This window comes from Somniosus microcephalus, chromosome 7 (genome assembly GCF_052327205.1).
Source record: "Somniosus microcephalus isolate GS21.2 chromosome 7, FLI_Smic_1.0, whole genome shotgun sequence".
Classification (NCBI taxonomy): domain Eukaryota; kingdom Metazoa; phylum Chordata; class Chondrichthyes; order Squaliformes; family Somniosidae; genus Somniosus; species Somniosus microcephalus.
Window position 1 is genome coordinate 78,371,366 of NC_140993.1, and position 144,179 is coordinate 78,515,544.

General features: G+C 45.8%; 2 protein-coding genes and 1 pseudogene across 2 annotated transcripts in view; 2 read left to right on the forward strand and 1 right to left on the reverse strand.

Annotated features, from left to right (window-relative positions):
* The first annotated feature begins 18,787 nt into the window (after positions 1-18,787).
* rad54b (RAD54 homolog B) lies at positions 18,788-117,766 on the forward strand. Its single transcript, XM_085992652.1, has 12 exons — positions 18,788-19,064; positions 56,343-56,636; positions 62,503-62,665; positions 63,782-64,007; positions 82,969-83,176; positions 84,221-84,360; positions 92,230-92,520; positions 101,980-102,164; positions 105,354-105,615; positions 106,739-106,805; positions 111,807-112,007; positions 114,184-117,766. The coding sequence occupies exons 2-12, from the start codon at positions 56,396-56,398 to the stop codon at positions 114,450-114,452; spliced, it is 2,253 nt and encodes a 750-aa protein (XP_085848778.1). The 5' UTR covers positions 18,788-19,064; positions 56,343-56,395; the 3' UTR covers positions 114,453-117,766.
* On the reverse strand, positions 28,009-33,796 carry LOC147114754 (endogenous retrovirus group PABLB member 1 Env polyprotein-like; annotated as a pseudogene).
* Positions 117,767-138,202: 20,436 nt separating the features above from the next.
* Positions 138,203-144,179, forward strand: part of gem (GTP binding protein overexpressed in skeletal muscle) — a 40,406-nt gene continuing 34,429 nt past the window's right edge. Inside the window, exons 1-2 of the mRNA XM_085992655.1 lie at positions 138,203-138,435; positions 139,158-139,499. Coding sequence (XP_085848781.1) covers positions 139,178-139,499 — 322 coding nt within the window. The 5' untranslated portion in view covers positions 138,203-138,435; positions 139,158-139,177. The remainder of the gene's footprint in view (positions 138,436-139,157; positions 139,500-144,179) is intronic.

Genomic DNA, 144,179 nt, shown 5'->3' on the forward strand with positions numbered 1-144,179 from the left:
AGAGGTTGTAGATTCCTCTGAGGAGTCCAGCTGCTCAGGCTCTTCCTCCTGCAGAGTGGGGACGGGGGCTCTCGATGGTCCTGTGGGGGAGTCAAGGAAAAAGTTAGAGATGTGATGCCAAGGTTACATGCACATTGCATTCTGCAGATGATCATAAGTCCATATGATGTAGCTTCAGAATCATTATCAGCGACTCATGCAATGCCAATGAGAGAGATGGAAAACTATTCTGTCACCAGCTTGCGGGGATGCTTCTGCCTGTCCTTCCCCAACGTCCACATCTTGGTCAGCCCCGGCAATCTCCAGGACGCCTTCCTCCCAGGGGGTGAGCTGGGCTAATGAGGGCGGCCCTCCTCCTGTCCTGGCTCGCTCTCTCCTGTTGTGAGCTCTCTCTTCCTGCAATGAGGGAGACAAGTGGAGGTTGAGTGAGATTGAAGGAGTGAGTGCAGAGATTGCATAGCATAGATACTTAGAAGGAGACAAAGATGGAGTGAGGTTGCAAGGCCAAGGGCCCTCCCTGTGTGTTGTCAGTTGTGTTTAAAGCATCAGAGTGAGAGGGAGTGTGAGGGCTGCATGGTGGCATAGTTCTGTGAATGTGAGCATAGAGAGAGAGGGAATGGGTAAGGGTGCATGGATGTGAGTGTCTAGTGGGATGTGCAGGAAGAGATTGCTAAAGCTGAGTGCTGGTGAGGAAAGGCAATGGGGATCAGATTGAGGGTGATGGAAACATCATACAGTACTTACTTTTCCAGTGCGAAGAAGGTCATGGAATCTTTTCCTGCACTGCAACCACGTTCTTCGTGTGAGCCCCAAGCATTTGACTTGACCTGCCACCTCTTGCCACACAGCCTTGGTCTGGCTGGGAGGCCACTTCCTCCCTGAAGAAGGGAAGAGGACCTCCCTGTGGGCCCTAGCACCATCCAATAATGCCTGTAGTGAAGCCTCATCAAATTTGGACGCAGACCTGGCCCTCCCGCTGGCCGTTCCTCCTGCAGGCTCCTGTGCCATCTTAATGTGGAAGGCTGGAAGCCTGCAGAGGAAGCAAGGCTTGCTTTGGACCTTAAAAGCAGCAGCAATGATGACGTCATATTCTGCGACTTTCTGACTGGAAATACTCAATTGCCAAGGCTTCCCACACGCTGGAAATCAATTGGCCAATTGTGTTAAATTTGCATCAATCTCACAGACCCATTTACAATCGTGTCGGAATCACTAAATTCGAGGAAACCGCCAATTCCCCGCACCTGAACTAAAATCGACCCCAATTAGTTCCCTGTTTTCTCTCTCCCTCCTTTATTGAACAGCGGGGTTACATTTGCTACCTTCCAATCCATTGGGATTGTTCCAGAATCTAGGGAATTTTGGAAGATCACAACCAGTGCATCCACTATCTCTGCAACCACCTCTTTTAGAACCTTAGGATGTAGGCCATCAGGTCCAGGGGATTTGTTGGCTTTTAACCCCATTAGTTTCTGAAGTACTTTTCTCTACTGATACTAATTACTTTCCCTCACTCTCATTAGCCCCTTGGTTCCCCACTATTTTTGGTAAGCTATTTGTGTCTTCTTCTGTGAAGACAGATACAAAATATTTGTTTAAAGTCTCTGTCATTTCCTTATTCACCATTATAATTTCTCCTGTCTCAGCCTCTAAGGGACCAATGCTTACCTTTGCTACTCTCTTCCTTTTTACATGTAGTAGCTCTTCCAATTTTTTTTTAAGTTGAGAGTGGTCTTAAATGGAGTGCTTCTAAACAGACTGATAAAAGTGGGAATTTGGAGAGAGAGAGGAAGTCTCTGGTGCTAATTACTGTGAGCAGGGAGCTGAGACTGCACATGTAACTTGGGTGTGGCTCCAAGTGTATAAAAGTAAACACTATCTGCTGACACACAGAGTGGTCATAAACGGAATGCTTCTAAACAGAGTGATAAAGTTGAGAATTTGGAGAGTGTGGGAATTTGGAGCGGGGGGGAAGGAGGTGCGGCTTTTTGCCTCCACTACTTGTAGTGCTTTATGTTACAGGTAAATATTATGGGGGGGAAATTCGGTTGATTAGCGCCCTCTTAGGGCGCTGTAAGGGGTTTTTGCTAGGTCTCTCTCTCTGGTGAGATCTCTCTTTTGCACAGTAATTTACCGAGTGGTTCGACCCACTCACCCCTTCGGTTCTGTACACTGGACTTTGAGGCAGGAACTACAATGCAGAGAATACTCTGTAGACCAAGTTTAATGAAACGAAGTGAAATTTTATTGCATAAAGGAAAAATTGAATGTAAGCCAATAAGGTACATGGGAGGGAAAAACAAATCATAATACAGTACTAACCAATATATCCACAGGCATATTATACTTTACAAGGTTCACCATGAAATAGGGAAACACACGGAACATCGAGGGACAACAATTCATTGTTAATTATCCCCTAAAATGCCCACCCCCTAAACCTAGCTAGTTTAGATTATGAGGGGCCAGAAACATGCTCACCAGTCCCAGATAGAAAACAGAGGTTTTGAAGTCTGCGTTTTGGTCCTCTCGGGCGTCCTGTCTCCACGTGGTCAGTGGTACGCAGCGGGCTGCGACACACTCTTTCCTCCCTCGAGGTAATGGACTCAGACAGGCTGGATGTTAGCAGGCCTGGACGTCGGCGTGGAGAGAGACCAACTGTTTGACCATTTTCATATAGGTTTCTTCTTGGAGGGTCGCCGTCTTTTCATCTCGTCAAATGGCCCGGGGTTTGTCGATGATCTCCCGATAGCTACCCCGGGTCTGGGTGCTGACTCGATCTTCCCTCTCGAACCTCTCTCTCCGAACTCGAACTCGATCATCCAACTCGATCATCTGAACCCGCTCCTCCCGATAGCTACCCCGGGTCTCCAATTATACTTCTCATCGAGGCCCTTATCTCCCGCCATATCAAGGTTAGTCTTTGTTTAACTTTTGGCGGGCTTGTAGCACAGAGGGGTAGTCATTATGTTTAAAGTACTTTCGGGATGGCCAGTAACTGCCATCTCTGGTCTGGAATGACCTTCTTTTGTCTTTAATGGGTCTTGATGTCCCCCTTTGAACTTGAGGCTGTTTCCCTTTTGTCTGGGTAAACATTTTGATGGCCTTTATCTACAGGCCGATCTGATTGGATCTGCATCCAATCCACATGTATGGGGTTCTGTCTGGTTTCGCATTCTCCGAAATTGCATTCCAGTACTTACTGTGGGCTGAATCCACAAAAGCTGTCTGTGGACTGCAGGAACCATTTTAAAATGTCCCAAAAAGCTGGTCACGGGGTCTGGCGGCCATTTTGTGTGCCCCTTTTTCTGGGCTTCTTTTAAAACAGTCTTTAAAATTAAGGACTTTTCTGCCAATAGACCCTTATAGGACAATGTTCAATTTTGCGAATCCTACAGCGCTAACGGGGCGCAAAACAACTAGTGCCCGAGCACGGCGATGTTTGCGCCGCTCGCGAAATTAACCAGACATTTTGCGGCGGCGTTAAACACTACCACCACGATCTCCTGCGACCGCAAATCGTGACGTCAGTTGGGCATGCAACTGATAAAAGGAGGAGCGAGGCGAGGCCCGACCAGATCGGACCAGGAGAGCACTGAGGCCGGGTATAAAAGGAGGAGCGAGGCGAGGCCCGACCAGATCGGACCAGGAGAGCACCGGGGCCGAGGATAAAAGAAGGAGCGAGGCGAGGCCCGACCAGATCGGACCAGGAGAGCACCGGGGCTGAGGATAAAAGGAGAAACGAGGCGAGGCTTACCAACTCGGCAGCGGGGAGAGAGGTAAAAAGTAATCAGAGTGTGATGTCACCAGGGAGCAGGTAAGTGATTGGTTGGTGAGTATTTCTCTTTTTTAAACTTTAACTCTGTGGTTTATGGTTGCTAAGGTCTTTTCTGGTGTAGCGGGGACTGTTGGTAAACCATACAAGCACCTTAGAGTTTATCTTTAATTGGTGATAGTGAATTAATTTAAATTAATTAAAGGGTAAGTCATGCCAGGAGAGCCCAGCCCCGTGTTATGCTCCTCTTGCTCTATGTGGGAATTCAGGGACACTGCCGGTGTCCCTGATGACCACGTGTGCCAGAAATGCATCCAGCTGCGGCTACTAGTAGACCGCATTGCGGCGCTGGAGCTGCGGATGGATGGGCTTTGGAGCATTCACGATGCTGAGAGGGTCGTGGATAACACGTTTGATGAGGTGGTCACACCGCAGGTAAGGGCTGCACAGGCAGAAGGGAAATGGGTGACCATCAGGCAGAGCAGTAGAGGCAGGCAGGTAGTGCAGGGGACCCCTGTGGCCATCCCCCTCTCAAACAGGTATACCGATTTGGATACTGTTGAGGGGGATGACTTACCAGAAGAAGGCAGCAGCAGCCAACTTCCCAGCACCAGGGGTGCTTCTGCTGCTCAGGAAGGGAGGAAAAAGAGTGGGAGAACAATAGTGGTAGGGGATTCTATCGTAAGGGGAACAGATAGGTGTTTCTGTGGCCGTAGACCTGACTCCAGGATGGTTTGTTGCCTCCCTGGTGCCAGGGTCAAGGATGTCACTGAACGGCTGCAGGGCATTCTGAAGGGGGACGGTGAACACTCGGAGGTCGTGGTTCACATTGGGACCAATGACATGGGTAGGAAGCGGGATGAGGTCCTGCAGCAAGAATTTAGGGAGCTAGGTAGCAGATTAAAGAGCAGGACCTCAAAGGTTGTAATCTCTGGATTACTCCCGGTGCCACGTGCTAGTGAGTATAGGATTAGGAGGATAGAGCAGATGAATGCGTGGCTAATGAGTTGGTGCAGGAGGGAGGGCTTTAGTTTCCTGGATTACTGGGCCTGCTTCTGGGGAAGGTGGGACTTGTACAAGTCGGACGGGTTGCACCTGAACCAGAGCGGGACAAATATCCTTGTGGGAAGGTTTGCTAGCACTGTTCGGGGGGGTTTAAACTAAAATGGCAGGGGGTTGGGAACCTGAGCAGGGAGACAGAGGAAAGGGAAACAGGGATAAAAGCAAAAGATAGGAAGGAGAAAAACAAAAGTGGCAGTCAGAGAAATCAACGGTTTAAATCAAACGTGGCCACAGTAAATAATAATTCTAATAGGTCTAAGAGCATTAAAAAAAACAAGCCTGAAGGCTTTGTGTCTTAATGCGAGGAGCATTTGCAATAAGGCGGACGAATTGGCTGCGCAAATAGAGGTAAACGAATATGATTTGGTTGGGATTACGGAAACGTGGCTCAAGGATGGCCAAGACTGGGAACTCAACATCCAGGGGTATTCGATATTCAGGAAAGATAGGCAAAAAGGAAAGGCAGGTGGGGTAGCATTACTGGTTAAAGAAGGGATTAATACAATTGTAATGAAGGATATTAGCTCTGATGATGTGGAATCTGTATGGGTAGAATTGAGAAATACTAAGGGGCAGAAAACATTAGTGGGAGTGGTATATAGACCTCCCAACAGTAAGGCGGAGGTTGCGGATGGCATGAAAAGGGAAATTAAAGAAGCGTGCAATAAGGGCACAGCAGTCATCAAGGGTGACTTTAATCTACATATTGATTGGGCCAATCAAATTAGTAACAATACTGTGGAGGAGGAATTCCTGGAGTGTTTACGGGATGGTTTCCTGGACCAATATGTCGAGGAACCAACCAGAGATCAGGCCATCTTAGACTGGGTATTATGTAACGAGAAAGGATTAATTAGCAATCTTGTTGTACGAGGCCCCTTTGGTCTGAGCGATCATAATATGATCGAATTCTTCATTAAGATGGAGAATGAAGTAGTTGACTCAGAGACTAGGGTCCTCAATTTAAATAAAGGAAACTACGATGGTCTGAGGCGCGAGTTGGGTAGGATTGATTGGGGAATGGCACTCAAAGGGTTGACGGTGGATAGGCAATGGCAAACATTCAAAGACTGAATGGATGAGCTACAGAATTTGTTCATCCCAGTTTGGCATAAAAATAAAACAAAAAAGGTGACTCAACCGTGGCTAACGAGGGAAATTAGGGATAGCATAAGATCCAAGGAGACGACATATAAATTGGCCAGAAAAAGCAATAATCCTGAGGATTGGGAGCAGTTTAGGATTCAACAAAGGAGGACAAAGGGATTAATTAAGAAAGGGAAAATAGAATATGAGAGTAAGCTATCAGGGAACATAAAAACGGACTGTAAAAGCTTTTATAGATATGTGAAGAGAAAAAGATTGGTGAAGTCAAGCGTAGGTCCCTTGCAGTCAGAATCAGGGGAATTTATAATGGGAAACAAAGAAATGGCAGACCAATTAAATTCATACTTTGGTTCTGTCTTCACAAAGGAGGACACAAATAACCTTCCAGAGATGCCGGGGAACATAGGGCCTGATGAAAGGGTGGAACTGAAAGAAATCAGTATTTGTAGGGAAATGGTGTTAGGAAAATTGATGGGACTGAAGGCCGATAAATCCCCAGGGCCTGATAATCTACATCCCAGGGTACTTAAGGAAGTGGCCCTAGAAATAGTAGATGCATTGCTGGTCATCTTCCAGAACTCGATAGACTCTGGAACAGTACCCATGGATTGGAGGGTAGCTAATGTTACCCCACTATTCAAAAAAGGTGGTAGAGAAAAAGCGGGGAATTATAGACCGGAAAGCCTGACATCGGTAGTGGGGAAAATGCTAGAATCTATTATAAAAGATGTAATAGCAGAGCACTTGGTAAGCAGTGACAGGATCGGACAAAGTCAACATGGATTTACAAAAGGTAAATCATGCTTGACTAATCTACTGGAATTTTTTGAGGATGTAACTGGTAAAATAGATAAGGGAGAACCAGTGGCTGTGGTGTATTTGGACTTTCAGAAGGCTTTCGATAAGGTCCCACATAAGAGATTAGCGTGGAAAATTAAGGCACATGGGATTGGGGGCAAGGAATTGACTTGGATAGAGAACTGGTTGGCGGACAGAAGGCAGAGAGTTAGAATAAACGGGTCGTTTTCCGAGTGGCAGGCAGTGACTAGTGGGGTACCGCAAGGATCGGTCCTAGGACCCCAGCTGTTCACAATATATATTAATGATCTGGACGAGGGAATTGGATGTAATATCTCCAAATTTGCAGATGACACAAAGCTGGGTGGGAGGGTAAGCTGTGAGGAGGATGTTGAGAAATTCCAGCACGATTTGGACAGATTGGGTGATTGGGCAGAAACATGGCAAATGCACTATAATGTGGATAAATGTGAGGTTATCCACTTTGGTGGCAAAAACAGGAAGGCAGATTATTATTTGAATGGCAATAGATTGGGAGAAGGGGAAGTGCAAAGAGACCTGGGTGTTCTTGTGCACCAGTCGCTGAAGGTAAGCATGCAGGTGCAGCAGGCGGTTAAGAAGGCAAATGGTATGTTGGCCTTCGTAGCAAGAGGGTTCGAGTACAGGAACAAGGATGTCTTGCTACAGCTGTACAGGGCCTTGGTGAGACCGCACCTTGAGTATTGTGTGCAGTTTTGGTCGCCTTACCTGAGGAAGGACGTTCTTGCCATGGAAGGAGTACAGCGAAGATTCACCAGGCTGATACCTGGGATGGCAGGAATGACGTATGAGGAGAGATTGTGTTGATTGGGCTTATACTCACTGGAGTTTAGAAGATTGAGAGGGGATCTCATCGAAACCTATAAAATTCTGTCAGGCCTGGACAGACTAGATGCAAGAAGGATGTTTATGATGGCCGGGGAGTCCAGAACCAGGGGTCATAGTCTAAGGATAAGGGGTAAGCCATTTAGGACTGAAATGAGGAGGAATTTCTTCACCCAGAGAGTGGTAAACCTGTGGAATTCTCTGCCACAGAAGGCAGTTGAGGCCAATTCATTAAATATATTCAAGAAGGAGTTAGATATATTTCTTAAGGCTAAAGGGATCAAGGGATATGGGGAGAAGGCAGGGACAGGGTACTGAATTTGGATGATCAGCCATGATCTCATTGAATGGCGGAGCAGGCTCGAAGGGCCGAATGGCCTACTCCTGCTCCAATCTTCTATGTTTCTATGCAACGCTCCGGTAGCACCCTAGCCTGGATATTGAGTCGCGTCCCGGCCCGGATATTGAGTCAGGCACCCTGCCTTTCCGCCTGCCGCTAGCAACGACAGGTAGAGGGGAATGTTTTGCAGTCGGGAAGGGGCTGGGGGAGCGCTATTTAAAGGCGGCCGTTCCCTGCCTTTTCTTGTCGGTAAAATTTTTGGTACACGCAGGTTGAGAGGGAGAGATGTGCCTGGAAAGATTTAACACTGTCCTGAGGAATTTTGGCCATCAGCACCACTATTGAGGTTCCTAAGCGCCGAGCTCTTTCCCTCAGCCCATCCATGAGTGCATCCAACACAATTGCTTTAGAGGTCTCTCCAGGCCGAGATTCAAGGCTGCAATAAGCAGGATGTGGCTGGCCAGAAATATTGCCCCTCCCCTTTAAGAACTGGCTGGCGCCAGTGTGTCTGTGTCCCACTGACATCACCTGAGCTTCGCCAGCGCTCTGAGGTAGTGCCTCGCTCCTCGACGTTAGTGCTTTAAGACAGGTGTGTAGCGCCTGATTTAGCGCTCAAATCACCTCCAGGGGCGATAGAGGCCAAGTTTGCAGTCAGAGGCGATAATTAGCGCCGGGCACTAAACTTTGCACCTGGCCGATAATAGCGCCCCAAATGGGGCGATACCGAATTTCTCCCCCTTAATAATTTCACCTACCTAGAACTTAAACTAGATCTAGTAATTAGTTTAAAAAAAACGAAACTATTTATTAACTTAGTAACTTAAATACATAAATTAAATTAATTAAATAAAACAAGGTTATACAGGGATAGCAGTGCAGGTGGTGTGCCGAAACTTCACTATGTGGGAGTTTGTGGAGAGCATCGCGATCCCAGACAACCACATCTGCAGTAAGTGTCTGCATCTCGAGGAACTTCAGCTTAGAGTTGTTGAGCTGGAGTCCGAGGCGCAGACATTGCGGGGAATCAGGGAGGGGGAGAGTTACCTGAACACTTTGATCCAGGAGGCAGTCACGCCCCTTAGATTAGGTAATGGTACAGGACTGGTTAGTGGTCAGGGACAGGAGGGTGTGACTGCAACTGAGGCAGGTAAGGGGACCCCAGATGCAGTGCTGGAGGAGCCTCGGCTTTTGCCCTTGTCAAACAGGTATGAGGTTCTTGCTGCCTGTGTGGCTGAGGGTCAAGTCTGCAGGGTGAATGAGCAAACTGACCACGGCACCGTGATACAGGAGGCTATTCAAGTGGGGGGAGTGAAAAGGAATGTTGTAGTGGTAGAGGACAGTCGTCTTCTCTTCTTAGGCAGTCCCTCGGAACCGAGGATGACTCACTTCCACACTAAAAATTAGTTCTCAGGTGACTGATGAGTCCAATGCGGGACCTACAGTCTCTGTCACAGGTGGGGCAGACGGTGGTTGAAGGGGCGGGTGGGCGGGGTGCTTGGGTTGACGTGCGCTCCTTCCGCTGTTTGCGCTTGGCTTCTGCTTGCTTCCGGCAAAGAGACTCGAGGTGTTCGGCGCCTTCCCGGATGCTTCTCCTCCACTTTGTGCGGTCTTGGGCCAGGGATTCCCAGGTGTCAGTGGGGATGTTGCACTTTTTCAAGGAGGTTTTGAGGGTGTCCTTGAAGCGTTTCCTCTGCCCACCTGGGGCTGTCTTGCCGTGTCGGAGCTCCGAGTAGAGCGCTTGTTTTCGGAGTCGCGTATTGGGCATGTGGACAATGTGACCCGTCCATCGGAGCTGATTGAGCGTGGTCAGAGCTTCGATGCTGGGGATGTTGGCCTGAGCGAGAACACTGACGTTGGTGCGCCTATCCGGCCAATGGATTTGCAGGATCTTGCGGAGGCAGCGTTGGTGGTACCTCTCCAATGCTTTGAGGTGCCTGCTGTACATGGTCCATGTCTCTGAAGCAAAACAGGAGGGCGGGTATCACTACTGCTCTGTGGACCATGAGCTTGGTGCTGGATTTGAGGTCCTGGTCTTCAAACACTCTCTTCCTCAGATGACCGAAGGCTGCACTGGCACACTGAAGCGGTGTTGGACTTCGTCATCGACGTCTGCCCTTGTTGACAGTAGGCTCCCGAGGTATGGAAAGTGGTCTACGTTGCCCAAGGCCTCGTCATGGATTTTGATAATCGGGGGGCAGTACTGTGTGGCGGGGGCAGGTTGGTAGGGGACCTTTGTCTTACGGATGTTTAGTGTAAGGCCCATACACTCGTACGCTTCGGTGAAGGTGTTGACGATGATTTGGAGTTCGGCCTCAGAGTGTGCGCAGACGCACGCGTCGTCTGCATACTGTAATTCGATGACAGAGAATGGGATGACCTTGGATCTGGACTGGAGGCGACGGAAGTTGAACAGTTTCCCGTTTGTCCTGTAGATTAGCTCCACTTCAGCCTGCGCCTCAAACTAACCTGACGACTCCCAGTGATTCAGAGACCCAGAGTGTCCACAGCGCCTGGTCTGCACTCAAGGCCACCTTAATCAGCACCTGTGAAGAGATGCTCAGTCACCCGACCAGGAAACACCAAGACTGGTTCGACGAGAATGACCAGGAGACCCAGGAGCTAATAAGCCGCAAGCGCAAGGCGTTCCTGATCTGGAAACAGCAACAGAACTCGAGAGCAAGAAAGCAGCTCTACAGACGCCTGAAGGCCGAGGTCCAACAAAAAACTCGCAACCTAAAGAACAGATGGTGGATGGAGAACATGCAGGAGATCCAGCAGCTAACTGACAACCATGACGTGCGTTGATTCTTTAGCACAGTCAAGACCACCTACGGCCCAAGCACCCAAGGTCCTACCCCACTGCGGGCCAAGAACGGAGAGGTACTCATCAAGGACAGAGAGGCAGTCAGTGCCCGCTGGAAGGAGCACTTCGAAGAGCTCCTTAACCGAGACTCTGTCTTCGACGCGAATGTCCTCAACTCCATTCCGCAGCATGCTACCTGCCATCGCCTCAGCACAACCCCAGCCCGGCATGAGGTTGAAAAGGCCATCCGACAACTGAAGAACAACAAGGCCTCAGCAGCAGATGGAATCCCCGCCGAGACGCTAAAGCATGGCGGAGAAGCACTATTGGCGCGAATACATTAACTAATTTTTCTTATTTGGAAGGAGGAGAGCATGCCAGGGGGTCTCAGAGATGCCGTAATTGTGACCATCTTCAAGACAGGTGACAAATCCGATTGCGGTAATTACAGAGGAGTCTCCCTGCTGTCTGCCACAGGGAAAGTCATCGCAAGAATCCTCCTCAATCGCCTTCTCCCAGTGGCTGAAGAGCTCCTCCCAGAGTCGCAATGCAGATTCCACCCACTAAGGGGCACAATGGACATGAGCTTCATCGCGCGTCAACTAGAGGACAGTATAGTCAGGGGGATAGATACTGTTCTCTACAGCCGCGACTGGGAGTTCCAAAGACTGTGTTGCCCGCCAGGGCTAATGATATCTCCTCACAGCTGGAGAAGAATTTGGGGTGGGAGGGGGAGGATCCAGTTGTTGTGGTCCACATAGGAACCAACGACATAGGTAGAACTAGGAATGAGGTTTTTCTGAGAGAGTTTGAGGAGCTAGGAACCAAATTAAAATGCAGAACCTCAAAGGTAACAATATCTGGATTGTTACCTGAGCCACGTGCAAATTGGCATAGGGACAAACAGATTAGAGGTTTAAATGCGTGGCTTCAAGAGTGGTTTGGGAGGAAGGGGTTTCAATTCATGGGGCTCTAGCACCAGTACTGGGGAAAGAGGGAGCTGTTCCATTGGGATTGGCTCCACTTAAACCAGGCTGGAACCAGTGTCCTGGCAAATCGAATAACTAGGGCAGTAGACAGGGCTTTAAACTAAAAAGGGAGGTGGGTGGGGTAGGGGACAGGTTAGGGGAAATTTAGAAATCCAAAGAGAAAAGTCAAGGCAATGGAGCAGTGTAGCAATTTGGGTGAAGGCAAGCAGACTAAGGTGAAAGCAGGGAATAATGGTAAAAAATTAAAATTAAAGGCTCTTTATCTGAATGCACGAAGCGTTCGTAACAAGATAGACGAATTAGTGGGACAGATGGAGATAAATGGCTTTGATCCAATAGCCATTATAGAGACACGGGGCTGGATTTTGCCAGCCCTGGGGAGGCAGGTTTAGAGGCGGGACTGCCAGGAAAATGGCAGAATTTGGGGGCGGGTGCCCAACCCGCCTCCATGCCACCTTGCCAGGAGGCGGGTAGCCGCCCTGCGCCGGGTCCCGTCTCCTTGGAGGCAGGAAGAGATTACAGCCATTTAACTGCCTGTTAACAGGCAGAAAATAGGATTATCCCCATTTTTCCCACACAAGTGCGGGCTTCCCGAAGGCTCCGAAACCCGCCAGGGTCACTGAGACGAGTAGTGTGCCTGCGGGGGTCGGAGGGGTCCAAAAGTGTGCTGTGGAGGTGAGTGATGGGTGCAAGTGTGGAGAGGTGAGTATCTGAGGTAAGTGCAAAGTGTTAGAAAAAGTGTACTTACCTTTGTTTCTTCCTGCAGGCTTCAATCGGTGGGTATGCGGAGAGTCTCGCACCTCCACGGTAGCAATGACAGATGGCCGTTGCATTCTCCAATGCAGCAACCATCTAATTTCTACAAAAGAAAGAGGTTTGATGAGGTCTTGAATTCAAGAACTCAACAAACTACCGAGAATGTCAGTGTTTGACAGCTTCACAGAGCTGTCAAACGATGACGATTCACCTGTCAAAAATATTTGACAGATGAAACGTCCTACATTGACGTTCTCTGTAACCAGCTTTCCCTTAATTGGCCTGCTAAGCCCGCTAGGCGGGCTTAACAAAGTCAATGAAGAGAAAATAGCGTGGGTTGACCAGAAGTTGATAGAGGCGGGACTGAAACCTGACAAGTGGGAGTCCTGCCTCCAAAACTCCTCATTGGCAAAATCCAACCCCTGGTTGCAAGATGATCTGTGGTGGGAATTACATATTCCAGGGAACTTGACATTTCGAAAAGACAGGCAGAATGGAAAAGGAGGGGGTTGGTGCGGTAGCCCTGATAATAAAGGATGACATAAGGACAGTAATGAGAAAGGATCTCGGCTCGGAAGATCAGGAAGTAGAATCAGTATGGGTGGAGGTAAGGAATAACAAGGGGAGTAGTTCATAGGCCCCCAAACAGTAGCTGTACCATTGGAAAGAATATTAATCAACAAATAATAGGAGCTTGTAACAAAGGTAATACAATAATTATTGGGGACTTTAATCTCATATAGACTAGACAAATCAAATTGGCAAAGGTAGTCTGGAAGATGAGTTCATGGAATACATTTGAGACAGTTTCCTAGAACAATACGTCATGTAATGAGACAGAGTTAATTAGTAATCTCATAGTAAAGGATCGTCTGGGGAAGAGTGATCATAATATGATAGCATTTCACATTGGGTTTGAGAGTGAAATACTTAATTCCGAAACTAGTGTCTTAAACTTAAATAAAAGCAATTACATAAGTATGAGGGTTGAGTTGGCTGCGGTAGATTGGAAAATTAGGTTAAAAGGTATGACGGTAGATAAGCAGTGGCAAACATTTAAAGAAATATTCCAAAATTCTCAACGAATATACATTCCATTGAGAAATAAAAAATCCACGGGAAAAGTAACCCATCCATGGCAAACTAAAGAAGTTAAGGATAGTATTAGATTAAAAGAAGAGGCTTATAATGTTGCGAAGAATAGTAGCAAGCCTAAAGATTAGGAGAGCTTTAGAAACCAGCAAAGGATGACCAAAAAATTGATAAAAAGTGAGAAAATAGAATATGAAAGTAAACTAGCAAGAACATAACATAAGAATTAGGAGCAGGAGTAGGCCATACGGCCCCTCGAGCCTGCTCCGCCATTCAATAAGATCATGGCTGATCTTCGACCTCAACTCCACTTTCCTGCCCTATCCCCATATCCCTTGATTCCCCATGAGGATCCTTTACTATGAGATTACAAATTAACCCTGTCTCAGTACACAATACAAGCTCTAAAAAAGCCTGATCCCTGTTTTTTCCAGGAAACTGTTAGAGATAATTTCCCTAATTAACACATGGGATTTCCCCCCTCTTTTTTTTTACCTCTCCAGGAGATAGCATGGTCACAATGGTTGCAACATTGCTTGGATTGGGTAGGCTTGATGTGTCTGATATTTTCTTGCCCTGTTTGTATATTCATAGGTATTATTCGCACCTTGTGGAAAATGTGTTAATCTTGGGATATGAATGTCTTCCTGCAAATATCTCCCTTTAATGGTTCAGCCATTGAAGTAGTTGAATTTGACTACTCCCCGCTATGTTAACCTGCTTAAATTAACATTTCAAAACAGCCTGTCCTATCCACCTTTTCCACTCCTTTCATATACTTTTTCTACCCCTGCACAATCTTCCTTTCTCTTTCTCTCCCCTTCCCCCACCCCTCCCACCACCACCACCCACCAGCAATTCCATCCTCCCATACATATACTCTTCTCGCTGTCTCTCTCTCTTGCTCCCTGCCATGCATTTCTTGCTCTATCCTCCTTACGTACTGGGGAACACAGTTTAACACCTTACTACAAAACCTTAGTCAGGCAGCACTTAGAATACTGTGTCCAGTTTTGGTCTTCTCACATGGTGGGTGATATTGAGGCTTTGGGGAGGGTACAGAGGAGGGCCACTAGACTTAATTCCCAGTCTAAAGCATCTTAGTTATCAAGATAGGCTAAAAGAGTTGGGACTCTACACTTTAGAGCAGCGTAGACTTAGAGGTGATCTGATTGAGGTTTATATGATAATAAAGGGAACAGATTGAGTTCCAGTTGGCAGTTTGTTTCAGTTCAATAGGTTAGGGAGGACCAGGGGTCACAAATTTGATTTGTATAATACTAGATCTAGGTTAGATGTCAGGAGGTGGTCCTTTCCCAGAGAACAGTGGACCTCTGAACAGGCTGCCGTCTCGTGCGGTGGATGCTGATTTGCTAAATTCCTTCAAGCGAGAGCCGGACCTGTTTCTGGCTGGGGCGGAGATCACCTTACAGAAGGTAGGGAATTCAGGGCCAGAGTGATTTCCTGGATTAGTTTCGATTGGCTAGATGGGTTGTAGAGGAATTTCCCAGATTTTTTCCCCCCAAATTGGCCTGAGTTTTTAAATCTTTTTTTTGCCTTTCCCAGGAGATCACATGGTTTCAGGTGGGGTGGAGTCACAGAGTCATAACGGCTCAGAAGGAGGCCATTCAAGTCCACGGCGGCTCACTGCAGAGCAATCCAGTCAGTCCCACTCCCCCATTCTATCCCCGTAGCCCTGCAAGTTTATATATTGTGATACACAAAGATACAGGGGGGAATGTGAGGAAAAACTTTTTTACGCAGCGAGTGGTGATGACCTGGAATTTGCTGCTGACGGAAGTGGTGGAAGCGAACACACTCAATGTTTTCAAGGGAAGACTGGATAGGCACTTGAGGGAAATAAACTTGCAGGGCTACGGGGATAGAGCGGGGGAATGGGACTGACTGGATTGTTCTACAGAGAGCCGGCACGTACTCGATGGGCTGAATGGCCTCCTTCTGTGCTGTTATGACTCTATAACAAGGTATCGTAATTGTGTGGGACAGGCTCGATGGACCAGAGGGTCTTTACCTGTCCGCCGGTGTTCGTATGTACCTTTTCCAAAATTTGGGATTGAGACACTTGCCAGATTCTGTGTTGTGCTCTGTGCTAATGAGTGAGTCAACAAGCTAACTGGGCCCCTGGGTAAGAGTGCTGGTGTGCCACTATACTCTAAGTTAAATGCAGATTGCCTTCAGCAGTAGACAGAGAGAGTGACACAAAGTTGGACGTACAATGGTAATGACAAGAGAAAGTGTGAGAGGCACACAGAAAAAGGGAAAGCAGAAAGTGTGCAAGACAAATAGAAAAAAGCGCAAGAGATTTAGCGAGTGGGAGACCAGCAGCAAAGTAAAAGACTTTTTTTCATCTGTGAACAACACTGCAGAACAAATAGTTTGCACGAAAGACTGCTGCCATTCAGTAATACGAAGACCTATTTGCTTCTGACCCCATCCCCGAATCAGGTGCATGAGCAATTTGAGGACATCAAATTCTCCTGCCCAGCAAGAATGCTGGCTCAATTAAACGTGGGATTTTAGTATGCTATTTCCATTGATTCCTATTGTACAAAGGACTCAATCCATGAGATATTTCATACCTCACTAATTCTATACTTAGGAGGATTATGCTATATAAAATGCACATGTATAGATCTTCAGTATAATGTATAGTGAAAAGTTGATGGTGCAGCTTTCAGTGTATTTCAACAACAACAACTTGTATTTATATAGCACTTTTAACGTTGTAAAACGTCCCAAGGCGCTGCACAGGAGTATTTTAAGACAAAAAACATGACACCGAGCCACGTAAGGATAAATTACGGCAGGTGACCAAAGCTTGGTCAAAGAGGTAGGTTTTAAGGAGCGCCTTAATGGAGGAGAGGTTTAGGCAGGGAATTCCAGAGCTTAGGGCCTAGGCAACAGAAGGCACGGCCACCAAAGGTTGAGCGATTATAATCAATGATGCTCAAGAGGGCAGAATTAGAGGAGTGCAGATATCCCGGGGAGAGGGGGGAGCAGGGGTGGGGGCTGAAGGAGATTAAAGAGATAGGGAGGGGTGAGGCCATGAAGGGATTTTAAAACAAGGATGAGAATTTTGAAATCCAGGCGTTGCTTAACTGGGAGCCAATGTAGGTCAGCAAGCACGGGTGATGGGTGAACGAGACTTGGTGCGAGTTAGGACACGGGCAGCCGAGTTTTGGATGACCTCAAGCTTACATAGGGTGGAATGTGGAAGGCCAGCCAGGAGTGCGTTGGAATAGTCACGTCTAGAGGTAACGAAGTCTTGGATGAGGGTTTCAGCAGCAGATGAGGTGAGGCAAGGGCGGAGACGAGCGATGTTACGGAGATGGAAGTAGGCGGTCTTTGTTATGCTGCGGATATGTGGTCGGAAGCTCATTTCAGGGTCAGATATGACACCAAGGTTGCGAACAGTGTGGTTCAGCCTCAGACAGATGTTAGGGAGAGGAATGAAGTCAGTGGCTAGGGAACGGAGTTTGTGGCAGGGACCGAAAACAATGGCTTCGGTCTTCCCAATATTTAATTGGAGAAAGTTTTTGCTCATCCAGAACTATATGTCGGACAAGCAGTCTGACAATTTAGACACCGTGGAGGGGCCGAGAGAAGAGGTAGTGAGGTACAGCTGGGTGTCGTCAGCGTACATGTGGAAACTGACGCTGTGTTTTTGGATGATGTCTCCAAGGGGCAACATGTAGATGAGAAATAGAAGGAGCCCCAGGATAGACCCTTGGGGGACACCAGAGGTAATGATGTGGGAGCGGGAAGAGAAGCTGTTGCAGGTGATTCTCTGGTTGCGATTAGATAGATTAGAATGGAACCAGGCGAGTGCAGTCCCACCCAGCTGGACGACAATGGAGAGGCGTTGGAGAAGGATGGCGTGGTCAACCGTGCCAAAGTCTGCAGACAAATCAAGAAGGACGAGGAGGGATAGTTTACCTTTGTCACAGTCACAAAGGATGTCATTTGTAACTTTGATGAGAGCCGTTTCAGTACCATGGCAAGGGCAGAAACCTGATTGAAGGGATTCAAACATGGAATTGCGGGAAAGATGGGCACGGATTTGGAAGGCGACAACACGTTGAAGGACTTTGGAGAGGGAAGGGAGGTTGGAGATGGGGCAGTAGTTTGCAAGGACGGAGGGATGTGGGAGGTGGGAGAATGCAGACCTATGGTAAGTGCACAATTAGAATTTGCACAGAACATTTGGTTGGATTTTTGTTCATGACAAATATGTAAGAGTATTTCTAGACTGGGGTTTCATCAGGGGATGAGTTATTTTGAAGTTTTTCTTTTTACTCTTTCAAACCCCTTCTTTCATATTTTCTTCCCTCTACTGAAAGCACCGATTCCTCCATGGAGTAAAGTTTCTCTGGTGTCAGCAGCCCTCCATTACCGTACCTAAATAACCTCTCCTCATGTGTGAGCTATTCGACAGGGATCAATGATCAAGAGTAGGAAAACTACTTTTTGGTAGTTTGGATTTTTCCCATCCCTGGTCACAGGATTGCATTCCTTCTGCTGCCCTGGTCAGCCAATTCAGAACAGAAGGGATTTAATGAGAACTTTTTGCACAGTATGGCTCAGTATCACCCCATATATTTGCCCACTGAATCACTGGGGAAGCGCACTCTCCACTTTCTTTAAAATGTACTTTCATGCCCTCTTTTTAGAACCCCTGACAGCATGCATAATTCCCTGGATGATAGGCCAGGAAGGCAAGGTGTTCCCTTGTGACATTTGCAATTCGAGGTATGCAGTAGTGACCCAAGATGATTCACCAGTTTTCCCTTCCTTTCATAATCTGGGCAAGTGTTTTCCCTACACACTGCATGGCAGGATTCAAACCAAGATGAACCAGGATTCATACTACTGTTATCTGCACTGTGATTGGTTGTACAGGGGATGCAGGACTCCAGTTGTTATGACTGGTCTGCCTGGATGGTGGCCTCAATTTTCCTCTGCATAGCAGCATTGAAACTTTCATTATTAATGGTCTTGGGGCGGACTTGCATTCGATGTGTGTATGTGCATGTTGTTTCATGAAAGGATAAAAAAACTATGCAGGGTTTCTTTGCAAAGTCAATGGTCATTATGTGCTCTAGAGCCTGAGGTTGCATTTCTGATATGAATGTATTTTCTCATCTCAAATACAGTCTGTAATCTAAATATATTTATGCTTTTATGCAGGTGCCTTTCCTCAGCAACAGCTGAAGCCATCTCATCCATTTGTAGTACCAAAACAAATTCATGCACCCCTGCCACTGGTATCACGACAGCAGACAAGTCCAGCAAACCACAAAGAACAAAATGCACACGACTCCCTCGCTACGTACTACAGTGTCTTGTGGTGTAAAGCATCAAAGAAGAAACACAAGAAGTGGGAGGGGGATGCAGTTTTGATTGTTAGAAAGACGTCTGTGGTTCTCAAGGACATAGAGGGCAAAGACATTGGAAAAGGTTAGCACTGTTAAATTATTGTTAGAAGTTTTTTTTACTTATTTCGTACAGTGTACATTAGGATGTCATAATTACAAAGACCTCCAAAATCGTCACTTTGCACCAAATTTTAAAATTGGAAAAATCCAACCAAATAACAGCACAATAAAGAATATTGCAAATAATAAAATGTCCAGGGTTGACCTGTGCATGAATCAGTGAGTAATAATATATATTTTTTAATTGACAGTTAGGTCAAGGCCCCTATGGCAAGAGAGGCCTGGTATAATAAAGAATTGGTGATTAGGTGACAGGAATCTTGGATTTGAAAAGCCTGTAGATGGTAGGAGGAAGAAAAGACAGAGGTAAGAATCGCCATAGTTTTGGGAAAGAATGTGAGAGTAGGAGACAGTCTGATGAGTTTCACTTTTAATAGAGTAAGCATACAGGGAGGAGGAAGAGTACGTAGGATGGATTGTTTGGAGTGTAGAAAGAACAAGAAAGGAAAGTTCAGACGAGCAGTCACTATTTCAATATCAATAAATATTACAAACAATATCACTGTCTCTAAATTGTCAGACTGCTTGTCCGACATAACAAATTTATTAGTTTTTTGAGGATGTAACTAGCAGGGTAGATAAAGGGGAACCAGTGGATGTAGTATATTTAGATTTCCAAAAGGCATTCGATAAGGTTACATTACATAGAATTATATAGGATATACAGCACAGAAACAGGCCATTTGACCCAACCAGTCCATGCTGGTGTTTATGCTCCACTCAAGCCACCTGCCGTCTTTCCTCATCTATCTCTATCAGCATAACCCTCTATTCCCTTCTCCCCCATATGCTTATCTAACCGCCCCTTAAATGCATCTGTACTATTCACTTCAACCACTCCCTGTGGTAGCGAGTTCCACATTCTCACCACTCTCTGGGTAAAGAAGTTTCTTCTGAATTTCCTATTTGATTTCTTGGTGACTGTCTTATATTGATGGCCTCTAGTTTTGCTCTTCCCCACAAGTGGAAACACTCTCTCTGTATCTACTCTATGAAAACCTTTCATGATTTTAAAGACCTTTATTAGGTCACCCCTCAGCCTTCTCTTTTCAAGAGAAAAGAGACCCAGCCTATTTATCCTTTCCAGATAGGTATACCCTTGCATTTCTGTATCATCCTTGTAAATCTTTTTGCACCCTCTCCAGTGCCTCTGTATCCTTTTTATAATATGGCGACCAGAATTGTACGCAGTACAGGTAGACTACCCTTTATCCGAACTTCCGAAAACCGAAACCCTCTAAAAACCAAAGGTTTTTTCGTTCAGCGTAAGTCGTGCGCACGACCCCGACCCCCGCCGACCCCCCCACCCTTTCGGATAAGGGATAGTGTATCCTTTATCCGCACTTCCGAAAACCAAAATCCTCTGAAAACCGAAAGGTTTCGTTCAGCGTAAGTCGTGCCCCCGACCCCCCCCCCCCCGCCGACCCCCGCCCCCGACAAATTTCCCAGTCTTATAAAATACCTTCTGAAATCCGAAATTTTCCGAAAACCGAAACACGGCTGGTCCCGAGGTTTTCAGATAAAGGATAGTCTACCTGTACTCTAAGCGTGGTCTAACCAAGGTTCAATACAAGTTTAGCATAACTTCTCTACTTTTCAATTCAATCCTTCTAGAAATAAAACCCTAGTGCTTGGTTTGCTTTTCTTATGGCCTTGTTAACCTGTGTTGCTACTTTCAGTGATTTGTGCATTTGTACTCCGAGATCCCTTTGCTCTTTTACCCCACTTAGATTCATAATTTCCAAGTAATATGTGACCTCTCTATTTTTCTTACCAAAATGTAATACCTCTCATTCATCTGTGTTGAATTTCATTTGCCAGTTATATGCCCATTCTGCAAGTTTATTAATGTCTTCTTGTAACTTTTTGTAGTCCTTCTCATTATTGACTATCCCCCCCCCAATTTGGTGTTGTCCGCACATTTAGAAATTGTGTTTTTGATTCCAAAGTCTAAATCGTTAATATAAATTGTGAACAACAGTGGTCATAGCACTAATCCTTGTCGAACACCACTTCCCACCTTCTGCCACTCTGAATAGCTATCCTTTACCCCTACTCTCTGCTTTCTGTCTTGAAGCCAGCCAGCTATTCATTCTGCTACTTGTCTCCTGACTCCGCATTCCCTGACCTTATTCATTAGTCTATTATGTGGTACCTTATCGAAGGCCTTTTGAAAATCTAGATAAATTACATCTACTGCATTACCCTTGTCTACTCTCTCTGTTACCTCTTCAAAAAATTCAATTAGTTTGGTTAAGCAAGACTTTCCCTTTTGAAATCCATGCTGACTATTATATTTTTGGTTTCTAGATGTTCTTCCATTTTCTCCTTTAGTAGGGATTCCATTATTTTTTCTACCACCGATGTTAAGCTGACTGGTCTATAGTTCCCTGGACATGTTCAATCTCCCTTCTTAAATATAGGTATTACATTAGCTATCTGCCAGTCCTCTGGCACTACACCTTTTTCTAATGAATTACTAAATATGTGCAGTAATGCCTCTGCTATCTCTTCCCTAGATTCATTTAAAATGCATGGATGTAATCTGTCTGGACCAGTGGTTTTATCCTCTGAGTTTCATTAGATTAGTAAATATATCTCCTTGTTTTATTTTAAATGCAGTTATCTCATTGTTAATCTCATCATCCAATGCCATCTCCACCTGTTCTAACTCCCTGGTAAATACTGAAGCAAAGTAATTATTTAATATCTCTGCTATCTCTCTATCATTGCCTGTGGTATCCTGTCCATCCCTTAGTGGCCCTATTCCCATCCCGACCTTCCTTTTTTTATTTACGTACTTGGAAAATATTTTACTATTTTGTTTTATGTTCCTTGATAATTTAATTTCATAGTTCCTCTTTGCTTTCCTAATTTTTTTTTACTTCTCTCCTAATCTCTTCGTATTCTCTCTTGCCATGCTCTCCCTTGCTGCCCATGTACTTAACGTATGCCTCTTTCCTTATCCTCAATTTTTCCCTTATGACTTTATGAATCCACGGTGTCTCATTAGTGTTTAGCTTGTTTTTGTTTTTTAGCGGAATATATTTTTCCTGGACTCTGTTGAACACCTTTTTAAATGTTCCCATTGCTGTTCTGTATCATTGTTTGCCAATATTGTTGCCCATTTTGTTTTCCCAAGTTCTATTCTCAGCCCCTCAAAATCAGCTTTTCTCCAATCTATTATCCTGGTCTTTGTCATACTTATGTCTTTCTCAATTATATTATCTTAAAGCATATTATATTGTCACTATTGTCTAGATGTTCCTCTAATTTTACTTCTCTTATCTGCTCTGGTTCATTCCCCATTACTAGATCTAATAGTGAATCCTCCCTTGTTGGGCTTTTTACATATTGGGTTAGAAAGGAGTCCTGTACACATTGTTGGAACTCCATTCCCTTATCCCCTTTACCTACCTCTTCTGTCCGATTAATATCGGGGTAGTTGAAATCCCCCATGATTGTTATTCTATAGTTTTTACTCATTTCCCTAATTTGTTTGCATATTTCTTCCTCCACCTCCCTTCCACTATTAGGTGGTCTGTAGACTACCCCTATTAGTGTGACTGATCCTTTATTATCTTTTATCTCTATCCACATGGATTCTATTTCTGTTTTGCTGATAGCTGCGTCACTTTTTTCTACTGCCATTATGTTATCCCTAATAAGTACAGCTACTCCACCTCCCCTTTTTCCCTTTCTATCTTTTCTAAATACTTTATACCCTGCAATGTTTAATTCCCAGTCCTGATTTTTCTGTAGCCATGTCTCAGTAATCCCTACTATGTCTGGTTCCTCGCAACGCATGATTGCCTCCAGCTCCCCCATTTTATTATGGACACCGTGTGCATTGCTGTACAGACAGTTGAACTCATTTTTAATAGCAGTTCCTTTCACTTTATTTTTAACCATATTTTTACAGTCCTGTTCTATAACTCTATTTATTCCCTGGCCATCAATGTCATCCTTACTTTACTTGTTCCTATGCTCTCCTTTCCTGTTTGTCTATATTTAGGCAGGTTTCTTTTCTTGCCGATCCTTCCCCCCCCCATCTTACTAGTTTAAAGTCTTTGCTACCTCCCTATTTATCCTTTCCCCTAGGACACGGGTCCCATCCCAGTTCAGGTGGAGCCCATCCCATCGGTACAGCTCCTTCCTGTCCCAGTACTGGTGCCAGTGTCCCATGAAAAGGAACCCCTCTTTCCCACACCTGCCTTTTAGCCACATGTTAATTCTCCTGACCTGTCTGCTTCTATGCCAATTTGCATGTGGCTCGGGCAATAACCCAGAGATTATTACCTTCGAGGTCCTGCTTTTAAATTTAGATCCTAACTCCTGATACTCCTTCAGCAGGACCTCCTCCCTGTTCCTACCTATGTCGTTTGTTCCAACATGGACCACAACAACTGGATTTACCCCCTCGCTTTCCAAGTTCCTCTCCAGCTGCTTCACGATATCCCTTACCCTGGCACCGGGTAGGCAACACACCCTTTGGAATTCTTGCTCTTGGCTGCAGAGGACGCTATCTATCCCCCTAATTTTAGAATCTCCTATCACTACCACATTTCTATTCTGCTCTTCCCCCACTTGGACAGCCTTCTGAGCCATGGTGCCTTGGTCTGAATTGTGGCTGTCCTCCCTGCAGTCTTTCTCCTTGTCCTCACAGGTAGCGAGTACATCGTACCTGTTGGACAGGACCAGTGGGACCTCCTTCTCAACCTCTTGTAAATCCCTGCTACTCGTCTCCCTAGCAGTCACTCCCCCTCCTTCCTGAAGCTGTGCTTTCCTCTGGGATGTGACTGTATTCTGGATAAAACGGTCCAGAAATTCCTCCCCCTCCCTTATGTTTCGGAGAGTCTCTAACTCGCACTCCAGTTCAATGACTCTGAGCCAGAATGACTGAAGGCAGACATATTTCCCGCAGATTTGGGAATCTGGGACAGTCTCGCTGCCCATAAACTCCCACATACTACAGTCCCAACACACAGCCTGCCCTGCCATCTCTCGACTTTTTTTATTTGCTTATTTAATTAGTTAAAGTTTTAATCAAATGATTATTGATAGTTATATTAATTAATTAGTTTATCTAGTTAATATTTAATAACATAATAGTTATAGTTCCCCAGCTCTTAGTTTAAAGAAAAAAAACCTGTAATACTCACCAACCAATCACCTACCTGCTGTCCTGTGACGTCACTCCTTGGTTTTTTTCCTAAATCACAGCTCAGGTCCGCTGTGTCCTGGGCCTTCTCCTCTCCCGCTCAGGTCCGCTGTGTCCTGGGCCTTCTCCTCTCCTGCTCAGGTCCGCTGTGTCCTAGGCCTTCTCCTCTCCTGCTCAGGTCCGCTGTGTCCTAGGCCTTCTCCTCTCCTGCTCTTTATGTTATTGCCGCCACTCATGCTCAGGTGCCACATAAAAGGTTGCTATACAAGATAACGGCTCATGGGGTTGGGGGTAATATATTAGCATGGATAGAGGATTGGTTAACGGACAGAAAACAGAGAGTAGGAATAAACGGGTCATTTTTTGGTTGGCAGCCTAGAACTAGTGGGGTGCCGCAAGGATCAGTGCTTGGGCCTCAGCTATTTACAATCTATATGAATGGTTTAGATGAAGGGACCGAGTGCAATGTATCCAAGTTTGCTGACGATACAAAGCTAGGTGGGAAAATAAACCGAAGAGGACATAAAGAGCCCCCAAAGGTATATAGACAGGTTAAGTGAGTGGGCAATAAGGTGGCAGATGGAGCAAGTTACTAGACTCTAGCATTGATATTTGCCCTAGCTTCAACAACTCACTGTTACTGCCTGCCTCTGTAAATGGCACTAAATCTGTGAATAAACCTGCAGTTTAGTGTGTTACAGTGTGTCTGGCTTGACTGATTTTTTATTGTCTACGGAAGTGACATGGGCACACAATAGAAATCCTTTGTGCAATCAAGAGACAATAAAGAAGTCTATTGTTCACCCTGGGCATGCTATCTCAGATTCCTTTGCTCACAAGGGCTCGCTTCAGTTTATAGGAAGCATGGGTTTGCCTAGGAGAGTTGACTTTTGCTTAGGCATGAGAAAATGTATCTGGAGAAGCACTAATCATAGATAGTGAGGTAACATCAAAAATAAATTAGAACTGCAACCTTTGTGTTAAGTTCCATGGAACTTATTCATCTATAAGAAATGTGCATGTGGCTAAATAATTTTCAGTGATTACTATGCTATGAGAAAATTGACTGTAATTAAAGAAAAGTTAAGGTTCAGGTGAGCCGTGCATTTGATGTACCAACACACCACTCTGCAAAGCATTAGCAAGTGGATTTAGCTCCAGTTCCTCGTGTGATTCTGGGCTTTTGGGAGAAACTTGGCAGGTGAAATGGCGTCACCTCTCACAGGAAAGGAGTAGAAATCCGAGTAAGAATCCTGCTGCATTTACTGTTGGTCATCAGCAGCAGCATTATAAGGCAATGAGGCTCTGAATGTGCCAGGACCATTGCAAAGGGGTGTTTATTTTCCAGCACCTTTGGAGACCATGCTGCCCCAGGTGAACATGCCTCAGAGGACACAAAGCTGGGCGGGAGGGTAAGCTGCGAGGAGGATGTCGGGAAACTCCAGTACGATTTGGACAGGTTGGGTGATTGGGCAGAAACATGGCAAATGCACTATAATGTGGATAAATGTGAGGTTATCCACTTTGGTGGCAAAAACAGGAAGGCAGATTATTATTTGAATGGCAATAGATTGGGAGAAGGGGAAGTGCAAAGAGACCTGGGTGTCCTTGTGCACCAGTCGCTGAAGGTAAGCATGCAGGTGCAGCAGGCAGTTAAGAAGGCAAATGGTATGTTGGCCTTCGTAGCAAGAGGGTTCGAGTACAGGAACAAGGATGTCTTGCTACAGTTGTACAGGGCCTTGGTGAGACCGCACCTTGAGTATTGTGTGCAGTTTTGGTCACCTTACCTGAGGAAGGACGTTCTTGCCATGGAGGGAGTGCAGCGAAGATTCACCAGGCTGATACCTGGGATGGCAGGAATGACGTATGAGGAGAGATTGTGTCAATTGGGCTTATACTCACTGGAGTTTAGAAGATTGAGAGGGGATCTCATCGAAACCTATAAAATTCTGTCAGGTCTGGACAGACTAGATGCAGGAAGGATGTTTCTGATGGCCGAGGAGTCCAGAACCAGGGGTCATAGTCTAAGGATAAGGGGTAAGCCATTTAGGACTGAAATTAGGAGGAATTTCTTCACCCAGAGAGTGGTGAACCTGTGGAATTCTCTGCCACAGAGGGCGGTGGAGGCCAGTTCATTAAATATATTCAAGAAAGAGTTGGATATATTTCTTGAGGCTAAAGGGATCAAGGGATATGGGGAAAAGGCAGGGATAGGGTACTGAATTTGGATGATCAGCCATGATCACATTGAATGGCGGAGCAGGCTCGAAGGGTCGAATGGCCCACTCCTGCTCCTATCTTCTGTGTTTCTATGATGCCACTTTATTTTCCAGTTTCCCGAGTCTGCCCATATGTGCCAGCAATGTGGAGGTTTCCTTCAATGGCCCATACAGGCCTCCCTAGATAATAAAAGATGCAGTGGCCAGAAAAGAAAACAATAAAGTATGGCTTTAAAGCAACTTGTGTGTATAGTGGAGCAGTTTCCACAGTGCCAGCAGCAGTAGATTATATCACTGAGCTGCTTTTCTAACAGTTTTTTGAACCACAACTTTTCTCTGCCACGTTTCTCCCCTCAAATCGTCTCCTGAATCAATTAACTGATGCTGGGATACTATTCCACAGCGACTGGTCACTTCCAGTATCTCACCCAAATGGCCCAAACGGTGTGAGCCTTGATGGTGAGTGCTGAAACGCAATTGGAGCAGGGGGGCGGGGGGGCAGCTAGGTTGGTGAGAGGGGTCATCACAGCCAAACCGCATGTCTAGATTTACTGATTTCCAGCAGTGTTTGCTGGATAGTAACCATGAGTGGAAATCCTGGTTGATTTTTGTACCCTCTCTAATCCAGGAACACTGAGACCAGTTGTAGCATCCCCACCGAGCTCAGTTAACTCAGCACAGACCAGGGATTGAAAATGGGACCTCCCTGGTCAGTATGGCTTAGTTACTTCCTGGATAAACTTGCAGACCCATTGGGGAACTAGCATTTTAAAAAATATAAGCACAGCATCAATCTGTGGTATTATCATTCACCACCAAGCAGCCAGCTGCAGCATGGTATTGCCAAATGTATGCCATCATCTTGCTCAGGGAATGGAATGTGATGGGCAGAGAAAGAGGGGAAAACACTGCAAATGGGAAGAATCTGAGAAGGGGAATGCTGTTAATTTGTGTGGCTATTTGTGGCAATTATTTTACTATCTGAATTTCTGATCATTTCTATTAAAGGAATCACAAAAGACACATTCCTTGATTGCTTCAACAGGACTGAATATGCTCTTCATAAAAAGTTCTACTGGTATTCTAATCTAGTGTCAGAAAATAAAATTGTGTTTATCTTGATACAATAAATACGCAAACTGCTGCATTATTGAAAAGCTGTGGTGAAACATTCAAATGTTCTTGTATGGTCAGATACCTCATTTATATTTTGAGCCCTGTGGAGATTACATTCCATTCAGGTCAAAATGACCCAGACTGAACACGATTCTCCCAGGGTTTGTACTGAGAGCTGCCCTAAGTTAGTTCATTCATCTAGTGGGATTAATGGAGATGCCCCTGACTCATGTGCTGAGTTTCGATTTTCAGCTGAAATGAACAGATTTCTGTCAGGCGCCTGACTTGGCTGCTTTTCTCCAGCATTGCAGCTCCAGACAAATCAGAGGTCAAGTAGTGGCATGTCCAGTGGAGCAGAGAGGAGACAGCTACCTTTCCGGACAAAGAAACAACTCTAGCTGTATTTCAATTTATTCCCCCACCCCTGACAAATCAGAAACTGGACTAACGTAATTTCTTTCCATCTGTAGCCATGTGTCGAAATCTTGACTCCGAGTAAGACTCTATAACACAAGCAGTACCGTCAGATTGTTAGTTTATTTTACTTGCACAAGGAGAGCGTCCCACTAAGTCAAAGGCTAGCAGAGACTCTGCAGAATTACAGATTAACAACATATTTATACAGTAAAGTAAACAGGTTATGGTTTCATCATGTGTTTTTCAAGTCAGACAAAGGGACAAAGGCCTAGAAATTCAGTTGCGTTCGCCAGCCGTTAGCGCCATAAGAGGAGTAGATTTCGAGCGCTAGGCACTTTGCGCCCGGGCGCAGAACGATCTGCGCCTACGCCCAACTTCAGTTGACATTTTGCGCCGGCGCAAAGTGTTTGCGCGCGCTCAGCTGCGTGCGCGCACCTTATGACGTCATTTCGTCGTGCAACGCCGTTTGTGCGCCCCAAACCGGAACTTCGGTGGCGCCCGCCCAATGTGGGCGTGGCGCTGTTAAGAACTGTGAAGTGGAACGCAGCAGAGGCCCTGCGGGCCTCGGGGAGCGCTAATTAAAGGGCACTTAGACTGAGGTATAAAGGCCAGCCATTTTGCTGCAATGACTTTAGTGCTTTGGATTTCTGGACAGAGACCAAGGAACAGACCTTACTGATTTGGGACAACATAGGAGAGGTATTTTTGGCTTCTGGCCAGAGCTTGGAAATTTGACTCATTGTGATTTGACTGTTTGCAAGTGTATTATGGGGGCTGCATGGGGTTCCAACCCTCAGCTCCAGCATTATGTGCGAAGGGCTCGCAGACGCTGTGTGAGAGGGGCAGCCATGCCTAGACGCAGAGGGGCCATCAGGCGTCGGCAACGTAGGCCTTACCCACTCAGGGAATACCGGCAGCAGGTGTCCTATTTCACCATGACTGCCGCGCATTGTGTTAAGAGGCTGCGCTTCAGAAGGGAGGTGGTTGCAGAGATCTGCCAGCTGCTTCACAGAGATCTGCGTCCACAGCTGATGTGCAGGACGTCTCTGTCGGTGGAAGTGAAGGTCACGGTGGCTCTGAACTTTTATGCAAGCGGCTCCTTCCAAGCCGCTGCTGGGGACATAGCGAACATCTCCCAGTTCGCCGTGCATCGCTGCATCCGGCAGGTCACCGATGCCCTTTTCGCAAGGAGACACCAATTCATCTCCTTCCCCATGACCCTAGAGAGGCAGGAGCAGCGTGCAGTCGGATTTGCCAGGATCGCCGACTTCCCCATGGTGCAGGGCGCCATTGACTGCACGCATGTGGCTATGCGGGCACCTATCGACAATGCCGAGGATTACCGCAACCGGAAGGGCTACCATTCCCTCAATGTACAGCTGGTGTGTGACCACAGGCAGCGCATCCTAGCTGTCAATGCCCGCTTTCCAGGAAGCAGCCACGATGCATTTATCCTGCGCCAGACGACTGTGGCTGACATGTTCCAGGCACAGCCTCCCCCAAGGGGATGGCTTATCGGGGACAAGGGCTACCCTTTGTGTACATGGCTCATGACCCCGCTCCGAGCGCCCAGGACCCCTGCTGAGGAGGCATACAACGAAAGCCATCAAGCCACAAGGAACATCATAGAGCAAACGATTGGCGTCCTCAAGCAACGGTTCCGCTGCCTGGATCGTTCCGGCGGATCTCTACAGTATTCGTCAGATAGAGTCTCCCAGTTCGTCGTCGTTTGCTGCATGCTGCACAACCTGGCTATCCGCAGGACTCGGGCACTGCCACCTCACGTTGGACCACCACCTCAGGAGGAGGAGCATGAGGAGGAGGAGGAGGAGGAGGAGTACCAGCCCAGGAGGGAGCCACAAGGTCCAAGGGCCGTCCGCCGGCGGCTTATTGAACGACACTTCTAGGCCCCCTGTCAGGGAATGGCTTGTGGCAATGAACGCACCTGAATGCAGCCGCTCCGCAAGCCCTCAGCCGCTTAACGCAACAACCACTTGAAACATGACACCTGGACAAGCTGAATAAATAAAAAGCTTTATTTAACAAACTCAGGGCCCTTCCCACATGAAACACAAAAACAGACAAGACCCCCAAAAAACAGTCAAAAACATATCTCATTCCCACAACCTGGGGAGGAATAACAAAACTTGTCCATCCAATTGGCCTTCATCCTCGGCCTTACCAAGACAAACCCCCCCATACAGAACACAAACACCCCCATCTAAAAAAACATTTGCCATCGTCTTCGGCCTTACCAAAATAAACCCCCCCCATACAGAACACAAACACCCCCATATAAAAAAACATTTGGCAACACACTCTACTTGGTGTGCCGAGAGGGCGAGTCCTTGTGCAGGCTTCTCCGGCCCCTGCCCGACCTGCTGCTCCGCCTCAACCTGGGCCCTGTGGGTGTTGCAAGGCTGGGGGAAGGCTCCTGAGGGGCACAAAGCGTGACGGCAGATGCCCTTGGGGGTCGGCCTAGACGAGGTCCGGCCCTGGAGGGGCCGGCTGCTGACTGCTGCAGCTGTGGCTGGGCAGCATCAGTCTCTCCAGCAGCTCGTCGCAGCTTTGCTGGGGGAGTGGCAGTGGCGGCTGCAGCAATGGGGGCAAGCTGGCTGATGCCAGGCGCTCGCTGGTCGCCAGAGACACTGGCACTCGGCCAGGCTGGCACTGCAGCAAGCGCAGCAATCTGGTGAAGGCCAGACCGCTGTGCTGCAGCAGCGTGGCGGGTGCCCTGGCGATGCGTCCGTGACACAGCGAGTGTGGCAGAAGTGAGTGCCCGTACTGCCCTGGTCTGTGCCCGCATCAGACCAGCCAGTGTCTGCACGGCACCACTCATGAACTCTCGACTCGCGTCCTGTGCTGCCGCGAGTTGTTCGACACCCCTGGCCTGTGAGTCCCCGAAATCGGCCACACTATGAGCCAGGGACTCAATGGCCTGAGGCAACTGTCCCACAACCCCCATGAACTCGGTGTGGCGCCGCTCCGAATCCGTGGACATTTGATCAAGGAGGCGCACCTCCTGGGCGAGGACCGTCTCCGGACTGGAGGCCGGACTCTCCCTCTGGGGAGAAGGCCGCCGAGCTGCCCGACCCTTCCCGCGTGGCTGGACGCCACTGGGCCCAGCAACTGCCCTCCCCTGCAACACTTCCCCCCTCTGGGGAGAAGGCAGCCGTGCTGCCCGACCCTTCCCGCGTGGCTGGACGCCACTGGGCACAGGAGCTACACCCCCCCCGCAACACTTCCCCCTGGCTCTTCTCCAGGCAAGACGTGTCCCCTCCATTGCCATCCCCTGGCGCGGATGAGGGTTCCCCCGATGTGCCGCCTTCCTCTTGGTCCTCGTCGTCCTCCTCTTCCGAGGGACTGACACTCGCAGCTTCAGGGACCTCCTCCTCACCAGCTGAAAGCAGGAAGGCGCAAGAGTAGCTTTAGAGTGAGGACAGGGCGTCAGCGAGGGAGGCATGAGTGGTGGCATTATGCGCATTGGTGGGACAGTGGCAAAGGATGTAGATCTGAAGCACAAGGGGAACGAGAGAGGTCCAAACGGTCATGTCCTTACCATTGGGGCCCAGCACAGGGTCGGCATCTCCAATAGCAACGGGGCCAATCACCCGGGCACGCATGAGTCGAGCCACGCGCTCCTCCAGGTCACTGAGCTCCTGGAACTGGACACGGCCTCCCCCGGTGACAGTCCGGCTCTTCAGATTCTGCGCCAGCTTGGCCTGCAAGAGAAAGGACGGCCTCTAAGTACAGTGTGGTGCCCTGTTGTTGTGTGCACTGCCTCCCATGGTCGAATAGCTTGGCCAGTGTGGTGCCCTGTTGTTGTGTGCACTGCCTCCCATGGTCGAATAGCTTGGCCAGTGTGTCAAGTGCAGAAAGTGCTACTGATAATCATGCCAGTGCCATAGCTGCTGGAGGAGGGCTGGCCATTAGGCCTTTGAGGTCCCTTTGCCCATAATGTGAGGTGCACATGCAAGGATGAGGAGGACACTGGAAAGGGTACTCACCCTGACCAACTGAGTGAGGTCGTTGAACTTCTTGCGGCATTGGTCACCAGTCCTGGGGACATCGCTGTTGGCTGTGACCCTCTGGGCGATTTCCCTCCAGGCTCTCCTGTACAGCCTCTTGGGAGCCTTCTTGCCACTGTCCGGGCACAAGATATCTCTTTTCTTCTCCAAACCCCTAAGCAGCACCCTCAAAGCATGCTCTGAGAAGCGCTGCGCTCGTTCACGGGCCTTCTGCATGGCTTCAGGCGCTATTTGGGTCCAGCAGCAGTGTTCAGGCCTAGCTGGAGGGCTCCACTATCCAGGGCGTGGCAGCAGACCAAGTCGACCCTTCCCCCTTTAAGAGCTGGCCGGCGTCAGGGTGTCTGCTGTCAATCAAAACATGAGCGCACCTGCGCTGCGCCCGGCCTCGGCGTTATCACTCTGCACCGCCGGCTTAGCGCCTAAAGATAGGGGTGCAACGCCAGTTTCAGCGCTCGCCCAAACTCCTTGGCCAAAGCTACTGAATATCGGCGAAGTGGCCTCCACTTTCCGGCGGACGCTAACTTTAGCACCCGCCCGACTTTACCGCCCCAAAAGTGGCTATACTGAATTTCTAGGCCAAAGAGTTCTTCAATCCTTAACTGAGTTTCTACATATTTCTAAAGTCTGGCGTAGAGAAAGACTATTGATAATACAATGGGTAGTTATTTATTCCAGACTATTTAATTAAGACCATCAGTATTGTTTGGAATGTAGTTACTTCATACAATATGTTTCCTCTGTTATCTGGTGGCCAAGCCTCTGGCCAGGTGGCCTGCTTAAGGTTCCCTTTACTCATGTAAATGGTCTTTGTTTACACCGCAGATAAGCAACGGTTTACAGTGTTTAGTCAAGGTTAACAAGTTTAAGGAAGGAAATGAGGACATTTCTGCAGAGGCTTCTGGGAGGACCGGGACTCCATTTTGTTTGTCAAAAAGGGGCACATGTAACATATTCAGTTTTAAAAGGTACATTTCCACATTCCCCCCTTTTGTCCTTCACAAGGTCCATTCCAATCCTGCTTAGTCTTTCTATTTCCATTTCCGCACAGAATTCTTCAGTAGTTGTTGCTACCATAACCTTAGTAGTGGTTGCTGTTGGTAACACTGTTTTTCCCACTCTGACACAGCAGCACTTGATTGATACAAACAGAAGGTATAGGGAAAAGATTTTCAGCAAAAATATTTTCCCAGTGATCCTAGCCATCCGGATGCCCAACTCCACAAAGTGGTACCGCCTAGACCAGTACTTTGTTTGTACTCTATTACCTTCTCTCTAATAAGTTCTGCCAGACTGCTGATCTTTTCTGAGTGATCCGGGATGTACGTGCAGCATTCCTCACCAATCAAAGCGCATGTCCCTCCTTCCTTGGCTAGGAGATAATCTAGGGCCATACGATTTTGGAGAGCCACTGTCCGACTGGCTACCATTTCGTCATTTACCCTTTCGAAGGTTTGTGAGGTTGCGTGGCTACTGATTCTACTAATTTAGCCAGTTTCCGTACTTCCCACTCGTTTGACATTGTCCCATAGGGTGGTATCATTACCTTGAACATTCTATTCAACCATGTCAAATCCCGCTTAGGTCGATGGCTTTCATAGGCATCCCTCAGGGTCTTTGTTTTTCTAATAAAGGGTGTCACATATCTTAAGTAACAGGATCCCGTCCATGATTGTGGTAACCAGGGGTAGGCCTTATCACCACAGATAAAATAGGTTCCATTATAAGAAGTGAATTGCAACTTCTTCTTTGTCATCATAGGGTTGGAACCTGTCCAGGTACCCCCACTCGTCTTATTACGGACATTTGCCATGTCAAACTGACCCACATCGCGCCAGTTGTGGGGTCGAGTTATGGTAAAATTCTGGGCGCATTTGCTTTTACCCACGTTCTCGCCCCCTGCTATGTTCCTTACTAAACATATTTTACCCATTGGGGCCCCTATACCTGAGGTATTAGTAAGAACTAGGAATGGGGGCTGCCGAGTCCGAATATATTTGGGTTGGTACCACCCCTGGAAGGCAGTGAGATTATAGCCTGCTGATTCCCATTCCGGCCTCCAATCCTCTGTACTAGTAGTGCCCCTTTAGGATGTGTGCCTTTTCTGGGAAGTATTACCGCGCGTATCGTTCTGACTGATTATCCACTCAGCAGCACGGTGGCATCGTGGTTAGCACTGTTGCCTCACAGCGCCAGAGACCCGGGTTCGAATCCGGCCTCGGGCGACTGTCTGTGTGGAGTTTGCACATTCTCCCCGTGTTTGCGTGGGTTTTCTCCGGGTGCTCCGGTTTCCTCCCACAGTCCAAAGATGTGCGGGTTAGGTTGATTGGCTATGATAAATTGACCCTTAGTGTTAGGGGGATTAAATACGTGGGGTTACGGGGATCGGGTGGGATATGTGTCGGTGCAGGCTCGATGGGCCGAAATGGCGTCTATCTGCACTGTGGGGTTTCTGTGATTCAGCCATGTCTGATTCGTTAAAGGGAATGGGTCTTAGAGAGATGCCTCCTTTTGAGTGAATGGGCACATGTGCACATACCCAACAGTTGGATAAATCTCTTTCTTGTGCATACTCATGACTCAGTGCCATGAATACATTTATATGTAGTTCCCTTTGTTCACGTGCCTGTACCTCTGGTGCTATCAGTAACACAAAGCATAATCCTGTTAAGCACAGTACTGTCAGTCCCCATAGTCTGTGTAAATCTTTTTCTCTCCCTCTGGTTCCTTCTCCTTTTCCTCCGGATCGGGTGCTTTTTTTTTGCAATGGGACGCGTGGATCCATGTTGGTCTTTCTGGTCTTTCACTACTCAAAGAAAACCAAGGAAATCATTGTGGACTTCAGGAAGTCCAAAGGCGGAAGTCACACCCCCATCCACATCAATGGGGCTGTGGTGGAAAGGGTGGACAGCTTTAAGTTCCTCGGAGTCCACATCACGGAAGACCTCTCCTGGTCCCTCAACACCTCCTCTCTGGTGAAGAAGGCCCAGCAGCGCCTATATTTCCTAAGGAGGCTGAAGGGATGTAACCTGTCACCCCTGGTCCTCTCTAACTTTTACCGCTGCACTATAGAGAGCATCCTGACAAACTGTATCACAGTATGGTATGGCAGCTGTAGCTACTATGACCGGAAAGCCCTGCAGCGGGTAGTCAAAACTGCCCAACGCATTACCGGCACCCGGCTACCGACCATAGAGCACATATACCAGAAACGCTGTCTACGGAGGTCACGGTCCATCATCAAAGACCCTACCCACCCCAGCCACAGCCTGTTCGCCCTCCTGCCATCTGGGAGACGCTACAGATGCATTCGCACCCGTACGACCAGATTTAGGAACAGCTTCTTTCCCAGGGCTGTCATCCTACTGAACTCCACAAATAAACTCTAAAGCCTGCACATCTGCCAATGCACTTTATTATGGTTATATTTATGTTAATATACTACAAGCCAAATGTATGTTGAATGTTTAAATGTCTTAATCCAAATGTACACTCTCGGGAGCCGCAAGCCTACATTTTGTTGTACTGCACTTGTGCACTAACAATGACAAAAGTTGATTTGATTTTGATTTGATTTTTATCTTGATTGCAGTATTAATTGTCAGCAAAACCTGGTATGGTCCTTCAAATCTGGGTTGTAGACCGCTTTTTCGTTTAAAAATCTTGATGTAAACGAATTCTCCGGGCTCCAGGTTATGGTACTTCCCTTCTGCTGGTTCGACTTGAGCTTCTTTTACCTGTGAATGAAAGCTGGAAATACATTTGGTTAGTGCAATACAATAATTCAACATATTTTCTTCCATTTTATGGATGTCCATTAGTTTTGCAGTAAACAGTGCTGTAAAAGGTAGCCGTTGGGGACGTCCCATAACTATCTCATGCGGTGACAGGCCTGTTGTTCTGTTAGTTGCAGATCGCATTACCATCAAGGCTAAAGCAGCAGTTCTACCCATTTTAGTCCAGTGTCATTGCATAGTTTTGCCAGTTTGTTTTTAAGCATTCCATTATATCTCTCAACAAGTCCAGCTGATTGTGGATGATAACTGCAATGGAAATGTTGGTTAATCTGTAAGGCTTTACACATTTCTTTTATAACAGTTCCAGTAAAATGAGACCCATTATCACTTGAAAGTTTAACAGGAATTCCGAAGCGCGGCACGATTTCTTTCAACAAATATTTAGCAACAGCAGTGGCATCGGCCTTTTTAAAAGGAAAAGCTTCAATCCATCTAGAAAACACATCTACAATAACTAATACATACTTAAATCCCATACACATAGGTAATTCAATAAAATCCATTTGTAAATGTACAAAAGGTCCCGTTGGGTTTGGGTGGGAGGCAGGTTTTACCTTTTCCGTCTTACCCGGATTCATTGTCTGACAGGTAACACAATTTCTGCAAATTTGTTTTGCAATTGCCGAAATACCTGGTGCATACCAAGTTTTAACAATTGAATCCTTGGCCGAATTGATTTGAATTTTGATTTTGTGGTCCAAATGGATTTTGAACAGAAAATGTAGTTTGAGGTCTAGCATGTACCTGGGCTCGGGTCACATACGGATTGGGTTCTGGAGGTGGAGGAGGTGGCCCGTTACCAGCCTGTTGAGTCCAGTTATAATTTGGTTGCTGCTGTTTTGATGGGCAATTTTTAGCCCAGTGCTCAGTCTGGCCACAATTGTAACAGGCACCGGATTGTCCTCGTCCTACACCTCCACCGCCTCTACCCCTAAAATTTCCTCTTCCCCCACTCCGTCCTCTTCCCCTACCACGTTGTGGGTAATAGGTGGGTGTTGTTGGGGCTGGTGCCGTTGGAGCTGCTCGCTCCATGAACATGGTAACCTTGCTTTTAGTTTCTCTATTTCGATCTTGTATGTCTTTTAACATAGAAACAACCTTGGATAGCGTTTCCTGTCGCCATCCGAAACAAACTAATTTAAAGGGATCCCTGAGTTCAGGTCGTAGTCCGTTTACAACAGCGCTGAGCATGGGAGAATCTAATTCCTCTGTTTTCATGCCTGAACATTGGCTCATAATTTCTCGCACCCTCTCAACGTAATCCTCAACATCCTCATCCTTTCTTTGTGTGGTTTCCATAATTTTAGACCAATTTGTTTTCTTTGGGAACACCTTGCGTAAGGCTTCACAGCACCTTCCCCAGAATTCGTCATTGGGCGGTCTGGTGCCGGGAGCGGCACCAACAGTTTCGCAATGTGTTTTAAAATCTTGGAATTTCGTCTCGAATTCGACAAATTTGGTGTCTTTTAACCATGCTTTTAGCAGAATTTGGCCATCTAATATGCTGGGCTCATGGCACATGACGATTACTTTTAATTGGTCTATGGCTTTTTCAAGACTGGTTTTGGGGTCTGCCGTAGGGAGTCCAATTCTCATCCCAATCCTCATCCTCATCTTTTTCCCGATCCTTAGGGGCATTTGGCGGGTGTCCTTTTGTTCCTTTAGCAATCATCATAAATGGGTTTTTACCATGTCTAGGACAATTTACCTGCTCTGTTTGTTTATTTGCTTGCTTTTTCCCTTTAGTACACTGCTTGCTGACCTGTAGGCTTTTCTCGTGTCGTTTTTCAGCTTCCCTTTTCCAATCCCCAAATGCCGACCAATTTACTTTCTTTTTACCTCTTCTGCCTGGGTCTCTGCCTATAAGACACTCCTCTAGACATGTTATTCTTTCTAAATTAAAGGAACCATCAGGTGGAAATGGCCTGTTTCCATCCTTAGTCCATTTTGTAAGTGGTCAATTGAAGACTGACCACAATTCTGGAGCATAAAATAGGCTGGCGTGCCCTTTGGTGGTGTTTTACTTGCTCCGGCACCCATTCTGATTGATTGAGAGTTTTTACAGTTTCTGATCTCACAATCCTTTTCGGTTAACTGAGTTCTCTACGCCCACTTCTACTGGCCGTCACGTGGCCTAAAAAGGCTCTTAATTCGGGCTCAGTCTGGGTGTGTGAGATATATTGCTGAAAACGGATTGACGATCCCCCGATCACTTTTTACTCTCTACCAATTTAAGTGTTCCTAAGACACAACCTCCCCTGTTATGTCTTTCCAAGAGCTCACAGACAATAGTAGCACAATAATACAAAGCTTAATAAAAAATTACAGAGATGACAAAAATTGCAAAAACCCAGAGGGGTATACAGATCATAATTCTTATACTCTAACTAAACAAATAGTCAATTATCAGTCTGTGTTGTGCAGACTGAGTCCTTAACAGTAAAACTTATTACTTTAAAATCCTGTCTTTCAAGGATAAGTCCTATCTTTCAAGGACGAGCATCCCTTTTTACTTTTCCTCTATTTCAAGGATATCTCTCCCTTTCTTTAAAGGGTAATCGTTTCTTTCCTTCAAGAAACAGGGACCTCTACAGACGTCTCTTCTTACCTTCCTTTCAATAATCTGCCCGGCCTGTTTTCAGGGTTCAGGTTTTCGAAATCTGTCTCCTTTTACTGTCAAGCTGAAAGAGGAAGTGATAACAAAAATTTCAACTCAACCCTGAAATGAGTCTTAACAGATCGCAGTACTCCCGCCGAGACAAACGGACTACACTACTGTACTGTCCAAGGAGGAACCCCTTTGGTGACTAAGCGCCACTGATAACTGGCCAGTTAGGGTCCGTTCTTAGAGAGTCATCGTGTTCTTGTCTGTTTACTCACCGATAGGTAGTAAGCGATCTCGGTGGAACCGCCAAGTTTTACTGTCGAAATCTCGACTCCGAGTAAGACTCTAAAACACAAGCAGTACCGTCAGGTTGTTAGTTTATTTTACTTGCACAAGGAGAGCGTCCCGCTAAGTCAAAGGCTAGCAGAGACTCTCTGCAGAATTACAGATTAACAACATATTTATACAGTAAAGTAAACAGGTTATGGTTTCATCATGTGTTTTTCAAGTCAGACAAAGGGACAAAGAGTTCTTCAATCCTTAACTAAGTTTCTACATATTTCTAAAGTCTGGCGTAGAGAAAGACTATTGATAATACAATGGGTAGTTATTTATTCCAGACTATTTAATTAAGACCATCAGTATTGTTTGGAATGCAGTTACTTCATACAATATGTTTCTTCTGTTATCTGGTGGCCAAGCCTCTGGCCAGGTGGCCTGCTTAAGGTTCCCTTTACTCATGTAAATGGTCTTTGTTTACAACACAGATAAGCAACGGTTTACAGTGTTTAGTCAAGGTTAACAAGTTTAAGGAAGGAAACGAGGACATTTCTGCAGAGGCTTCTGGGAGGACCGGGACTCCATTTTGTTTGTCAAAAAGGGGCACATGTAACTATATTCAGTTTTAAAAGGTACATTTCCACACATGCCAGCAAAGCAGTCAAGAAACCAGCTCACTCGTCATAATTTCCAGTTATCTGGAATGTTTTGGTGTAGTTATGATTTTACTTCTTTGTCCCAGATAGCCAGCCAAACTTCTTGTTTAGACTTTCAATCTCTTCATTCTTTGTGGTCAGAGTTTAAAAAAAAATGATGTTCAAAAGCACATCATAGGTATCGCCACCTTCAAGAAAAAACTGTCCAAATATTCAGGTGTTAAAGGTTGCTAATATATATTTTCATTGTCCCTCTCAGCATTCCCAAGTTCCCTGCAGATTGCATATCTGATCCACAGGACTCCCATTTTGAACCCCTGCCATGCACATGCACTAGTGAATGGTTAGTACTGAAAATAGATTACATTGACAGAAATATTTTTTCCCACATTAAAAAATCTATAATTTAAAAGTATTCTAAAATAAATTTAAATACACTGGCCCAAAATTTCCATGGCAAGTCTCCCAATCTCCTGCTGTAACTTAGTTTTAGGTTCCTTTGTACCACTGGTATTTTATCCAATTCCTCTAGTGTGAAAACGGATACAAAGTATTCATTTAACAAATCGCCATTTCATTTTTATCCATTATAGTATCACCTGCATCTCTCTTTAATGAGCCCACATTCCCCTTACCACTCTCAATACATTTATAAAAACTTTCACTGTTAGCTTTGATATCCCTTTTTGTATCTCATTACTTTCTTTATATTCCTTTGTTGCTTTATATAGCTCTCCCAGTCTGCTGGATTTTCCTTGGAGTTGTGTAAGCCTTTTCTTTTAGATTAATACCGTCTCTTACCTTGTTTGTTGACTATGATTACTTAAGTGCACAAATGGAGCTCTTGCCTTTTTAGTACGTACTGGTTTCGTATTATCAAATACTTCTTTGAATACTTCCCATTGTTTGTCTGTTGGTTTACCCATTAACAGCTCAGCCCATTTTACTCTGGTCAATTTATTTCTCAACCCTTCAAAGTTTGCCTTATTTAAATAGAAAACCTTGTTTTGTGACTCGCTTCTCCCTCTCAAACCTAATACCAAATTATTATGTTTACCATTCACAAGATGTTCCTTACAGTCAGATTGTTGACTATGATTTGTTTGTTACTTATCACTAAATCTAGTATTCTAAAAAGCTGCCCCAAATACATTCTAGAAATTCATTACCTTTACTACTTGAGCTAGTTTGCTTCTCCCAGTCTGTGAAAATTATAACCACATTATTTCTACTACATGCTTCCCTGATCTCTGTATTTATACAACCCCCACTTCATCACTACTGTCAAGAGGTCTGTAGGTAACTTCCACCAGGGTCTTGTATTATTTACTGTTCCTTAGTTTGATTCATACAGTTTCATCTTAAGCCTTATTGAAGACCTTTCTTTCTAGTTCTGCAATTGTTTCTTTTATTAATATTGCTACTCCTCCTCCTTTGCCAATTTCCCTGTCCTTTCTAAAGATCCTATAGCCTGGAATATAGCTTGTAGCCAAATCTCTGCAATAGCTAATAGATCATACTCTTTAATTTGAATTTGTGCCTAACTCATTGTCTTATACACAAATGCACATAGCATAAGAAATATAACTCTTATTTGGGTAACCGTCCCCACCCTGCCCATATGTCCTGATTGTGTATTTCTCACAAATTTTGAATATTACACTTTTGGTTGCTGATGCTCTATACATCGCTATGCGGGCAATTTAATATATTTTTATCACATCTGCTTTATTTTTTAACAGGTATTTTGTGATTACGTCCTATAACCTTTCCTGTTCCCTGAGTATTTATATTATCTCTATCTCTTTTTGTACGCTGACCTTTTCTCTTATCCCGTCTTTTTCTTATCTTTCGGTTGTTATTATTTCCACCCAAACCCTCTGTGCCCCTGGGCCAGGAAGGGGAAAAATCTGCCAGTTTCCTGCTCCTGATTGCTAACCAGTAGTCAATTGTAGTGCTCTGGATGATTGGATAACACAGCATAAACTGTGTGTCAAACTTGGAGTCTTTAATAGTGCTTTATCACATCTCACGGAAGTGTCTCAATGTGTTTTAAATAGAATTATTTTGAAGTCCATTGACTTTTGTAATATGGGCAAAAGAAGCAGCTATTTTGTATGCAGCAAAGTCACACAAGCAGCATGAAATGAATAACCAAGTAATTTATTTTGGCGATGTTGATTCAGGAAAGAATATTGGTAAGGACACCCTACTCTTCTTCAAATAGTGCCATGGGATCTTCAGGTGGCAGGTGGGGTCTCAGTTTAATGTCTCCTCTGAAGGATGGTACCTCCAGCAATACCTCCACAGTACTGCATTGAAGTGTCAGCTGTCTGTGTGGAGTTTGCACATTCTCCCCGTGTTTGCGTGGGTTTCCTCCGGGTGCTCCGGTTTCCTCCCACAGTCCAAAGATGTGCGGGTTAGGTTGATTGGCCATGATAAAAAAAAATTTTTTTTTTAATTGGCCCTTAGTGTTAGGGGGGATTAAATACATGGGGTTACGGGGATAGGGCTTGGGTGGGATGGCTGTCGGTGTAGGGACAGGGTGCTAGGGTTTGGATGATCAGCCATGATCTCGTTGAATGGCGGAGCAGGCTCGAAGGGCCGAATGGCCTACTCCTGCTCCTATCTTCTATGTTTCTATGTAAAGTGTGCTCACGTGGGACTTGGAAGTGAGAGTGCTACCAACTAAGCCAAATTGACACAAGAGTGGTCCGTATGGCTCAGTTCCACGTGAACTAGTCCAATTACCACAGCGAAGCATCCTTTTTGTACTAGACCAGCCAATATCGAGTTAACAATTCCAAATACAGGAAACTTTGTGCTATCCGGCACCGACCGGACCGAGCTGTTGCCGTTCCCTCAAAACTGCCAGACACACCAGCGTTAATGTTGAAGCATACGGAGCTTTTCATCTCCGTATCTGACAACAAACACTGTTGCTTAGCAACAGCTTCTAAACAGTCGGCCCGTACCGTGGAAGCGTCTCTCTGAAGCTGTTGCTAAGCTACAGAGACTTTGCAGAGCCTGACTGTTGAAAAAAAAGCCACAAGAAGAAAAAATACCTAACAAAACGGCACCTGATTTTTGCCGGTGGCTCGAGCTTGCCGGACATTTAGCCTCCGGATAACACAAAGTTTCCTGTATGAGGAAAGCAGCGTGTCTTTTTTTTTATTGTTGGTAACGGCTTGTAAAGATGCATGATATTGGGAGAAGAGCCTCAGACATTTCTCATTAACAATACCAACCTAAGTAGGTGGCACACGTGAATGTAGGGATGTTTGCTGATGATTGCACAGTGTTCAATTCCATTCACAACTCCTCAGACAATGAAGCAGTCCGTGTCCGCATGCAACAAGACCTGGACGACATTCAGGCTTGGGCTGATAAGTGGCAAATAACATTCGCGGCACACAAGAGCCAGGCAATGACTATCTCCAACAAGCGAGAGTCTAACCACCACCCCTTGACATTCAATGGCATTACCATCGCGGAATCCCCCACCATCAACATCCTGGGGGTGACCATTGACCAGAAACTTAACTGGACCAGCCTCATAAATACAGTGGCTACAAGAGCATGTCAGAGGCTGGGTATTCTGCGACGAGTGTCTCACCTCCTGACTCCCATCTACAAGGCAAAAGTCAGGAGTGTGATGGAATACTCTCCACTTGCTTGGATGAGTTCTTGGGCAGTCCCTCGGAACCGAGGATGACTTGTTTCCACACTAAAAATGAGTTCTAAGGTGACTGATGAGACCAATGCGGGACCTACAGTCTCTGTCACAAGTGGGGCAGACGGTGGTTGAAGGGGCGGGTGGGTGGGGTGCTTGGGTTGATGTGCGCTCCTTCCGCTGTTTGTGCTTGGCTTCCGCTTGCTCCCGGCAAAGAGACTCGAGGTGTGCGGCGCCTTCCCGGCTTTTTCTCCTCCACTTTGTGCGATCTTGGGCCAGGGATTCCCAGGTGTCGGTGGGGATGTTGCACTTTTTCAAGGAGGCTTTGAGGATGTCCTTGAAGTGTTTCCTCTGCCCACCGGGGCTCTCTTGCCGTGTCGGAGCTCTGAGTAGAGCGCTTGTTTTGGGAGTCTCGTATTGGGCATGCGGACGTTGTGGCCCGTCCATCGGAGCTGATTGAGCATGGTCAAAGCTTCGATGCTGGGGATGTTGGCCTGAGCGAGAACACCGACGTTGGTGCGCCTATCCTGCCAATGGATTTGCAGTTTCTTGCGGCGGCAGCGTTGGTGGTACCTCTCCAGTGCTTTGAGGTGCCTGCTGTACGTAGTCCATGTCTTTGAAGCATACAGGAGGGCGGGTGTCACTACTGCTCTGTAGACCATGAGCTTGGTGCTGGGTTTGAGGTCCTGGTCTTCAAACACTCTCTTCCTCAGGCGACCGAAGGCTGCACTAAGCACACTGAAGACGGAGTTGGACTTCGTCATCGACGTCTGCCCTTGTTGACAGTAGGCACCCGAGGTATGGAAAGTGGTCCACATTGTCCAAGGCCTCGTCGTGGATTTTGATAATCGGGGGGCAGTACTGTGTGGTGGGGGCAGGTTGGTAGAGGACCTTTGTCTTATGGATGTTTAGTGTAAGGCCTATGCTCTCGTACGCTTCGGTGAAGGTGTTGACGATAGTTTGGCGTTCGGCCTCAGAGTGTGCGCAGACGCAAGCGTCGTCTGCATACTGTAATTCGATGGCAGAGGATGGGACGACCTCAGTCGCCTTCTCCCAGTGGCTGAAGAGCTCTTCCCAGAATCTCAAAGCGGATTCCGCCCACTAAGGGGCACAATGGACAATGATCTTCACCGCGCGTCAACTACAAGAGAAATGCAGGGAACAGTACCAACCGCTGTACATGGCCTTCTTTGACCTCACAAAGGCCTTCGACACCATCAACTGTGAGGGAGTATGGAATGTCCTCCTCAAATTCGGCTGCCCTCAAAAGTTTGTCACCATCCTCTGCCTGCTTCACGACAACATGCAAACAGTGATCCTGACCAACGGATCCACCACAGACCCAATTCACGTACGGACCGGGGTCAAGCAAGACTGTGTCATCGCACCAATGCTCTTCTCGATCTTCCTGGCTGCCATGCTCCATCTCGCCCTCAGTAAGCTCCCCGCTGGAGTGGAGCTAATCTACAGAACAAACGGGAAACTGTTCAACCTCCGTCGCCTCCAGTCCAGATCCAAGGTCGTCCCATCCTCTGTCATCGAATTGGATGAGTGCAGCTCCAACAGCACTCAAGATGCTCAACACCATCCAGGACAAAACAGCCCGCTTGATTGGCACCCCATCCGCCACCTTAATCATTCACTCCCTCCACCACCGGCGCACCGTGGCTGCAGTATGTACCATCTACAAGATGCACTGCAGCAATTCGCCAAGGCTTCTTCGGCAGCACCTCTCAAACCCGCGACCTCTACCACCTAGAATGACATGGGCAGCAGGTGCATGGGAACATTATCACCGCCAAGTTCCCCACCATCCTGACTTGGAAATATATCGCCATTCCTTCATCGTCACTGGGTCAAAATCCTGGAACTCCCTACCTAACAGCACTCTGGGAGTACCTTCAGCACGCGGACTGCAGCGGTTCAAGAAGGTGGCTCACCACCACCTTCTCAAGGGCAATTAGGGATGGGCAATAAAGGCTAGCCTTGCCAGTGACACCCACATCCAGGAACGAATAAAAAAAACACAGAATAGCATTTTTGGTCTTGTCTTTATGTAACTGTAGCATTGTGCTTTGCACCACTGCAAAATGAGAGCATAGAATTCTGTAGTTTCGCAGTAATAAAGCACAAATCTGCAAGTTACACTTGCTTACAGTCTTGGGGTGTTGCTGCTGATGCAAGTGCAGCAACACTCAAAACTATTTTGCCATTCCATGACCTGGAGGAAGAGGACCAATTTCTGAGGGACTACTATTTTCAGGTAGAAAGATACCTCGGGCTATATTTGCTCTCGCCGGTACCCCAAGAATGGAGTGTGTAGTCCCTGGCAGTCATTCCTGGCAATGATTGAGGAGATTTGCATTTGTCACTTCTGCTTCATCAGGGAGACAGGGACAGTGCAATGCCACCTACTGTAGGATGACCTAAAGACAACATCTGGACCATGGATGGCTCATCTCGTAGTAGTCAAGGTAATATACCATACCATGGGGGAAAAATTCAGTTTCACCCTGTTTGGGGGCGTCATTATTGGCCGTGCGAAAAGTTGAGCGCCTGTTGCTAATTATCGCCTCCGACAGCAAACTTGGCTTTTATCGCCCCTGGAGGTGATTGGAGCGCTAAATCAGGCGCTTCACACCTGTCTTAAGATGCAAAGGCCGAGGAGCGAGGCGCTACCTCAGAGCGCTGGCGAAGCAAGGACGGGCAAATCAAAATAAACCTGTAAAGTGCTGCTCAGTACTCAAAACTCCTTCACACAGCGTTGAATCTCTCCAGAAGTCTCTCTCTCTCTCTCTCTCAGAATGCGTGGTGCAAAGATGTCACCGACAAAAAAAGGCAGGAAGTGGTTGCCTTTAAATTGCGATCCCCTAGTCCCTTTCTGACAGCATAACTCTCCCCTCAACCTGTCGTTGCTAGCGGTAAGGGTCCAGTCCGGGGCGCTAACTGGGCGTTGCGCACTCGACTGACGTTACAATCTGCCGGTGCAGGAGATCGTGGCGGTAGTGTTTAGCGCTGCCGCAAAATGTCTAGTTAATTTCGTGAGCGGCGCAAACATCGCCGCGCCCGGGCACTAGTAGCTTTGCGCCTCATTAGCGCCCTCTTAAGGCGCTAACGGGAGGCGCAAACAACGGAATTTTTCCCCCATGAATCTTTCATGGTGCCAGATCCTCTCAAGCCACCCATGGGATGTGTGTAACGTTAGGCAGTTTGTGGTACCAGTTTAATGGCGCATGCTATGTTTACAAGTGCCAACGCCTTCATTATCCCTGGAAAAGGAGGCATTAGTTGGACAGAGCTTGCACCAGATGGCAGGCTTCTCGTGTGGGCATCAGAGTTGGTTGTGTCTTTTTGCAACATTGAATTTCCAATTGGTACCCTTGGAGGACAAGACCAGATTTCTGATTGGTCCCCTTGAAGGACAGTTTATTTGGAATGTGTAATTTTATCCTGCCTGCTGGAGTAATCAAGATCTTTGCAATGTGTAATTTGATCCATTCATTGTGACAGCCAGGCCCCAGAGCTCACAGTGCTAACACTACTGCGTTCAGAAAACAGACAGGGCTCACCTTCTCTGGTTAGGAGCACTCCCCGCGCTCACACTGTCGAGTTCAGATAGGAAGGGGTGAGGCCATGGAGGGATTTTAACATGAGGATGAGAATTTTAAAATCAAGGTGTTGGTGGACAATGTTTCTCCTAATTTTTTTTGGGTGCACAGTCCCTTTAATGGGCTGTGCGGCCCATTCAATGTTTTGCTCTAAAATCTCCCAGTCAAAAACCGGTAAGCGGCCTGCAAGGGACCTCCAGACGGCTGCACGGCTTAGTGGGAAGGTTGTTGGTGGACCATGAGCCAATGTACGTCAACGAGCACAGGAGCGATGATGGGTGAATGGGACTTGCTGCGTTAGAATATGTGCAGCAGAGTTTTGGATGAGCTCAAGTTCATTGAGGGTAGAAGATGGGAGACTGGCCATTACTTGAATATACGGCTCAGAAACAGGCTATTCGGCCCAACCAGTTTATGCTCCACTCGAGATTCCTCCCATCTTTCCTCATCTAACTCTATCAGCATAACCCTCTAGTCCCTTCTCCCTCATAGGCTTATCTAGCCTTCTCTTAAATGCATCTATACTATTCGCTTCAACCACTCCCTGTGGTAGCCAGTTGCACATTCTCACATAACAACAGAAAATGCTGGAAATACTCAGCAGGCCAGGCAGCATCCGTGGAGAGAGAAACAGAGTTAACGTTTCAGGTCTGGGACCCTTCATCAGAACTAGAAAAAGCTGGAGATGTAACCGATATTAAGCAGGTGCAGAGACAGCAGGGGGTGGGGGGGGGATTTAGGAGGGGAGGAAGGAATTGAAAGAACATCCTGTAATTTTGTAAGAGGCAGGAAAGATAAAATGTTGCAAATGGGAGTGGCAAAATCATACAGCATGAAAAATGGGAGCAGGGATAATTACCTGAAATTGTTGAACTCTATGTTGAGTCCGGTAGGCTGTAAAGTGCCTAATCGAAAGATGAGGTGCTGTTCCTCGAGCTTAAGTTGAGCTTCACTGGAACAATGTAATAGGCCGAGGACAGAGAGATCCGAGCGGGAGTGAAGCGGTGAATTAAAGTGACAGGCGACCAGAAGCTCAGGGTCACCCTTACGGACTGAACGGAGGTGTTCCGCAAAGCGGTCGCCCAATCTGCATTTGGTCTCCCCAATGTAGAGGAGACTGCATCGTGAGCAGCGGAGACAGTATATTAAATTGCAAGAAGTACAAGTAAATCGCTGTTTCACCTGGAAGGGGTGTTTGGGGCCCTGGACAGAGGGAAGGGAGGAGGTAAAAGGGCATGTGTTGCCTCTCCTGCGCTTGCACGGGAAGGTGCCAGGCGAAGGAGAACGGCTGTTGGGGTTGATTGAGGAGTGGACCAGGGTGTCGCGGAGGGAGCAGTCCCTTCGGAATGCTGAAAGGGGAGGTGAGGGGAAGATGTGTTTGGTGGTGGGATTACGTTGGAGGTGGCAGAAATGGCGGAGGATGATACGTTGAATGTGGAGGCTGGTGGGGTGAAAAGTGAGGACAAGGGGAACCCTATCGTGGTTCTGGGAGGGAGGGGAAGGGGTAAGAGCAGAAGTGCGGGAAATGGATCGGACATGGTCAAGGGCCGTGTCAACCACAGTAGAGGGGAATTCTCACCATTCTCTGGGTAAAGAAGTTCCTCTGAATTCCCTATTTGATTTCTTGGTGACTATCTTATATTGATGGCCTTCCCCACAAGTGGAAACTCTCTCTCTCTATCTACTCTATCAAAACCTTTCATAATTTTAAAGACCTCTATAAGGTCACCCCTCAGCTGCCTTTTTTCAAGAGAAAAGAGACCCAGCCTGTTTATCCTTTCCTGATAGGTATACCCTCGCATTTCTGGTATCATCCTTGTAAATCTTTTTGTACTCTCTCCAGTGCTTCTATATCCTTTTTATAATATGGCAACCAGAATTGTACGCAGTACTCCAAGTGTGGTCTAACCAAGGTTCGATACAAGTTTAGCATAACGTCTCTACTTTTCAATTCAATCCCACTAGAAATAAAACCCTAGTGCTTGGTTTGCTTTTCTTATGGCCTTGTTAACCTGTGTCGCTACTTTCAGTGATTTGTGTATTTGTACTCCGAGACCCCTTTGCTCTTTTACCCCACTTAGATTCGTATTTTCCAAGTAATATGTGACCTCCCTATTTTTCGTACCAAAATATAATACCTCGCATTTATCTGTGTTGAATTTCATTTGCCAATTATATGCCCATTTTTCAAGTTTATTAACGTCATCTTGTAATTTTTTGCAGTCCTCCTCAGTATTGACTTCCCCCCCATATTTGGTGTCCTCTACAAATTTAGAAATTGTGTTTTTGTTTCCAAAGTGTAAATCGTTAATATAAATTGTGAACAACAGTGGTCCCAGCACTAAACCTTGTGGAACACCACTTTCCCACCTTCTGGCTCTCCGAATAGCTACCCTTTACCGCTGCTCTCTGCTTTTTGTCTTGAAGCCAGCTCGTTATCCATTCTGCTACTTGTCCCCTGACTTCGCATGCTCTGACCTTTATTCAATAGCCTATTATGTGGACCAGGAGAACATTGGATTGGTTGAGTCCAGCAAATAACACATAAATGTAATGTTATGCATGTTGTAGGACCAACACAGAACACACTCTCGTTTATTAAAATTTATTTATTTATTGCCCATCACTAGTTACCACTGAGAGGGTGGTAGTGAGCTGCCTTCTTGAACCGCTGCAGTCTGGGGGCAGAGGGTAGGAGAGGTAGAACGTGGTGCAGGTGTAAAGGAGGTGGGGATTGAAGAACATGATCCAGGCTCAATAGAGAGCGGGTGAACGTAATCTATCTTCCCATCTGGATCACGTTCTTGCTCTCATTCCACTCTTCTCACCGTGCTCGCCTCCCAAAAATTTCCTGACCACCTCTCCCCGAGCTCCTGACCTTCTCCCCCACCCCTTGAATTCCTGAACTTCTCTCCCTCCCCCCACTGCACTCCTGATATTCTCTCTCACCCGCCCCCACCACCCCGAGCTCCTGACCTTCTCACCACTCCCCCGAGCTCCTGACCTTCTTGCCCCCCAAGTTCCTGACCTTCTCCCCCCGAGTTCCTGACCTTCTCCCCCCCCCCGAGTTCCTGACCTTCTCCCCCCCCCCGAGTTCCTGACCTTCTCCGCCCCCCCCCCGAGTTCCTGACCATCTCTCCACCGTGTTCCTGACCTTCTCTCTCCCCCCCCCCACCGAGCTCCCAGCTCCGAAGACCCTCTCCGAGCTCCCAGCTCCCCCTTGCCACTCATCCCTCTCCTCTCTCCACTCTTCGATCCCTCTCCTCTCTCCCCCCTTCGATCTCTGTCCCCTCGCCCACCTGATCCACTTTCCTCTCTCCCCCCGGTCCCCTCTCCTCTCTTCCCTCCCCTTGATCCCTCTCCTCTCTCCCCCTTCGATCCCTCTCTCCTCTCCCCCCTTCAATCCCTCTCCTTTGTCCCCTCGCCCCCCTGATCCCCTCTCCTCTCTCCCCCCTTCGATTCCCCCTTCCTCTCTCCCCCCGATTCCCTCTCCTCTCTCCCCCTTCGATTCCTCTCCTCTCTTTCCCCCCCCCCCCACCCGTTGATCCCCTCTCGTCTCCCCCCACCCCCCCACCCTTCCAATCCCCGACCTTCTCCACACTAAGCCGAGGAAATCGTGGCGGTGCAGGCCGCAGCCGCCGCACTGTTTGGTACTGTGCATGGCATGCCAGTGCAGAGAAGGTTGAAAACACCATGGAACTAATCACTCCGATCAATGTTCCACACAGCATTTCAAGGTTTTACATATAAGAAAGTGTTTTCACTCAATTAATCTTCAAGTAGTATCTGACCACATCATTATGCACATCAATGGCTGTTATTCAGGAAGCAGCTAATTTGCTGTCAGTAAGTGGCAATCCAACGTGACTGCATAGAGGTAGAAGCCTAGGTTTTTTTGTCCCACATCCACCACTTCCACCTGCAAGAGAAGTATGCCAGGCAGCTTTGGCACAATGAAATCGTGCAAAAGGGCAGTGGCTATGTATAATGAGAAATTCTACCTCCTAGAAGATATAGGAGTTTCTATCTTGGGTTCATGCTATTCTTATTGGACCCAAGCAATGTGTGCAAAAGTGAGGAGTGCACATGCTATCACCTCGCTCCTGAGACCAGCAAACTTAGTCTTTATTTTCATCCAGGTGCAGAGGACCTAAATGACTGTGTGGTCTCGGCTGATGATCTCCTTCAATGCAGCTTGCACCTGTGCTTTTACTGGAGGATGGTCTTCGGCCTCAAATGGGACCACCTTATTTTGGTACATCTCCTGCAACAGAACCCCCCAACCCCTCAGCAGGAAAGGGAGGGGTGTTTTCCCATGTCCCCCCATTTAAAATTGGACAGGCCCTGATATACCTATCAATTCATTCCATGAAAAGCGACGAGTTAAGATAGTAACTATAGGTTTTTATTGGCTAAATAACAGAGCCCACCCTCGTGGGTGATCGGTTCCAACAAGGAAGAATACTAGCCAAGCGGTCACCTTTATACCTGGGCAAGCAGGCGGAGCCATGGGCGGAGTCAGCTGAGGTATGCCTAGGTATAACAGCGTGCGTGGCAAGAGGTAACCTTGTGTAGTGATAACAACAGTGTAAACAGTGATAACAACAGTGTAACAATAGTGAACGGTTGTGAACGGTAACAGTGGTTTACCACAGGCCCATCCTATGTCCTTCCTATGCAGGTCAGCCTGCAGATTGAGCCAGCACAGCTCCTTTTTACCCAGAACCAGAAAATTAGGCCTTGTGTACATATATAAGCAGTTTCTGATGTGTCTACTATTTTACGTGAGAGGCTAAACCCCCACTAAACTGAACAGAAAACTGTAACAATGAAACATCTACATTGTGGTAATCTATTGGCAAAATACTATATTTGTTTCTCCACTCTTGTTTCAAGTGGTACATCACTAAAATTACTGTTGCCAATTGTAGCAGATGAATACTTAACACAGTAATATGATATATCTTTATGCAATTTTGACCCATTCATTTTAAACTGATTGCAAATTCCATTAAAATAGCAGACAAAGAAATGCCATAAGCATTCATCTGCTGTTACCACCAACACAAATTTCTAGTTACACCAAAATTAATCACGAATACACTAGTATATATTTATAAAAATAGTTGTATATAGTATAAAAATAGCTCCTCATTACAGTATTTGCTGTTTCTTGCTTTTGGAGACAGGATCTGATGTACTACTTTGGATCCCAAAAAGGAAGAAGTGATCCGTGCAGGTTCACAACTTCCCATGTTTGAGACCAAGAGTGCCGTTCTTCGCCATTTCTCTTTTACCTTGATTAATGCTAGCTGATCTTCCATGGCGTTGCACAGGGGAATTCAAGACCAAATGTAGTCTTCAGGTGAACAACACTAACAACAACTTGCGCCTTTAATGTAGTAAAATGTTCCAAGACGCTTCACCAGCGCGTTACCAAACATAATTTGACACCGAGCCACATAAGGAGATATTCGGGCAGACTTGGTCAAAGACGTAGGTTTTAAGGAGCGTCTTAAAAGAGGAAAGAGAGGTAGAGAGGCACAGGTTTAGGGAGGGAATTCCAGAGCTTGGCAGCTGAAGGCACAACTGTCAATGAAGCGATTAAAATCGGGGATGCCAGAATTGGAGGAGTGAAGATATCTCGGACGATTGTGGGGCCGAAGGAGATTACAGAGATAGGGAAAGGCGAGGCCATGGAGGGATTTGAAAACAAGGATGAGCATTTTAAAATTGAGGCATTGCTTAACCAGGAGCCAAAGTAGGTCAGCGAGCACAGGGGAGATGGGTGAACGGGACTTGGTGGGAGTTAGGACACGGGCAGCAGAGTTTTGGGTGAGCTTAAGTTTATGGCGGGTGGAAGATACGAGGCCGGCCAGGAGTGCGTTGGAATAGTCAAGTCTAGAAGTAACAAAGGCATGGATGAGGGTTTCAGCAGCAGATGAGCTGAGGCAGGGGCGGAGTCGGGTGATGTTCCGGAGGTGGAAATAGGTGGTCTTAGTGATGGCGAGGATGCGTGGTCGGAAGCTCATCTCAGGGTCAGATATGGCACCAAGATTGCGAACAGTCTGGTTCAGCCTCAGACAGTTGCCTGGGAGAGGGATGGGGTCAGTGGCTAGGGAATGGAGTTTGTGACTGGGACTGGCTTTGGTTTTCCAAATATTTAGTTGGAGGAAATTTCTGCTCATCCTGTATGTGCAGCTAGAGTCTGGGATTATTCCCACGAACTGGAGGGTTCCCAAGTTAGAACTGGGAAATTACAAGCCCATAGCAAAAGGAAATAGTGTATTAGGGTGGAATGCCAGGACAATCTAATCTAAAACAAAAAAAAAACACTAAATTGACCTTGTTAAAAGCCTTGGTTAGACCTTATATAGAATACTGTATCCAATTTTGGCCAATTCACATGTTGGCTGATATAGAGACCCTGGAAAAAGTTCTGAGCAGAGCCACTAGACTAATACCTAGTTTAAAGACCCTTAGTTACCACAATAGGCTTAGAAAGCTGCTTCCTTTTACTCTAGAAAAGCGTAGACTTTGAGGAGATTTGGTTGAGCTATTTAAAAGAATGAAGGGGTTAGATTTGGCCCATGTAGATAGGTTATTTGAGTTAGATAGGTTAAGGAGGACCAGGAGACATGCACATAAATTACGTAAACAGATAACTAGGTTAGATGTCAGGAGGGTTTTCTTTTCACAGGATTGCTGACCTTTGGAACAAGTAGCTAGCTCCTGCACTGAATGCAGATTTGCTGCAAGCATTCAAAGGGGAGCTGGATGCGATCCTAACTGGCTGACATTACAGCATAAAAATGGTAGGCGAGTTGTTAGGCGATTTGTCTCCCAGTCACTGTGATCTCCTGGAACTTGTGTGATCACCTCTGTGGGCCGGAGAAGAATTTCCAAAATGTTCTCCCCTCTGAATTGGCCTTGGGTTTTTGCTTCTCTCTGGAGATTATGTGGCTGTTGGTGGATAGGGGAAGGCGATAAAGTCTTGGGGGGAATTTTCCGGGAAGTCAGTGGGCGTGATCGGTGGTGGGTCAGGTGGGAAAGTGTTTTTTTTTGACAGCGGGTCTGGACCTTGCTGTCAACCCACCGCCACGTGCCTTTACCAAATGTCGGGTCTGTCAATGCTGAGCAGACCTGACATGCAGCAGCGGGGGAGGCAATTCAGGTCGTTATGACCTTGTTAACAGAGGATTAACAACAATTTTGAGCTCACCTTTAGAATTTACCAGCTCACCAACGGGGTCCATGCTGCTCGGAGGTCATGTCTGTTAAGCTGGGTGGGAGTTGAATGGCCATGGAATCATCTCATTACTTGATAGCTTGAAATGTGCTATAAAAGCTCCCATCTCACAGCTGTTTACTTTCCAAGCTCAGAAGCTGTTGCTTACTGCATTTAGAAGACAGATTGAGCTTTATGCAGATTGCAAGTGTTTGGAGAAAACTCTCTGTCCAGTGTCACTTCATTGGAACAACCTCTCTCACCATTGACAGATCGCTTCTGTCATCTCAAGTTCACCTGTCACCTATTCCATCAGCATGGGTACAGTTTATACTCTCTCACCTTGGTCCTAAAAATCTGACCACGATCAGCCGCAACACCAGCATCACCAGGCACACCAGCAGCACCAACAACCACACCAACCTTCTCCGCAATCACCTGATGCTGCACAGGACAGAGGGCATCAGCACCCGACCACATTGCTGCCAGGGATGGCTTCATCATGGCCACATTTACTTCACTTGACGCTGCACACCTGGCTGCCACATAATGCACCAGGTTGGCACCACCGCACACCAACAATATAAAGCATCCCTACAATGCACAAGCCATTCCTTTCACACTCGTCAACATTGCAGAGGGTGCCGTTATGTCTCACCATTCACTGGAACTCACTAAGCCACTTCCAAAGGTGCACGCAAATCTGTCCAAGAACGCAGAGTGTTGAAAATAAAGATTTCAATGTTTGACAGTACATTAACAGAAACTTCATATGAACATTGGCTAAAACACACAAGTGCCTACCCTTGTGTGTTGTTAGTTGGTATGATAAGACTTGGATGAGGGGTGAGTGTGAGGGGTGGCTAGTGAGATGGGGAAGTGATAATGTAGATAGAGAGGGATGGGTGGAGGTGCAAGGTAAGTTGGTGTGAGTAAGGATGTGCAAGAGTAGGTTAGGGAAGGCAGAGTGATGGGAATGTGATGAGTGGCACAGAAGGATGAGGTTGAGTGTGGCTTTGCAGTAACATTTCATGATCTATTGAGATCATTGAAAGGTTTGCACCACTGCAGCCTGGTCGTCCTGACAACATCCTTGCTTGTGTCCACCTGTACAATGTGCAACTAGGCTGCGTTGGTGTCCTGGGGAGGTTTCTTCCGCCCATGGGAAGGGAAGAGAACCTCCCTTCGTGCTGTAACTCCCTCCACGCGAGACCCTGGGTGCAGCCGTGCACCTCTGTGCAGTGACTGTCAGTGTTTGCAACACCTCAATGCTGTAGAACACTGACAGCACAACTGTCAAAGTAAATTTGCGCATTGTCCTTTTTAAGGAAACCGGCTGATGACGCGTCATCAAACCCGCTTCCATCAATTGGACCGGGAAACGCGCTGGGCGGGCTTAACAAGCCCAATCAGGGGAAAGTCATGTCTGAGGCCGGAATGGAGCCAGCAGCGAGGCTGTGACCCGCCACTGACCTCGCCCGCCATGGACCCGCCGAGGTAGGGAAAATCGCGGCCATAGTGTTAAATTGGACCATGATGGTATGGGACAGGCTCGATGGACCAGCTGATCGTTTCCTGTCCATCATTTTTGTATGTTCGTAGAGGCCGGGGGATTATTGGACACAAATGTAAATCAGACCCATTTTAACATTCTACGTTATAATAGAATAGTTAATTTCTATTATAAGTATGGATATAGGAATTTATTTTCCATCATAAATTCCTATATCCATACTTCTAATAGTACAGTTTACAAAGGTAACTTCTATCACCACTGGTGAAAGGTTATAATTGCAACATGACTAATTTACGTAGCCCGCTTCCATTGTAAATGTGGATACAGTAACTTATAATGGAAAAAGTTAATAGGAAGTGTTCACAGACATAAGATTTTTAATATTTAACCAGTCGGTGTTAAATGAGAGCCCAACCTTCTAATGAGGGCTGATAAGATAAGGGTGAGATGTACCTAAATCATGAATCAGATGCCACATTTGAACTTTAGGTGGGGATAGATCAATTTATGAGCCAGAAACCATTCTTAATTATCCATTTAATAGTGGGTTTGGGATTTCTTATCTCTTTCCCCCCCCCCCCCCCCCCCATTTATATAATACACCATTCAATATGATTATACATGATTGTATCAATTTGTATTACACAGGGTATATATCATGATAACAAAGATTAGGTACAAATATGGATTAATCATAGCATGCATATGTATATATTATATTGATGAGGACTAAGCATTACATACTACACATAATCAAAATTCATACCTTAGCTTCCAAAAATTAAAAATGTGTACACTCAACATATCCTCGATTACATATTGCCAAAAAAATAGGAATACTCTTCCCTCTAAAAGTAAAAAGTAGATATACAATAGCACTTCCAAAAGAATGAAAATGTGCTGTAGTTTTGCTTATTTTTTATAAAATTATTTCTTTTAGGAACAGGATACAAATCAAAAGAACTTGAAACTCTTTCTGAAGGCCAGACCTTAATGATTGGTGGGAAGGAGATTGAGATTATGGGACCGATCTCTGCAAAGGACTTTATGAGTGGCCGCTGTTTCCACTCCACTGTTACTGCTTCATCACACCTGTCACTGCCAACTCCATCACAGCAGCCTTTGCTAAAACCATTTACTAGCCCGTTGAGGAACAGTACTGGACCCAGTCAAACAGAACGTGTTGAAAAAACCACTGTGGATTGTAAGCCTAGGCATGATCCAAATGCGTCAAGTAAGCAGTTTAATTGATGTTTGTAATTTTGTGGTTGCTTGTTCAGCCATTACAATGTTAGATTACAGTGGGAACCATACCAATACTGTGATTAACTGTCACACCTGTCAACTTCTCCGATGGACTAGTGGGTAAAGGCATTGTCGATTATAGTCCTAAGCCATACAGGCTGCTTCCAAATTGATCATTGGAGTTTACTGAGTTAGTTTATCTTAACTGGGCAGTATTTCAGGCAGTGGGATGGTTAGTGTAATGATATCAGCTAATAGTGATGGTATTTGCCTGTTTGATTATCACGCCTTACCAGCATATTTGCCTGTTTGATTATTTATGCCTGACCAGCAGAGGGCATGTGAGAGAGGCAGTTGAGTTTAGTTTTGGTTTGGTTTTCGATGGATCTCTAAGATGGTGTCTCCTGTAATGCTGTTAACTTAGTTGAACAAACTTTAGATTAAAAGACATTCTCTTTCATAAATGTGTCGTCATTGAACCCACAAAAAAAAATCAATACATGGTGTCAGAAGTGATTGAAAGAGATGAAGAGGAAAAATCTGAAGTTAAATCAGCTCTCCACATATTAGCAAGCCAAAAGAGAACATCGTTACTTACCTTTGGAGAATAGCTAACGAAGTGAAAAAATGGAAGGTTTACACCCACCGGCAAAGCTTCAGTTGACAGGTAATGTGGCTGAAAGTTGGAAAAGGTTCAAACAACGTTTGGAGTTGTATTTAGCGGCAATCGGAACTGACGAGAAAAGTGATAAAATGAAAGCGCCAGTGTTCTTACATGTCGTGGGTGATGAAGCGCTGGAGGTGTATAATAACTTCACATTCACTGCTGATGGAGACAAAATGAAGCTGGATTAAAATAATGGAACAGTTTGAGGCCTACTGTGTACCTTAACGTGACGTTTGAGAGGCACAGATTTTTCACGTGTACAGAAAACGGGAGAGAATATTGATCAGTATGTGACTGAACAGAGAAACAGAAGCAAAATGTGTGAATTTGGGGGACTGACCGACTCGCTGATAAAAGACAGACTGGTGTGTGGTATTCCAGATAATGGTCTAAGGGAAAGACTGCTAAGAGAGCAAAATCTAGACCTGGGAAAAGCCATAGCACTGTGTAGGGCTACAGAGACTGTGAAGTCGCAGGCAAAGGAGCTGTTCAGTGACAGTAGCTGCAACGTGGATGCAGTGAGAAAGAACGGACACAAACCGTTTAACAAAAAGAGCGCCAATGTGAAAAAAGAGGCGTGGCCAGCGAACAAAAATGAAAGGGGCAATCGAAAGCCATGTAGTCGATGCGGTACACAGCATCCACCAAAAAAGTGTCCAGCATATGGTAAAACATGCAATAGTTGCAACAAAAACAACCATTATGCCCGTTGCTGTAAGAACCAAGCGCAACAAAGCAAGGTCCATGCAGTAGATGAAAGCGAGATAGAGGAGTTCTATGTGGATGTTGTGTCTGAAAACAAAGAAGAAAAAAGAGACTGGATGTTGACACTAAAAGTGAATGACATACACATTCCATTTAAATTGGATACTGGAGCACAAGTTAATGTGATATCAGAGACTGATTTTAAGAAAATTAGACCCAGACCAAAGATACATGGAATAAAAGTGAAAGTGACAGGATACTCAGGTACTGATATACCAGTGAAAGGAAGATGCATTGTCAAAGTGACACACAAGGACAGAGAGCACACGCTAGCATTAATCGTGGTGCCAAAGGATGTGCAGGCCATACTAGGTTTAATAGCCTGTGAGAGACTGAACCTGGTAAAGAGAATCCTCGTTGTGGAAAGCAAAGGAGAGACAGTCTATGATGAACTCATGAAAGAGTACAACGACCTATTTCAGGGTCTATGCTGCCTTCCAGGAGAACACACGATCAGAGTAGATAAAAGTATGCCAACAGTCATACATCCATGCAGAAAAGTTCCGTTTGCTCTTCAAAAGCAACTGAAGGCAGAGTTGGACAGGATGGAAAGCCTGAATGTGATTCAGAAGATAGATGAGCCAACTGAGTGGGTGAGTTCCCTCGTCGTTGTGGACAAAAAGAATGGAAAGCTCAGAATTTGCCTGGATCCAAGAGATCTAAACAGAGCAATAAAGAGAGAGCACTTCAAGCTTCCTACACGTGAGGAAATCATGTCACAGTTTGCAAATGCAAAGTATTTCAGCAAGTTAGATGCATCATCAGGATTTTGGCAGATGAAACTGGACGAAGCAAGTTCAAGACTGTGCACGTTCAACAGTCCATTTGGCAGATACAGATTCCTAAGGTTACCATTTGGCATTGCCTCAGCTCCTGAAGTGTATCACAAAACTATCCATATGATCTATGAGCACCTGGAGGGAGTTGATACATCAATGGATGACATCATAGTATGGGGAACCACGAGAACTGAGCATGACGAGAGACTGAAAAAAGTGCTGGAAGCAACAAGGAAAACAAACCTGAAGCTGAATAGAGAGAAATGCCAGCTCGGGGTGACAGAACTGACATTCGTGGGAGATATCCTTAGCAGTGAGGGCATCAGACTAGATCCCAGAAAGGTGTCCGCCATTGAGAATATGCCAAAGCCACAATGCAAAAAGGACGTGCAGAGGTTTAATGGAATGATCAACTACATGGGTAAATTCATATCCAACCTCTCAGAAAAGATGGCACCACTGAGACGACTAACTGAAAAGAACATAGAATGGGAATGGAATCATGAGCATGAGAAGTCATGGAGCGATCTAAAGAAACTGCTCACAGAGGAACCAGTTCTGAGGTTTTATGACCCAGCGAGACCCATCAAGATATCATCAGATGCATCACAGAGTGGGCTCGGTGCCATTCTTCTGCAAAAATATGACTACTGGCAACCTATTGCATATGCATCGCGCTTAATGACAGACGCGGAGATGCGATATGCTCAAATAGAAAAGGAGCTGCTCAGCATCACATACGCCTGTGAAAGATTTCACCAGTTTGTGTCAGGACAAGCAATCAGTGTAGAGACTGACCATAAGCCCTTGATTGCATTGTTCCAAAAGCCACTAAATAGCTGTCCACTTAGAATACAAAGAATGATGATCAGGCTGCAACGCTATACACTGAATGTTGCGTACACACCGGGTAAGCTGATGTATACAGCAGACACGTTGTCCAGAGCTGTTGACCCAAGTGAGCCCGCAAACACCAAAATGGATGAAAAAGTGAACGCCTACGTGGACATGATCACAAGTGCACTGCCCATAGCAGATGCAAAAATGGAGCTCACAAAGACTGAGACAAACAAAGATGAAACAATGAGACGACTGAGGAAAAGCATCTTGGATGGATGGCCCAACATGAAGCAAGACTGCTCACCTGACATGGCAGAGTACTGGAACTGCAGGGCGGAACTATCAGTGGTCGAAGACATCATCTACAAAGGAAGTAAAATAGTTATCCCAAAGAGTCTGAGAAAAGAGATGCTAAAAAGGATCCATGGAGGACATCTGGGAATCGAAAAGTGTAAGAAAAGAGCACGAGAGGTGATGTACTGGCCACGAATCAACCAAGATGTGACAAATGAGGTGTCAAACTGCACAATATGCCTGAAATATCGAGCAAGCAATCCGGTAGAACCACTAAAGCCACACCCAGCGCCAGACAGACCTTACCAGAAGGTAGGCGCTGACCTATTCGTATGTCAAGGGAAGGACTATCTTGTAGTCACAGACTATTACTCCCTGTATCCAGAGGTTTGTAGACTGTACACCACCACTGCAGATGCTGTGATAACATGTATGAAAGCCATATTCTCCAGACATGGCGTGGCAAGCGAGGTCTTCACAGACAACGGACCCCAGTTTTACAATGCAAGTTTCCGACACTTTGCCAAAGAGTGGGACTTTGTCCACACAACGTCAAGTCCTCACTTTCCACAGTCCAATGGACTAGTGGAAAAATCGGTCCAGACAGTGAAAAGACTGATATACAAGGCAAAAGACAGTGGAACTGACTTCTACCAGAGCATGCTTGTATACCACACAACGCCGCTCGAGTGTGGTATGTCACCAGCCCAACTCCTTATGGGACGTCTGCTAAGGTCAAACCTACCCATCCCAGAGAACCTCCTGAAAACAAAAGAGGGGGAGAAAGTGAGGAAGTTCAAAGAACAACAGAAAGAAAAGCAAAAGTACTACTATGACAGAGGAACACAAAACCTACCTGAACTCCACACTGGTGACCAAGTAAGGTTCAAAGACAAAACAAACATATGGACTCAGAAGGGAACTGTCCTGAGTGAAGTCCAACCAAGATCATACACCATTCAGACAGATGAGGGTGCTGTTCTGCGAAGAAATCGTCGGGATCTTCTCGTGGGACCAGCCACAGCAGGTCAAAAGACTGATACTGTTGAACAACCTGATCACACAGCAAGTCAAAAGACTGATACTGTTGAACAACCTAATCACACAGCTGAGAAATCATCATCTGAGGCAACAACTCAGATTCAAGGACAATCAATCAGAAAATCCTCAAGACACGTGAAGCCTCCTGAGAGACTCATTGAGCAAATTTAAGGACTCTTGTTATAGAAGGAAGTAATGTTATCTTATTCTTTCTTCAAGTTCTAGGTATTTACATATTTCATGTGAACACACAAAACAAGGTTAAAAAACCTTGATAATGATAATGTAAGTTCATTAAGTGTTACAGTTAAAATGTAGAGTAATACAAAGAAAACATGTTGTTAGATAAAAGTAAAATACTTTTGTTTTAAGAAAGGGAGATGTAATGATATCAGCAAATAGTGATGGTATTTGCCTGTTTGATTATCACGCCTTACCAGCATATTTGCCTGTTTGATTATTTATGCCTGACCAGCAGAGGGCATGTGAGAGAGGCAGTTGAGTTTAGTTTTGGTTTGGTTTTCGATGGATCTCTAAGATGGTGTCTCCTGTAATGCTGTTAACTTAGTTGAACAAACTTTAGATTAAAAGACATTCTCTTTCATAAATGTGTCGTCATTGAACCCACAAAAAAGAAATCAATACAGTTAGCACAGGGGTCTCGAGGCTAGGGAGGGAAAAAAATTAGCCAGGCTTGCCATTCCTGATCACTATCCCGTGGCACTTGCTGGAAAATGTGTGCAGGTGTAGATGTTTGAGTTCGTCTGTAATACCCTCTAAGGTAGACTAGCCTGTTGACACTCAATGTAATGCCCTCTACAGTTAAATAGTCTCCTGGCACTCACTGCCTAGGCTACCAAACGAAGAATGGCCATTTGGCTAAAGTAGCAGGGGCTGCTGGAACCATTCTCCAGTGTGGAAATGTCTTCAGAAGAGGGAGAAAAATAATTAAACACATTAAAAAAAAAAAAAAATGTTTGTCATACTTCTGTCAAACCTTTGTTCCTTCCACCCTCACCCCAATGTACGGTCTGAGTACGTCATTTTGGATTGGTTAACTGTGTCCTGAATGTGCATCTATGTAAAGATTCCGCTCAGAGTGGTATTGACTAACAGTCATAGAATCAGAATCTTACAGCACTGAAGGAGGTAATTTGACCCATCGTACCTGTGCTGGCTCTTTGAAAGAGCTATTCAATTAGTGCCACTCCCCTGCTCAGCAAATTAAAGATTTCAAATCAGCATATGGGTCGAACACATTTGTAACTTTTTGCAGTTAAATGCGATATCACTGTAGGAACCCATCTTGAATCCTTGGCTATAACATACTTTACTGTTTCACCTATTCTGGTGTAACGCAGGATGAAAATCTGTGCATTTGTGTATAACATTGTGTACATAAGTTATGGAATAATTTTGCAAAAGTTAGAAGCTAACAGTTAAATGTACAGTTCTCAATTTACCAACAGATGCTTTAGTAATGCCACGACCAAACCTGAGTCACCAGTGGATCTTTAATAAAGCTGGTCTTCCGTTGGTGGATGTGGTGGTGGACCCTTACCTTACCATACACCTTCGACCTCACCAGTGGGATGGTGTGATCTTCCTATATGAGTGTATAATGGGAATGAGGTAAGCTGACCTGTCTTCCAGTTGCATGAAATAGGTACTGCTGGGTTTTTGTATCTGAAACCAGTGAATAAGGTCTATCAAGGCTGTTATAAGTCTTTCACAGTCAGCAACACTTGAAGTTTAACTGTCAGGACATTTTTAGTATACAGTACTTGTGAAAACTTAACTCTTATTGATCATGTCTCTTGTTCAACTAGCGTGTTCCAAATTAATAAAATTCTAAAATTCACCTGTTCGATCAATCCAATACGTCATCCCACAGATGCAAGGCATGTGTCTACAATATTGTATCTCAATAAAAAAATTTAAAAAGGAAATGTAGCATATATTTTGTGCCCCTTCTAAAATCAGGAACATGCACAGGGTTAAGGTCTGCTACATTTCTACTAAAGCGGACCTTGAAATCTGGTCCCTTTCATACTCCTTGTGCAGTTAAACAGGGGTGATGACCATTAGATGACCTACTGTATCAATATAATTTGCGGACAAGGGTCACAGATGATTAACATCACTCTAGGCTCACTTTCTACTACACTACTGCTAGTTCATGCTACTCTGAAACCCACATCTAGGGAGGGCTCTGTACCAGTTATGGATAGTGTACTAGGTTTATATTTAAAGTTAGCATACAACTCTGTAATTTTGCTAGGAGACCATACACTTGGACCTCAAATTCAGCAACCATTTAATATAAATTGGCTAAAATGTAAATACTGAAATGCTTTTTTTCCTGATTGTTCTTGTGCATACAGTATGTAAAGGAGAAAACAAAACAGGAGTATGTTCAATGAAAAATGTACTCATCTCCATGAAAACATTTTTTTTTTTTTAAACAACTCTGGTAGGAGATCCTGATTTTAACCCATGTCTCACACATACTCCAATGGATACCTGGCATTTTAGGATGAGAAGAATCTGCAGTAGATAGCACCCTTTTCTGTTCCCAAACAGCTTCTTACAAACCTATTTGATTTTTACATATGAACTGTGCACACAAAAGCCGTATGATACATTTTATGTTAATTTTCAATGTTTAAGTATTTTCCTTAAAACTCGATGGTTGTGTGGATAATTTGATTCTAATTCTAGATTGTTAAATATAACAATTGTTTCTAGAACAACGGGCAGATTTGGTGCTATCTTGGCTGATGAAATGGGTCTAGGGAAGACCCTGCAGTGTATAACACTAATCTGGACTCTCATGAGGCAAGGCCCTTATGGGAACAAACCTGCAATCAAGAAGACCCTTGTCATCACACCAGGGAGTCTCGTAAAAAACTGGGTCAGAGAGTTCCAGAAATGGCTTGGATCTGAGAGGCTGAAGGTTTTTGCAGTTGATCAGGTAATTTAACATAAGTGTTAATGTTTCTCCTTTCTATTTTGATATGTTTATGGAATTACTATTATGAATAATGAAAATCAAGAGCAAGAATAGTAATCTGTATTGTAAGTGATGCTTCCAAATGTCATATATATAAGATCGTGAATATTATGGTATTTGCATTTACTTACCTTTTGCATGGCGATTTTCTCCATAACAACAAAGTGCTGCAGACAGAATAACCTATTCTTAGTGTCCTCAGAAGTGGGCCAGCAAGCCACTCAGTTGTAAAAACAACTGCTACAAAAGAAAACAGAATAAGCATGGGAGCATTATCACCACAAGAACCGCAGTGGTTCGAGGAGAAAGCCCATCGCTACCTTCTCAGGGCAACTGGGGGTGGCAATAAATTGGGCCAGTGTCGCCCACATTTCAAGAACAATTTTTTTTTAAATTACAAAACAAAATCCTTCCTGTCACTTGTTATTAACTTGCAGAGTAAAGCAGTAGCAGAAAAGGAAGATAGTAACTTATGTGGAGACTATGAAGGTATGAGAGTAGAATTGACTAAAGTGGACTGGGAAAACAGATTAAAGTGTAAGTCGGTACAAGAGCAGTGGTCTACATTCAAGGAGATATTTCACATCTTTCAAGATAAATATATTCCACTGAGGAAAAAGGGGAGTAAAAGAAAAGACAGCCATCCGTGGCTTAGTAAAGTAATAAAGGATAGTATCCGACTGAAAACAAGGGCATATAAAGTAGCCAAATCTAGTGGGAGGATAGAAGATTGGGAAGCATTTAAAAGCCAGCAAACAATAACTAAAAGATTAATTAAGAAAGGGAAGATAGATTATGAAAGTAAACTAGCAAAAAATATAAAAACAGATAGCAAGAGTTTCTACAGCTATATAAAAAGAAAAAGGGTGGCTAAAGTGAACGTTGGTCCCTTAGAGGATGGGACCAGAAAACTAGTGGTGGGGAACATGGAGATGGCAAAGACACTGAACAAATATTTTGTATCAGTCTTTACAGTAGAGGACACTAAAAATATCCCAACACTGGACAAACAGGGGGCAATGGGGGGGAGGAGCTAAAAACGATTAAAATCACTAAGGAGATGGTACTCAGTAAAATAGTGGGACTTAAGGCGGATAAATCCCCCGGACCTGATGGCCTACATCCTAGGGTCTTGAGAGAAGTGGCGGTAGGGATTGTGGATGCATTGGTGATTATTTTCCAGAACTCCCTGGACTCAGGAAAGATCCCGGCAGATTGGAAAGCTGCTAACGTAACACCCTTATTTAAGAAGGGAAGTAGACAAAAAGCTGGAAACTATAGACCAGTTAGCCTAACATCTGTGGTTGGCAAAATGTTGGAGTCCATTATTAAGGAAACAGTAACAGAGCATTTGGATAAACATAATTTAATAGGACAGAGTCAGCATGGTTTTATGAAGGGGAAGTCATGTTTGACAAATTTGCTCGAATTCTTTGAGGACGTAACATACAGGGTGGATAAAGGGGAACCAGTGGATGTAGTGTATTTGGACTTCCAAAAGGCATTTGACAAGGTTCCACACAAAAGATTACTGATCAAGATAAGAAATCACGGGATTGGGGGTAATATACTGGCATGGGTGGAAGATTGGCTATCTAACAGAAAACAAAGAGTTGGGATAAATGGTTTATTCTCGGGCTGGCAATCAGTAACTAGTGGTGTTCCGCAGGGGTCAGTGCTGGGACCCCAACTCTTTACAATCTACATTAACGATTTGGAGGAAGGGACCGAGTGCAACATATCCAAGTTTGCCGACGATACAAAGATGGGAGGGAAAGCAATGAGGATGACATAAAAAACCTGCAAAAGGACATAGACAGGCTAAGTGAATGGGCAGAGATTTGGCAGATGCAATATAATGTTGAAAAGTGTGAGGTTATGCACTTTGGCAGAAAAAATCAAAGAGCAAGTTATTATCTAAATAATAATAATAATTCAACTTTATTGTCATTGTACAATGAAATACGAAATGTGATCTTGCAAGCTCCCATGAGTCCAGTACAAATAACATTAACATTAAACGTAAATAGCACCGTCCTGGGAGAAGCAAAGCCGCTGCGTCTGTGCGCGCCGCCATTCCATTTCCACCATTCCTCCTGTCCAACAATCTTCAGCCCAATGCCCGGGCCTGCTCACCAGCTGCCCCTCCCGGGACTCCTTCCGTGACCACCTCACCAACCGCCCCTCCTCGGGGCTCCTTCCGTGACCTTCTACACCTGGTCTTCCCTGATGGTCACCCCTCCAGGTACTAAGCAGGCCTGGCTCTGCTTAGCTTCCAAGCCTTGCCAGTGACCCTGTCCCTAGTCCCAGGAACAGGGCTGGAATGGAGTGAAACTGCAAAGTGCTACAGTACAAAGGGATCTGGAGGTCCTGGTGCATGAAACACAAAAAGTTAGTATGCAGGTGCAGCAGGTGATCAGGAAGGCCAATGGAATCTTGGCTTTTATTGCAAGGGGGATGGAGTATAAAAACAGGGAAGTCTTGCTGCAGTTAGACAGGGTATTGGTGAGGCCACACCTGGAATACTGCGTGCAGTTTTGGTTTTCATATTTAAGAAAAGATATACTTGCTCTCGAGGCGGTTCAGAGAAGGTTCACTCGGTGGATTCCGGAGATGAGGGGGTTGATGTATGAGGAAAGGTTGAGTAGGTTGGGACTCTACTCATTGGAGTTCAGAAGAATGAGAGGCGATCTTATCGAAACATATAAGATTGTGAGGGGGTTTGATCGGGTGGATGCGGGGAGGATGTTTCCACTGATGGGTGAGACTAGAACTAGGGGGCATAATCTAAGTGATGCGCTATCAATTACTCATAAAAGACTGAGAGTTAAGAGAGTAACTAAAGGCTTTTATTAACAAAAGAATGAAGGTCTGCCTCGAGTGGTCGACCGGTCCAGAAATACAAAGGGCTGGGGAGCAGTCACCTTTATACTAGGACTTGTGGGAGGAGTCAGCCGAGGCATGTCCAGGCATGTACACAGTGGAATACAAACAGTGGTTTACCACATTCACCCCTTGTTTAAAATTGAGTCCGGCGGGGTGAAGTGTATTAAAAGTTAGTGTATTGGAGTCTCTCCGGAGGTCTTGTCTGCCGCTGTGATCGGCGTGGCGACGGCAGGGGTAGTGGAGCTTCCGGCGTCGAGTCCTGCGTAGGCTGTGGCACAGGCGTGTCGTCCTCGTAGATGTCGAGCGGGTCGCGGGGCCCAGGCCTGCCGTCTGCTGGGGCTGGATATCGGATCGTGGGGGGGGGGTGGTAGTGAGTAGTGGGTTACTGCGGCCCCCGAGGGTGCAAGGTCTCTTATGGAGACTGTGTCCTCCCGCCCGTCCGGCTATGCAATGTAAGCATACTGGGGGTTGGCGTGGAGGAGGTCGACCCTCTCGACCAGGGGGTCCATTTTATAGGTCCTCACGTGCCTTCTCAGTAGGACCGGCCCTGGGGACGTCAGCCATGGCGGTAGCGATGTCCCCGATGTGGACTTCCTTGGGAAGACAAACATTTTCTCATGAGGGGTGGCGTTAGTGGCAGTGCAGAGCAGTGACCGAATAGAGTGGAGCGCATCGGGGAGCACATCCTGCCAGCGGGAGGTTGGAAGGCCCCTAGACTTTAAGGCTAGCAGGGCGGCCTTCCAAACTGTCGCATTTTCTCTTTCCACCTGTCCGTTCCCCCGGGGGTTGTAACTGGTGGTCCTGCTTGTGGCAATACCCCTAGTTAGCAGGTACTGACGGAGTTCGTCGCTCATAAACGATGAGCCCCGGTCGCTATGGATATAGCTGGGGAAACCGAACAGGGTGAAGAGGTCATTCAGACATTTAATGACCGTGGCACTGGTCATGTCCGGGCAGGGGATGGCAAACGGGAAACGGGAGTACTCATCAATAATATTGAGGAAGTACACATTGCGGTCGGAGGAGGGGAGAGGCCCTTTAAAATCAACGCTCAGGCGCTCGAAGGGGCGAGTGGCTTTTATCAGGTGGGCCCTGTCTGGTCTATAAAAGTGCGGTTTGCACTCAGCGCAGACTTGGCAGTTCCTGGTCATGGTCCTGACCTCCTCAATAGAGTAAGGCAGATTGCGGGCCTTGATGAAGTGGAAGAACCTGGTGACCCCCGGGTGGCAGAGGTCATTGTGGAGGGCCCGCAGTCTATCGATCTGCGCGCTGGCGCAGGTGCCACGCGATAGCGCATCCGGGGGTTCATTGAGCTTCCCGGGCCGGTACAAGATCTCGTAATTGTAGGTGGAAAGTTCGATTCTCCACCTCAAGATCTTGTCATTTTTGATTTTGCCCCTCTGCTTGTTGTTGAACATAAAAGCAACTGAACGTTGGTCAGTGAGCAGGGTAAATCGTTTTCCGGCCAGGTAGTGCCTCCAATGACGCACAGCCTCCACAATCGCCTGGGCCTCCTTCTCAACAGCGGAGTGTCTGGTCTCCGGGCCTTGGAGGGTTCGTGAAAAGAAGGCCACGGGTCTCCCCGCCTGATTGAGGGTAGCGGCCAGGGCAAAGTCGGACGCGTCGCTTTCCACCTGGAAGGGGATGGATTCGTCCACTGCGTGCATGGTGGCTTTGGCAATGTCTTCCTTGATACGGTGGAAGGCTAAGCGGGCCTCTGCCGTCAAGGGAAAAGAGGTGGACTTGATCAGCGGATGGGCCTTGTCCGCATAGTAGGGGACCCACTGGGCATAATAGGAGAAAAACCCTAGGCACCTCTTCAGGGCCTTGGGGCAGTGGGAGTTCCATAAAGGGACGCATCCGGTCGGGGCCGGGGCCGATGACTCCGTGTTCCACAACACAGCCAAGGATGGCGAGGCGGTTTGTGCGGAATATGCACTTCTCCTTGTTATATGTCAGGTTCAGGAGTTGGGCGGTGCGGAGGAATTTTTCGAGGTTTGCGTCATCGTCCTGCAAGTCACGGCCGCAGATGGTCACATTGTCCAGATATGGGAAAGTGGCCTGCAACGCATTTTGATCTACCATCCGGTCCATCTCCCTTTGGAAGACGGAGACCCCGTTGGTGATGCCAAAGGGAACCCTAAGGAAGTGGTAGAGGCGGCCGTTTGCCTCAAAGGCAGTATACTGGCGGTCCTCAGGGCGGATAGGGAGCTGGTGGTACGCTGATTTCAGGTCAATGGTCGAGAAGATGCGGTACTTCGTGATCTGGTTGACCATATCAGCTATGCGGGGGAGTGGGTAGGCGTCCAGCAGGGTGTAGCGATTTATTGTCTGGCTGTAGTCGATGACCAGGCGCTGCTTCTCGCCGGTCTTAACGACCACAACCTGGGCTCGCCAGGGGCTGGTGCTGCCCTCAATAATCCCTTCCTTCAGGAGCCGCTCCACTTCGGTTTTAATGAAAACCCTGTCCCCGGCACTGTATCGCCTGCTCTTTGTGGCGATGGGCTTACAGTCGGGGGTGAGGTTAGCAAACAGTGGGGGGGGGGTGACTCTGAGTGTGGAGAGGTTGCACCTGGTGCGCGGCGGGCAATTTGGGAGCTGCTGGCTGCGGACTGTGAGTGGGGGTAGGGGTCCACCGTACGCCATCGTAACACTTTTAAGGTGGCACTGAAAATCTAACCCCAGCAGGACGGCAGCGCAGAGGTCGGGCAGGACCAGAAGTTTAAAATGATCGTACACGGTCCCGTCTACTATGAGTGTCACTACGCAGTAGCCGCCGATGTCCGCCGACTGGGACTCGGAGGCCATAGAAATCCGCTGGTGCGCAGGCAGGACTGGGAGAGAGCAACGCCGCACCGTGTCGGGGTGGATGAAGCTCTCCGTGCTCCCAGAGTCAAAAAGGCAGATTGTATCGTGGCCATTTACCTTAATGTCCATTGTGGAACTGGCCAGCTGGTGCGGTCTCGCTTGGTCCAGTGTAACGGATGCCAGCGTAGGGGTCGGTGTGTCGCTGCGGGTATCAGATGAGGCGGTGTTGGGGGCCTGCTGCGTTCCGGCTGTCGTCCAAGATGGCGGCGTCCATGATCCCCATGTGGCTGGAGGCGTCCAAAATGGCTGCTGTACCGGTGGTTCGCACATGGCCGGGGAGGCCCAAGATGGCGGCCCGCATGGCCCACACGCGGCGCTGCTGGGGTTCGGGGTGGCTTTGGCCCTGCAGACGTTAGCGTAGTGTCCCTTCTTCCCGCAGCCCGAGCAGATCGCGTTTTTCGCCGGGCAGCGCGCGCTGGGGTGTTTTGCCTGGCCACAGAAGTAGCATTTCTGGCCTTGGGGCACGCTGTCTGGCCTTGGGACACTGCTGCGGTAGTTGGGCCGTTGCTGGGGTGGCACGGCGCTATGAGGCGGTCCTACCGTGTCCCAGGCTGTCATTCCCCGCGGCGTCCACGGTGCAGAGGAGTAGGCATCCATGCCCCGGTAGGCTGCATCCAATGATAGTGCGAGTTCAGAGGCCTTGTTGAGGTCGAGGTCACTCTGCTCCAACAGTCGCTGTCGGGTGTAATTGGATCTGTGGCCCGCTACAAAAGCGTCCCGGATAAGTTCCTCTGTGTACACGGCGGCCTTTACATCCTTACGACCACAGGCCCGGCCAAGCACAGACAGTGCCTGAAGGTATTCCACGGTCGATTCCCCAGGTTGTTGTTTACGACTCCCCAGAAGGTGCCTGGCGTACACTTCGTTCACTGGGCGCGTGTACTGGTCCTTGAGGAGCTTGATAGCGTCCGCGTACGAGGTCGCGTCTTGGATGACCGAGTACACTCGGTGGTTCACTTTGGAGGTCAGGACATCCAGTTTGTCCTCGTCCGATTTGATTGCTGCGGAGGCGGTCAGGAATTTTTCGAAACACTTAAGCCAGTGAGTAAACTTGGTGGATGAGTCCGCCTCCCGATGATCTAAGTCCAGGCATGCTGGTGTGAGGATCTTCTCCATTATAAAAATTTTGCTAATAAAATTGATGCGCTATCAATTACTCATAAAAGACTGAGAGTTAGAAGAGTAACTAAAGGCTTTTATTAACAAAAGAATGAAGGTCTGCCTCGAGTGGTCGACCGGTCCAGAAATTCAAAGGGCCGGGGAGCAGTCACCTTTATACTAGGACTTGTGGGAGGAGTCAGCCGAGGCATGTCCAGGCATGTACACAGTGGAATACAAACAGTGGTTTATCACACTAAGAATAAGGGGCTGCCCTTTCAAAACTGAGATGAGGAGAAACTTCTTCACTCAGAGGGTAGTAAATCTATGGAATTTGCTACCCCAGAGAGCTGTGGAAGCTGCAACATTAAATAAATTTAAAATGGAGATAGACAGTTTCCTAGCAGATAAGGGAATTAGGGGTTACGGGGAGAGGGCAGGGAAGTGGACGTGAGTCTAGATTCGGATCAGCCATGATCCTATTGAATGGCGGAGCAGGCCCGAGGGGCCGTATGGCCTACTCCTGCTCCTACTTCTTATGTTCTTATGTGTAGGACAGACACCAATGTAAGAATATGGGCTTTTGAGGGTACTTGGAGGGAGTTGACATTGCAAGACAAGTGCCCATCCCGCCCGCAATCATGACGGTGGGTAAGAGCAGTAAGATGCTTCAGCATATTGACTCTAAGCTTTTTGTTAGAACGGCCGTTCTGCAAAATCTACGGCTTTCGGACTCTCAGGATGACGTATGATCACAAGTGGCCTTGTTATTGCAAAAACAAACTATTATTGTTAGAAGAAAGCAAGGAAAATAACCGGGAGACTCAGAGCTGTCTACAGCTTATCTCTTATATCTCTATGTCTGTGGGAATGTGCAAACTTTTGTAAGTCGTTGAAATATAATGAAATAATTCCCTTTTACTAATTTTCATTATTAAGCTTTGCTAGATTGCAGTTTAATATTAAGATTGCTAGTTTATACTTTTATTAATTTAGTTTTATTTCTTCTCTGTTAGAATTAGGGAAAAGTAATGTTAAATCTAGGTTTTAATTACAGTTAGAACTCTTCTCCTCAAGGTCCTGGGTTGCGTCATCAACCATGGAAACAGAAAACAAGCACAGAAAAAGGTTGTGCTAAGGCTAAAAAAAACAATTGAGAGGCCCAAGACCTGTGCTTGAACACAGACTTTGCTGTACCTATCATTGGATGGATTTTTCTGTAGTTCCAATTTTTGGGGTAGGGTTTTGGGTCATTCTCAGTGTAGACGGGCCAGGAAGGGCACCAGACTGGTGCAGACGCATATGTGAGTAGAAGGAACGAGGAATGGGCCGTGCCTGCTACAGGTCTAACTGTAATTAAAACCCAGATTTAACATTACTTTTCCCTAATTCTAACAGAGAAGAAATAAAATAAAATTAATAAAAATATAAACTAGCAATCTTAATATTAAACTGCAATCTAGCAAAGCTTAATAATGAAAATTAGCAAAAAGGAATTATTTGATTATATTTCAACGACTTACAAAAGTTTGCGCGTTCCCACAGACATAGAAAGAAATGAGAGATAAGCTGTAGACAGCTCTGAGTCTCTCGGTTATTTTCCTTGCTTTCTTCTAACAATAATAGTTTGGTTTTGCAATAACAAGGCCACTTGTGATCATACGTCATCCTGAGAGTCCGAAATTATGCAGTACAGCCATTCTAACAAAAAGCTTAGCGTCATTTAAGTCTTGCAATGTCTAGAAGGAACGCGGAATGGGCCATGCCTTCTACCCAAAGGACAATAACGAGTAATCTAATTCTCAATTGTACTTTGTAAACTGCTGCTCGAATATTGAGTGTATTAAGTCTCACTTAAATAAAAACATAACTGTTACAATTATGGAGTCAGCTTCGAACCATTGAACAGACAGTCCAAAGGGACTTCAAATTTATTACACCAAGAAAATAGAAGACATAAGTTTAAACTAAGTTGGCAGGAGGATGGGCACCAGGATGTAGCATTAGAAAGGAGAAACAAAGGGCAAAAAGGATTGGGAGAGACGGATAGCACTAAAGTAAGAAATAGTAAGGTATTAGGTGGGGTCAGACTAAGAGAGAACACAGGATGGTCTAAGATAGGTTTACAATGTATGTATGTGAACGCTTGAAGCATAGTAAACAAGGTTGGTGAGCTGCAGGCGCACATAGCCACATGGGAATATGATGTCATGGCAATAACGTAGACCTGGCTCTAAAAAGGGCAGGATTGGGTATTAAATATTCCTGGATATAAGGTGTTCAGGAAAGATAGGAGGTGGTGTGGCAGTATTGGGAAGGAAAGATAAGAGGTGGTGTGGCAGTATTGGTTAAGGAGAATGTTACAGTGCTAGAGAGAGAGGATGTCCTGGAGGGGTCAAGGACAGAATCTATATGGCTAGAGTTAAGAAATAATAGAGGTGCCATTACACTACTAGGTGTATTCTATAGGCCACCAACTAGTGGGGGAAAATATGGAGGAGCAAATTTCCTGAGAAACTACAAAGAGAGATGCAAGAACTATAGAGTAGTGATAATGTGGGACTTCAACTATCCTAATATAGACTGGAATAGTAATAGTGTGAAGGGCAGAGAGGGGGAAGAATTTCTGAAGTGTGTTCAGGAGAACTTTCTTGATCAGTATGTTTCTGGCCCAACGAGGCATTGCTGGATCTGATTCTGGGGAACGAGGTAGGTCAAGTGGAGCAAGTGTCAGTAGGTGAACATTTAGGGAACAGTGATCATAGTATCATAAGTTTTAGATTAGCTATGGAAAAGAACAGGGAGCAATCTAGAGTAAAAATACTTAATTGGAGGAAGGCCAATTTCAGTGGAATGAGAATGGATCTGGCCCAGGTAAATTGGAATCAAAGACTGGCAGGCAAAACTGTAATGGAACAATGGGCTGCCTTTAAAGAGGAAATAGTTCGGGTACAGTCGAGGTACATTCCCACAAGGGGAAAAGGTATGGCAACTAAACTCTGAGCTCCCTGGATGACGAAAGAGATAGAGAGTAAGATGAAGCAGAAAAAGAGCGCGTATGACATATGTCAGGTCGAGAATACACCTGTGAATCAGGCTAAATATATAAAGTTCAGAGGAGAAGTGAAAAAGAAAATAAGAGGGACAAAGAGAGGTTATGAGAATAGAATGGCAGCTAATATAAAAAGTAATCCAAAAGTCTTCTATAGGCATATAAATAGTAAACTGGTAGTAAGAGGAGGGGTGGGGCTGATTAGGGACCAAAAAGGAGACCTATGCATGGAGACAGAGGGTATGGCTGAGGTGCTAAATGAGTACTTTGCATCTGTCTTCACCAAGGAAGAAGATGCTGCCATAGACACAGTGAAGGAGGAGATACTGGATGGGATTAAAAATTGATAAGGAGGAGGTACTAGAAAGGCTGACTCTACTTTAAAGTAGATAAGTCACCAGGACCAGATGGGATGCACCCTAGGACGCTGAGGGAAGTGAAGGAAGAAACTGCAGAGGTACTGGCCATAATCTTCCAATCCTCCTTAGAAATATGGGTGGTGCCAGAGGACTAGAGAATTGCAAATGTTACATCATTGTTCAAAAAAGGGTGTAAAGTCAAACCCAGCAACTACAGGCCAGTCAGTTTAACCTCGGTAGTGGGGAAGTCTTTAGAAACAATAATCAGGGACAAAATTAACAGTCACTTGGACAAATATGGATTAATTAAGGAAAGCCAGCACAGATTTGTTAAAGGCAAATCGTGTTTAACCAACTTGATCGAGTTTTTTGATGAGGTAACAGAGAGGGTTGATGAGGGCAATGCGGTTGACGTGGTGTCCATGGATTTTCAAAAGGCATTTGACAAAGTGCCACATAATAGGCTTGCCAGCAAAGTTGAAGCCCATGGAATAAAAGGGACAGTGGCAGCATGGATACGAAATTGGCTAAGTGACAGGAAACAGTGAGTAGTGGTCAACGGTTATTTTTCGGACTGGAGGAAGTTATACAGTGGTGTTCCCCAGGGGTCGGTCCTAGGACCATTGCTTTTCTTGATATATATTAATGACTTGGATGTGGGTGTACAGGGCACAATTTCAAAATTTGCAGATGACACAAAACTTGGAAGTATAGTGAACAGTGAGGAGGATAGTGATAGACTTCAAGAGGACATAGACAGGCTGGTGGAATGGGCGGACACGTGGCAGATGAAATTAAACGTAGAAAAGTGCGAAGTGATACATTTTGGTAGGAAGAATGAAGAGAGGAAATATAAACTAAAGGGTACAATCCTAAAGGGGGTGCATGAAGAGAGAGACCATGGGGTATATGTGCACAAATTGTTGAAGGTGTCGGGGCAGGTTGAGAAAGCAGTTAAAAAAGCTTACGGGATCCTGGGCTTCATGAATAGAGGTATAGAGTACAAAAGCGTGGAAATTCTGATGAACCTGTATAAAACACTGGTTCGGCCTCAACTGGAGTATTGTGTCCAATTCTGGGCACCGCTCTTTAGGAAGGATGTGAAGGCCTTAGAGAGGGTGCAGAAAAGATTCACGAGAATGATTCCAGGGATGAGGGACTTTAGTTACGTGGATAGACTGGAGAAGCTGGGGTTATTCTCCTTAGAGCAGAGAAGATTGAGAGGAGATTTGATAGAGATGTGCAAAATCATGAGGAGTCTGGACAGAGTAGATAGAGAGAAACTGTTCCCATTGGCAGAAGGGTCGAGAATCAGAGGACACAGATTTAAGGTGATTGGCAGAGGAACCAAAGGCGACATAAGGAAAAACTTTTTTTACCAGCTAGGTTATGATCTGGAATGCACTGCCTGAATGGGCGGTGGAGGCAGACTCAATCACAGCTTTCAAAAGGGAGTTGGATAAGTACCTGAAGGAAAAAAAAATTGCAGGGCTACGGGGAAAGGGCAGGGGAGTGGGACTAGCTGAAGTGCTCTTGCAGAGAGCCAGCACGGGCTTAACTGGCTGAATGGCCTTCTTCCATGCTGTAACCATTCTATGAAGTTAGCACAGGAACAGTTAATTCTAGGAGCAGAACAGACAAACCCAAACAGAAACACTAATTGCAATAAGTATTGGAAGATGCACTAATGGCTTATGGAGGTAAACACATCGCTGTGTGCTACTGCACTGTACAGACCAGGATGGTCCCAGGATCCTTGGTCTAATTTAGCCGATTTCAGCTGGGGTAGAAATAACAACAACAACTTGTATTTATATAGCGCCTTTAACATAGTAAAACATCCCATGGTGCTGCACAGGAGTATTGTAAAAAAAAATAGGGACACAACTGCCCTCAGTGCTCTGGACTGGGAATGGGAAATATCAGCCAGGGTTCCTGCTCCTGATTTACTGTGCAGTGACCCCCACTGAAAAGTACATGTGTGAGGGCAGGAACCAATCCGGTGTAATTTCTCCCACAGTCAAATAGCCTGACAACACTCTCTGTCTAGGATCACGCATGAAGAATTGCCACTTAGGTGAGGAGGAGAGAAAGGGGAGAAAACTGCACTAAAAATACCAGGCCGACAACACACAGGCAGTCGAGCGGTCAAGATAGGTGTTCGAGTTAGAGCTGGATGTCATCAGTGTACATGTTGAACCTGTCTTCGACATGTCTTCGGACAATGTCGCTGAGTGGCAGCATATAGATAAGTAATAAGAGGGGGCCAAGGATATATCCTTGGGAGACTCCAGAAGTAACAGTGTGATGCATGAAGAGAAGCCATTGCTGGAGATGCTCTGGCTACAATTGGATAGGTAAGAGTGAAATCAAGCGAGGCAGTGCCACTGAACTGGACAATGGAGGAGATGCTGTGGCGAATTATAGTGTGGTCAACCATGTCAAAGGCTGCAGAGAAGACGAGGAAACAGTCACAGAGGATGTAATTTGTGACTTTGATTAGGGCCGTTCCAGTGCTGTGGCAGGCAATGTTCCCTCTTATTTTTTTTTCAGTGCACGGTCTACGCCCCTTGCACTTGAGAGAGCAAAAATGAGGGTCATACCAGGGGGAATGATTAGGGTGGGTGAGACTAAGGCTGTGAAATTCGGCACCTTGGCGCTGGTAGTTAAAGCTGGTTAGGAGAAAAAAATGGCGGCGGCCTCACTTACGTTCACTTCCGGCGTGGCCCGCGCTGTTCGCCATCTTGGTGAGGGCGATAGCGTGGGCGTGCGTACACTGGCAGTATGCAGAGTAGGCAGATTGTGACGTCGGCGTGTAACGTTGATTTGATACACAACCTGTCTTTTTGGACATCGCCGCTCCAATCAACGCCCTCTCCTAAACACACACAGCTGAACGAGGGACCACCCACCAGCGCTATTTAAAGGGAAACATCCAACTTGCAGGTAAGTTGATTATTTCTCTTGTGCTGGCTTTTGCAGAGTTTGTATGAATGCTGGGTTGCTGGAAGACATTTAACAAGTTGTTAAAGTGAGCAGAGAGTGCTGCTGGACGTTGGGAAGGCGTTGGCTGCTACTGGAAGGCCTCTGAGTACACCACTTGCTCCCAGTCATGGGGGCTATACTTGCAGTTCCCCTCACACTGCAGCATGACAGGGAGATGGAGCAGAGGCAGCAAAGTAAACAAGCTGCTCGCAGAGGAAGTGGGAGGAGGAGGGCTCTCAGCAGGAGGCCTTACCCACCTAGGGTCTTCAGGGAGCACTTCTACCTGCACCTAGGCCAGGAGCAGTGTATTTGGCAGCTCTGCTTCACAGAACTCTGCCACCTCTTGGAACCAGACCTGCAGCCTCAGAGCAGGGCAATGGCGGCTCTGCCAGTGGCCCTCAAGGTGACCGTGGCCCTAAAGTTTTACGCCAGCAGACCCTTCCAGGCTGGAACAGGTGACATAACAAACATCTTGCAGTTCGGCATCAATCGTTGCATCCGGGAGGTCACAGAGGCTCTGTACTCTAGGAGAAGGGACTTCATTGTCTTCTCTCTAAACAGAGAGAAGCAGGAAGAGTGCGCATGTGACTTTGCCAGTATATCGGGCTTCCCCTTGGTGCAGGGCGCCATCGACTGCACACACGTGGCTTTGGGAGCGCTGCATATCAATGCTAAGATGTACCATAACCGCAAAGGGTACCACTCCCTTACTGTGCAGTTGGCGTGTGACCGCGCCAGCACATCATGATGATGAAATCCCGGTATCCTGGCAGCAGCCATGATTCCTTCATCTTGCGCCAGTTCGCTGTGCCAGCAATCTTCCAGCCACCACGTCGAACCCAAAGGTGGCTGTGAGGTGATGAGGGCTATCCGCTCTACATCTGGTTGATGATTCCCCTCTGCAACCCCGCCACTCGTGGCCAGCAATCCTATAATGACAGCTATGCTACCATGAGGAACGTCATCGAGCAGACCATCGGGGTGCTGAAGCAACGGTTCCGCTGCCTTGACTGCTCAGGAGGAGCCCTCCAGTACTCACCGGAGTGGGTGTCCCAACTCGTGATGGTCTGCTGCATCCTCCACAACTTGGCCATCATGAGGGTGCAGTCCTTGCCACCACGGTTTCCGTGACTACTTCAGGAGGAGGAGGCAGCTTGCAAATCCACGTTCTGGACGGGCAATTCGTGAGCGCATCAACAGACTCTGGTTCCCCTGAATGAAACCCCAGATCCCCATTTCTCAACACTTCCCCACCTTGCCATCCCTCTACCATGGAACATCACAGCATCCTCTTGGCCACAATGTTGAAATGAAAGCCACCACAAAACAAACATTCCAAACATAATTTATAAATGATTAATTTCAAAACAACATTACAAGGTCAACTAATCACCCTTGTGCATTCCCTTAGTGTCTGTCTTTCATGTGCCTTTGCCTGTTCTAGTGCTCCTACGAAGTGCTACCCCAGTGGCTGCAGCATGGCTGGTGGAAGGCTGCTGTCTTTCCATGAGGGAGACTTCAGATGGCCTTGCAGGACGACCTCGAGCAGCTCTGGGCCTAGAAGGTCCGGCTATAGACTGCACTACCTCATCATGGACGGCAACATTTTGGACTGGCTGGCTGACGGGCAGTGGTGAAAGTATGAATGCTGTCATCCTGAGTGGGGACAGCAGGTTTGAGCTCCATGGAGTCACTGCCACTCCCCTGGGCCGGCGCATCAGCAATCCCAGTTGGAGGACAGATTGCTGGACTGCTGTGAGACCCTGCAAGCCCCTATCCACACTTGTAAATGCAGCCACAATGGCAGAAGTCTGAACTTACGTGGCAGCAAGCTGAGTCTGCATGAGAGCAGTCTCAACTTGTGTGGCAGCAAGCTGAGTCTGAATGACAGAAGTCTGAGCTTCCATTGCTGCAATCAGATGTTGGATCGCATCCGCTTGTGCTGCAATGGAAGCTGAGACATGTCCCATCACACCCTGAATCATGGTTGGGTCCAATGTTCCGGTAACTTTTTTACAGGCCGCGAGGCCCATTCAAAATACCGTACATGTATGTTTTTTCTATTGAAAAGCCGGCTGTGCGGACCTCCTGCTGTGTTGCGCGGCCGCGCAGCTTACAGGTAACATTGGTTGGTCCACAAGTGCTCTAATGAAGTTGCCCATCACTTCCATCCTGGAAATCATGGGCTCCAAGCTCTGCGCAAAGCCCTGTGCAAGGTTGGAGCTGGACTCCGCCATGCTCCTTGACAGTGACAACAGGCTCTCTGGCAGGCCTGCCATTGCACCAAGCATTTCTGTGTGCATGCCCATCACCCTTCTTCTGAATGTCGCCCCATCAAAGTCCCCATCTGACTCCTCTGCAGCAGAACTTGTGTGCGACCTCGGCCCCTGGCGGAGCTGGCACCTTGCTACCCTTTCCTCCTGCCCGATGACTCACCACGTGCAGAACCTCTAAAGTTCGCACAGTGCCATTTTCTGAGCTGGTGCCTGGGAGTGTCAGATTGAGTGACAGTGTCTCTTCTCTATCACTCTCCCTCTCTTGTTCATGCGCAGGCTGGGCTGGTTGGTGTTCTTGGGTATCTGAGAGAAAGGCACAAGGGTGGGGTTGTGGTGAGGGGAGTGGCGGAAAACAAGATGTGCATGCTTACACCATCAGCAGCTTGTAAGTAAGAAGAGATTGTGGGATGAGGGGGAAGTGGGATGTGAGAAGAAGGATTAGGTATGAACATCCCGTCATCATCAATGCTTTCAGACTCTTTTGGGGGTTGTTTTCTTTGGAGCAGAGGAAGCTGAGGGGAGACCTAATTGTGGTGTATAAAATTATGAGGGGCCTAGATAGAGTGGACAGGATGAACCTATTTCCCTTAGCAGCGAGGTCAGTAACCAGGGGGCATAGATTAACGTAATTGATAGAAGGATTAGAGGGGAGTTGAGGAGAACTTTTTTCACTCAGTGTGGTGGGGGTCTGGAACTCACTGCCTGAAAGGGTGGTAGAGGCAGAAACCCTCATCGCATTTAAAAAGTACTTGAAGTGCTGTAACCTACAGGGCTGCGGACCAAGAGCTGGAAAGTGGGATTCGGCTGGATAGCTGTTTTTCGGCCGGCACAGGCACGATGGGCCGAATAGCTTCCTTCTGTGCCATAAATTTCTGTGATCACCATGGCCCCTCCAATGATATCCATAACTGTCTCCTCCAGTTGGGTCAGGTTCTGCAGCCGTGCCTGCCCCCTGCCTGTTAGCTGCTGCTGGCGCTGGTTATGTGTCATCTTGGCCTACAGGAGAAAGGAAGGTGTGTCAGTGAGTGTGGTACAGTGTTTGGATGATGTGCCTGTCATTGTTGAATAGCTGGCACTGTGTGCAAGGTGTTAGATGTGGGTGTGAGGCTTGCAACAGTGGCAAGTGTGTGAGGGTGAGGTGAAGATATGATTGTGAGGTACGAGTCGTGACTGATAGCAATTGTTGGTAGGTGAGTGATGGGGTGTGGTGCATTGAGCAGTGTGTGAGGCTAGTGGTGCAGTTGTTAGGATACGGCATTTGAAGATGCATTCACTCACCTTGAGGTCATTAAACGTCTTCCGGCACTGGATCCAGGTCCTGGGGGAAAGACTGGTGGCACTGACTGCTTTAGCCATCTCCTCCCACTGCCTTCGTACAGTCTGTCTGGAGGGCCTCATGGCCCCCTGAGGGTAGAGGGCCTGTCTCCTCCTATTGACCCCCTGCACTAAGGCCTCCAGTGCTGCGTCCAAGAACTGAGGTGCCTTTTCTCTGCCCTGTTGCGCCATTGGTACCTTCCCCTTTCCTTAGCTGCACTGACAATGAGGTGCTTCTTTCAGAAAGCACCTCCCCTTTAAGAAGTGGAGACAGTGTTTCACTCTGCAGGCAACCTTTAAATAAAGATCACACTTCCCACAAAATTGGGTCCCCTGCTGAGCACTGACCCAACCAGCAGTGCGTTCAGCGCTTCAATCATGTTAATTAGCAGGCAGCACGAATTTCGCATGCTGTCTGCATTACTTTCAATGGCAGATCGCACATCGCGATCCCCACGCCCGTTTTCAGATCTTATCAAATTTAGCCCCCTAAGAGTTTTACTGGAGATGAGGGTATCAAAGGCAGAGTTGAGGGAGTGATTGAGCAGAATTTGTACTGCAGCTGCAGAGGTATTGTGGTGAATGGAGAGCCAAAGGCTAGACAGTTGGGAGTTTGAACACGCAATTATAATTCTACAGTGCAGTAATAGTTCTATAACACATTCATAAGTTTTTACCATTCTCTATATAATTGCCTGCTTTATTGTGTAGATTTTTTTCCACTGAAGTGGGCATGTCTTGATTAAATATTACATTTATGTACATGATTTGATGCTGTATCATCCCATATGCCTCAGATAGGCAATAATGACAACAACAACTTGCTTATATAACGCTTTTATTGTAATAAAAACATCCCAAGATGCTTCACGACAAAGTTTGACACTGAGCCACATAAAGAGATATTGGGACAGGTGACCAAAAGCTTGGTCAAGGAGGGTAGCGAGGCGGAGAAGTTTAGGGAGGGAATTCCAGAGCTTAGGGCCTAGGCAGCTGAAGGCACGCCTGCCAATGGTGGAGCAATGAAGACAGAAAAAGAGAATGCAGCAGGTGGAATAAGGAGATATGTTGGCAGAATTTGAAGGGGAAATTCAATAATGAATCTAGTGTTGAGTTGTATTGACGTACCTGAATTAGCACTTGAATGAGTCCACTCCTGAGATAAGTCTCATTTAAATTACAAACTCTCTGCATTTTCACGTATATTGGCATTAAAATTGTCAACTTCACAGGCTTGCTGGTATGCGAAGTGGAAGAATTCGTACTGCAGCAATATGTGTTGCTCTAATAAGAACATAAGAAATAGGAGCAGGAGCAGGCCATTCGGCCCTTCGAGCCTGCTCCGCCATTCAATGAGATCATGGCTGATCTTCTGCCTCAACTCCATTCACCGGCCCTATCGCCATATCCCTTGATGCCCTTACTAGTCAGAAATCTATCGACTTCTGTTTTGAATATACTCAATGACTGAGCCTCCACAGCCCTCTGGGGTAGAGAATTCCAAAGATTCACCACCCTCTGTGTGAAGTAATTTCTTCTCATCTTAGTCCTGAATGGCCTACCCTTTATCCTGAGGCTGTGGCCCCTGGTTCTAGACTCCCCAGCTAAAGGAAACATTCTCCCAGCATCCATCCTATCAAGCCCTGTAATAATTTTGTAATAAGGTTGGCAGTGGCGGGGGTCGGCGGGGGGGTGGTTGCCTATCAATATTCACCTAAAATAATGCTGATCAGAAAATTTAAACTAAAATATTGGGGCAGGGTAGAGGGAGATTTATCTGCATCTGATCCATACTAAAGCTGACTTGAGAGTGCTTGATACTGGCATTGGATGCCCAAGATGGAAAAAATGATTCATTCACTAGCACTAACATTCATCACAAAAAATATAGTTTTAACCTGAGGCAACATTGGCACACAAGTTTAAAAAAAAAGTTAACCATGATCTAGTGGTGAGGAACGATAGTGACCTCCAATAAAACCATCCAGTCATGGTACGAAGTAAAATATTGCCTGCATGTTGGTTTCTTTGCTCAGCTCTCTACACATTTTATTGACTTGTTTACTTATGTATTTACTTTGAAGGACCACAAAGTGGAAGACTTCATCAGTTCTCCATTGTACTCTGCCCTCATCATCAGCTATGAGATGTTGTTGCGGTGCCTGGAACAAATTCAAAACTTACAATTTAACCTGATAATCTGTGATGAAGGTCACCGTTTAAAAAATAGCTCAATTAAGACATCCACAGCAATTCTTAGCCTCTCTTGTGAGAGAAGAGTGATCCTCACTGGTAAGTTGTCTTTAAACTATTGTACCATAACAGGAAAAAATTACACGGGCATAATATTCCGAGCAACCACACAGCTGAGTTGACAGTGTTCCCCTTTTAAGCTGCACAACTCTTTTTTTTCTAGATTGAAACTTATATGCTATAATATAGCACTGCCTTGGTGAGGGAGGAGGGGTCACACTGGCTTTGGAGGCAGACCTGTGACATAAATTAAGCAACGTACATGCCACTAAAGGCACGGGACACCATCCTACAGCCTGACTTTGCTTCCTTCCTCTGGAAAAAAAGCACTGCTGTTGGTTGTAAATGTAAATAGCTTATCTAAGCAGCACTAGATGCTGCTGGTTGATGTTTTGTTTTGGTCCATGCAGATTTTGATATTAAAGAAGATCTTCAGCCAGAAATGTAAAGTAGCCATCAAAAATATGCCAGTGGCAGAGTGTGCAGCAAGTAGCCAGCTAGTAGTTTGTTCTCAAAGTTCCAATCCCTCTTGCCGGCAGCCCCTCTCAATCAGTAACATCACTTGAATGGCTCTTGATGTAAGCAAGCCCAAAATTACAGTTTGTTTCTGGATAGCAAATGTAAAGCCTTTTTTAAATGATGACATCGATATCAAGGGAGATCTTTGAACATAAAGCACTTGACCTACACTGTCCTTTCCCTTTGCGTCTCAGTCTTGACTGGCAAATTTAAAAAAAAATCCAATCTGGTAGAGGCTGTGCAGTTTGTTGTGTTTCTGATGGACAAATGATTGCCAGATATGCTGGCAACCAGCTTGGCCAGCATTCCCAAATCTGCTGCTTCGGAACCTATGAGTGTGAGCTGGCATCATTACCAAGAACAGACTGTCCTCTTTGTTATGGCAGCTGTGCAGGTTGTCTCAATCTTGTGTTATCTGATCTAGATCATTAATGTAAAACGATAAATATGAAGCCTTCACAAGTTAATAGTGCGTGCATGTTTACTCTATCATTGTAAAGTTTTGTTTTTGTTCTATCATATTTAAATAGTACATTTTTTTTTCAATGTGTGTGTTGTTTGTAGGTACTCCCATACAAAATGATCTTCAGGAGTTCTACTCTCTAATAGAATTTGTCAATCCAGGAATCCTTGGATCATCTTCCACCTACAGAAAGATTTATGAGGAACCTATCATCAGGTCTCAACAGCCCTCTGCAACAATGGTAGGAAATAATATTTGTTTTTTAAACTGAATGTGTTCCATGTGTAAACTGCATTTCATGATTCCCTCTCTTCTGAAAACATTGACTCATGTTTGTTAGATCCGTGTGTTAATGGAGACACGGAATGCAGGAGTTGATTTAACAAGTGTTTACTGAACAAAGTCTGGAGGTGAACTAACAACACAAGACGCTACACAGGCTTATATGCCCGAGTGGTCACTACTGGTACTACAGTATACAGGGGCTTCAAAAACATAGTTCCTCTTAAAGGTACATACACTACAATTCCTCCCCTTTTAGATAAATAGTACATAACATTTTAAGTAATCATTAAATAACATTTTTACAAGAACAATAATATACACATTTGCTGAAGTTAATCAATTACAAATTCAGTCTCTCTGGAGGCTTCCTGACTCGGTCCGGATAACGCCTCGGTGGTGTAGTAGGTTCTTTTGGCAAGGTCGATTCGGCTTCAATGCTAGTGTCGGGTTCATCTGGTTCCAGTATCACCGGATCGGAGGTAGATACTATGGGTATCTCTGCTTCATCACTAGGCGTATAGAGTTGTGGTGTAGGTTGTCCTTTTTCGGATGACTCTATGATCTGGTCAGCATGGCGCCTTATTATGCTTTCTCCAATGTCCACGGTATACATCAGCGGTCCTAGTCGTGTGCAAATAGTTCCAGGCTGCCATTTCTCGGTACGGTAGTCCCGGGCCAAAACTGGTTGACCTATCTTGAAGGTTCTAGTTGGCCTTTCATTCATGCTTTGAAATTGCCGGTTCTCTACGTCCCTTCTGACGTTTGGCTTGACCAAATCCAGCCGGCATCTTAGTCTTCTATTGAAAAACATCATGGCGGGGGTTTGGTTTGTAACCACATGTGTTGCATTCCTGTACGCAAACAAGAAGTTATCTACCTTATGTTGTAGATTTATGTCTTCATTACCCATGGCCTTTATGGCCTTCTTGAAGGTCTGGACAAACCTTTCAGCCAATCCATTGGTGGCGGGATGGTATGGGGCGGACGTGTAGTGCTTAACCCCATTGTTTTTTAAGAACTTCCTGAATTCTTCGGATACAAATTGCGGTTCATTATCAGAACAGATCTGTTCAGGCAGCCCATTCCTGGCGAATATGGTCCTTAATACTGTGATGGTTTTTTTCGTGGTGGTGGAGGACATCTTTATTACCTCTGGCCACTTGGAGTGTGCATCCACCGCGATTAAGAACATTGAGTCCATAAATGGACCAGCAAAGTCGATATGTACCCTTTGCCATGGAGATGAGGGCCACTCCCATGGATGTACAGGGGCTTGTGGTGGGGCGTTTTGGACCTTCTGGCATCCTAGACAGCTCTTGGTCATTTCTTCGATGTCTCCATCGATACCTGGCCACCACACAAACGCTCTGGCTAAGTTCTTCATTTTCACTCCACCCAGATGCCCCTCGTGAAGCTCCTTTAGCACTCTATCCTTGAGTTTGGGTGGAATCACCACTCTGGATCCACACATCAAGGTTCCTCGGCACACTGACAGCTGTTCTCTTCTTTGCGAGAATGCTGGCAACAGTGGTTCGCCATGTGCTGGCCATCCCTTCATCGTTAAATCGTAGACTCGTGAGAGAGTCGGGTCATTTCGCGTTTCCTTTTCAATGGTAGAATTTGTGACCGGTAGACATTCCACTATGATCGAGTGGAATATCTCCACTGGGTCCACTGTAGGCGCCTCTTGCACCGTTGGCAACGGTAGGCGCGATAACCCGTCAGCATTCCCATGCTGTTTTGTTCCTTTGTACTCTATGTCATCTTGGTGTGCCCCTAGGAAAAGGGACCACCTCTGTAGCCTTTGCGCTGTCATAATGGGAACGCCCTTTTTAGGGTTGAATATGGAGACGAAGGGTTGATGGTCAGTCAACAAGGTAAACTTTTGTCCGTGTAGGTAATGGTTGAATTTCTTCACCCCCCACACCAGGTTGAGTGCCTCCCTGTCGATCTGGGCATAGTTACGCTCAGCTGAGTTCAATGAGCGTGACGCAAAAGCTATCGGCCGCTCTGAGCTATCAGGGAATCTATGCGATAATACCGCTCCCATGCCATAAGGGGATGCATCGCACGCCAGTCTGATTGGCAGTGATGGGTTGTAATGAGCCAACACTTCCCTGGACATGATCAAGCCTTTGCATTTATGGAAGGCACGTTTAGTCTTCGCTCCATTTCCAAACTACTCCCGTTTGTAGCAGTGCGTTAAGTGGGTGCAGAACCGTCGACAAGTTTGGTAAAAATTTATGATAGTAATTTACTAATCCCAGGAACGACCTTAATTGTGAGACATTTGCAGGCGCTGGGGCCTTTACGACCGCTTCAATTTTTTCAGGTGACTTATGCAACCCTTCTTCGTTAATGACATGGCCACAATATGATATTTGTTTCTGGAAAAATTCGCATTTGGGGCGATTTGCTCGTAGGCCCCGTTCTCTCAGCCTCGTGAGCACCTGCTCCAAGTTGGCAAGGTGCTCGTTGTCGTTTTCTCCTGTTACAAGGATGTCGCCTAGGTAGTATTGAGTCCCCGGAATCCCTTGCAGGACTTGCTCCATAGCTCTTTGCCAGATAGCCGGAGCTGATGCCACTCCGAAAACCAGTCGATTGTACTGGTACAGGCCTTTGTGTGTGTTTATCGTGAGATACTTTTTAGAGGCCTCCTCAACCTCCATCTGTAGATATGCCTGTGCTAAGTCAATTTTGGTGAAACGTTTCCCTCCGGATAGTGAGGCGAAAATATCTTCTATCCTCGGAAGAGGATACTGTACCGTGTGAAGAACCGAGTTTACAGTCACCTTGAAGTCCCCACAGATGCGAACTTTTCTCTGTTCTTCATATTTATCATTATTCAACGTTTTCTTCATGACCGGGACGATGGGTGTTGCCCACTCGCTCCAATCTACCTTGGATAACACGCCTGCTTTTTCCAAATTCTCCAGCTCTGCCTCGACGGCTGGACGAATTGCGTATGGCACCGGCCTTGCCTTAAAAAACTTGGGAATTGCCGCATCTTCCACTTTTATTGAGGCGGTGGCGCCTTTCAGGGTTCCTAGTTCCCGTTGAAACACTTCTTTGGCGTTAGCCAAGATTTCTTTTAATCGTCCAGGTATGACGTCATCATCGTTTTTTTTCTTACTGGTCACCGTCAGTGCCTGAATGGAGTGCCAGTCTAAACGTATCTTTCTGATGCATTCACGTCCCAACAACGACGGACCACCATCTTGCAGAACGTATAAATACAACTTCTGTATTTCCTTGCCGTTGTATACAACAGGCACCCTTATTTTCCCTCTGGGGTATACTGTCTGCCCTGTATATGTCTTCAAGACAATGGATGTGTCTTTCAAAGGTATATGCGGAAATAACCGCTCGTAATCCCGTCGACTCATGACGGTCAGAGCTGATCCTGTATCTAGCTCCATTTTGACTGGGGACCCCGCTATCGTGAGGGTAACCCAAATGGTCTGGTAATCTTCTTTGGCAATTACATTATGTAATTTGAGACAGCTTAGTCTCTTGTTTCCGGAGTCGCTATCGCTCTTCTGGTCTTCGGAGCTACTGTCCGTCATCATTTGTACCTTTCTGTACTTTTCCTTATTGACCTTTTTACTGTCAGCGGATTTCTTTCCAGATCTGCATACACGTGCAATGTGTCCCATCTTTCCGCATTGCCTGCATGCTTTGTCCTTGAACCAGCAGTCCTTCTGGTCATGGGTGGATCTGCCGCAGTGATAACATCTCTCGAAACCCCGTGTCATTTCATGGGTGCCGAAGTCCTGTGGCTTTTGCTGTATCTCTGCAGCTCCTCTTGCTGCTGCTTCGTATGATACAGCTACACTGAAAGCCTTGTCCAGTGTCAAATCTTTCTCAGAAAGTAGTCTTTTCTGTGTTCCTTCGCTTAGGAGACCGCAGACGAATTTGTCTCGTAGAGAATCTGCCAGTCCTGCCCCGAATTGGCAGTGCTTTGACAGCTTTCGTAATTCGGTGAGGTAATCAGCGTTACTTTCATTCTTGTGCTGATTCCTCCTGAAGAATTTGAATCGTTCCGCTATCAGCAGCAGTGTTGGGTTTAAGTGCTCCTGTAAGGTATCAACAATCTCCTTAAAATTGTTGTCCATCGGTTTGGCTGGAGTGATCAAGTTTCGTAACAGCCCATATGTCCTTGCGCCCATCAGATTTAGAAGTACCGATGCCTTTTTATCATCCGCTACTTCATTCGCCTTGCAATATACCTCCACTCTTTCCACATATGTGGTCCAATCTTCTATATCACTATCGAAAGCAGTAATATTGCCAGTCTTCGGCATCTTGAAAATCTAAAATGGCGCTTCCCGCGCTTTTCTTTCTTCCCCGCTGAGTTATGATGGCGCCTCCCGCGCTTTCCCGCTGCTGCCAACGCTGTACTCCGCGGTTCCCGTTGCGACCTGCAGCTTTTCGCGGTATTTCTATTTTTTTTCATATATCGCTTCAATAGTTTCTCCGTTACTTGGAGAACCGTTCCCGTCGTGGAGCGGACCCTCTGGGACTTTCCCCTCCCTCTGCTCGGTCCGAACGCCGACCTGCTTTGCAGCACCGGCCGCGCCCTGAGTGCTCCACCCTCTCTCTCTCTTTGCTTCTGCTTCCCGACTCGCTGCCCGGCCCCATTGCAGAGCCACCCGATCGAGCTCTAGCCCGCCGCAGCCCAGGAAGGATCAGTGCACTACCTGCCACCAGCCCGTTTAGCTGGGGAAACCACAGACTGGAGACCAAGCCTGGCCCTCGTTTTCGAGTTTCTTCGAGTTATTTTATTTTATTTTATTTTATTTTATGGCTTCGACCTTCGTCTGAGGAATCGATCCCCTTGAGGTGCTGCCGAATTGCAGGTAAGTTCGTTTCTAACTCGTCGCCACTGTTAGATCCGTGTGTTAATGGAGACACGGAATGCAGGAGTTGATTTAACAAGTGTTTACTGAACAAAGTCTGGAGGTGAACTAACAACACAAGACGCTACACAGGCTTATATACCCGAGTGGTCACTACTGGTACTACAGTATACAGGGGCTTCAAAAACATAGTTCCTCTTAAAGGTACATACACTACAATGTTGGGGAATAATTCTAGCTGCCAGTAGTCCTCATCAGCTCTCCCAAGAAGCCATTCTTTCTGCATGAATTCAGAATGTGGAAATCAGCAGGCTGTTTAACAATGGACAGCATCACAACTGAGCCAAATACTGCCTTTATCGCGCATCCACATAGGCAAACTTTCCAGCAAGTCACTAAATAGGAGGCAGCAGTGGGAATTTTGATTGCTTACATTTCATCTTCCTCACCCAGGGCATTGAGGCCAATTGTAAATGCAGAACAGCTGCCTTTTCTGAGATCCATCTCAGTACAATATAGGGGTCCAGCCTGGAGCCCCAGGTCAATATGACTCCGTTCTATGCTCGGAGGTTCATTTACCCACGAAGCCATCAGGGGAGCTCTTAATTTCATTGTTAAGAGACAGTAAGGCCCATTTTTCATACAACCACCCGCCCCCTCCCCCCCCCCCCCACCCATTTGGGTACAAATCGGGCACTGCACGTCCAAAGTGTGCTGCATCTAACCTGAACCCATCTGTATTTCCAGGTATAGGTAATTACCATAAGCCTGAGGCATCTCTGCGCGGAAATGTGCCTTGGCAGTGCCTTGAAACTAGGGAGGAAAGCCAACTGCTGGCTTCAGTGCATTTGGATGCTGTTCAAAAACAGCAGCAAGAAGGCCCCCACCTCCTATGCCCAATCTGAATAGACTGGGCACAAGGTGTAAAACTTACTCTCCATGGGCACCTCTACGTTTAAGAACATACAAAATAAGAGCAGCAGTAGGTCATATGGTCCCTCGAGCCTGTAAGAAAATCATGTTTAGCTAAACCTAAAGAATTTGCTTGGCTAAGAACATGGCTGATCTTCTACCTTAACTCCACATTTCTGCCCTTCCCCATACCCCTTGATTCTCTTAGTGTTCAAAAATCTATCGATCTCAGTCTTGAATATACTGACTGACTGAGCATCCACAGCCCTGTGGGGTAGAGAATTTCAAAGATTCACAACCTTCTGAGTGAAGAAATTTCTCCTCATCTCAGTCCTAAATGACTGACTCCTTATCCTGAGACTATGGGCTGGATTTTGTCAATGGGGCGGGACTGCTGGTTGTCGGGTTTCAGTCCCGCCCCCAATGACATCTAGCCAACCCACGCTATTTTCCCTTGATTGACCTTGTTAAGCCCGCCTTGCGAGCTTAACAGGGGAAAGCCGGTGACAGAAGACGTCAGCGTATGACGTTTCATCTGTCAAAAATGACAGATGAATTGTCAGCGTTTGACAACTTAGAGAAACTGTCAAACACTGACAATCTCTGCTCTATGGTGAGCCCTTGCACTGAAGGCTCACCAAAACCTTTTTCCTCAGCAGAAATCAGATGGCTGCTGCATCTGAGAATGCAGCAGCCATTCTGTCATCTTTGCCTTTGAGATGAGGAACCTCTGGATCCCCAAGGGTTCAAGCCTGCAGGAAGAAGCAAAGGTAAGTAAACTTTTTCTAACACTTTACACTTACCTCTCCACACTTGCACCCATCATTCACCTCCACAGCGGACTTTTCGATCCCTCTCACCCCCGCAGACCCACTGCTCGCCTCGCTGACCCTGGCGGGGTTTCCTGATGTCGGGATGCCCGCACTTGCAGGGGTAAAATGGGGATAAGCCTCTTAACTGCCTGTTAACTACCTGTTAACAGGCAGTTAATTGGCTGTAATCCCCTTCCCACCTCGAGGAGGCTGGTCCCTGTGCGAGTCGGGGACCCGCCTCCCGGGAAGATGACACGGAGGCGGGTTGGAAGCGGGTTCAGAACCTGCTCCCAGTTTCTGCCATTTTCTCGGCAGTCCTGCCTCTATACCCGCCTCCCCAGGGCTGGGAAAATTCCCCCCTTTGACCCCTAGTTCTAGACTCTTCAGCCAGGGGAAACAGCCTCTCAGATTACCCTGTCAAGCCCTCTAAGAATTTATTTTATGTTTCAATGACATCACCTCTCATTCTTCTAAACTCCTGAGACTATAGGCCCATTCTATTCATCTTTCCTCATAGGACAACTCTCTCATTCCAGGAGTGTCAGTACTGGGAAGAGTGAGTGAGTCCCAATCTTAATCTCCCGACACCCCCATGCCAAGTTCCAATCTCAGTCTCCCGATTAACCCCACTGCCCTGCTTTCTGCCCACAGCTTTGTATCTTCTTCTACTTTAAATGTTTAGCTGCTCTTCCCCACTAAACCACACTATAGTGAGTTCATAGATGAACGGTTCTAGAGATCCTCTACACATTGAGATCCTTATCTTAGTGTGCCATCAGGAGCAGGCACCAAGTTCTTCCCTATGGACCACCCACATGCACCTCCAGGTGGTTGGTTTCAGAGTGGCATTGGTGGGGACTAAGAACAGGTCAGGTGCTCAGGTCAGGAAATGCAGCGGAACAAGGTGAGAAAATAGCATGAACAGGAGTCATACCTTCAATTAAAACAAATAAATCTGTTTGTAACAAATAAATCTGTTTGTATTAAATTGGGTTCCAAGCCTCCAAATTGACCATTTAAGAATGTCACAGAAGGATTTTGTGGATATAGGAATTTTCAGCACCGTACAAGTTTAACTTACACTACTAATCAAATTCTTGGTCAAAAATGCACATAGATAGGTTTGTAAAGCTGGAGAATAAACAATACAGTCTTGTTAGAAAAGCCATCAATTCAGGAATTCTTTCCTCTACAGCTCAACATTCCAGCTTTTGCTCTTTTGCCATTTCTTTTTGTCTTTAGGATGAAAAGCAGTTGGGTGAAGAGAGGGCAACAGAGCTTTGCCGATTAACTGGGCTCTTCATACTTCGACGCACACAGGACATCATTAACAATTACCTCCCTCCAAAGACTGAATGGATTATCTTCTGCCGCCCGGCTGCACTGCAGTTTGAGCTCTATCACAAACTGCTGGCGTCCCATGCAGTGAAATCTTGCCTACAGGGAAAGCTGGAGAACAGTTCCCACTTACTGTGCATAGGGTTACTGAAAAAACTCTGCAATCACCCTGCACTCCTCTTTAATACAATAAAGGTATTTGTTTTGTTTGAAGTGCACATGGGCGTTAACTCCCTAAGAGCCAGTAATAAATATGTAAGACACGTTTGTAAAAAAATCATGTTGTGATGTGTTTAGCTACACCTAAAGAATTTGCTTGGCCAAGAACGGTTTTGAAATCCACTTAACAAGATCTGCAAGCAATGTGACCCAGAAATGGAAACCTCGGGAGAGCTGCCTTTTAAAACTGCAATGTCCTAGAAAATATATTTTATGCTTTTTCAGTTAATAATTTTAATACTTTCTTTACTAACCACACAAAAAAGTATTTTATAGTAAGATAAGTGGTGTGAGATGCAGGTTTGATTTTCTCCCCTCCCCCTTCCCCGAAGCAGCCATGTTACTATTTTGAGGCACAAAGCAGAAACCAGGCATTAACAAAAGGATGTAAGAGAGAAAGCCACCCCCAGGCGATCAGTTCAGAAGGACATCGGTGGAGGCCTGGGAGCACATTGTCAATCTTTTTGTGAGACCAGAGAGGAGAGGGGGAAAGAAAGATGGCAAATACTTATATTAAAAGGTGTGTGCATAGTAAAAGTTCTGTACTGGTGAGTAACTAGAAGTTAGCTATAAGCCACGGGGTTAAAAGGGAATTCAGTTCTCCTCTGCTCACCAAAAGTCATACTTGAAATGTGATCTGTTTAAATTTTTTTGTTTGTGCCTGGGGAGATCAAGACCATGAACTGTGTATTTGACCTTTGCCCTGAAGTGCTAGTTCTGGCTTAGTTACTGGGAGAAGCTAGCAGCGCAGTGAAGGTCAGAGGGGCTTAAGTAAATAAAATACACAATTTCAGAGCTTGGTATGAGCTCTGAAAATGTAAAAATAAATTAATTGCATTTCATAATAATGTTAACAATATGCTTCCTTATAACCCTCTCAAATATATGCTGACCTAGACACATTGTTTATGTCTCCTTCACTTATAGAGAGCCCATTTAATCACTCTCTTCACTCCATCACATTTTTTAATATGTTCTCAAAGAAGCATTGTAAATTGAATAGGAAAATGTACTTGTGGAGCACTCTTGCCTAGAGAGGTTACATATTTTGAAGTAAACCCTTGTTATTAAGGTTGAATGTTTAGTCCATTGGGCTACTCAGTGTTTTTCTTCCATGTCCTGTAGTTACTTTTGGAAGTCTGCTGGGACTTTGGTAGTATTTTTTAAAGCAGTCCATTAATCATCTCCATATAAAGACATCTGTCCCACTAACCACAATTACACAAGGGAGCCAGGGAGTCCCATGGGCTAAACAATGCATTACATTAGGAACCTCAGCAGTGCGAGTTACTTTAAGCTTTGTAGGAGTCCTTAGGAAACTAAACTGGATACATTTCCTCCACAATATGCATCAAAATGGCTGATCTCTTAGTATTATGCTTGCTCTTTACTTCTCTCGCATGCTCACATTTTTATACACACACACACACACACACACACACACACACACACACGTTGAGAACCATCACATCTTTTCCCACTTAAATCAGATTAGAAGATTTTATTTTTTATTTTAAATTAAGCAAGCAGAATACATGAATAACATTCACAGTTCTGCATTGTATATTTGTGCCTTAAATGTGAATGATGCAATATGTAATGAAATTAATGTCTTAGTGATACGGAATTGCATACAGTTCTGGATGAAAATGAGAGCCAGTGATGTTGATTATTGGAATCTTGTACTGAATTCATCTTTAATATAGATTCAAAAAAAGTAATGTGTTTTATCATGTACCAGACATAGTCCTTATAAGTGGAGAACAATTCATGTTTGTGTTGTGGGTTTATTCTTTTTTAAGTTAGTTGTCTCATAGTTAAGTAGACATCCAACTGTTTTGGGCAGGAGTACAGTTTGCCTGTTTCTCAACCTGGCCAAAATTGCAGCGGGAACGGTACAACAACTTGATATTCCTGGTTATAACATTTTCAGGAGAAATGGGAAGGAACAAAAGAGCTGTGTGGCAGTTGTAGTAAAGGATCCTATTACTGTGCTAGAATGTAAAGTTGTTCCAGGGGTTGCACTAAGACAATACATAAGAACATAAGAAATAGGAGCAGGAGTAGGCCATTTGGCCCTTCGAGCCTGCTCCGCCATTCAATAAGATCATGGCTGATCTTCTACCTCATCTCCACTTTCCTGCACTATCCCCATATCCTTTGATTCCCTTAATATCCAAAAATCTATCGATCTCTGTCTTGAATATACTCAACGACTGAGCCTCCATAGCCCTTTGGGGTAGAGAATTCCAAAGATTCACCACCTTCTGAGTGAAGAGATTTCTCCTCATCTCAGTCCTAAATGGCCGACCCCTTATTCTGAAACTGTGACCCCTGGTTCTGGACTCCCAGCCAGGGGAAACATCTTCCCTGCATCTACCCTGTCAAGCCCCGTAAGAATTTTGTATACAGATGGATAGAGTTAAGGAATGGCACAGGAAATGGTTCAATTCTCAGAATTTGTGAAAATGAGAAAGAGAGGAGATTTGCTGACAGTTCAGAGATGTATCAGAATAGTAGGGTGATAATATTGGTCATTTTAACTATCCCAAGTTGGACTGGAATAAAGGTAATGTGTATGGTCAAAGTGAGAAATGTTTTTACAATGCATCCAAGACTGCTCCCTAGATCAGTATGTTTCTAGTCCCAACAAGGAAAGGAGCACTGATTGACTGAGTTCTGGGAAATGAATTGGGGCAAGTTAATGATGGGAGTTGACAATCAGACTTATCCACATCTGCCACCTATCTGCCCAATCTGCTAACATGTTCATGTCTTGCTGAGTTTTTTGCAATCCACCTTGCTGTTTGCCAAATCTCTACTTTTGTGTCTAGCACATTTTGATATTGTGATCTCTATGGCCAAGTCCAATCTCGAGAACAAAAGTGGACTCAGCACCGACCTGAGGTACACACACGTCTAACCCTTCTCCAATCCGAGTATTATTCATTAGCCCGAACCCATTGCTTCTTGTCAGTTAACCCATTTTCTATTCATGCTGTTACATTTTTTCTTGTACCATATGCCTGAATTTTTGCAGCAAACCTCCTACAAGCAATGTTCCTGTTTAGCCGCGCGGCCTTGCAGCCGGCTGACGCTCCCGCTCAGGCTGCATGCCGGTTTCTCAATGGAAAAGCCGCGCAAGCGCGGATATTTGAATGGGCCACCCTCCCAAAAAATAAATGAAAGGGAACATTGCCTATGAGGCACCTATCAAATGCCATCTGAAAATCCATATAAACCACACTTCCTGCATTCCCCTTATTTATTCAATTAGCCACTTCTTCGAAAGATTCTCTTTACTTTGTCAAACATGACTTGCCTTCAAAACTTTAACAAGATGTAGAATCGGTTTGGGCGGCGATAAAAAATAATAAGGGGAAAAAGTCTCTGGTGGGCGTAGTCTACAGGCCCCCGAACAGTAGCAATGTGGTTGGACAGAGTATAAATCAACAAATAATGGAGGCCTGTAAAAAAGGTACAGTAATAATCATGGGTGATTTTAATCTCCATATTGATTGGACAAATCAAATTGGCCATGGTAGCCTGGAGGAGGAGTTCATAGAGTGCATCCGGGATGGTTTCCTAGAACAGTATGTAATGGAACCAACCAGGGAGGAGGCTATCTTGGATCTGGTACTGTGTAATGAGACAGAGTTAATAAATGATCTCATAGTAAAGGATCCTCTAGGAAAGAGTGATCATAGCATGGTTGAATTTCAAATTCAGTTGGAGGGTGAGAAAGTTGTATCCCAAACCAGTGTCCTGATCTTAAACAAAGGCAATTATAATGGCATGAGGGCAGAACTAGCTAAAGTGGACTGGAATAACAAATTAAAGGGTAAGAAAGTTGAAATGCAGTGGCAGACATTTAAGGAGATATTTCATTACTCTCAACAAAAATATATTCGTGAGAAAGAAAGATTTTAAGAGAAGGGAGCACCATCCGTGGCTAACTAAGGAAGTAAAGGATGGTATCAAATTGAAAACGAAGGCATACAATGTTGCCAAGATTGGCGGGAGACCAGAGGATTGGGAATTTTTTTTAAACCAGCAAAGGATGACTAAAAAAATAATAGAGAGAGTGAAGATGAATTATGAGAGTAAGCTGGCAAGAAACATTAAAACAGATAGTAAGAGCTTCTACAGGTATAGAAAAAGGAAGAGGGTAGCTAAAGTAAACATTGGTCCCTTAAGGGATGAGATGGGGGAATTAATAATGGGGAACGGGGAAATGGCAGAGACTCTGAACAAATATTTTGCATCTGTCTTCACTGTAGAAGACACTAACAACATCCCAATAATGCATAATCAAGGGGCCACAGGGAGTGGGGCACTAAAGACAATCACTATCACTGAGGAAATAGTACTCGGTAAAATAATGGGACTAAAAGATGACAAGTCCCCTGGACCAGATGGCCTGCATCCCAGGGTCTTAAAAGAAGTGGCTGCAGAGATAGTGGATGCATTGGTTGCAGTATCCCAAAATTCCCTGGACGCTGGAGAGGTCCCAGCGGATTGGAAAACCGCTAATGTAACACCCCTATTTAAGAAAGGAGGGAGACAGAAAGCAGGAATCTATAGATCAGTTAGCCTAACATCTGTCGTTGGGAAAATGCTGGAGTCCTTCATTAAGGAAACAGTAGCAGGGCATTTTGAAAAACATACTGCAGTCAAACAGAGTCAGCATGGTTTTAGGAAAGGGAAATCACGTTTAACAAATTTGCTGGAGTTCTTTGAGGATGTAACAAGCAGGGTGGACAAGGGTGAGCCAGTGGATGTGGTGTATTTGGATTTCCAGAAGGCATTTGATAAGGTGCCCCGTAAAAGGTTACTGCATAAGATAAGAGCTCACGGAGTTGGGGGTAATATATGATGGATAGAGAATTGGCTAACTAACAGAAAGCAGAGAGTCGGGATAAATGGGTCATTTTCTGGTTGGCAAACGGTAACTAGTGGGGTGCCACAAGGATCGGTGCTGGGGCTTCAACTATTTACAATCTACATTAATGACTTAGATGAAGGGATCGAGTGTAATGTAGCCAAGTTTGCAGATGATACAAAGATGGGTGGGAAAGCAAGTTGTGTAGAGGACTCAAAGAATCTGCAAAGGAATAAAGACAGGCTAGGTGAGTGGGCAAACATTTGGCAAATGGAGTATAATGTGGGAAAGTGCGAGGTTTGGCAGGAAAAATAAAAAAGCAAATTATTATTTAAATGGAGCGAGATTACAAAATGCTACAGTTCAGAGGGACCTGGGGGTCCTTGTGCATGAAACACCAAAAGTTAGCATGCAGGTACAGCAAGTAATCAAAAAGGCAAATGGAATGTTGGCCTTTATTTCAAAAGGGTTGGAGTATAAAAGCAGGGAAGTCCTGCTACAACTGTACAAGGTATTGGTGAGACCACACCTTGAGTACTGCGTACAGTTTTGGTCTCCTTATTTAAGGAAGGATATACTTGCATTGGAGGCAGTTCAGAGACGATTCACTAGGTTAATTCCAGAGATGAGGGGTTTGACTTATGAGGAAAGGTTGAGCAGGCTGGGCCTATACTCATTGGGCCAGAAATTTGAGTCGGAGGCTTCCCGCGGGCGCAAGCCCCCGACCTGCACTTAGATAGCAGTTGCCGTTGTGCTGTGGGGCCGCGTGGGATTCCGATCCTTTGCCTCCTCCAGCTGCCGCTGTGCAGTGCTTGTGTATCCCAGCGGTGAAGTTAGTTCGCAGCGTCCCCTGGGATCACGTGGGCCATGGGGAGCCAATCGGAGCAGGGAATCTCTATTCATAGATTTGAGAGGAAGACCTGTCAAATCTATGAATAGAGATCGGCCCCAAAACCTAAGTAAAACTTCAAATACATTTTTTTTAAAACATCACATTTTTAAAATAACTATAAGTTACATAAATTTAAATTTTTGAAAAAATTTATTAAAGTTTTTAACGGGGCTAAAAATAAATTTATGTTTCTTTAAAGTATTTTAAAATGATAAACCTGTGGAAAAAATGTTTTAATTTTACTTAATTAACCTCTTACCTTGTTAAAAGCAGGCCTTGTGACTGCTTTTTTCATGCGCAGCTGCTAGGGACTTATCTGCACAGAGAAACCTGTTTTTAAAAAAAAAAAAAAAAAAAAAAAAAAATTTTAATCGGAACTTCCAGGTCTACACGCTGCTTCTCTGGCGCACGCGTTTGACCTGTGAATCCCTTCCTTCAAGGGAACGGATGTTCCGGTTTCCAGCGCATGCGCAGTGCATGCACGAAACCGGCACTTTCGTTGGCCCTACGCGCGAGTACACAGCGAGTACTCACCCGTGGGGACACGAATTTCTGGCCCATTGGAATTTAGAAGAATGAGAGGTGATTTTATCGAAACATATAAGATACTGAGGGGGCTCGACAGAGCAGATGCAGACAGGATGTTTCCCCTCATGGGGAAATCTGGAACTCGGGGGCACAGTCTCAGAATAAAGGGTCGCCCTTTTAGAACTGAGATGAGGAGGAACTTCTTCTCTGAGGGTTGTAAATTTGTGGAATTCTTTGCCCCAGAGAGCTGTGGAGGCTGGGTCATTAAATACATTTAAAGTGGAGATAGACAGAGTTTTGCAAGATAAGGGAGTGAAGGGTTATGGGGAGCGGGCTGGTGGGACGTGGCTTTGAGCCCAAGATCAGCCATGATCTTACTGAATGGCAGAGCAGGCTCGAGGGGCCAAGTGGCCTATTCCTGCTCCTATTTCTTATGTTCTTGACCATCCCATGCATCTCTAAATGCTCACTAACATTTATCTCAAATTATGGATTTTAAGGGGGGAATTTTAACATGGGTGAACACGTGGGATTGAGTGCGGGTGGGGGGTTAAATCGGGAAAAATTCCGAGCGTGTCAGGAAGCTGACTCCAACCCGGCGACTTCCGGGTTTTATGGAGGCGGGACAAGGGGCGGGCTGCCAACCTGCTCCCAGGAGGCAGGTTGGCATTTTAAATATGTTAATGAGGCTGGTAGGCTCTGATTTAACCTGCTTTGCAGGTTTTATGTGGGCGGCCGGGTTTCCCAAGCCTCGGGAAACCTGGCAGCTGAAGCAAGGCGAGGACAGCTTCGAGGAGAAGGAAAGTGCCTTTACAGCACTGCTTGTGGGCCAGGAGGAGTGGGAGTGCTTCCCCTTCCCAGCTCCCAAGCTCCCCCGCTCAATCTGATCCCGCCCCCATATAGAGGCCCCCAAGGTTGGGGATTGGACCCCCTTCCTCAGGGATCGGATTCCACAACCCCCCTCCCCCGGGTTAGGGATCAGACCTCCCCCCCCCCCCGCTCCCCTGTACCTGGTCCTGCGGCCTGTTCCACAGTCCTCCTCACCTGACTGGAAGCCAAGCCTGCTAATCAGGCTGACTTCAGGGCGGGGAACCTGTCCGGGCCAAAATTAAGGCACATGGGATTGGGGGCAAGGTATTAACTTGGATAGAGAACTGGTTGGTGGACAGAAAGCAAAGAGTTGGAATAAACGGGTCGTTTTCCGAGTGGCAGGTAGTGACTAGTGGGGTACCGCAAGGATCGGTCCTAGGACCCCAGCTGTTCACAATATATAATAATGATCTGGACGAGGGAATTGAATGTAATATCTCCAAATTTGCAGACGACACAAAGCTGGGTGGGAGGGTATGCTGTGAGGAGGATGTCATGAAACTCCAGTACGATTTGGACAGGTTGGGTGATTGGGCAGAAACATGGCAAATGCACTATAATGTGGATAAATGTGAGGTTATCCACTTTGGTGGCAAAAACAGGAAGGCAGATTATTTTTTGAATGGCAATAGATTGGGAGAAGGGGAAGTGCAAAGAGACCTGGGTATTCTTGTGCACTAGTCGCTGAAGGTAAGCATGCAGGTGCAGCAGGCAGTTAAGAAGGCAAATGGTATGTTGGCCTTCGTAGCAAGAGGGTTCGAGTACAAGAACAAGGATGTGTTGCTGCAGTTGTACAGGGCCTTGGTGAGACCGCACCTTGAGTATTGTGTGCAGTTTTGGTCGCCTTATCTGAGGAAGGACGTTCTTGCCATGGAAGGAGTGCAGCGAAGATTCACCAGGCTGATACCTGGGATGGCAGGAATGACGTATGAGGAGAGATTGTGTCGATTGGGCTTATACTCACTGGAGTTTAGAAGATTGAGAGGGGATCTCATCGAAACCTATAAAATTCTGTCAGGCCTGGACAGACTAGATGCAGGAAGGATGTTTCTGATGGCCGGGGAGTCCAGAACCAGGGGTCATAGTCTAAGGATAAGGGGTAAGCCATTTAGGACTGAAGCGAGGAGGAATTTCTTCACCCAGAGAGTGGTGAGCCTGTGGAATTCTCTGCCACAGAGGGCGGTGGAGGCCAGTTCATTAAATATATTCAAGAAGGAGTTGGATATATTTCTTAAGGCTAAAGGGATCAAGGGATATGGGGAGAAGGCAGGGACAGGGTACTGAATTTGGATGATCAGCCATGATCTCATTGAATGGCGGAGCAGGCTCGAGGGGCCGAATGGCCTACTCCTGCTCCTATCTTCTATGTTTCTAAAAGACACATCCTGTGGAGTTAAAACTCCACGGCATGTGGGGAAACCCAGGCTTCCGGGTTTCCCATCCGAAACCTCGCAACCTCCCCACGCACCTAAGTAATTCGCCCCTGTATTTATTCAAGCCTTAGAGTTTGCCCAAGGAAAGAATCGGCACAGACACACTGGGCCAAATGACCACCACCTCTGCTGGAAGCTTCTGTGGTAGAGCTGAGCCAGAAGAAGGTGCCAGATTTGATCTACTGTTTATACTGAGTACTGTGCACGTGTGTGGACATCAAGTGTGACTAGCTCTCACTTCCTAAGCTCAGAAATGAAGAATAATTTGTTCGATGAGGTACAGATTGTAGCCAATGTCATTGACCTTTACTCCAACATGACTCGAGAGGAAGGGAGAAACTTTATTTTTAAAAAGCTACAGAGGAACAGCTTTCGAGTATTATTTATTGTCAAAGTTCATTGTAAAAGAAGCTTTGACGCTTCCGCAGCTGGTTGAATGATTACAACTATATCAGGATGATTGAAAAATATCATTATAAAAGGGAGGTTAATTTTCAGAGGTTACTGTATCATCAATTTAAATACAAGAGGTAATTTTCCGAATTTGTGCTTTGCATTTAAATTAATAGTTGGAAAATAACATGTAGCAGGTGCCCGAATTTCTGATATGCACTCCCAGCAGGTGAGGCTCCCGGTTAGGCCACAGTCGGAAAATTACCCTGTACTGTTGTTCTAAGGGGAGTGGAAAATTACAACTTGGGATCACATACCATTTTTATGAATTCTTCTGTGAAATATCAATGCACTGTAAATGAATGAAAACCAACTCAGTTTGTAACTGAAAGTTTGTAACAATGAGGTAAATTGTTTCTGTCTCTTTATTGTCTTAGGGAAAGAAGAATCATTCCACAAAACCAGATTTTGACCATCAGTTGGAAATCAGCCCTTACAATGATCTGACTGGCATATTTCCAACGTGCTACGAACCAGACACATTTACTGCAAAGGATTCGGGGAAGCTGCAAGTACTGATAGATCTTTTAGCAGGCATTCATACACAGAGTTCAGCTGAAAGGTAGGGAAGAAAACTTCTACATTTGAATTGATGGTAGCTATGAAAACATTTGTGCAGAGTGGTTTCCAAATTAGCGCTCACTGATCAGTCATACTGGACCAAGGTTTGCTACTTTTCTTTTTAAAACAAGTTTATTTTCCTTCGCTCCTTGACCAAAGTATATAACTGTTAAAAATCATTGCTTTGAAAATATTTTATGGCTTGCCACAAAATAAGTATAGCATGATTGCTAACTGCTAGTTAACAGAATAGAATTTTACAGCACAGAAGTAGGCCATTCAACTCATTGTGCTTGTGTCAGCTCTCTGAGAGAGCTAACCTTTAGTTCTATTCTCCAGCCCTTTCCCCAATCCATTTAAATATATTTTTTGTTGAAGCCATTATGGATTCTGTTTCCACCACTATTTTTGGTTGAGCATTCCATGTCATAACAGTTAAAAATTCTCCTAAATTCTTCCTTCATTCTTTTGGTGATAATCTCAAATTTAAGCCCTCTAGTTACCAACTTACTGAGCAGTGTAAATAGTTTTTTCCAATTTACATCAAAAACCCTCACAATTTTGAACACCTTTATCAACACTCCTCCAAAGAGCCCCAATTTCTCTAGTGTTTTGTTATAACAAAAGCCTCTCATCCTTAGTCTTGTTTTAGAAAATCTCTTCTTGACATCCTTCCTAGTTACAGTGGATAGACTGGAGAAGTTGGGGTTGTTTTCCTTGGAGCAGAAAAGGCTAAGGGGAAATTTGATAGAGGTGTTTAAAACCATGAAGGATTTAGACAGAGTAAATATAGAAAAACTATTTCCAGTGGCTAAAGGGTCGATAACCAGAGGGCACAGATTTTAAGGTGGTTGGCAAAAGAACCAGAGGCGACATGAGGAAAAACTTTTTTACGTAACGAGTGGTTAGGATTTGGAATGCACTGCCTGATAGGGTGGTGGATACAGATTCTATAGTAGCCTTCAAAAGGGAATTGGATAAATACTTGAAGAAGAAACAATTGCAGGGATATGGGGAAAGAGCGGGGGAGTGGGACTAACTGGACCGCTCTTTGAAAGAGCCAGCGCAGACTTGATGGGCTGAATGGCCTGCTTCTGTGCTGTACTATTCTATGATTCTATTCTATGATTCTAAAGTAGGGTGTCCAAAACTGGACATAATGGGGTACAATTTCTGTGGGGGTTCCCTGACTGTCCACCATAACTTTGGCAGAAGATGGGCAGAAACCCCGGAGAAAAGGTGCATGATCGGGAGAACCCTTTCAGAAATTCCAGACAAATATTCTAATTGCAACTTAATTACTGTAATGATTTGTAAAGGTTTAACATTACCTCTTTGCTTTTATATTCTGTGCCCCTATTTCTAAAATCTAGTAGCCAATATGTTTTTTAACAGCTTTAAGTATGACATTTGTGTATCTGAATCATTAAGGCTGACTGCCCTTCTATTCCTTTAACGCTTTACCACTTATTATATACTTCCTTTTCTTATTTTTCTTTCCAAAATGTATCACCTCATATTTCTCTGCATCAAACTTCATTCAACATCTATCTGCCCAATCTATTAATCTGGCTATGTCCTCCAGAAGTTGCTTGCACTGACCCCTGGGAACAGCACTGTTTATATCCCTCTAGCCTGAAAAGTACAACAACAACAACTTGTATTTATATAGCACCTTTAATGTAGTAAAACATCCCAGGGCGCTTCACAGGAGCGTTCTAAAACAAAATTTGACACTGAGCCACATGAGGAGAAATTAGGGCAGATGGAAGTAGGTTTTAAGGAGCGTCTTGAAGGAGGAAAGCGAGGTGGTGAGGTTTGGGATGGGAATTCTAGAGCTTACGGCCTTGGCAGTTGAAGGCACAGCCACCAATGGTTGAGCGATTAAAATCAGGGATGTTCAAGAGGCCAGAATTAGAGGAGCACAAATATCTCGTTCACCCATCATCCCTGTGCTTGCACCTACACTGGCTCTCAGTCTGCACACCGCCTCATTTCAAAATCCTCATCATTGTTTTCAAATCCCTCCACCCACTTATCTCTGTAACCTCCTCCAGCCCTACAAGCCTTCGAGATCTCTGCGCTCCTCCAATTCTGGCATCTTGGGCATCCCCGATTTTAATTTCTCCACCATTGGCGGCCATGCTTTCAGCTGCCTTGGCCCTGAGCTCTGGGATTCCCTCTCTAAACCTCTCTGCCTCTTTACCTCTTTCCCCTCATATAAGATGCTCCTTAAACCCTACCTCTTTGACCAAGCTTTTGGACATCTGTCCTGATATCTCCTTCTGTGGCTCGGTGTCAAATGTTTTTATTGATAAGCGCCTTGGGACGTTTTGCTATGTTAAAGGAACTAAATAAAATGGAGGAAGTTGTTGTTGTTGTTGTAGGAGCTATATTGAAATGATTTACTGATTGAAATGTATACAAGGCAATAACTTGCTATTACATATATAAGAAAATAATTGGAAACAAAATATGCAATGAATTTAAGCTATAGGAAAACTGGCCACAAGAGGGAGCTGAGTAGACATGCATAGCAGAATAATGATTGTATCTGTACCAGTGTAGATTCAGCTTCAACGCAATGTCAGCTTACAAACCCCTCCAACCAATTTAACCTCTCCACAAAATTCATTGTTTAAATAAAAATTAATGGAAAAATAGAAATAAATAAAGGAATGCAAAATTGAATGGCTCATTGTTGCTAGTTTATAAATAAATATAGTCACAGTGATATTACACCCACTATAAAATCAAGTCATGTTTACGATAATTTTGCTGTCTCAAACTGAAATTGGTTTAGATGCACTATATTTATAAATGTCATGAGGTAAATCTTACAAATTTGCATTCTCGGCTTGTAATTTCATATGTCCGGAGTGCATATCAGGAATTCAGACACAACAGCCAGTGGACCCTGCAAGATTTTTCATCCATTAATATTGATGGATGGAGAATCCTGCAGAGCCTGCTGACTTCCACCCCTACACCGGGAGTGCAAATGTATAAAATTCACCCTCATGGCTTTTTGGTTAAAAAATCCTAATTCAGGATACTGTTTTCTCTCAAAAAGTTGCACTTCTTGTATGTACAAGATACTGGTACAGGCTCTTGAGTGTGTTTATACAAGAAAAACAACCACCCAGCACACCATTTGTACAGGTGCATATTTTAATTTTCTCTATTGCAGAGTTGTGCTGATTTCAAATTATACTCAGACATTAGACATCTTGCAAGAAATGTGTAAGTGTTTTGGGTATAGCTATACCCGACTAGATGGACGAACACCCGTCAGCCATCGACAGCAAATTGTGGATTCATTTAATAGCAAACGTAGCCAGTGTTTCATCTTCCTGCTCAGCTCAAAGGCTGGTGGAGTCGGATTAAATCTGATTGGAGCGTCCCGCTTGGTTCTGTATGACATCGACTGGAATCCAGCAAATGACGTTCAGGTATATAGACAAGAAATATAGGTGAAAATGTGGCTGTAGTAAATACTCTATAAACCACTTATGTTTGAGGCTGAAGCGATTTGTGATTGATCACGTACTAATAGTTAATAAAATTATGAGTTTGCAACGGACTTTTGTTTTATTAATAATTCCAGGGTGAAAATATGTTCTACTCTCTGCTTATCCTGTCTCTACCTCAATGTTGGTGAATATGGTATAGGCTTCAGTAAGTGCTTGAGGCACTCCTTGCGTTGACCCTTGAGGTCAGAAGGCAGGATACGGTTTAATCAGTGGCCACTTGACAAAGAAGTAGCCAAATCCTACTATGAATCTATTACATTATTTTGAATAGTAAGCCTGTGCAGTTATTCACTATATACATTCAATGAACTTGGAAAATAACAAATGACTTGACTTTATAGTAAGTTTAAAAATGAAAATACCCCTCCTCATTAATAGTTATATTTGTAATGTTAGAAGTAGGAGATTAATAGTCTAACCTTAATTACTACATCAGTGTGGTTCCTCGAGTCATGTTTTCACAACAGATTTATTGAGAGTTCACATACTGAAGTCACTGTCTCCAGGAGAGAGGTAAGAAGAGAAAGTTAGAGGGAGACAACTTACTTCAGAGTGCTTATTGTGCCATGGTGTAAAATTTTAGGTGGTCTCTTCCTTTCCATAGAGGATATCAAAAAACAGCAAAAGATTTATATACCTTGTCTTGTGCTGTTAATTTATCTCCCCACTCTATTTTCTTCCCAATCATTTCCCCATAACGCATACCCTCTCCAACTGGGACAGGCTAGAGGTTTGCTGCTAATCCTTTGCTATTGCTGCTCTAAAGCCAGCTCCTTACAGGTTCTTGAGAGCTATCTAATTGACCAGATGATAGTTGAGATTGGGGAAATCATGCAATCATAGAATAGTACAGCATAGAAGGAGGCCATTCGGCTCATTGAGTCTGCGCCGGCTCTTTCGAAGTGCCATGTGCCAAAGTTATTGGAAAAACAAGATACGATGTTCAGTAAGACTGGTAAAGAGTTTGGAATTATTCAATTATTATACATTTGTCGCAGTTTATTTTTTAAAAGTATTAATTTATGTGCTTCTATTCCTCAAGGCTATGGCCAGGATATGGAGAGATGGTCAAAGGAGACCTGTGCACATTTACAGACTACTAACTACAGGTTTGTTTTGATACCTTGTTCCATAATATTAAATAATGATCAGAGATATCTTTAATTTGACTATTGTTGCCCCCTCAATTGCCTGCTGAAAGCTAACAGACTGATCTGTGAATCTCAATTTAAAAATGAGATGTTTTTTGAAATGGTCTCTAAATAAACCTGAATCTAGTATTTTTTTTCAATTAAACAACAAAATTAACCTTTTTTAGAGATTTATTACATGGAGTGGTGGTGTAACATGTTGGAGAACCAATGCACAGTACCATGACAATGGAGAGCATGAGTTTGATTCCCCACACAGCTAGGATGCCAATCTAAAGAGTACAGTAACCATAAAGAGTAGTCAGCTGGTAAGAGCTCATGCCTCACAAATGACATGGGCTATCTAATGAGCACAATTGACTGATTTTCAGAAGCCATTATATAAAGTTCCTCTTGTGAGGCTTTTAAAGATAGCTAAGGCACCCATGTGCTAGTGAGGAGCAGCTTCCTGTTCCTACTTGGTATCCTTTTTTTTAACCCTTTCTCAGCCTCAGTGTTGATGGGAGATATAAAAGGTAATCCCGTGGTCGGTAATCCAGAGTACTGAATCGCGGAATTACCCCTGTAATGTACTTCAGTAAAATATCTGAGGCTCTCCCTGCCATGACTCTTGAGATAAGTAGGCACGGTAAGGGTTGATCAGTGACCTGTTGCTGAAGAAATGGCCAAATCTAAAAGCAAATGGCATCCATGACAAGAAGTCAACGTTTTAAGGAGTGGAACGAAGAAAAATTGGTGAGGGATACAAAAGAAGAACAAATTTGGCAAGCAGTGATGTGATTACTGTAAGAGCCTTGTGCTCAGTTGTACTCGCTGGTCATGCAATGATTCAGCTGGAATATGCCCTACAATGCTTGCATACTAAAGAAAATTGGCTCCCGTATATGATTGCATCTCCTTCAAATGACTGTCTCTTGCCAAGTACTACCCCTATCGAGGACATGTTTATAGCGTAAGTAGGTTAATTTTCAAAATATTTCTTCTGTAAACAAGTGTTAGGAATAGTATTTTGTTGGTGAAATAATTTCCAGCAATACCTAGCAAAAAACCTAGTAAATCATAAGCATTTAAATAGTTACAACACAACTTCTGTGGAACTCCAGTAGAGGATTTTCTTATTCCTTTGTTTACCTTTTGTTAAATAAAATATACGTATAAGATATTAATTAAAAGTATATTTTCCAAAAGCTGAGATATCAGATGTTGAAGTTCATGTCAAAAAATGTGTCCTGTAGTCGTTGAGAAGCTGTGGTTGCCTGACAATCTGAAAAAAGTGTTTCAACCAAAACAAATCCTTTGTGCTGTGTAATACCCGTTACCATAGCCAGCCACAAGATGGAGTACTGCAACAGATAAACCAGAGCTTTAAATTGGCCATTTTTCATCCCATATGTCTAAACAGTTACAAAATTTAGAAACCTTTTAACCAAAACACTGAGTGTTATTAGAAAGAGACTTTGATGGCTATTCATTGTCGGGTTCTTTGCTCTAATAAATACACACACAGATTGAATTATAAATGGAAAAAATTGCCTGTCTGTGGAAACCCTATTCATTAGGCTTTAGCATTGATGTTAATCCAAGTTTTCCAATAAGTCAACATTTTCATCCCCCACAAATCACTAGGAAAATTTTTTTGCATATCTGTCTCTATCCGTGAATGCAAATCAATCACTTCAGGAACTTTAAAATCATAAAATCACAGATTTTGAACTGATTTGGCATGACTTTCAGTAGCCGTTGAGTCCCTTTTTAAATCGTCAAGCTGCATCATTTGTGTATCAGTAAACGTCATTGGCTGCTCAGATTTTCCATGGTTTTCACTGACTTTCAATTCGTTTTATGGAAGCAGTAAACTTACTGGCATTTAAAACCCTGATTAATTATGTTGTTAAATTTTGATGTAACCAATTAGAATGATTTGACAACCTCTATTTGGTTAAGTCAATTACATTTTCTTTAAAAAAAAGTATATATTTTTTATGCAGATAACATTTTCCCTGCTGTATTTACAACACTTGTGATTATCTTTGTTTTTTTGTCCCACCTTGTCTTTTTATAAAGTAAAAAGAACTCCCTAATAATTCAGTGACTCCATTGGTGAGTATCTGAACCATACAGACAGAAAGGTCTCTGTTTGATCCCCGATGTGTATTGAGGGCACTAATTGGCTTCAGTACCACTGGGTTAGGCAGGGGAAAATCGTCCAGGTTTCCCACTCCTGGTTGCTATCCAGCAATCCCTGCTGTTAGTAGATATCAGGTGAGGACAGGACCAGGCTTGCATGCAATATACACCAAGGCCGAATAGCCTGGCAACAATTATGTATGAGTAACTGTCACCTGAGCGGGGTGCTAGAGGATGTCCCCCACCCACGGGACTATGCTCCAGCAACACTTCCAAGAGATGAAGGACAGGGAGAAAATTGTTGGACAAAAAAACAGCATACTAATTATTTTAAAAAATGGAAAAATTGATTTTGATAGCCTGGTAACTGTAGAGTCCCGCAGCCACTTATGAGTTTGTATACCAGCCTGATATTGAGACTTGGCTGCTTTCAGTGGCTCATTTTTACCAATTCATCATTGTGGAAATCAGGAACTGTTCTGTTAATTAAAAAGAGGGTGAAACAGTTAAAGGATTTCGGCGAATTTAGCTCATTTTCTAGTTGTACTTGGATTTATGCTTAAAAGCTGCTTGCTGGTTACGGTATGTTAATGCTTTCTTCTGACCCATGAATGACCAGCAGTCATGCAAAGTTATAAGTCTCATATTTTTATTCTGTGATCATTGTTAATTTTTCAACTTAGTTCTGAAATATGATATACATGGTTAGTATTTATTTGTTATTTTTACCCTCTCTGATGTTCCTGGACATCACACAACTTGTGACTGAGGTGAGTGCTTGAACTGGCTGCCTGGTGGGCACAAGAGTTATCCAGGTGCCTTTCCCTCTATTTGTATCTGAAAACACTGCGTCAGTTTCCACATGTACGCTGATGACGCCCAGCTCTACCTCACCACCACTTCTCTCAACCCCTCCATGGTCTGTAAATTGTCAGACTGCTTGTCCGACATCCAGTACTGGATGAGCAGAAATTTTCCCCAATTAAAATTCGGGAAGACAGAAGCCATTGTCTTCAGTCCCTGCCACAAACTCCGTTCCCTAGCCACTGACTCCATCCCTCTCCCTAGCATGTGTCTGAGGCTGAACCAGACTGTTCGCAACCTTGGTGTTATATTTGACCCTGAAATGAGCTTCTGACCACATATCCACGGCATAACTAAGACCGCCTATTTCCATGTCTGTAACATTGCCCGTCTCTGCCCTGCCTCAGCTAATCTGCTGCTGAAACCCTCATCCATGCCTTTGTTACCTCTAGATTTGACTATTCCAACGCTCTCCACCTGCCATAAACTTGACCTCATCCAAAACTCTGCTGCCCGTGTCCTAACTCGCACCAAGTCCCGTTCACCCATCACCCCTGTGCTCGCTGACCTCCATTGGCTCCTGGTTAAGCAATGCCTCGACTTCAGAATTTTCATCCTTGTTTTCAGATCCCTCCATGGCCTCGCCCCTCCCTATCTCTAATCTCTTTCAGCCCCACAACCCCCCTGAGATATCTGCGCTCCTCAAATTCTGCCCTCTTGAGCATCCCTGATTATAATCGCTCAACCATTGGTGGCCGTGCCTTTAGCTGCCTAGGCCCTAAGCTCCGGAACTCCCTCCCTAAACCTCTGTGCCTCTCTACCTCTCTTTCCTCCTTTAAGACGCTCCTTAAAACCTACCTCTTTGACCAAGCTTTTGGTCATCTGCCCTAATTTCTTCTTATGTGGTTTGGTATCAAATTTTTGTCTCATAACAGTTCTACGAAGCTCCTTGGGAGGTTTTACTACGTTAAAGGCGCTATATAAATACAAATTGCTGTTGTTGTATCTCATTCACTTTAGGGAAGTACCTTGCCTCAGCTTCATACCTTAGCAATAAAGCTGAGCTGTGGAACACAATGGAATCAGGAATTAAATCTCCACTCCATGGTACAGAATATTACATAGGATTACATAGGATATACGGCACAGAAACAGGCCATTCGGCCCAACCAGTCCATCCCAGTGTTTATGCTCCACACGAACCTCCTCCCGTCTTTCCTCATCTAAATCTATCAGCATAACCCTCTATTCCCTTTTCCCTCATATGCTTGTCTAGCCTCCGCTTAAATGTATCTATACTATTCACTTCAACCTCTCCCTGTGATAGCGAGTTCCACATTCTCACCACTCTTTGGGTAAAGAAGTTTCTTCTGAATTCCCTATTGGATTTCTTGGTGACTATCTTATATTGATGGCCTCTAGTTATGCTGTTCCCCACAAACTTAACCAGCATGAATATTGGTGCTCTATCACACTGTGCTACAATGTACAGAGTGAAATACAACATATTGTAACATTGTAGGTTGACGGTGGATACCCCCAAAGGAAAAGTTGGATTTGTCTTAATCTTCACACACATTAAGCTTTATATAGATTGAGGCAGAGACTTTCCAGTATTTAATCACTTGCACAAACATGAGTACCACACACAGACAGTACAACCAGGAAGGTATTATTTGCTCACAACCATAATCATCAGGAAGTTTATCAAGAAGCTATTGAATCACATAAATTTACAGCACAGAAGGAGGCCTTTTGGCCCATAGTATTTGCGCTGGTTCTTTGCTACGGTAATCTAAAACGAATCCCACCATCTTGCTTCCTCCCATAACTTTGTATCTTCATCTGCTGCAAATATTTATCCATTTTCCCTTAGTTGTTCAGATGGACTATTAAAACTTAACCAGCATGTAATGCCACATAACTGTTTAATATTATTGGTTCAAATTTGGGTCAGTTGGTAAAAGACACATACAAATACACACTTACATAATCAGTCATGCATTTTAACATATTCTTCCATTACAGGGACCATAGAAGAGAAGATTTATCAGCGACAGGTCAGTAAGCAAAGTTTGTCTGGAGCAGTGGTTGACCTAAAAAAGAAGAGTGAGCATGCCGGCTTTTCCCTAGAAGAACTTCGAAATCTTTTCGAATTAGATGAAGGCTCTAACTGTCTTACCCACGATCTCTTGTACTGCAACTGTTTGGGAAATGGAGAGCCGTTAGGTAAGTACTGGGCTTTGATGAGTGTCATAAACCCATTTTGGTTAGATACCGATAAAGCAAAGAGGCAAAATAATTATTACAGCATCCTCCCCATGCTGTAGGAGTAAGCCCAAGATCCCAGTGGGGAAAACTGTGAGGGACCATGTCCCTTTAAATCATCTTTGACATCAAGAGCACTAAGATGTTCCCTCTTTGTTGCATACAAAGGCATCTGCTCAGAGTCAGTACATTTTTCCTCATCAGTTGTCGACACTCCCTAGTGTTTTCCATGTCAGAATCGATCAGTTTGCATGAATTGCTTCAATTTTTATGGCCAGCTATCGAGAATTAGCCTGGGCTGATCCACCTGCCTTTTTTCCCTCCCTTCCTGTGGAGAAACAACTAACCTACTTAGCTCCTCTCCTGACTTCATGAGGAAGATCTGAAACCATCACTGTGTGAGTAATCTTGAGCAACAACAACAACTTGTATTTATATAGCACCCTTAAAATAGTAAAACATCCCAAGGTGCTTCACAGGAGTGTCATCAAACAAAATTTGGCATCGAGCCACATAAGGTGATATTAGGACAGGTGCAGTAGGTTTCAAGAAGCGCCTTAAAGGAGGAGAGAGAAGTAGAGATGCAGGGAGGCTTAGGGAGGAAATTCCAGAGCTTAGGGCCTAGGCAGCTGAAGACCGCCAATGGTGAAGTGAAGAAAATTGGGGATGCGCAAGAGGCCAGAATTGGAGGAGCGCAGAGATCTCGGAGGGTTGAAGGGCTGGAGGAGGTTACAGGGGTGGGGGGGGGTGCGGCCATAGAGGGATTTGAAAACCAGGATGAGAATTTTAAAATCGAGGCCAGACCGGGAGCCAATGTAGGTCAGTGAGCACAGAGGTGATGGGTGAACTGGACTTGGTGCGAGTTAGGACACAGGCAGCAGAGTTTTAGATGAGATCAAGAGCTCAACAAGGCTGATACAAACCATTGGCATCCTGTTAATATGAAAAGTGTAACATTTGAGGATATTTGGTTTGCAATATAAGATTTTACTTACTCAGAGCTGGAAAGTTCAGTGGTCAATTAAATAGTTGGCTGAGAATGAAATTGTGCTGGTCCCGATCGTGTTTGCTGGCATCATGGAATTAATGTCAGTACAATTTGGGAATACTTCAAGTGAGAAAGATTCTGTTGCACAAGTCTGAATTTCAAGTCTCAATAAATTCTGTTCACCTTGTATATATGGTGGTACCCTGTATTAGCCTACTCCTCCCAGCTCCACCATAAGGTTAGTAAAACAAAAAAAAATTGGCTTTCCAGAGGCAGCCTTCAGCAGTTCCTTTAAGCAAAGAGGGCCTCAAATAGGCCCCCTATTTGCATATGCAAAGGATCTAATGCCTGTTTCTTACGCAGGTCCTGGATGCTGCCCGCCATATTGGACACAAGCAGCTGTTTTGCGCCTATATTACAGGCGCAGCGCCATCAAATTTCTATGCCACTGTGCCTTTTAAAACAGGATTTTTCTTTGGGTTACTGAGTTTAATTGTGTTGCTTGATTGCAGATCTCCATAATATGACTGGTACAGAGCTGGAAAGTTCAGTGGTCAGTTAAATAGTTGGCCGACAGTGAAATAGTTCTGTTCTAAGCATCATCACCCTGATGTTATCGCACTAGCTAAGAGGCCAAAACCATTATATAAATTACACCACACAAGTAGGATTTGGCAGCGGTTTATGAGTCTGGAGCTGCTTTGCAAAATCTATGTGCGCCTCCTGCAACCCTCCCTTTACTCTTGTTGAAGCCCAGAACATACCTTACTATATCTCATTATGTGACTTTTTTTAATCTGCCTGATTTAGTTGATTTAACGTTCTCAGATTCTGCCTTTTTTTCACCAATATCTCCTAATCTGAATTATTTCCTGCTTTCTCATGCCTGTTTCTTTTCAGCCACTTTTTCAATTTCTCCCTCTTGATTTCCCCCCCACCCCCGCCAAGTTCTTTCTGTACCCCCATTTTCTGGCTAACCTAGCTTTAGTTACATCTCTGTTTTATATGGAATTCCCCAAAGTGAACACTTGACAATGTGATAGCCAGTGGTGGAATTGCACCACTTTTAACTGTCAGATCTGTTGTGAAAATGTAAAACAAATGCATTTGAAACCATATTATTTAAATGAATTGCTGTTCTCATTCCAGCTAATCTCACTGCTGAAAAGCTTCCAGCTCCTAGAACCTGTCAACTGGGCCACAGTTCAGAGAAGTCTGATTCCCAGAAATACCTTTCTATGTCAGAACTAATGTACTGGAAGCACTTTTCTGGAGAAATTCAACACTTCCCAGATCCTTATCTTGAAAAAGCTAAAGAAAATATTACCTTCACCTTTCAAAACACAACAAAACCACAGGCTATATCCAGCTGGAAAAAAATGGAAATGAGTGCTCATACAATGGAATTTCAGGAATAAATTTGTAATTTGTTTAGATGCTTGGGTAGAATCTGTGTAAACATTTTGGTACTGTACCCAGCCTGTCTGAGTTTATGGCGTTTGCTTTGTAATAATTTTTTGTAGTTCATCAAGTTGAGAACTGTCACTGCTGGGAATAGGTACACAGTGTCAGCATTCACCAGTCTGGATAGATGCAGAATAAACCTCCCTCTAGTCTGTCCCAACAACATCTCTTAACTCAAACCATTTCCCAGACTAACCACACTGATGGTCACTTGGACTGAGAATTGGCAAATTGTCAACTTGTGCCAGATTATGTGGGGTTTTGTACCGTAAACTGATCATTTCACCTTGGGTCCTTGCAGCCAACACAGAGAGCAAATCTTCATCCCTTCAGTCTGACAGAATTCAAACCGAGGCCCAGAGATGAAACAGAAGTGTGCTAATCTGCAGCACCCAAAGGCTCCATTCTTTGTCACGTCTTAAATATCAAAAAATGGTACGAGTATATGAAATGCTATTTTACTTGCATGCAGACAACAGGCAGAGTAAAAACAATATCTAAGGTTTACTGTTTCCATTGGCTCCCAGTTTTCTCCTGTCAAAGTGGTAACCCATGTTGAATTACCACCTTGAGTGGTTAAAATTGAGGGAGCATTTCTATGGGAGCTGTTAGCCTTCAGGTATCTTGCCCAAGTGTTGTCCATCAGTTTTACTATCAGGAACATTACAGCCTAGCCCAATACTATTATACCTAGTATCCACACACACACACACACACATACTTGGCTGCATATAGTGACACCACTATTCCTGGCCAGAATAGAAATGATTGGGTAATTCCTCCGTCAATCACGCCCGGAGACCGCATTGCTGTAAGTGCCGGATTGATTTTACGCACACGAGTTCTGTGTGTTGCTGTAAAATACACTGGCTGTAAGTCCTGCCGGCCGTAAGTACCGTCCCGCCTCCACCTCGTTGGCTGATACAATGGTGTCAATAGACACTCCGCACATACTTTCCAGTAGGGGTCATGGGATAGAAATAACTTACACAACATATTTCACAGCTTCAGGACATCCCAAAGTTTTACAGACAAAAATGTAATTTAAAGTGCAGTAACTGTTGCCATGTAGGCAGTGAACTTGATAGTGACCTAATTGGGTTCCACCCTAGCTCTGAGGTAGTTAGGCCAATTGTAGCTCTATCCTGGCTGCGATCAACTAACTCAGCGCAGATCAGGGATCAAACCTTCCTGATCTATACTTAGTACGGTACAGGGTGTGAATTTATCCACTAAGCTATCGACGGAGCTAGCATGTCAACATGCCAAACCCTTTTCATGTGAGGGAGTAGATACATATTTTAATTGGGAAGGAAGAGTAAACAATTCTTACTTTCCAAGACAAAATGTCATTTTTGAGGGGGGGGTGGTGGAATGCTTAAAAGTACTACCCTGCATGTGATGGTGTCCACAGTGGTAGTGGTGACAACGCAGCAAACTCTTCCAGTCAGGCTCTTTCCCTCAAAGACGTTGAAGTATCCCAAATTTCATCTTTGACCCAGTAGAAGATTAATATTACACTTTGGAGGCTTGCTTAAAAAGTGGTTTTAGCAGACATTCACTAAAACCAGGGTCGATAAGCAGGCTTTGTAACTTGTTATTTAATAGGATTGTTTCTGCAAATATATTTAAAATATGGCATCGTTTTACATCTTAATTTTTCAAGATTCTGAAAAATGACTTTTTCAGGGGATAGGGTTAGGGAATGAGACAAAGGATCAATTAAGTTTAAATACTTGATTTGAACCTGAATCTTCAGTTTCTGGTTTTGTGAACATTTCTACTAATTCCACTTAAATGCACCTCCTACCAGGTGATATTAAGCTCTGAGTAAGTAAAACAATCTGCAGCATTACACTGTGTGTCTGTTCCTTTGAACACTATGCCTCAGGGTTTTATTCAAATGACAAATTCCCAAAGTTTCAAAGCCATTCCAAAACTGGTTGGACCAGCCAGGAGGGACTTTAAATTTCCATAATTATTTTGTAAAGTCTTAAACATGTCCTTTATTGAATAGTGCCAACTTCTGATATTAAATATTGACTCTAGTCCTTGTATAATTGTGTTTTTATCTCTTGGCTATCCTTTTTCTTTAAAAATAATATTGTGGGTTAATTGGTGGTGGGTGAAGCTGAATTTAGATTGATTTTTTTTTTCTCAAATCTAATTCCCGCTGAAGAAATTGATGTCTTTTGCTGGGATATGATTTTATGGGTGCAAGCAGTATTCTGGTGCCCTTGCCCAAATGGCAATTATTCATGTGTAACCCATGACGGGTTAGCCAACCATGGGGTGCAGACTAGCCAAGCTTGTTTTCAGCCAATATTTACATGGATTCATTTCAAAAGGGAACATGCATCAGACGCAGGAAGACTGATTTTTTATTGTTTGTTTTCCTCCATTGCCCATGAGTGCTGAGGTCAATTGTAGTGCCCAACTGCTGGCCTGGTTGAGGTCAACTCTCTCAGTGTAGGTCAGAGATTAAACCCAGGTCTTTCCATTACACAATATATTTATCAATGACCCATCAAGAGAACTCCTTTTTAATATTTTTTAAAGTGGAGACAATCTTAAGTAATAAATTATCCTCATAATAGAACAGTTTGTTCATATACGGTTTGTTTTTCATTTCTATTGACATTAATAACCGAATCTTTAGTGTGATTGAAAATAGTGATGCATGATATGCGTAAGGCAGTCTACATGCTGAATCTCTCTTAACTGCGGCCTGGTGACATATCCCATAAGGGAGGGTGAGCACTACCCATGATTCCTCACATGACCAGTTCCTCATCTCAACCAAATCAAGCAAGGTGAGGAGGATGAGACAAATTGAGGATGAATCAACCAAGGCCACACTCACATACTTCATACCATGTGTTTACGGAGCAACTTGGGTAGAGACCTAGGAGCAGATCACTTGCCTGCAGTTTCAGTCAGGGAAATGTGTCATGGTTTGCTGGGTACAGAGCTGGCATGTGGTGAAGGGAGAGAAAAAAATGTTGGAGGGAGGTTTCAGTACTGTCTGAAATTGTTCTGTTTTATGATGCAGTTGTTAACATGATTAATAAAAATGTCAATTGAATAATTTAGGTTTGACATTTGTTGATGCAAAAAGGAAGCTTGTACTGTAATACAAAAGGAATTTTGTGAGTAATCACCAATCAGTGTACAAATGCTGTGTTAATCTTGTCTCTAAGTACTTTATTCTGGCTGAATCTAGGTTGATCAATGGCCTTTGTATTAAAAAGCATAATGGATACAGAAATCCAAGGAGCTCCATACTTTCTTTGAGATCCTAGCAAGTCTCCCAGGGCAATGCACACAATTTGTTGGAGTATGCAATTGTTTTAATAACAGAAGCTTGATACCCAATATCACACAGTATGCTGCATAAGTTGATTTGACGTTATTCATGGACAAAAAAAAATTCACTCTCGGCACCTTTCTCTGCTCTATGGCTATACTGCCAGATGTAAAACTTTTTAATGATATAATTTTTTAATTCACTGTAATAATAAAAACTACCAATTACCAGAGATAATGCAATGCCAACTGGGATCTTACCTTCTGGAAAGGATCATGCATTACCCGTACTCTGAGATGAGGTCACGTGTGCACATATACAAGTATGTATATATACATCATGACATTATAATGGGCAATAACCAAATGTATGCCTTAGTTTCCATTAAAAAAAAATAGGAATGAATCCAGAATCCAATTTTAGAATTATATTTTACTACATAGTGAGGAATGAGTTACGTGCCAAGGGTCACACCCCGCTTTATCAACAGGCTGAAAGGTTCAATTGTTCACTCAACTTCCTACATGTATGACAGCGGCAAACCTAGGTTAGCCAAAGAGAATAGTGCCAGGTTGCCAATTGCTGAAGCTGCAGGTTCTTTCAAATACTTTTCATGCATGGCCATGCTCCTGTCCTTCCAATTTGTATAGGTGCCTTCCTAGGCTGATATATTGGCTCTTTACTATCCTTAGTAGCAAGCCACTCCCTCTCTCATTCAACAACAGCTTATATACAAAGATGTCTCTGAGCACTGTAAACGTCAGTGTCTGAACGAAAGGTTGCTGACTGAAGCAGAGGGAATTAAAATTAGGCTGGTGCTGGTGGATAGAGGGTGCACTCAGGAACATAGAGCTAGAAGACTTGACTGAGACCGAAGGGATTTGAAGGTGAGGTCAAGAACCTTAATCAATTCTCTGGGATGTGGGAAGCTGAGTAAAAACAGGTGATGGGGTTGTGGGTCATCTTGTGGGAGAAAGCATGGGCTGCAGTATTTATGAATGTTAGAAACCAGGAGGCTGACAAGGAGAGCATTGTAGAAGTCCAGCCACTGTGATTTTGAAAGATTTGGGATCAAGCTGGCAGATAGAGACAGATTGATGTCTGTGATAGACTAAGAACGGGAGTTAATTGGTCAGTAACTAGAACAGATGGGGTCATGTTGAAAACTCAAAAAGTGAGTACTTTGCACTGAAAGTCCTTGGGTGGGGGAGAAATTGCATAGCGCCCCTTTTGGGGCAATAACTTTTGTGGTAGTGCAAAAGTATCGCCGGGCGCTATGCGAGGGACTGAACCAGAGACATGGACCATGTACAGCAGGCACCTCAAAGCACTGGAGAGGTACCACCAACACTGCCTCCGCAAGATCCTGCAAATCCATTGGCAGGATAGGCGCACCGACATCGGTGTTCTTGCTCAGGCCAGCATCGAAGCTTTGACCACGCTCGATCAGCTCTGATGGGTGGGTCACATTGTCCACATGCCCCATACGAGACTCCCAAAACAAGCGCTCTACTCGGAGCTCCGGCACGACAAGAGAGCCCCAGGTGGGCAGAGGAAACGCTTCAAGGACACCCTCAAAGCCTCCTTGAAAAAGTGTAGCATCCCCACCGACACCTGGGAATCCCTGGCCCAAGACCCCACAAAGTGGAGGAGAAACATCCAGGAAGGCGCCGAACACCTTGAGTCTCTTTGCCGGGAGCAAGTGGAAGCCAAGCGCAAGGAGCGCACATCAACCCAAGCACTCCACCCACCCGTCCCTTCAACCACCATCTGCCCCACCTGTGACAGAGACTGTAGGTCCCGCATTGGACTCATCAGTCACCTGAGAACTCATTTTTAATGTGGAAGCAAGTCATCCTCTGTTCCGAGGGACTGCCTAAGAGAGAGAGAAGAGACTCTGAACCGAACTTCCGGTTTAGCGCTCCAGGAAGGAAGTGGAGCGCTAAATCAAGCGCTACCACTTCCCTTGGAGCGCTAAAGCTGACAAGAGGGGCAGTAGCGGTGCAGCGCTGCCCAATGTCGAGGGCAGTGCTGCCGGGAACAGAGGCTCCTTCCTTCCCTTAAAGGGAAGGGCCATCGCTGCACGTTCTATGTGGAAAGGAGGTCCCTCGTCGCTGACGGCAGCCGCAATCCATGACGATCAGCCCCAAGCACTCTAGCAGAGTGCAGGGCTGATCAATCGAGGCCAAGGAAAACGAAAAATTGAAGTAACGCATTCAAAAAGTTATTTCATTGACGCAACCATCATCCCCTTTAAATAGCGCTCCCCAAGCCCCCGGTGATACTGCAGGGGACGGAACCAAAGTTCGGATCTGGGGTGCTATTGGGGCGATGCGCAACACGATGTCACGATCTCCGGACACAGGAGATCATGGTGCTGGGGTTACCGCCGCCGCAAATCTCGAAACTCTCGCCGCACCCGGTCACAATGCCAGTAGCACCCCGTTATCGCCCCCCCCCCGGAGGCACAAAGGAGGCAAATTTCTAGTCCTATATACCTGCAGTAATTTTCTCTCAAACTTTATTCCCCATCTCCAATTTTTTCCTCATCCCTCTTGTCCCGGGGGTGTACATTCATTTTTGGGTTAAGGTTTACAGTCAATAGCAGACCTAATCCACCCAAGTCCTATTCTTTATGAGCGAGGCTGGAAAATATAGCTGAGGCTTTTCACTTGTGCACTTGCAGTTTTCCCCTATTCACTTTAAAGGACAAGAAAATAAAGGGGCAGTGAGCAAACAAACCCTGAACTGAGTGTTAATGGGCTATTCAACTCCAGGAGCCATCATAATCTAGCTTAATCCTTTCCTCATCTCAAATGTGCACACATACGGCATACAGCAGTGGTCACTGGATGGAAATCAGGAGCAGAAACCCTGTTTAATTTTCCCCTTCCTAGCCAGAGACAGTAGTGGCCTAGAACTTTGATTGTGCCTGAAAATGGGCGCGTAGGAGGTGGTGCATGATATGCCTATCAATTAGTCCAATAAAAGGCGACGAGTTAAGAACGTAACTGAAGGTTTTTATTGGCTAAATAACAGAGCCCACCCTCGTGGGTGATCCGATCCAACAGGGAGGAATACTAGCCAGTCAGCTACCTTTATACCTGGGCAGGTAATGGGCGGAGTCGGAGGTGGTCAGCCCAGGTATAACAGTGCGACAAGAGGCGACCTCGTGTAGTGATGTGACAGTGAGAACAATATACAGTGATAACTATAACAGTGGTTTACCACATTCACCCCTTGTTTAGATTAGAGTCCGGCGGGGTGAAGTGTATTACCAGCTCTGGTATGTCAGTCTGTCCGGAGGCTTCGTTAGCCTCTCCGATCGTCGCAGCGGCGGTGTTACATTATCCGGTGTTAAAGCTGGTGTCTGCGTAGTCGGCAAAGGCTCGTGGGGTTCCGGCATGCCGTCTACCTCGGCTGGACTCGGGGGGTTGGGAGGGGGGGGGTGAGGGTGCGAGGTCTCGTAAGGAGACAGTGTCCTCCCGTCCGTCTGGGTAAGCCACATAGGCGTACTGGGGGTTGGCGTGCAGGAGGTTCACCTTCTCGACCAGGGGGTCCGTTTTATGGGCCCTCACGTGCTTTCGCAGCAAGACGGGTCCCGGAGAGGTCAGCCAGGTTGGTAGGGTGGTTCCCGTAGTCGACTTCCTGGGGAAGACAAACATTCGAGCATGGGGGGTGGTGTTAATGGCAGTGCAAAGTAGTGACCGGATGGAGTGCAGCGCAATCGGGAGGACCTCTTGCCAGCGGGAGGTTGGGAGGCCCTTAGACTTTAAGGCTAAGAGGGTGGCCTTCCATACCGTCGCGTTCTCTCTTTCCACCTGGCCGTTCCCTCGGGGGTTGTAGCTGGTGGTCCTGCTTGCTGCAATACCCCTCTCCAATAGGAACTGACGGAGTTCCTCGCTCATGAAGGAGGCGCCCCGGTCACTATGTATATAGTTCGGGAACCCGAACAAGGCGAAGAGTTTGTTCAGGCATTTAATGACCGTGTTACTGGTCATGTCTGGGCAGGGGAAGGCAAAGGGGAAATGGGAGTACTCATCAACGATGTTGAGGAAGTACACATTACGGTCGGATGACGGTAGGGGCCCCTTGAAGTCGATGCTCAGACGCTCGAAGGGGCGGGTGGCCTTGATCAGGCTTGCTCTGTCCGGCTTATAGAAGTGCGGTTTGCACTCAGCACAGATCTGGCAGTTCCTGGTCATGGTCCTGACCTCCTCGATGGAGTATGGCAGGTTGCGGGCCTTAATGAAATGGTAGAGTCTGGTGACTCCGGGGTGGCAGAGGTCATTGTGGAGGGTCTGAAGTCTATCACTTTGCGCGCTGGCGCATGTAATGCGTGAAAGAGCATCAGGGGGGTCGTTCAGTTTACCGGGCCGGTACAAGATCTCATAATCATAGGTGGAAAGCTCGATTCTCCACCTCAAGATTTTGTCGTTCTTGATCTTGCCCCTCAGCTTGTTATTAAACATGAAGGCAACCGAGCGTTGGTCGGTGAGGAGGGTAAATCGTTTGCCTGCCAAGTAGTGCCTCCAGCGCCGTACTGCCTCCACAATTGCCTGGGCTTCCTTCTCGACCGACGAGTGTCGGGTCTCGGGGCCCTGTAGGGTCCTTGAGAAGAAGGCTACCGGCCTACCCTCCTGGTTAAGGGTAGCGGCTAGGGCGAAGTCGGATGCATCGCTCTCCACTTGGAAGGGGATTGACTCATCCACTGCGTGCATTGTGGCCTTGGCTATGTCTCCCTTAATGAGGGAGAAGGCCGCGCACGCCTCTTCCGTGAGGGGGAAGGATGTGGTTTTCAGGAGGGGTCTGGCTTTGTCCGCATAATTGGGTACCCATTGGGCATAGTAGGCGAAAAGCCCCAGGGTTCTCCTAAGTGCTTTTGGACAGTGGGGGAGGGGTAGCTCCATGAGGGGGCGCATTCTTTCGGGGTCGGGGCCGATGACTCCGTTCTCTACTACACAGCCAAGGATGGCAAGGCGCGCTGTGTTAAACACGCATTTCTCCTTATTGTAGGTGAGGTTCAGCCGTTGGGCCGTACGGAGGAATTTCTCCAGATTCACGTCATGGTCCTGCCGGTTGCGGCCGCAGATGGTGACGTTATCGAGATAGGGGAAAGTGGCCTGTAGTCCGTTCTGGTCAACCATCCGGTCCATCTCCCGTTGGAAAACCGAGACCCCGTTGGTGACACCAAAGGGGACCCTAAGGAATTGGTAGAGGCGGCCATTCGCCTCGAAGGCGGTGTACTGGCTGTCCTCCGGGCTGATGGGGAGTTGGTGGTAGGCCGACTTGAGGTCGATGGTCGAGAATACGCGGTATTGTGCAATCTCATTGACCATGTCCGATATGCGGGGGAGGGGGTATGCGTCCAGCTGGGTGTATCTGTTTATGGTCTGGCTGTAGTCGATAACCAGGCGATTTTTGTCGCCGGTCTTGACTACCACCACCTGGGCACGCCAGGGGCTGCTGCTCCCCTCAATAATGCCCTCTTTCAGGAGTCGCTGCACCTCAGAGCTAATGAAGGCTCTGTCCCCAGCGCTGTACCGCCTGCTCTTAGTAGCGACAGGTTTGCAGTCGGGGGTGAGGTTAGCGAACAGGGAAGGTGGCGGTACCTTGAGGGTGGATAGGCTGCAGGTGTTACGCGGTGGGCGGTTTAACTTTCGCTGGTTGTCGACTGTGAGTGGGGGGAGGGGTCCACCGTATGCTAGGGTTACACTTTGGAGGTGGGATTGGAAGTCCAGCCCTAGTATGACGGCAGCGCACAGCTGGGGGAGTACGAGGAGTTTAAAATTTTTATACTCTGTCCCTTTAACCGACAATGTCACGACACAGTAGCCGCTGATGTCTGTGGCGTGCGACCTCGATGCCATCGAGATGCGGCTGCGCGTTGGCAGGACGGGGAGGGAGTAGTGGCTTACCGTGTCTGGGTGGATGAAGCTCTCCGTGCTTCCGCTGTCGAACAGGCAGGTCGTGGCGTGGCCGTTGACTTTGATGTCCATCATTGAGCTGGCCAGGTGGTGCGGGCGGGCTTGATCCAGGGTCACGGAAGCTAGGGTGTAGATGAGCGCGTCGTTGTCATGACAAGATGGCGGCGAAGATGGCGGCCCCCGTAGTTCACATGAGGCTCTGTTTAAATCGTTTGCCCCGCACAAAGATGGCCGCCCCTGCTGTTCCCATGAGGCTCTGCAGGCTTCGGCTGCCCCGCACAAAGATGGCCGCCCCTGGTTTTCCCATGAGGCTCTGCAGGCTTCGGCTGCCCCGCACAAAGATGGCCGCCCCTGGTTTTCCCATGAGGCTCTGCAGGCTTCGGCTGCCCCGCACAAAGATGGCCGCCCCCAGGGTTCGCATGAGGCACTGCTGGCTTCTGAGGATTTGCTTCTGCAGGCCTTGGAGAAGTGGCCTTTCTTGAGGCAGGTTTTGCAGGTCGAGTTTTTGGCTGGGCAGCGCGACCTCGGATGCTTCTCCTGGCCGCAAAAGAAGCAGCCAGCGGCCCGATCGGGGTTGCCTGATGTCGGGGCCGGTACCGGGGCTAGCGGGCCCGGTCGGATCCGTGATGCAGACGCTGAGGTAGGTCCCGGGGGCAGCGCTGTGAAGGGTGGTGGGGTGGGGGTCGGGCCCGAGTCCCAGGGTCGCGAATAGTACCTGGCAAACGCTTCCTGGTCTTGCTGGGTGGCCTCTAGGGTGAGGGCGAGGGCTTCGGCCTTGTCCAGGTCTATGTCCTTAGCTTCAAGCAGTCTTTGCCGTGTGTAGTCGGAACGTAGGCCTCTCACCAAGGCATCGCGGACATTGTCTTCCATGTTCGCAGTAGCCGTCACCGCTTTAAAGTCACAGTTCCTGCCGAGTTGTCTCAGCGCTCGTGAAAATTCAGCTATCGATTCTCCTGGCTGTTGCTGGCGAGATCTTAAGAGATGCCTAGTGTACATGTAGTTTACCGGGCTCCGGTACTGCTGTTTCAGTAGGTTGATGGCGTCGTCGTACGTAGTCATGTCCTGGATGAGTGTATATACTCTCGGGCTCGCTTGGGCTTTCAGGACTCTTAGTTTGGATCTCTGAGGGACGACGGCTTCCTCCAGGTACGATTCGAAGCAGTCCAGCCAGTGTTTGAAGTCGTTGGCTGAGTTTGGTGCCTGTGGGTTTAGATCCAGGTATGGTGGTTTCAAGGCTTGCAGCCAAGCCGGCTGGTGTGGCCCGTTGTCTGGAGGCTGCTGTTGCTGTGCTGCTGGGTGAGCTCCTTGCTGTTGCTGTTCATTATCAGACATCTTTAAAATTTAGCCAATAAAATTGATATGCCTATCAATTAGTCCAATAAAAGGCGACGAGTTAAGAACGTAACTGAAGGTTTTTATTGGCTAAATAACAGAGCCCACCCTCGTGGGTGATCCGATCCAACAGGGAGGAATACTAGCCAGTCAGCTACCTTTATACCTGGGCAGGTAATGGGCGGAGTCGGAGTTGGTCAGCCCAGGTATAACAGTGCGACAAGAGGCGACCTCGTGTAGTGATGTGACAGTGAGAACAGTGAGAACAATATACAGTGATAACTATAACAGTGGTTTACCACAGTGCATACACCTGTTAACGTGGTTGCAGGGACCATGTGAAATGGTGCTGCCAACTTATGATCATGAGTCAGCCATGCAGCTAGCGCTTCCTGTGCTATTTATTGGCTGTGTGCCTATTTCGGGGTGGAAATAGGGCTTGATTGACATTACTTAAAGAAAGCCAGCATCTCTTAAAGAGGAGGTGCGCTCTGACTGCAGACAACAAGGAAACATTCTCAAAGGGATAAAATTGCCAGAATAAGGACAGAGGGCACGTAGGTTCTCAGATGCAGCTTTGGAAGCCCTGGTCCAGGCTGTCTACAGGAGGAGGGAGATACTGTCTACCCTCCCCACCCCTCCGCAGGGCAGAAAGCCCTCCAGGCAACACTTCTGTTGCCAGTGGCAAGAGGTCACTGAGGAGGTCAATGCCAGAAGCCTATCTCCCAGGACATGGCTGCAGTGCAGAAAAAAATTCAATGACCTCACCAGAGATGTCAAGGTAAGAATCGTACCTCTGACCTCAATTACTCTCTCCTCACACCTGCATCACCTGCAGCCTCAATACGCCCTTCCCGCTTCCCTTCACTCTCCTACAATCACTGAACTACACTTCACTCCACCTGCTCCTCACATACTCTGCATTTCCTACTCTCAGCACTACTGCAACCCTTACTTCCCCACACCTCACATCTTGCACACAACATATAAACTATTTTACCATGACACACATTCTCTAAACAGCTCACAAGGCTGTCACTAATACACTCTTGTAGAAGATTGCACACAACATGTTTCATGAGGCCACGACCAGAGGAGGCCAAGCCCACCTGTACATCTTTTATCATCTGGAAGAAAACATGTTCCCGTAAAGGTCAAGGGTGGGACCAACAAGCCCAAGGAGCCCTGGATGTCAAGGGATATACAAGAATGGATTAGGAAAAAAAGGAAGGCTTTTGGCAGATACAAAGGACTAAAAACTGGAAGCCCTAGAGGAGTATAGAAAATGCAGGGGGGTACTTAAAAAAGAAATTAAGAGAGCGAAGAGGGGGCATGAAAAAACACTGGTGGGCAAAATAAAGGAAAATCCCATGGTGTTTTATAAGTATATTAAAGGCAAGAGGATAACCAGGGAAAGAGTAGGGCCCATTAGGGACCAAAGTGGCAATCTTTGTTTAGAGCCAGAAGATGTAGGTGAGGTTTTAAATGAATATTTTGCATCTGTGTTCACTATGGAGAAGGACGATGTAGGCATAGAAATCAGGCTTTGTACTTGAATGAATTAGTATTGAGAGGGAGGAGGTACTAGCGGTTTTAGCGGGCTTAAAAGTGGATAAATCCCCAGGCCCAAATGAGATGTATCCCAGGTTGCTGTGTGAGGCAAGGGAGGAGATTGCAGGGGCTCTGACACAAATTTTCAGAACCTCTCTGGCCACAGGGGAGGTGCCAGAGGACTGGAGGACAGCTAACCATTATTCAAGAAGGTTAGTAGGGATAAACCAGGGAATTACAGGCTAGTGAGCCTAACATCAGTTGTAGGGAAATTATTGGAAAAAATTCTGAGGGACAGAATTAGTCTCCACTTGGAGAGGCAAGGATTAATCAAGGATGGTCAGCATGGCTTTGTCAGGGGGAGATCATGTCTAACCAATTTGATTGAATTTTTCGAGGGGGTGACTAGGTGTGTGGATGAGGGTAGTGCAGTTGATGTAGTCTACATGGACTTCAGTAAGGCTTTTGACAAAGTCCCGCATGGGAGATTGGTCAAGGAGGTAAGAGCCCATGGGATCCAGGGCAATTTGGCACATTGGATCCAAAATTGGCTTAGTGGCAGGAGGCAGAGGGTAATGGTCAAATGTTGTTTTTGTGACTGGAAGCCTGTGTCCAGTGATGTACTGCAGGGATCGGTGCTGGGTCCTTTGCTGTATGTAGTGTACATTAATGATTTAGATATGAATGTAGGAGGTATGATCAGTAAGTTCGCAGATGACGCAAAAATTGGTGGAGTGGTAAATAGCGAGGCTACAGGACAATATAGATGGGCAGAACAGGGGCAAATGGAATTTAACCCTGAAAAGTGTGAGGTGATGCATTTTGGGAGGACTAACAAGGCAAGGGAATACACAATGAATGGTAGGACCTAGGAAGGACAGAGAATCAGAGGGACCTTGGTGTGCATGTACATAGATCCCTGAAGGCAGCAGGACAGATAGATAAGGTGGTTAAATAGGCACATGGGACACTTGCCTTCATTAGCCGAGGCATAGAATATAAGAGCAGGGAGGTTATGATGGAGCTGTACAAAATGCTAGTTAGGCCACAGCTGGAATACTGTGTGCAGTTCTGGTCGCCACACTATAGGAAGGATGTAATTGCATTGGAGAGGGTGCAGAGGAGATTCACCAGGATGTTGCCTGGGCTGGAGCACTTCAACTATTAAGAGGGACTGGACAGGCTGGGGTTGTTTTCCTTAGAGTAGAGAAGGCTGAGGGGGGACCTGATTGAGGTGTACAAAATTATGAGGGGCATAGATAGGGTAGATAGAAAGGAACATTTTCCCTTAGTAGAGGGGTCAATAACCAGGGGGGCATAGTTTCAAGATAAGGGGCAGGAGGTTTAGAGGGGATTTGAGGAAAAACTTTTTCACCCAGAGGGTGGTTGGAATCTGGAACTCACTGTCTGAAAGTGGTAGAGGCAATAACCCTTACAACATTCAAGAAGCATTTAGATGAGCACTTGAAACACCATAGCATACAAGGCTACGGACCAAGAGCTGGAAAATGGGATTAGAATAGACAGGGCTTGATGGCCAGCGTGGACATGATGGGCCGAAGGGCCTCTTTCTGTGCTGTATAACTCTATGGGGGAGAAATTGGGTGGAGCCACAAATGGGGCGCCAAGCTCGCCTGGGTAACGGATTTAGCGCAGTGTTTGGAGCAGAAGCGACCGCCGGAAATTCAGCTTGAGCGCCCCAAGAGGGACACGGGGCGAGGCTCGAGGCGCTCCGTGTCCCTCTTAGGGCGCTGAAACTGAATATCGCAGTGCAACGTGCCGCAGCGCCACACGCTGCGGCACGGCGCGCTGCAGTACTGCAGGCCTTACTCCCATTCTTAAGGAGGAGGGGCCTGCACCAGCGCGATCGGAGATCGCGAGTGCCGGCAAAAGAGCCCGGCACCGAGGAGAAGTGCCGGGCTCTCGGAAAACAGCCGGCAATGCCGTGGGGGGCGATCAGGAGGCCGGGGACGGAGGTGCTGGCAGGCGGCTGCTGAAAAAAACGGCTGCCCCGCACCTCCACCTTAATTTGCGCCACTGCCGCCACAGGAAGGCCCCATGAACCGGACGCCATTTGCGAACGGCGCTACAGAGGCGGTCGCTGCCAAATATCGAGATCGGGACAGTAGTGGGGCGCTGCGCACACCGATTACATCATCGGAGGCGGTGCAGCGCAACAGGTTAACGCTGCCATTAGCGCCCCAGCTAAATATTGCGGGAGGCGCGGCCAGTGGCACTAAAGCCACTGAGTGCCCTCTTTAGGTGCTAACTGGTGGCGCAGCCCACCGAATTTCTAGGCCTATGACTCTATGGGCTGGATTTTAATTCAGGGGCGGGCTGGGGTCGTGTAATCGGCATTTCGTGTTATCCACACAAATCTAAATCAATGTGGGAGATTGATGCGATTTTAACTTAATTGGCCAATTGAGTTCCAGCGTGTGGGAACCCATGGCCAATGAGTTTTTCCAGTCTGAAAGTCGCCTCCGATGATGGCATCATTGCTGCTGCTGCATTTAAGGTCTGCAACAAGCCTTGCTTCTTCTGCAGACTGCCAACCTTTTGGCCTTTGCTGCTACAGGGACGTGGAGGCAGAATGGCCAGTGAAAGACCTAGGTCTGCTCCAAGATTTGACAATGTTGCCCTGCAGGCTTTAGTGGAGGGAGCAAGAGCTCATAAGGAGGTGCTCTTCCCTTCATCAGGGAGGAAGAAGCCTCCCCAGCAGACCAAGGCTGTGTGGCTGCAAGTGGCAGAGGAGGTCCACTCCTTATCGGTAACCCGCAGAACCTGGATACAGTGCAGGAAGAGATTTCATGACCTTCAGCGCACTGGAAAAGTGAGTATGAATTTCCCATCACCCTCAATCTGATCCCCATTGCCTTTCCTCACCAGCACTCAGCTTTAGCAATCTCTTCCTCCACATCCCACTTGACACTGACATCCATGCACCCTAACCCATTCCCTCTCTCTCTATGGTCACGTTCACCTAACTATTCGACTATGCAGCCCTCACACTCCCTATCACTCTGATGCTACGAAAACAACTGACAACACACAGGGAGGGCCCTTGGTCTTGCCACCTCACTCCATCTTTGTCTCCTTCTAAGCATCTATGCTATGGATTCTCTATGCTCACTCCTTAATTCTCACTCAAACTCCACTTGTCTCCCTCATTACAGGAAAAGAGAGCTCACAATAAAAGGGAAAGAACGAGGACAGGAGGAGGGCCACCCTCAGTAGCCCACCTCACCCCCTGGGAGGAGACTGTCCTGGAGATCGTAGGACTGGAGGACGATGCGCAAGTGGGGGACGGACAGACAGGTGTATCACAGCAAGCTGGTGACAGAATAGTTTTTCAACTCTCTCATTGACATTGCATGAGTCGCTGACAGGTGGACTTATGATCATCTGCAATATGCAATGTGCATGTAACCTTGGCCTCACATCTCTGACTCTTTCCTTTACTCCCCCACAGGACCATCGCAAGCACCTGTCCCCATTAGCCAGGAGGAACAGCCTGAGCCTCCAGACTCCTCAGAGGGAGCTGCAACCTTTGAGGGCACAGCATCAGCAGAATTCAGCGCACCCAGCACCAGCGCAGACACTCACACCTTGGTGGGACCTTCGGGACATAGAGTAGTGTTGTCACCTGGTGTATCACAGCTCACAAGTGAGCATCAGCAGATTGTGGAGACAGGGACAGCAGTGGAGAGTCCTAGTCGGAGGGCGCAGGACTCTGCCAGCTCGGCTCAGCTGCATGTCGACCCTCTGCCTCTGGGTCCATCCATAAGATCAGCGGTGCTGGAACTCCAGGAACAGATGCAGGAGTCTCTGGCAGGTTTTGTCTCCAGGGTCGCTGCGAGTGTGGAGCGAATGGAGGAGTCCATAGCGAACATGAGCAGAGCCTTTGTGGACCCATTGGCGCATGAATGCATCACCATGGAAGGGATGGTAACCTCCATAGAGGTGATAAGTCACCAGAGTGCAGAAAACATGGTGAGTGTTCCAAATAGAATGACATCTCTGGAGGAGCGATGGGTATATATTGAACAGAGAAACCAGACCTTCATGGAAGTCCTTCTGAGTAGGACTGCCAGTGCAGATACGGGTCCCCATGGCCCCCCTGATGTGCAGCAAGGTGCTCTCAAGCCACTTGCAAGCACTGAGGGGGACCTGACCCATGAGAGGGAAGTTGGTGGCAGACATCAAGGAAGTGGGGGCTCCTCTCCAAGCGCTCACACTTCCATGCCACTGCAGAGCCCTCGGTCAGAGCCCCACCAGAGTCCACACCCGACTGAGATCGGCGTCTCAACCCCTGCACAGCCACAGGAGCAGCAAACTGTTGATGAGCCCTCACAGGTTTGCCACCCCAGAGGACGCCTGCCAAAGGTGTCGAGACAGGAGCAGCAAGAAAGTGAGCAAGGGGCCTCCACATCTGCTGAAGCCACAGGGGAAGAACCACGTAGGAGCACGCATAAGAGAAAGATACTGCACAGTCACAAGGATAGTCATTTGGGTGAAATTTGATTTTTTATGTGAAAAAGCCATCAGATGAATAATGTAAATAAAAAATCTGATGACTACTGCTGCAGTTGTGGCATGTGTCATTTCGCGAATGGGACTTTCAGATTGAGGGCTTAGGATTACTTGCAATTGTCATTATGGTGGTCAAATTGCTAGGAATCCGCTGGTCCTTGGTCATTGTCGATGCTCAGGTAAGAAGCTGCGAGGCATAAGTGCTTGATTGGCTAGGCTAAACAAATCTGGCCAAGATGAGTATGTTCCTTGCATCCCGGGCAACAATGTGGTCGCGCGCTGGCGCCTTCTGGCCTGTGCAGCTTCAGGTGGGTGAGCAGCAGCTTGGCGCTCCTGCTGTTGCTGCTGCTGTTGGTGGTGCTGTTGTTCATGGTTCTGCTGCTGCCACGGCTGGTCTTCGTCCGAATCTGATGTCCAGGAGGAAAGGAAATAAATGGCTCCCATGCTTCTGGTATATGCCTCAGTTGAGGAAGCGCTCAGTGAAGGTGGTGAGAGGGGTTTCCCAGGAGGTCACACTGGAGATGGGTGTCAGGCTCCAAACTTCCACAGCTGTGGTTATGCCTTCTAAAAGTTCCCCCAGACCTGAGACTACAAAGTCCTGTCACCTGCAAATGATGGCTGATCAAATCTCCTATTTAATGGTTGAGCAGCAGCTGATAGTCAGCAATCCAATTGTGCTCCCACCAGGTTTCACCGTCATGTTTCAGAACAGGCGTGTTTCATGTGGGAAAAGGGTTAAAATCACAATGGCCTTTCAAAATGGCATTATAGAGACAATTTAGTGCCTGTTAAGGGCCGTAATGGCCTATCCCGCCTCTTGGAGGCAGGACAGAGACGGGGCCATTAGACACAAATTTATGAAAATTGCGTGGAGGTGGGGTTGGGCCCACCCGCCAGTTTTTGCAATTTTAACCCCCCACACGCCTTCAATCCCACCTCCATGGCCCAATGAAAATCGAGCCCTATGACTCTAAAACGTGCTGACCACCATAGGCAGGGTAGGAGACATGGTCATGGTAAGTGGCAACATTGAGGAAGACGTCACACAGGGTTTCTTCACACCTTATCCTCTCTTTCCCTTCTTCTATCTTATTCTACACAGTCCACATAACAAACTGCAGCTGCTTTCACCAGCAACTCCTCTTTCTCTGCTCTCCCTTCACACTAAAAGCTAACCCATGTTCCGTTTTCATTACAGGTGCTGAAAATGTTGCTGTCCCTGTGCCACTTTTGGAAGAGGAAGTCAGCCTTCCTGAAGATGCAGCATCACTTCATCTGATCCTCAGCAAGCACCAGCTCAGAGACTGGCACCACGAATATTTAGAGGTGGTCAGGGGGATAGGACGCCACAGGTGCCAGCTTACCAGAGGGCGAGGCCGCATACTAGCTGGGCTGCAAGAGGACTCAGATACTGACTTCGAGGGCCTAGTCTACCGAAGAAGGCTGATGGGCATATACCATGAAATGCTAGGTGCAATGGGGAGTCTGACAGCGAGCTTGCGCATAATAGCTCAGAACATGGAGGAGTCCACCGCCAACTTGTGTCGGGGCTTCACTGATTACGGAGACCAATCTGTCCAACGTGGAGTGACTGGTCAGCTCCATGAACACGATAGTGGCGCCCAACATGATGGAGCCTCTGCTGACACTGCTGCCATGGAAGATCAGATGGCTGCAATCTTTGGCTCTGGATCCAGTGTTTACAAAGGCTTCCAGAGTGTCACATCACTCCTGCACTCTGTTCTCCTGCAGAGCCACAGGCGTGCTGAGGCACAGTCCTAGGGGAGTGGCCTTGAATACATAGAAAAGGCACCTGCAGTCCTCTCTCAGATGACAGCATGCCTGCTCCCCCCACCACACTCTCCGCCAGTGCCCTTGTTGGTGCCACACAGCTAGCTGGGCCAGTCTGCCCCAGTCCACAGCAAGATGCTGCAGTCAGCAGCCAGGCCCTCAAGGCCCAGAGCTGCTTGAAGTCGCCCACCATGGCCATCTGAAGTGTTCACAATGGAAGCTCAGCAGCCTTCCACCTCCCAAACTGTAGCCACTGGGAAAACACTTTGTAGGAACACTAGGATAGATAAATGAGCTATGTTAATATTAAATGCTTCTTTATCTGTTTACTGACAGTTTTATTTTGTGTTTTTGAATTATTTTACACAAGTACAGCTCATTCAAATTTATGTTTAAATTATTCACAGGTCTTTTTTTAGTGAAGACAATTTTAGCACAACAGGAATAGCTGGGATTAGGAACTCCTCAGTCCCATATCCAAATCTTATAATAGCTTGTTATTTTTAATCACATTTAATTAATTTTGATCTTTGTAATTAGCACATTTCATTAGCGTATTCTTATCTATTGGTACCTAAATTTCTGGAAGATATTCAACCTGATTTGACCAAAACTAAATACAATTGCATGTGCTTTTTTAAACCTTCTTAATAATAAATTGGTCAAATATTTGTTTAAGTCTGATAAATGATATGTAACTTTACTTAACTGATTTTATTTACAACTATTTCAAATACCAAAAATACCACAAAATATATATTCTAACAATTGGTTTGGTATAAACTGAACTCTAATACCAGCACAACTGTTTAAACCGAACTCTAATATCACAACTATTTTATTTTTCTAAGTGTTTTTCTCTTCTTCACTGACTTACACAAGGTACATTTCCATGGGGTATAGCACCATTCAATAACTTACCCTAAGGCCTTTCTTCCAATTGTGAACCTAGAAGTGAGTGTTGACAGGCTAATCAACTGGGAGGAGCCAGCATCAGAAATGAACCAAATCCTGTCCTCCACCCACCAACGTCTGCAAGTGCACGTTCCTCTTGGAGTCACTGGATAGTGAGCAAGAGCAGCAACCCTAGCTCATTTATCTTTACAAGCACAGGAGTGCTAAATCCAACTGTGCTGCCCATACCAACCCAGACTCAGATATGTTAACTCAGGACACTTCCTGGTCAGTATTTTTTTTTAAATTTGTATATGGGATGTGGGCATCACTGGTAAGGCCAGCATTTATTGCCCATCCCTAATTGCCCTTGAGAAGGTGGTGGTGAGCTGCTGCCTTGAACCGCTGCAGTCTGTTGTGAAGGTACTCCCACAGCGCTGTTAGGGAAGGAGCTCCAGGATTTTGACCCAGCGACAATGATGGATCGGCAATATACTTCTAAGTCAGGATTGTGTGTGACTTGGAGGGTACTTGGAGGTGGTGGTGTTCCCATGCACCTGCTGCCCTTGTCCTTCTGGGTTATATCAAGAAATTGAAATATGTATGTGATGAAGAATTGGTTCTGAAGTGAGCGGCAGACGTTATATTTACGCTTGTGCAAAATTTCGCATCAGAAAGTGTCAGTTTGCCCCACAATTGCTGCAATTATGGGAACCAGGGAAATGGCAGAGACTTTGAACAAATATTTTGTATTGGTCTTCACGGTAGAAGACACTAAAAGCATCCCAATAATAATAGATAATCAAGGAGCTATAGGGAGGGGGGACTTAAAACAATCACTATCACTAGAGAAAAAGTACTAGGCAAACTTATGGGACTAAAGGTGGACAAGTCCCCTGGACCTGATGGTCTGCATCCTAGGGTCTTAAAGGAAGTGGCTGCAGAGATAGTGGATGCATTGGTTGTAATCTACCAAAATTCCCTGGATTCTGGAGAGGTCCCAGCGGATTGGAAAACTGCAAATGTAACATCCCTATTCAAGAAAGGAGGGAGACAGAAAGCAGGAAACTATAGACCAGTTAGCCTAACATCTGTCATTGGGAAAATGCTGGAGTCCATTTTTAAGGAAGTAGTAGCAGGACATTTAGAAAATCATAATACGGTCAAGCAGAGTCAGCATGGTTTTAGGAAAGGGAAATCATGTTTGACAAATTTGCTGGAGTTCTTTGAGGATGTAACAAGCAGGGTGGATAAGGGGAACCAGTGGATGTGGTGTATTTGGATTTCCAGAAGGCATTCGATAAGGTGCCACATTAAAGGTTACTGCACAAGATAAGAGCTCACGGGGTTGGGGATAATATATTAGCATTGGCTAACTAACAGAAAACAGAGAGTCGGGATAAATGGGTAATTTTCAGGTTGGCAAATTGTAACTAGTGAGGTGCCACAGGGATGAGTGCTGGGGCCTCAGCTGTTTACAATCTGTATTAATGACTTGGATGAAGGGACCGAGTGTAATGTAGCCAAATTTGCTGATGATACAAAGATAGGTGGGAAAGCAAGTTGTGAAGAGGACACAAAGAACCTGCAAAGGGATGTAGCTAGGTTAAGTGAGTGGGCAAAAATTTGGCAGATGGAGTACAATGTGGGAAAATGTGAGGTTATCCACTTTGGTAGGAAAAATAAAAAAGCAAATTATTATTTAAATCGAGAGAGACTACAAAATACTGCGGTACAGAGGGATCTGGGGGTCCTTGTACATGAAACACAAAAAGTTAGCAAGCAGATACAGTAAGTACAGGAAACTTTGTGATATCCGGCACCGACGTGTTGCCGATCTATCAAAACTGCTGGACATACAAAGTTAATGTTGAAGCATACGGAGGTTTTCATCTCCGTATCTGACAACAAACACTGTTGCTTAGCAACAGCTTCTAAAGAGTCGGCTGCAGCTGCAAGCATCTGTAGCTGAAGCTGTTGCTATAGCTACAGACCTTGCAGTGGCTGACTGGGAAAAAAAAATCTAAAAAAACGTACAGAAAACGGCTCCTGATTTTTGCCGTTAGATCGAGTATTCCGGACATACAACCTCTGGATAAACCAAAGTTTCCTGTAATTAGGAAGACAAATGGAATGTTGGCCTTTATTGCAAGTATAAAAGTAGGGAAGTCCTGCTACAACTGTACAGGGTATTAGTGAGACCACACCTGGAGTACTGCATACAGTTTTGGTCTCCTTATTTAAGGAGGGATATACTTGCATTAGAGGCAGTTCAGAGGAGGTTCACTAGGTTGATTCCTGAGATGAAGCTTGAGCAGGTTGGGCCTATACTCATTGGAGTTTAGAAGAATGAGAGGGGATCTTATTGAAACATATAAGATTCTGAGGGGACTTGACAGGGTAGATGCAGGAAGGATGTTTCCCCTCATGGGGGAATCCAGAACTTGGTGCATAGTTTCAGAATAAGGGGTCGCCCATTTAAAACGGAGATGAGGGGATTGATTCCGGAGATGAGGGGGTTGACGTATGAGGAAAGGTTGAGTAGGTTGGGACTCTACTCATTGGAGTTCAGAAGAATGAGAGGCGATCTTATCGAAACATATAAGATTGTGAGGGGGCTTGATCGGGTGGATGCGGGGAGGATGTTTCCACTGATGGGTGAGACTAGAACTAGGGGGCATAATCTAAGAATAAGGGGCTGCCCTTTCAAAACTGAGATGAGGAGAAACTTCTTCACTCAGAGGGTAGTAAATCTATGGAATTTGCTACCCCAGAGAGCTGTGGAAGCTGCAACATTAAATAAATTTAAAATGGAGATAGACAGTTTCCTAGCAGATAAGGGAATTAGGGGTTATGGGGAGAGGGCAGGGAAGTGGACATGAGTCTAGATTCGGATCAGCCATGATCCTATTGAATGGCGGAGCAGGCCCGAGGGGCCGTATGGCCTACTCCTGCTCCTACTTCTTATGTTCTTATGTTCTTATGAGGAGGAATTTCTTCTCTCGGAGGGTCGTGAATCTATGGAATTCTCTACCCCAGAGAGCTGTTGAGGCTGGGTCATTGAATATATTTAAGGTGGAGATAGATAGATTTTTGAATGATAAGGGAGTCAAGGGCTATAGGAAGCGGGCAGGAAAGTGGAGTTGAAGCCAAGATCTGATCAGCCATGATCTTATTAAATGGTGGATCAGGCTCGAGGGGCTAAATATCCTACTCCTGCTACTACTTCTTATGTAATTATGTTATTTTATATTTGTTTTTGCTCCGCTATGGATCTGAAAACTTTTGTAAAAAGGTATTTGGATTCAGTATACGGTCTACCCAGTAATCAGTTTTCCCATTGTGTTCGGTGCAGGACTGATATTTTGGTTAGTGTCAGCTGTGGCTCGTTGGTAGCCCTCTCACCTCTGAGTCATAAAGGTTGTCGGTTCAAGTCCCACTCCAGGGACTTCAGCACAAAAAGCTAGGCTGTCACTCCAGTGCAGTACTGAGGGAGTGCTGTACTGTCAGAGGTGCTGTCTTTCGGATGAGACGTTAAACCAAGGCCCTGTCTGCTCTCTCAGGTGGACGTGAAAGATCCCATGGCACTACTTTGAAGAAGAGCAGGGGAGTAATCCCTGGTGTCCTGCCCAATATTTATCCCTCAATCAATATCATTAAAACAGATTATCTGGCTATTATCACATTGCTGTTTGTGGAAGCTTGCTGCTCACAAATTGGCTGCTGCGTTTCCTACATTACAACAGTAACTACACTCCAAAACAGACTTAATTGTAAAGCGTTTTGAGAAGTCCGGTGGTCGTGAAAGGCGCTATATAAATGCAAGTCTTTCTTTTTAACTGCTCACCACGGGAGGGGATCGTTTACATTTGTGATCAGCGCGAAATTTGGTTTCGCGGCGGCATAATACATATGAAATGGCGACAGCGTTTGGTCAAGTAAAGCAAAGGAGTTGAAATCTTCGGGAAGGCCGCCAGTTCTCCTAGAGGGCGGCCGCTGGATGAGAGAGTGAGGCGGGCGGAGCTGTGACCCAGATCCCGCAAAGCCAGGAAACCGCCGTGAAACTGCTTTCAGTCGGGCATTGCAGACTTCTCCTGCACTTCGTCAAAATCATCGCTAAATATGTTGTCCAACTCCATCTACCCACTTTTCTCATTAAAACGAGCCTTTGCTGAACCTTGCGTTGGCATCGTGTGAACTTTAGTATGAAATCAAAACTTAACGTGCAGCTCCTTGAGGTTACATGACTTCAGCAACTACTTGCACCGTTACTTTCTTGGTTCAGTTGCTAACGCATGCCTTGTAACTCTTCCACGTCCCTGCCCTTATAGCGAGGGGTGGGCTGTGGGAAGGGGAGGAGGGAGCAGGCGAGATTTGTGGTCCGAGTTGAAATCTCCAGGAGCTGTCAGTGGAGCTTGGAGGTTAGTGACATCACGGAAAAGCCCTGTGCTGATCGGATCTGCTTAATATAAACCAGAGGAGAGATCAGAGAGAATTAGAGCGACAGCACAATCATAGAGGATTATACATAAATCAGCAACCCCAGACATCCCCAACTCGAAATAAGCCAGAACGCCAGAGCACACGGTAGAAGACTGCAGGGTAAGATACTTCACCCACACATTATTGTTCTTATTCGCATGTAGCTCATTGCATTTTAATTAGTTTGTAACATTTCCTAATTCATAAGAGAACATGATATAATTTAACGCAATTGCAATTGTCAAATCACTTAGCGACCGCTTTTATCGAGTTATAAATGTCGTTTAGTTCTTCAGTTTGTAGACGAGTTTACGTTTGGAAAATATTTCACTTTAACAATGTTAAGGAGTTTGCAAAATATTGGGAGGAAAGTGGGGAAAGAGCGATTGTGGTTTTACAGCAGTCTCTATGTTTTTTCAAGGGGAAATTCCTTTACAGTTTTATTCAGGGGCTTATAAAATAAAGACCAATTGATGCTGATACCCAAAATGCTTTCCCCAGCGTATTTACTGAAACTTATTAAAAGCGTGTTGGAAAAGTTTGCGAAAAACTTGCCTCAGAAAGTGGGAGAGATCTGGAGAGAAGACACAAGAAATTGTTCAGTGAATAGTTGGGTCTGTTTGATTTTTATTCCCAGTTTGTTAATGATGACTCACTCAGTGGTGGAAGGACCTTATTCCGTTAACTGTTACCTCGGCTGTCCTCCAACCCTCTTCCTTTCTCCAGACACGTCCGATTGCTTTGGAATTGTTTACCCAGATCAGAAACATGAACATAGCGCTAACGGTGCCTTCACAGGTCTGTGATCTTTCTATTAATATCGGTCTGATCTTTGTCGGCAGTGGTGTGTGCGGAGTGAACCATGACTTTAAACGGCACTAGACGGCGCAGTAGCTCCTCGCTAACGCCGGCGCCGGCACAGCAGCGCTGGAGCATACCGGCGGACGGCAAGCAGCTGTGGAGAGGGAGTTCGCACATGGTGCGATCGAAATCCTGCCTGAACCCCAGAGAGCCCTACAGGGCGAGCTGGTCCTCCGAGTCCTCCGACTCCGTCATCTCCACTGATTCGGGCCACAGTCTGTACAGAGTGGTCCTGATTGGCGAAACGGGAGTTGGCAAGTCCACTTTGACGAGTATCTTTGCTGGTTTGCAAAATAACCTGGAGAACTGGGACATTTTAGGGGGTAAGAATTTTAACGCTTTAAATCCTTTATTTTCGGTTAAGGAAATAACTTGCATTTATGAAACAACTTGCATTTATATAGTGCCTTTCTTCCTTATATCGTCCCAAAGCGCTTCATAGCGAATGAAGTACTTTTGAATTGTCCTCGCTCTTGTAGGCAAACGCCACACCCAATCTGCACACAGCAAGGTCCCACAAACAGCAATGAGATAAATGACCAGATAATCAGTTTCTTAGTGATTTTGGTTGAAGAATAGATATTGGTCAGGACATGGGGAGAACTCCCCACTCTTCAAATAGTGGCATGGGATCTTTTACGCCCACCTGAGAGAGCAGACAGGACCTCGGTTTACTGTCTCATCTGAAAGATGGCACCACCAACAATGCAGCACTCCGTCGTGATACACTGAAATGTCAGCCTACATTATGTGCTCAAGTCTCTGGAGCAATGTTCCCTCTAACTTTTGTTTGTACTGAGTGGTCACGAACTCCTTTGAGCATGACCTTATTGTCCATGAGCAAATTTTACAACAGCGACCGCAACAGCAACCACATAAAAGCATATATACTGTAACACTATATTGCCATCTCACCGTCTCAAACCATGAGACAATCAGACAAGTTTCTATACAAGTTTAACATAACTTCTCTGCTTTTGAATTCTATTCCTTTAGAAATGAACCCCAGTGTTTTATTTGCACTTTTATGGCTTTTTTAACCTGCGTTACTACTTTTAATGATTTGTGAATCTATACCCCTAGATCCCTTTGCACCTCTACACCATTTAGACTCTTAAGGGGAGAAATTCAGTATCGCCCCATTTGGGGCGCTAACTTTTGAAAACTGGGAAACTTAGCGGCAGGCGCTAATGATTCCCAGCTTTTGCAAAATTTGGTGTTTGCTCTCCAGGAAAGCGCTAAAGGATGCAGGCGGGGAGGTAGTGGTGCAGCACTGCACAATGTCCCGTGCAGCGCTGCCGAGATCCAAGGCTCATTCCCTCCCTTAAAGGGAAGGGCCATCGCTGCAGGCTCTGCATTGGGACCAGTTAGCTGGTCCCCGATGGCAGCCGCGATGCGGCCCGATCAGCCCCATGTACTCCAGCAGAGTGCCAGGCTGATCGATCACGGCCCAGGAGCAATCGAAAAAAATCAGTAGCAACGTTGTTAACATTTTTCTCCTACCCGCGCCAACATCCCCTTTTATTTGCACTTCCGAAGCTCCCGGCCTCCCAAACAACGCCTCCTGCAGCTGTTAGTGTTGTCACCTGGCGATGCTGCAGGGGGCGGAACCGAAGTTTGGGTCCGGGGCGCTACTGGGGCGCTGCGCAGCCGATGACGTCACGATCTCCGGGCGCAGGAGATCGTGGCCCGAGTGGTTACCGCTGCTGCAAACCTCCACGTCAATTTTGCGGGCGGCGGTACTATCGCCGCGCCCGGTTGGTAAGTCATTAGTGCCCTATTATTGCCTCCCAGAGTCGATAACGAGAGGCGCTAAGGTACCAAATTTCTCCCCCTTATTTTCCAAGGAGTAGATAGCCTCTTTATTCCTCCTACCAAAATGCACCACCTCACATTTACCTATATTCAAATTCATTTGTCATTTACATGCCCATTCTGCAAGTTTGTTTATGGTAGAATTAATTAAAAGCTTTTAGTTTGTCATGTACAAACTATTTTTTTTAAATTACTTGTCAGAAATGACTGGGATATAACAGAACTGCATAATAATACATTAACACTTCAGAAAAATCACTGTTATACGGTTATGCATCAATAAACAATCCAAAAGCCCAAGGTGAGCTGAAAGAGGCGTATCTATTCGTGCACTTTGTATTAATTTTAAAGTTTTCAATGTATTAGCCCATCCCGCATGTCACTATAGCAGTGGCTGCACAAGCAGCAGGAGCAGCGGCTTTCCTATGGCGCTGATGTGCTGTACATCCAGATACATAATTAGAATATTAATCACAATGCAACCAGACAACCAACAAATATAAAGTGCTGTAGTTCTTTAGTTCACAGTATTAAAAAGAATTGAACTAAAACAGGTATCCGTTTTTTCCCACTTCCATTAATAAACATGATCTTCTTGAACCAGCACACCCCCCACGTAACATGTCAGAAATGCAGCACTTATTCACAAGTGCAGAAAAACACATACACAATTTGGATCATCGAATTAAAAACAAAAACAGGAGAAGCTATGATTTAATAGAAATAAACAGGAAGAACGATGAATCAGACTGACTTGAAAATGTTTACTAATATGTTGACGTAAAAATGTTAATTTACAAATTTTGCTTCTAATGTTTTTCCCTCAAACATTCTCCACAATATTAATTCCTGCTCTTATCATGAAAAGTGTTGAATTATTTGAGGTACTTCTCAATTAAATAACAGGAAACAAACTTCATCATACTCTCAATTTTTAATCTCCTATTTCAAGCATTTATACCAAATTGAAATTGTACATTATCAGTTTAATCGAAGTATTTTCTGTGTCTTTCTCAATAAACAAATAGTGGTTTCTTCTAAAATAACTTCCTGTGATTTTTATACATCATTACATAACTCTTGTTTCTATTAACACTCCACTAAACATTTAAGAGGAAATCTATATATTATTCCTGGGACTTATTCAGACTATAGAATGACAGACAAAATAAAATTGTTTGTGTTTTTCCCCTTTTTTGGTTCTCTTCCTAAACGTCTTAATGATTTTTTAAAAAATCAATAAAAAGTAATATGTAACTCCTACAAATCCTCCCTGCCCTACCCCTCCTCAACAGCGTGGTTGTGTAAAACTACTCACTTCAGTCGATCGTTCAAAATCAAATATTGAGAAATTTCAATTTTAAAACATTTAAGCAATTCAGAGCCTCTTTAAAAGCGTTTGGACTTCAAGACCTGGTTGAAACTTGTTTAGATGAGGGGAAAATTGATTTTTGCTTGTTTCTTCCAAAATCATATTTGAAACTTAGAGGGAAAAAAGTGTTTTTAACACTCTTTTTGGGAAAGTTCATTAAAAATCTTTAAATTCTTTCCAAGTCTCGTTGCAGCTTTGACAGAAGAAGTTGCTCCAAGTTTCTCTTTCCCTCTTCAATGCTGTTGTTAAACATGCAACAGAAAAATAATAAAATAAACTCTAATTCCAAACGAAGCTCAAATAAGAAGTGAATAAAGTGGTTAAACTTCCTAAGAAGGCAGTGCGGTTATCTATCCCCAGCCTTGACGATGAGTTGGATCAGTTTTGGAGAAGTTGTTTCGTCTTTTTCTGCTGCCGTTCCCTCTGTCTCTCACAGACTCTGAGGTACAAACAGGGGCACAAACTTTTCCCCCTCTCTCATAATATGATTTAAATAACCCTGATAGACTCTTTCAAAATGGGGACAACACCTGGCAAAATATAACTGAAACTTACCACCATCACTTTCCCATATTTTTTTCCAGCTTTAAACAATTTTCTGAATTAAAAAAAAAAATGTAATCGTGGGCCTAAAACTTGTTTGCTTTAGCCTCCTTCCTGCGGCCATTGTACATGTGCTGCGCCTCCACCTGTATTGTTCCAAAGTACGGCCGTCACTCAGTCCCCGGGAATGGACTAGGCACGCCTGGACCCTCACCCCTCTCTCTCTCCCTTTGTCCCTGCCTCTCTCTATCTCCCCCTGTCCCTGTCTCTCTCTATCTCTATCTCCCTCTGTCCCTGTCTCTCTCTATCTCTATCTCCCTCTGTCCCTGTCTCTCTAACTCCCTCTGGCCTGTCTCTTACTCTCTCCTTCTGACCCTGTCTGTCTCTCTCTCTCCCTCTCTCTCTCTCTCTCCGTCCCTCTCTCTTTCTCTTACCATCTCTCTCTCTCTGTCTTTTTGTTTCGCTGTTTCCCTCTGCAAAAAATATTGTAGCAAAAGGAGAAGCAGAGAATCAGTTGGTTCAGGAGAGAGCTTTATTCCCGTTTTTTTAAACATTTGAAATCCAGTCAATGTTGAAACGTGAGAATTCTTTCCCTCTTAGGGGAAACGCTTCTTGCCAATGCATTCCTAAATGTGCTCCTGTGATAATGAAGGTGCTCATATCAAACACCAGCTCCACTAACCTGTTCGCAATTAATTGAATGGCCTTAGTGTCCCGGCTCAGTGTAATCCTGAGCGATAACTGCCTGCAGGTTTTAGAAGAGATGATTAAATGAGGCCCAGTAGATGGATGTTACAGTTTTTTTACCGCTATTGTAAGAAGCGCAGGGTATCTCCTTCCCTCAGTCTCTCTCCCCCAGCCTCTCTCTCTATCTCCCCGTCACTCTCTCCCCAGCCTCTCTCTCTCTCTCCCCGTCACTCTCTCCCCCAGCCTCTCTCTCTCTCTCCCCGTCACTCCCTCCCTCCCCAGTCTCTCTCTCTCTTTCCCCAGTCTCTCTCTCTTGACCCAGTCTCTCTCTCTCTCTCCCCGTCACTCTCTCCCCAGCCTCTCTCTCTCTCCCCGTCACTCCCTCCCTCCCCAGTCTCTCTCTCTCTTTCCCCAGTCTCTCTCTCTTGACCCAATCTCTCTCTCCCCCCATTTCTTCTCCCCAGTCTCTTACTCCCCAGTCTCTCTCTCTCACAGTCTCTCCCTCTCCCCAGTCTCTCTCTCTCTCCCCAGTCTCTCTCTCCCCCAGTCTCTCTCTCCCAGCCTCTCCCTCTCCCCGTCTCTCTCT

Bases quoted from the DNA above. Each gene is read 5' to 3' on its own strand.
- rad54b (XM_085992652.1), top strand. From the start codon at position 56,396: ATGATTGGTGGGAAGGAGATTGAGATTATGGGACCGATCTCTGCAAAG. The intron at 83,177-84,220 runs GTAAGTTGTCTT...TGTTGTTTGTAG, and splicing joins GAGAAGAGTGATCCTCACTG to GTACTCCCATACAAAATGAT. The intron at 106,806-111,806 runs GTTTGTTTTGAT...CTTCCATTACAG, and splicing joins TTACAGACTACTAACTACAG to GGACCATAGAAGAGAAGATT.